The following is a 116021-nucleotide window of genomic DNA, read 5'->3' on the forward strand; positions in this document are numbered from 1 at the left end:
TGGCTTAAATGTTTTTTGGCAAGAATACTAAATAGGTAACTGATATTTGAGATTAATTTGTAAAAAGTAGTTCTTTGGGTATAGATGAATATAGAGTATGTTTTGACATAAGTAGATGTCCAGCTTTTAGGTTTGGGACTTCTGAAGTTTTAGTGCAGAGGGATGTTTGAGGGTCAGAAACAGGATCTTGGTAGTGAGAACACTGGGTATATTGATGCTATATAAGGCTGTTTCCTGTGGAAGTTAACTCTTAGCATTGCACCTTCGTTCATTTAACAAATATTTATTGATTGCCAACTCTGTGCCAGGGATTATGTGGTTGCTTGGTATACATCACTGATTCTGTCCTGAGGAGCTGACGTTCTACCAGAGAGATCTAGGCAAAAAACACTGTCAAGAGTAAGTAAATTCAATGTAGTATGTTAGAGGGTGGTGACTTCTGGGGAGAAAAAGTGGAGTAAGGAAATGGGGAGTCTGGGTGCGGGGGCGGGGGTGTAGGTTGCAGAATTAAATACACGATCAGGTTAGGGTTTATTGAGAAGGCGAGACTTAACAGACTAGGAGGGGTGGGAGTTAGCAAGTGGGTATCTGGGGAAGTGTTCTGAGTGAAGAAACAGCAAAGGCCCTGTGGCTAGCACATGCCTGTGATTGTATTAGAGAGATGTCAGTGAGACTGGAATGGAGGGAGAAAGGGAGAGTGCATCAAGAGGTTAGCGGAGAGATACTGAGCAGTCAGATAGCAAAGGCCTTTCAGGCCACTGTAGGGACTGGTCATGCTCTCAATGAAACACTGTTGCAGTGTTTGAGCAGAGGGGTGCTCTGCTCTGGCTTCTGTGTTGAGGATTTTGTATCACCCTGGTGCTATGTTGAGAAATTGAAGGACTGCATCCTAACAGTCAGAAGCCAGTAGGATACTTTTGCAGTAATCCAAATGAGAGATGATGGTGACTTAGGCTAGGGTGGTGGTCATGGAGTTTGGTTGGTTTCTGGATTGTTTTAAAGTTAGAGCTAATGGGATTTCTTATGGGGGAGGCAGAGGAGTCAGGGAAGACTCCCAGGTGTTTTTTCCCTAGAGCACCTGGATGATGCTGTGGGTGGAGCAGGTTTTAGAAAAGTAGATCAGGAATTGAGTTTTAGACATGTTGAGTTACAGATACCTAATTAGGAATGTGAATACATACCCAGCTGACTTGGGGAAAGGTCGAAAGGGAGGCGGAGATTTGGTATTGACATGTATGTGACAGTAAAGCCACAAGACTGGATGAGCTTCCCATGGAGTGAAGGTACATAGGAAGAGCACCCAGGCCTGATGCTCCAGCATCAGAGTGAGAGAAGAGAAACCCCAAGGGACCCATCCAAGAGAGAGTGTCCGTAACGTAGGAAGGATTAACGTCTATTTAACTCTTCGTTCTTTTCAAATCTGAATTCATGACAACCTTTAGCCCTGATTTCTTTCAACTCTTAAGTGATGTTCCTGGTGAGTCCTCCCAGGCCACAGTGGTTATGATGTCCGCCCTCTGTATGACCGTTTGTTGATCCCTTCTTTGAAGGCAACTCAGGCATACAGTTTATTTTTTTAATCCAGTGTTGTGGTCTTCACCTTTATGGCCCCTCAGCACTGTCCCTTGTGCTGACCCATTATGTGTCCAAATTGTATATGGATTGGGAGATGCAGAACGAGAGGTCACAGGAATGTGGACAGATGAGCAGGCATCATTCAGACAGGAAATGCAGTCTGGCAGAGGCACCGGATAGGTAGGGTTCACTCTGATGCACAGTGCTGGCTGACTTGCCGTGAGAAAACCAGATGGGCTGTACTTGGCAGTACTCTGATGGATTGTCATAAATATGTGGATGACTTTTAATAGGAAGGTCATTCTGAGAGGAACAGGGCAATTATAAATGCACTTGAGGAGGTGAGGAACGTCAAATGAAAAACCCAAAAGTTGAGGTACCCGGGTGGCTCAGTTGACTGGTTAAGCATCTGCCTTCGGCACAGGTCATGATCCCAGGGTCCTGGGATCGAGTCCCACATTGGGCTCCTTGCTCAGCAGGGAGCCTGCTCCTCCCTCGGCCCGCACCTCTCCCTGCTTGTGCTCTCTCTCTTGACAAAATCTTAAGAAAACAAAAGAAACCCAAAAGTTGAAAATCACCACTTTAAAAATTGCCTGGCATATTGTTTGCAGGTAATAATGGCTCAAAGGGGGAGGAAAGAACTCTACTTACTGGCTGCTGAAGTTAAATAAAGGATTTCCTGAAGAAGTAAGTAGGTATGAAAGCATTTGGTTCTACCCTCGGCCCCACCACAGTGTGTTTTCTAGTTAGAGGGGAAGGGGCATGATGGCTTGGCAGTGCAATCCCTGAAGTCTGAGGCCATTTGGCTACTGCCTTAGCTGGCCTGGTGTGGTCACAATGCTCTGAAACTGGGCCAAAGCTTCTCAGGTTCAGAAACCTAGTTCTATCTTTGTCCTTAGAGTCGCTGCATTTTCACAGAGTGAAATCATTAACCAGGCTTCTAAGAAAAATTGGTATTTGGATGGTATTTACAGTGAGAAGTCTACCTCTCAAGTGGAGCAGAGTGTTCATGTTGGGTGGTGACATGTCTTCTTTCTGCACAGGGAGGCGACAGAGTAAACTGGCTTTATAGCTGGAAGACTGTCTTTGAACCAGAGTGTGGAATTGGAATAAGAGAGATGAATTGGATGGTCTTACTAGCTGGTGTTATGGGCCGTGAGTAGTCTAGTATCAAAGGGGTTGGGATCTTGGCTTCCCTGTATGTTGCTCTGGGTCCTCTCGCTTCATACTGGTCCTTCTCCTTTTAACAGCACAGTCACTGTGGTTGGAATGCTGGTGTTTGGGGTCTCCTCAGACACCCACTTAGGGCAGCTGGATTAGGGTATTCTAATCATTTGAGGGGACAGCTTTCTCCTGACCATGGGTACTGTTACCATACGGTTACACCTAAGAAATAAACTTGCTATTTTCAGCCCAACTTTGACCTTGTTTATTATATTTAAGCTAGCAAAATCTGGCTCCTCCCCTTTTCTTTGATTGTGGTAAAATACACATAAAATGCACCATTTTGACCGATTTTTAAGCGTACGGTTCTGTGGCATTCATTACATTACATTGTTGTGCAACTGGCAAAGTCAATTGGTGAAATTCATCATAGGATCAGGTCCAGGAAATGAAAGAGGGCAAACACAAATACAGTTGGTGTGCTGTGGAGGGACCCAATTTAGGGCCAGAAGCTTCAGTTCTGGGCTCACACTGCAGCATGGCAATGATAAATCTACTTAATTTCTTCTTTTTTTGGTCTGTGCAGGAGAGTAACAACAGTGCTGTCTGTTACAAGAATGCCGTGAGAACCAAATGGAACAGTGTCTGGGACACTGAACACCAAACACCAAGGCACAGTACTTGGTGAGGAGCTTGTTTTCAGAACAATGGTCAGACATTTTTCCAACATGAGAAGGGAGGATGGGGTGTAAGTTCTCAGGCAAACTCCTTTTTGTCTCGGGCATTTTTAAGAAATCCACACAGCCTTACGGGTAAGCACAGACACTCCTCCCCCACTTCCACAGGTGAAAAGTGAAATGAATCAAATCATTTTCCTTTCCTTTAATATATTTTTAAAATCTATTGTTTTAAAACTAATGACATCCATTCAGTAAGATTTGGAAAATACCAAAAAGCATGAAGAAGGAAAATAAAGTTATATTAACAGATAACCATTTTATACTGTTTTGGTTATCTCCTTTTAATCTTTTTCTCTTTGCCTCAGTGCACACAGTTTTCTTCTGAAATTGGAATCCTAATATCTGTTCATTTTACCCTTTGTTACATAATATCATTACTTATCCTTTGAAATAATGCTGTCTGTGGTTCTTCATATTCCGTTATACTTGAACTAAATCTGTTTTAAGTGATGCTATAGTGAACATTTTTATTCACATTTTATATTTCTTTTTAAATGTATCCTCATGAGATTCTTAGGAGTAGTGTTACTTACTACATGAATATTCTCTTCAGACTTAAGAAATTTGCTAAATCATTTTCCAGAAAGGTTGTATTGATTTTTTTAGCCCCACACGCAATGCTCATGTTTCTGTTTCATTATGAACCTATGTTCACTTGCTTTGTTCATTGCTGCTTGTATTTCTGTAGAGTATTGTGAGTTCCGGTCCTTGTCTTTGCCTCAAAAGATTTGTCTTATTTACCCGTAAAGCCTTTTTATATATCAAAGATACTCAACCCTTGCCAAACATATGCCACAAATATTTTCCCCAGTTTGCTTTTTCATTTTTTGTGCAATACTATTTTCCTTTATAGTTTTCTTATTTTTAAGTTTAAAAAAACCTTTCCCCAGGAAGATATTCCTTGTATTTTGTTTTAGTCCTTTTATATCTTTATCTTTTTTTTTTTCTTCCACATTTACCTCTCTAGTCACTGGTTGTGGTTTATCAGTGCATATGGAAATAAAGTTGGTTGTAACCACCATTTTTCAAAGTAGAAAAAATAATTACTGTAAAACCTATCAGTATGTTGCATGTAGTTGAGAGTAATTGTTGAGGGGCATATATATGTTAGGTTGTAATGTAAAATGTGTTTCTGTGGGTAATCCATTTGGAATTCTTTTCTGGGTACCTGTGAGATGAGACTCTTAGTTTTCTCCCTGCACACATCAGTTTTCTGTACACTGTTTAATACTGTCACCTATGGACCGAATTTGTGTCCTCCCGAAATTCCTATGTCGAAACCCTGATCCCCGATGTGATGGTATTTGGAGATGGGGCTTTTGGGAGGTAATCAAGTCAGGAGAGTGGAGCCTTCGTGGTGGGATTAGTGCCTTTATAGAGAAGACCTGAGAGAGCTTGCTTCCTTTCTCTGCTCTCGCCATGTGAGGGTACACTGAGGACAGCCATCTGCAGGCCAGGAAACAGGTTCTCGGCAGGCACCAGGTCTCCCAGCACCTTCATCATGGACTTCTCAGCCTTCAGAACTGTGAGTACTGTTTGTCTGGTAGTTTGCTACAGCAGCCCGAACGCACTAACACTCTTTCTCTGTCCTGCAGACCCGTGCTCCCAGGGTCTGTCTGTCTCAGTGCGGTCCATTCTGTCCCACTCCTCTCTCTTCGGCCGGTACTACATTAGTTTGAACTCTTGTAGCTTTGTAATTAATTCCATTTTATTTTTTGTATCTTTATACCTATATTTTCCTAAATCTCTGTTTGCCTTTTCATTCTTCCATATTATTAAGGAAAGATTCTTTGGTTGTAAGAAACAAAAACTTAACCGGAGGCAGCTTAAGCAAAACAGGCGTATTTTAATTCCCAAGCATCTCCGCACACAGTTCAGCTGGGCCTCGGGAAGGGTTTGCAGGCGGCAGGAGGAAGAGGTCCCTTTTCTGCTGCTCTCTGCTGCCCCAAAGTCTCCCCGTCACTTGGCTGCTCCACAGTGCTCACGTTTATGAGGTTATAATCCAGCCAATGCTGCCTCTCGGGAGAGCTGCGTGTTCTCTGCCTCCCCACATCCACTCTCCGGCTTCCTCCATCTGCTCTGCGCGTGCTAGGAGGCTGAGTTTTCTGTACTGCCTCAGACCGGCTCCTGGGCTGGCCGTGGGTTGGGAGGCTGGGAGGCCAGGAGGGAGGTGATGATTTGCCTGGGGCTGCGGAGGCAGGGGCTTAGCTCTAGCTGGAGGCTGGTCCCAGTCCCTTCTTTGCTCCTCCCGTGGCTGCAGTGTTGGTTGGCTTTGCCTTCTTTGCCTTTGTCTTAGAATGCCTCACCCTCCCCGGCCAATTTCCCCTAACTCGGGCCACACCTTTGTAAGTAGCCCCTTGATGAAACTCATCTGACACCCTCAGAGTGTGTCCCCTGTTTTCCGCTGGGAGCCTGAGCCGGTCCAAACTGCCAATTCCTGGGAGAGACTGGCTTCGTTTTGTTCAGGTGTCCACCACGTCCAACCACCCGGCACCACAGTGGTGACTCCCAGGAGCCCACCCCGGTCAAGGGGGCAGTCTTCTGCCCAAAGCCAGGCTCGTTGTGAACTGAGCTGTTGGCTAGCTCACGAGAGTTTAAACATTTAAAAAATACATTTAACAAGTTTTAAAAAAGTTGTGGTAAAATATACATAGTATAAAATTTACCCCTTTAACCATTTAAGTACACAGTACAGTGGCGTTAAGTACATTCACACTGTGCAACCATCACCACCATCCGCCTCCAGAACTTTTCATCTTATCAAATTGACACTCTTTACTCGTTGAACACGAACTCCTCATCTCTCCTTCCCCATAGCCCCTGGCAACCACTGTTCTCCCTTCTGCGTTTGAATTTGATTACTCTAGGTACCTCATTAAAAAAGAAATCTTAATTAGAAAACACAAATACATTCTTGTAAGAAAGAGGAAAACATGTTTAAGGCTAAACTAAATTTGCCCACCACCTTGGATCCCCTTTCTCGCCACTTGCAATGGTTACGTGCAGAGGTGAGCATGGTTATTTTAGAGTCTGGGTTCCTCCAAGTCTTTTTTTTCTTTTTAACAATTTATTTTAGAGTGAGAAAGTGAGAGCCTGAGCTTGCACAAGTGGGGGGGGAGGGGCACACAAGTGGGGGGAGGGGCAGAGGGAGAGAATCTCAAACAGGCTCCCCAATGAGCACAGAGCCCCACACGGGGCTTGATCCCATGACCCTGTGATCATGACCTGAGCCGAAACCAAGAGTCCATCGTTTAACCCACTGAGCCACCCAGGCGCCCCCCACCTCAAGTCTTTTCCTATGCGTTTGGGTATATACAGATGTGCTCTTAGAAAATAAGTAGTTTCTTCTTTTCTCACATAAATGGTATCATACTGTATTCTGCAACTTGAACTCACTTTTATTACCCAGCATATCTTGGAGGACTTTCCAAGTTAGTAAGATAGGACTACCTCATTCCTTCAAACTGCCTCAGGACCAGCTGGTGGGGCTTGGGATGGACCAATAGGTTAAGGGAATTGATTTCATCATGAAATATTCTAACATTAAAATTTATTTTTTCCGTTTGATAGGAACATCATATGATGATTGTTATTTTTTAAAAGTTGGGAAGTGGTCACTCTTGTTTCTCCCTCCTCAGGCTGGGGTCATTGCATTGGAAGAAATGATCTAATTGCTCCTTAATTAAGGAGTATGTGTGGCTGAACATCCCAATTTGGGCAAAGTAAATAGAGTCTTGCACAAAATATTTACCAGGCCGTTACCTCAGGATTGAATGACTGTGTGTTTGTTTAGGACTCCAGTAGGCTAGGGGAGGACTGGGGTTCTGCATAGGTGAGAATCTTTAACAGGAAGGGTTTTTTTTGCCTTTCTTCTTCCACAGCTGGGTGCTTAGTGTTTTGCACACAGTTGATTACATTTGACACGCAGCATTGAAGGCCCCTGCGATTGCTACTTCCCGCACTTATAATTTAGGGGTGGGGATGAGTGGGGAGATAACAGTGGAACAACTAATTAGAAAACAAGTGGAATGAAGTAAATGTCATTTACTTTTACAAGAGAGGTACCGTGGAAGTCATGAGAAAGGGGAGACAAACTTCTCCCAACCAGGGATCAGAATGACTTTACTACACTGACCCAGGCCTGAGGGAGCATCTTTTAGGAAGCAGCAACAACGAAAGTGAGCAGCAAATAGATGCTTAATAGGTGCATTCTAGAAACTTCCAACATGAACACCTTAGAACTGAGATCCTTAATCAGTGAAGTGTGGGAGACTATCTACTTTTAAGAAACCAAAATGAGTTTTGATGAACAGAGAGCCTATGGCAAAATTTTCTCAGGTAGTCCCACATGGTCCTTTCTCCCTCACCCAACATTCAGGGTCCAGTTTAGAGTGCACATGTGTGTTGTTTATTGCCCTTGCTCGAGTTTGCTGAATCTAGTGGGTGCATCTTACAACCAGGGCATTGCATTTTCTCCCATCCTCACCAGGCCTAGTCCAGTTGCCCTGGTTACTTTCTTTTTTTTTTTTTTTAATTCTTATGTTAATCCCCATACATTACATCATTAGTGCCCTGGTTACTTTCTAGCTTAGAAGGACAACATCAATATAAAAACAACCACTAGGTGCCATCCTTGCTTTGTGCAAATTTCCCAACTCTCTTCTGGAGTCCAGGTCCTGAAACAGAGCCTAGGTGTCTCAAGCCCAGCAACACGCATTGCGAGAGGGACCCAGAAGTGAACCCCTATTTAGAGGAGGTTGAGTCTCCAGGTGGTTGGTCCATTCGGACAGTGGCCATGGAGTAGGCAGCTGGTCTGTCTACAATTCTTCTCAGACCTGCCTGCCCTCCCATCCCCCACTGGACCACAAGCACCTGCCTGACAAAATGCCCAGCTGACAGGAGAAGGAGCAGTCTGTAGGAATTGCTCAGCATAGGAAGTTTGAACGGATGTTTCCCTTTCTGCATTTCCCTCAAAAGTGAAGTAATAATGATAAAGCCACAATCAGAAAAATCACACATACCATACACCAATGGCATTAGTCTCTCCTGTAGAACCTTGTCCATGGAAGCCATGATTTTACACTATGGCAGTAATGGGAGGGGGGTAGAATTTTTTTCCACTTCTTCTCCCAACTTATAAAAATTTCAAATATACAGAAAAGCTAAAAGGATAGTGTAATTATCCATATGCACACCGGTTATGTTAAACCATTGTTAGTATTTTGTGTCATCTATATTTTGGGCATGTTTATTTTTGCTGATCTTTTAGAAAGTAAATTGGAGATGTCACAACACTTCTAAATACTTCATTGTGAAGTTCCTAAAAATTGTGACCTCCAACATAATCACAATACCAATATTATACCCAAAAAATCAAACAGTAATTCCCTAATGTTGTCTGATGTCTGGTTCATATTCAATTTGTTCCAGCTGCCCCACCAGTGTCTTTTATTTATTTATTTTTCTTTTATTTTTTTATAGCTCTTTTCTCAAGCCAGGATCTAGTCAAGTTTAGCTCATTGGATCTGGTTAAGTCTTCTTTGGTTACTCTTGCTCTAAAACAGTCTCTTCCCCTTTCCCTCTTTAGTCTTTTCTGTGACATCAACACATTGAAGAGACCAGGCCAGTTGTCTTGTAGAATGAGCCACATGCTGGATTTGATCGTTTCTCTGTTGTGGGTATAACTCATTCTTCTAACCCATGTGTTTTCTATAATCTGGATGTTACATCTCAGTACTATCCAATAGAATTTTCTGTGATGATGGAAATGTTCTCTGCGATGTCCAGTATGGTAGTCACTAGGCAGATGTGGTCATCAAACACTTAGAATGTAGCCAGCATGGCTGAGTAACTGAATTTTAAATTTTATTTAATTTTCATTCATTAATTTACATTAAAATAGCTACATGTGGCTAGTGGCTATGGTATGGAATAGCACAGATCTTAAGACTTAATCAGATTTGGGTTTAATAGTTTTGATAAGACATCAAAGATGACACCATATTTCATATTGTAACACATCAGGAGGTGAGAGAATGAATGTCACATTGTCTCACTCGTAGTTATGCTAGCTAAAAAAAGAAAAACCAAACTTTTATTGAGGTGTAATTTACAATCAATAAAAGCATACATTTTAAGTGTATAGGTCAATGGGTTTCAACAAATGTTTACAACTCTGTAACCATGGCACGATCCAGATACAGGAAATTTCCATCAACCCAAAAGTTTCCCTGGTGCATCTTCCTAGTTAATCCCAAATGTCTCTCTCCCCGTAAGTCTGAGGCCACCACTGATAGGCTCTCTGTCACTATGGAATAGATACCTTTCCAAGAGCTTCATGTAAATAAAATCATATAAATGTACTCTTTTGGTTCTGAGTTTCCAATGAAGGATACTCAACATAGTGTTTTTGAGATTCATTGATGTTGCATGAATCTATAGTTTGTTTCCTTTATTGCTGAGTGGTGTTCCATTGCATGGATATGCCACAATTTGTTTATCCCTTCTGTTAGTAGAGATTTGGGTTGTTTCTGGTTTAGCATTAAAAGCCAAACTTTCCCTTTGCCGCAACCCACAAATTTTGATAGGCTGTGTTTTCATTTTTATTCAGCACAAAACATTCTCTAATTTTTCTTTTCTCTTGTAAATTCTCCTTTGACTCATGGATTATTTAGAAGTGTAATTTTTAATTTCCATATATATGGGGATTTCCTGAGGATCTTTCTACTCTTACTTTCTAACTTGTTGTGGTAAGAGAACACTTATTGAGGCTTGTTTTGTGGCCCGTACATAATCTATCTATCTCAGTGAATGTTTCTTATGCATTCGAAAAGAATGGGTGTTTGCTATTGTTGGGTAGAGTGTTCTATAAATATCAGTTAGGCTGGGGCACCTTGGTGGTGCAGTTGGTTAAGCGCCCAACTCTTGGTTTCAGCTCAGGTCATGATCTCAAGGTCATGAGATTGAACCCTGCATCAAGCTCCCCACTCAGCACAGAGTCTGCTTGAGATTCTCTCTCTCCCTCTCCCTCTGCCCCTCCCACTAGTGCTCTCTCTCTCTCTCAAATAAATAAATCTTTAAAAAATATATCAATTAGGTCAAGTTGTTTGATGGTATTCAGGTTTTCTACTTTTTGTGCTACTTATCCTATCAATTATTGAAAGAAGTCTATTCAACTAAGTATTTAACTATAAATGTGAGTTTGTTCTCCCAGTTTTTGCTTCATGTATATTAAGCTTTGTTATTGGGTACATACACATTTAAGATTGCTGTATCTTCTGGGTGAATGGACCGCTTTGTCATTGTGAAATGTCTCTCTTTGTACCTGGTGACATTTCTTGTCCTAATGTCTACTGGGGTAATAATACCCCCACCCCCTCCCTTCTGTAACCCTCAGTTTGTTTCCCGGAGTCTAGAGTCTCTCATGGTTTGTCTCCCTCTCTGATTTCTTCCCATTTGGTTTTCCCTCCCTTCCCCTGTGGTCCTCCGTGCTATTCCTTATGTTTCACATGGGTGAAACCATATGATAATTGTCTTTCACTGCTTGACTTATTTCACTTAGCATAATCCCCTCCAGTTCCATCCATGTCGATGCAAATGGTGGGTATTCATCCCTTCTGATGGCTGAGTAATGGTCCATTTTATATATGGACCACATCTTCTTTATCCATTCGCCTGTTGAGGGGCATCTCTCCTCCTTTCTCAATGTGAATCTTTTAAAGTTAAAAAGAAAAAAGCAAAAAGGCCACGCTGCTTAAGAATTGTACACATTAAACCTCTGCAGCTCTTCTCGTGACACGGCCAACGCTGGCCCTCTCTGAGGTGGCCATTGGCTGGCCTGACGTGCCTTTTCCTATAAAGAAATCGAGTACGGCAAAAGCTTTGGAGTAGTGTGGAGGACCCAGGCCTCTGGCAAGCCCTTACCTTCCCCGAGTATGAGTGTCCTCATCCACAAAGGGAAGGGAAGCTCTGAAGGTGGCAGTGAAGATGCAGTAAAATAAAGTTTCTAATGTGTACCGTGGCCACGTGTTCAGTAAAAACCCTCAGAGAGCTGAAAAAACCAGCTTCAGATCGTAGTGCTGGCAGGGCATCAAGTACCAAATCCCTTCTTCCGACCCGGAGTACATTCGTTCCCCCACCTTCATCTATTTTCCAGTTAGGGCCTCTCTTTTTAATCAGTTCAATTGTTATTTTTGCCCATAACGCTGCCAATGCTCTATGCGGTCACCTTGACGTCTATACTCCGAGGTGCACTGTGCTCCCATACGTTCTCTCTGGCTCTGTCGCTCTCTGACTCTTTGTCCCCCACTCCCACCCTCTGGGAGTCTTCCCTTTTTCTCAGTGTGTCTATTTGGTGAAGACGAGGCCATTTTTGTCCTTTATACCTTTGCCCCCTCCTCTAACCGGCACACGTACCAAGGAAAGCGTGCACGCTGGATGTGTTTCCAGGGAGCCGTCCCGCTCCGTGACCTGCAGCGTCCTCGGAGAGTTATTGCTTCAGCAGTGGTCATAGGCAGCATTTCAGAGGCTCACCCTCCCCCTGGGGTGGATGGGGCCATCTCCCGGTGGTCATGTGAGCTCCGAGAAGACCAGCATGAGAGAAACGCAGGCTCCTTGCTCTTTGATCTCAGCAGAGGAATGTGCCATTCCTGCATGCAGCAAGAATGACAAGTGTCCATCTGGATTTTATGAAGCATCGGGATACTCTTTGTGCAGAGAGGCCTCAGGAGGATTCTAGCCGGGCTTGAGGAGGTTTGCAATGCACGGCATGCTACCTCCGGGGGTTGAGATTTGCCATGTACCCTTCAGTTCTGGTCTTAGCCCCATTGAAAGGTGAGTAGATTGGGTCTGATTGCCTGGCAGGATGTGGGACAGAGCAGTGGGTGCTACAGATGACTCAGAGGTGGAGGGTCTTGGGCAAGGGTGGGCACCTTTCCCAACTGCAGAATTTGGAGGCTGCAGCCTTTCTGTGGCCAGTGAGGCAGGACATGCTCACACTGGTGGGGCAGATGAGGATTCTAGAAGACTAGAGTCCCAAGGGGACTTGTATTATTAATGCTAGTGGGTTCTTTTTGTACCCATAACATTTTGGTATATAAAAACAAATGAACAGAAAACAAAAAACCCAAAAGTTTTGGAACCAGATAGACCTCTTTTGAATCCAGACTCTTGGGCTTCCTGGCAACCAGGTCTTTGACACATGGCTTTCCGCTTAGGTTCCTTATCTTTCTTGCAGAATTAGAGAGAAGCCATTATGTGAAAACCAATGTAACTGCTCTGACACATAGTAGGTGATTAGTGAATGCTAATTTCCTTCCTTTTTCTCTTCCCTAAATTTGGATTAGCTTTGACATAAGTAGGGAAAATATCTTTATTCCCATTTTAGAGATGAGAAAATGGGGTACGGAGACTGATGTACTGATCTGCATGAGGCCACAAAGACAAGCTGGGTCTGGATCACCGAAGTCCTGGACAGTACAGGAGAACTGCGAGGGAACTGGGTAAGCTGGTTTTTGATCCTGGCCCTACTGCTGCTCACTGGGTGATGCCTCTGTGCCTCAGTTTCCTTGTCTGTAAAGTGGAGGTGGTTAGAGTATTTACCCCCAAGGTTTATTGTGGGGATAAATGAGCTAGTGTCTATAAAGTGCTTGGACTGGCAACTAAAGGGTGGCTCTGATTATTAAATGCCTCATTACAGGGCCTACTCCTAGGGGCTTGTTTTTAGATATTTTCTTTCGGCATTCTGGGAGGGTGTCCTTTAGAATTCTGGGTGTCCTGCCTATTAAGGAGAGGTAAAAGGAGTCAGTACCCATCTATGTCACAGTGCTTCTCTGTGAGGGCCCGTGTGCACGTGTGGGCACCCTGTCAGGACCTGGGGTGCTGTCCCTGAGCAGTTGCACACTGACCTCCACTCCATCAGCGGACCTGAGCTTGCATCAGGCTGTCCACTGGATATGTCCCTGTGTGACTGTGGTTCAGGGAGAGCTTGCTCTTTATGTTCAACTGGCAACTGACAGACACCCTAAATTGATTCATATCCATGGTAACTGTCACCCAGGGGAACAGTGAGAAACAGGAGTCTTTTCTTTCCAACCTCATCAAACAGAGCCGGTGCCCAGAGACCAGCAGGCCTGACTTCCCCTCCGGCCGGAGCTGAGCTCTTCTCTTCAGAGAGGATGTGGGTGTCTCCTCCTCCTCTGTCCCTCCCAGGGTGCCCTGGCTGACTGCTCAAGGCCTGGACACTGCAGAACGGGGCCTGGGGCTTCTCGCCTTTGAAAACGCCCCCGAAGCCTGGCACCTCAGGTAATGGGTGGGAGGCTTGGGGAAGTGTTTGTCACTCGTGGTCTGGAGGGGGCCAAGATTACTCAAAAAAGCTTGCATTTGTGGTAGTTTAGAGTTTTTAGGGAAAAGATTGGTGGTGATGTTTGTGGGGGAGGTCCTCGATCGACTTTATGATGGTAGGAAGACACGTCCTCTCTCTCTTTTATATCTGCTCTGAGGTATTTTTTCTCTGAAGGGTTTTTCCTCCTCTTCTGCTTCTGGTGAGTTTTCTGGAGGGATGTATTGGTGTTCTGGTACCAGCTGGCAAGGGAGATACACACCTTGACTGATCTGAACAACTTTCTTGAGATCTTATTTGTCTTGATGGTCCCAAGAGGTAAAATATGATTTGTATTGAATTATAAATTTGTTATTCAGTTGGGCTCAAGTTCTGGGCTAGTTGCCCTGGAAACTTTGAGACAGATCAGAACATTGTTTTGTAACATGTGTTCTTCAAAACTCTGGTCCTAAGAAATATTTCATGAACAAATAGGTGTAAGTTCACATAGATATAGAAATTGCTTCATACGGGTCTATGGTCATATATACTTGGAAATCACTTCATACTCTAACCCTTATTGGAGCATTACAATACATAGAACATATGAAAGGTCCTGAGACATGGTCTAGTTAAGAAACTAGTTCAACATTATTTGAGTTCATGTTTCCCAAACTTCCTTTACTGGAATTTTTTTTCTTTTTTTGTATTCACCTTTGTTCCACAAAACACAACTGGGGGATGGCTGGGCTGGAATTCCTTATGCATTTCAAATTCATTCTACATTCCAGAATGTAGCTGGAACAAAACACAGAATTCATCCAAAATCCAGGGGGCTGCATCTCCCATTTCCCCTGCATTCGGAGTCACGGAGCTATAAATGTTCTTAGTGGGGTTGGGGAATGGGAGGCCGGATAGGAGAAGCTGGATCCCTATTAAGCATCCTGGAAGGATGCTGTCTCACTTCTCCTCACACATACCTAAGGATAGAGAGTTCACTGCTTCCTGGGAAGCCATTTGTTAGAGTATCAGGAAGAACAACCTCCTGCACATCTGGTTAAGTAGCACCCTGACCTCTGGAGCTGTGCAGCCGAGCCCAATTTATTGTAGCTTGTTATCCCCTCAGTGGCTCAATGGAGCCCTCACATTCCCCCCCTGAGTTCATTTTTTCTATGTCTTCACAGTTCCTTATATGATGTCATGGCCTCACTGTCATGTTCTCATTCCTGTGGATGGAGTGTGTTTTGCTGATATCCTTCCCACAGTGTATAAGGAGAAGCAGATCTGAAAGCAGACTGAACATTTCCCTTCAAAATCTGGAGCAGCGCCTGCCCCTAGAAGGGATCAAGCTCTCACCTGCTTGCCTTTCTCCTAGGGCAGCAACTTTTAGGTGTGGGTTCTTTGATTAGACTGTCCATGCCACACAGGTCCACACCAGAGATGTCATTTGTATTCACATGGGTTGAATTAGGTGTCACCCTAGGTGAGGAGGATTTGTCAAGACTTTCCATTTTAGTCATTCTGTTCTCAGCACAAGAGTCTTTGGATATAAAGTCTCAGCAAGCAAGTTGCCTTGTTATTTAGGAATCTGTCAGCTTCAAGTAATAGAAAACCCTCCTCAAAATGTCTTAACGAAAGAACTTTCACACACATTAGTTGGCATTTGGTAGTAAGGCTTGTGGTTTTCTTGACCCAGTGGCTTAAGGTGCCTCAAACATACCCTTTCACTTTGTCCCTTGATGGTGTCCAATTGTGTGAGCTGTGTGTGAGGATTTCCAAGGCTTTAGGACCCTCTGTTGAACCCTACGTGTTTGCCCTGCTCCAGGGAGAATAGCCATTTACCCATATTTTTCCTTGTTCTTTCCTAATTCCTGATGTCTCCAGTTTCTTTCTTTTGTTATTTCCATTCTTTTTGAAGAACTTCCCTTAGCCATTCTTTTAGGGTAGACTTGATGGTGACAAATTCTCTTAGTTTCTTTTGTCTGAGGATGTCTTGATTTCAGTGTCATTCCTGAAGGATACTTATGCTGGGTATAGAATTTTGGGCTGACAGCTTTTTTCTTTCAAGATTTTTTTTTTTCTTTGTTTTTAGTTTTTTGAACTTTGATAGTGATATGTCCTGGAGTGGGTTTCTTTAGGTTTATTCCATTTGGAATTTGCTCAATTCTTGAATCTGTAGATTAAAGTCTTTCACTATATTTGGAAAGCTTTCAGGCATTATTTCTTTGAATACTTTTTTAGCCCCACACTCTTTCTCCTCTCCACTCCAACAGTACAAGTGTTAGAGATTTGGTTATAGTCTCGCAAGTCCCTGAGGTTCTGTTCCTTTCTTTTCAGTCTGTTTTCTCTCTTCTATATGTATTGGGTAGTTTCTATTGTTCTCTCTTCAAGTTTACTGATTCTGTCCTCTGTCATAGTCATAGTCACATTGAGTTGTTTATTTCAGTTGTATTTTTCAGTTCTAAAATTTCCAGTTGGTTCTTCTTTATATCTTCTATTTCCTTGCTGAGACCTTCTACTTTTTCATGTGTTTCAAGCATGTTCATCAAGGCATTTTATGATAGCTTCTCTCAAATCCTTGTTAGATAATCCTAACATCTGTATCATTTTGGTGTTGCATCCCTGATTGGCTTTTCTCATTTAAGTTGATATTTTCCTTGTTCTTGGTATGATGAGTAATTTTCAGTTGTATCTTGGACATTTGGGTGTTAGGTGGTGAGACTCTAGATCCTACTTAGTCTCCTTCTTTTCGGCTGTCTAGGTGTAGCCCACAGATCTAGGTGGGGATGAATTTTTCCTACTGAGCCCCACGGCACCATCCTAGCAAAAGCAGAGCCCTGCCTCACACTGCCATGCCTTGCATCATTGGCAATGCAGGGGGGCGGGGGGCGTGGAATTCCATTCCCCGCTGGACCCTGCTGGGTGGAGCCTTAAAAAGAAAAACAAACATACAGAAATGTACACATATCATGTGATGAATTTTCACGAACTGGAAACATGGGGCCATTTTAAAAATTTTCTGATTTGTTTGTATGTTCTTATAAAAATGTATCAAATCATTTCCTCTATTAGCTCCAGAATTATTCATTCACTTACTGATTCCTTCTACCCTTCATCTCGCTTTCTTTATATTCATTCTTCCATTTCATTTATTTACTCACATACTAGTTTTTCTCCCTCCCTTCCCTCCTCCTTCCCATCCATCCACCCACCCATCCATCCATTATTGAAGGAACATGTATCCTCCTTCATGTTCCTTCCATGGCTGTGGGGCAGCGAACTTCTCTTCTCTAACACTTCTGTGGGGGTAAGGAAGGAGAGGCACACCCCATGTGGGGTAAGGGGCTGGCTTTTCTTGGAGAAGTCCCTGAGGGGCAGCTGGGCCAGAAGCAGCATAATCAGAAAGCTTCAGTCCATGCCCTGTCACTACCACTGATTTCCTTTGCGACCCTCTGGGCCTCAGTTTCCCTCATCTGTAATACGAAGGGTTTGGCTTGGTCTTCTCTTTGACCCTGTGACTCAGGTTGCCTATATGATTTTGGAGGTTTCCTGGAACTTCCCAGGGGATGAGCCAGCCCGCAGGGAGATACGGATTGAGTGGGGCCCATTCTGTGCCCTTGGCAGTGTCTGAGAACCTGCACCCAGCCTGCACTGCAGTCAGCCTCTCCCAGGCTCTCACGATCTGGGCTCTGAGGGGTGGGATGGGGTGAGAAGGAACATGAGTGATATTTTGGGAGGATGAGTCAGTCCAAGTGTCAGTCCAGAAACAGTACCAGCTTGCCTCCATTGTTCTACTTCCTTGTGTGGGTGTGTGTGTCATGTGCGAGGTGGGGAGACTTCCAGCTCTTCTCCTCTACCTGGGGGAGGACCCAGGATACACAGAATCCAGTGTGAAGGGACCTGGAGGTCATCCAGTGCCTGATCCCCTTGTTTCACAAATGACAGTTTGGAAGCCCAGGGAGGATGGGGACTTGCCAGAAGCCACACAGTAAAGTTGATGACAGTGTCAGGTCTGGGACCAACCCCCTTGTCTCCTTGTCTTAAACCCTTGGTTTGTTCATATGCTAATCATCAGTAGACTGGACTTGCTTTATCCTGAGAGGGGGGAACCCAAGGCCCAGCCTGGGCATTCGCCTCCCTGGGGCCTCCCCCAGGAGGGCCTTGCCACACCTGCTACATGTGAGCTAACCTCTCTTTGTGACTAAGACAGTGCTGGTTTTTAATGGGGCAATGCCGGCCAAGAGGTCACCCCAGACACCCCTTCTCATCTTCCATACAATGTGTGGTGCTCAGACTCTGGTCTGTGGCCTGAAGATAACATTTCCAATGTCCGCTCCTGGGAAAAGCAGTGAATGTTGCAGGGAACAGTCCCCTGTCCTCTATGTCATCAGGGTTTGTGGTACTCCCATCACATGAACTGAGTGTCTACTGTGCGCTCTGGCTGGTGCTAGGATCTAGGGAGCTCATGGCCTAGTGTGTGTATGCAGCTGGCTGGGGCAGGGGTGGCCCAGGTGGACGATCACAGCTCAGTGTGCTGAATGGAGTTTTGACGGGGACATGTGGGGCTAGGGAAGCCGAGGAGATCCTGTGGAGTCAAGAAGGACTCCCCAGAGGAGAGCGGGACTTGGCCAGGGGCAATATGTATATGTATAGGGGGAGGAAGAGGTTCGAGAAAGGCTTTTTCTCAGTTATGTATTTAGAGGTTTATTTGCATATTTTAACTAGACATCTGGATATTTTGCAATGGGAAGTGTGTTCAGGATATCCAGTCTTTTCCATTGCTAGAAATAGAGCAGTTTAATTCATTTTACAAATCAATAAGGGCCAAGAGGACCCTCAGGGACATTTTCATTGAGGGAATAGGGTCAAAATGTAATCATCATCCATTCACTGGATCACGTGTTTCAATTTTCAGGATACCAGTTTTTGAGATATTGAGCTGCTTGCTCAAGGGCTGTCCTCTGTGGATGTGATGGGGACTACTTACCTGGTGTGTACAAGAGTCCTTCTCCCAGCTTGTGATTCTGCACGGTCAGTCCATTTAATTCATCATTTCAAGTATTTACTCAGTGCCTTCTGGGGCAGGCTGAGCCTCGTGCCCTGTGTCAGGTGTATAGAAATAATCACTCATGGTCCTTGTGTTCAGGGATTCACAGAATGGTGGGGGACACAGACACGGAGTCATCAAGCTCACCTGAGAATTAGTGAGATGACAGGGAACTTAGGGACTGGCGGAGACAGCCTCATACTCAAATTGGGTGATTGGAGGCAAATTTCATGGGAGGGGTTTATCCAGGTGTGGGCAGGATGCGGAGAAATCATGGGGGAAGCGCTGAGGCCGGCTGGTCATGCTGGGCACCCCCACCATCCCTCCTAGGCTTGAAGGGGAGTAGTTATAGGACCTCGGAAACACAGAGGGCTGCCTGTCAGGAGCCGTGACCTTGACCTTTGTGTGACAAGCCATGACCTTCAGGTGAGGGGTGCAGCCAGCCCAGCAGGACTGCACAGGGGAATAGAATCCTGGCCTCTCTCCTCTGTCTTCCACTGGCCAAACCCAAGGGAGCCAGAAGGCAGGGGGCCTGTTAATGTAGCCTGGAGAGGTGGGCACAGAGCAGAGTGAAGGGGAGGGAGAGAGGCTGGGTTGTGGGGGGAGTGGGAAATAGCCTGCACTCAGACTCCTACTGGAAGGAGCAGGGAGCTTCTCCAGGAGAGGATGCTTGAGTTCTGTATCAGTTTCCTAGGCCTGCTGTAAAATGTACCACACACTGGGTGGCTTAGGACCACAGAAATTTATTGGCTTATAGTGCTGAAGCCCACAAGTCCAAAGTCAACCCTGTTGGCAGGGCCACGCTCCCTCTGAATGTGCTAGGGAAGGATGATCCAGGCCTTGCTCCCAGCTTTGGTAGCTTGGCTGTGGCAGCCTAACTCCAATCTTCCCACAGCATTCTCCATGTGTGTGCGTGTGCACTCACATGTTCAAATTTTCCCTGTTTAGATGAAACCAGAGAGGGAAACAAACCATAAGAGACTCTTTTTTTTTTTTTTTTAAAGATTTTATTTATTTATTTGAGACAGAATGAGAGAGAGAGAGAACTCATGAGAGGGGGGAGGGTCGAGAGAGAAGCAGGCTCCCTGCTGAGCAGGGAGCCCGATGCGGGACTCGATCCAGGGACTCCAGGATCATGACCTGAGCCAAAGGCAGTCGCTTAACCGACTGAGCCACCCAGGCGCCCCACCATAAGAGACTCTTAATCATAGGAAACAAACTGAGGGTTGCTGGACGGGAGAGGGGTAGGGGGATGGGCTAACTGGATGATGGGCATTGAGGAAGGTATGTGATGTAATGAGCACTGGGTGTTATATAAGAGTGATGAATCACTGAACCCTACCTCTGAAACTAATAATACACTATATGTTAATTAAATTTAAATTAAAAAAATTTCCCCTTTTGATAAGGGCACCAGTCATATTGGATTAGGGGCCCACCCGACTCCAGCAGGACCTCCTCTTAATGGAGCCAGTTACATCTGCAAGAACTTATTTCCAAATAAGGTCCCATTCTGGGTTATTGGGACCTGAAATTTCAACATATGAATTTTTAGGAAACACAATTCAGCCCCTAACAAACTGTGTCTTGAAAGATGTGTAGGGATTCACCAGGCACGCAAGCATGGGTGTGTGAATGTGTGTGTGTGCGTGCATGTGCACGTGTGTATATGTGCATGTGTATGTGTGTATGAGTGTGTACATGCACGTGTGTGTACATGTACGTGTGTGGGGGCGTTGCGTGCACATGTGTATATGCACGTGTATATGAGTGCGTGTGTGTATGCACGTGTGTCTGCATGCATGGGTCTATGCATGTGTATATGCACGTGTGTATGAGTGCGTGTGTGTATATGCAAGTGTGTATGTGTGGGTGCATGCATGTGTGGGCATGTGGGCTCATGCATGTGTGTGGTGCTATGCAGGGGGAGCTATTAGGCAGACACCCAGGGGCCTGAGAGCCACATGTTTGGGGTCTGTCAGGTGGCTTGGATGACGTTGAACCTGGTCTCTTCTCCCTCACTGCCTTCGCCTGTGCCCCGCAGGCTGCCATCCCCAGGAATTCCTCTGCCTGTGCCCTGGGCACCCTTCTGTCAGGGGCTGATCCAGGCTTTGCAGGGCTTGAAGCTTAAACAACGTGGGGGCTTCTTTAAGAAAGAAGACAAAATTCGATCTGAAAATATTTAGGATGACAAAAGAAATCACAACAAATTGGTGAGGCAGGAGATTCAAGTCCCCCCCTTCTGGGATCTCTTCAGATGAGTGACCAGAAAGCTTCCAGATGGCAGCCTGCCCCTAGGCTCCCCGCTCTCCTATCCGGGCAACTCTCCCGGCTCCTGGGGCCCCGGGCTGGAGTTCAGCAGCTTCAGCTTCCGGGGCTTCCACCCCTGCTGGCACCTGGCCAGCTCTTTAGCCTTCAGGCTTCAGGCTGATACCACACCTCATGGCCCCAAGCTCACTCTGGTCATGTGGTCCCCATCAGGGAGCATGTGACTCACCGAATGCCTGCCCTACCCCGCCCAGCAGAGCTCCGAGTGCTTTCCGAGGGTCAAACACCCGGGGAGGTTGGGAGAGCTGAGCTTCTCCCTGCTTGGCACGTGGGGGAACCGGGCCTCCAACAGCTTGTGTCTCGCCCGAGGTCGTGCAGTGGCTGGGATCAGATCCAGCCTGCCCCTAGAGCCCCGCCTCTCAAGGGCTGCACAAAATGTCCCTGCCTTATTGTAGGTAATGCAGGAATGCACAGGGAGTTTGGGGGGGTCTCTCTCCATTACTTGGCTCCTAAGGGCAAACGGTCGTCTTTCCTGTGTTTCTAGCCTCTGGCAGAGACTGGCGCAGGAGGCCCTCTGGAGATGCATTACACTCCACCGTCCAGCAGGGTCAGTGCATGAACAGGGGGGCACAGGGAGAGATGGGGTTGAAGGAGGACAGGCGGGGGGCCGGGCTGGAGGGACTTGTCGGATGTGGTGCCAAGTGTGGCCTTTACCCGAAGACACTGGGAGCCACGAGGGGTGTCCGGCTGGGGAGCGATCATCGGATCTGTATTTTCGAAGCTCTGACTCGGGCTGTGATGGAAGGATGGGGTTGGTGGGCGGTGCACGCATGCCCTCTCCCAGCAGAGCTCAGGGACACGAAGGCTGGCCTCATCCTGTCCCCGTGCTGTCTGGCGTTGCCACTGATGATTCACTCTCACTGATAAGCTATGAGACTTGGGCAAGGGCTCACCTTGCTGGGCCTCAGTTTCCCCATTTGTAACCTCAGGTTTCTTCGTGCTGACCTCGCAGGGGGAGGCCAGTGCAAAACGCATGGAAGCCTCTTCCTGCTCCTAGCTGCCCCTGGTCCTGGTTTGGAGGAAGTGCCTCCTTCCTGGGGCCTCTGTTAAAGGGAGCTCAGGAGCTCAGTTCACCTTGCCGGCTTGCCGCCTGAGGAGCGATGGAGGGTGGCAGCCTCCCTGTGGAGCCCAGTGGGCTTGTGGGGTTCTGGCCTTGGGGCCGGTGCCTGCCATGGAGGGGATCTTCTCAGTGCTTATGGGCTGGCCCTCCTGGTCCCCTCGTGGAGCGTGGTTGTTGCTCCTTCCGCAGGAGAGGCTCCACGGGCCTGCTCTCAGTGGTGTCTCAGAGAAGAGGACAGAACCCAGGAAGGTGCTAGAAAGGCCCAGAGAGGGTTCAGTCAGTAAGTCCTGGGCACGTGTGATTCAGTCAGCCAGGCCTCCTGGATGTGTGGCCAGCCTCCCACCAGCTTTCCCTGCTCTGTATTATGTATGCCTGCCTGTTTCCCTGTAACCAGCTTGGGGCATCGGCCTAGAAAATTTCGTAATGTCTTTGGGTGAATGGCTCTTTGCAAGGCTGTGTAAAATCAGTGAGGCCCCTGGCTCCCACTGCCCCCACCTTGTGCCCCTTGGATGGCGAGGGTTAGAAGGGGGTGGCGTGAGGATTGGGAGCAGTTATCACAATGTCACCCTGGTGTTTCTGCCAAGGGCCTGGGCTCAGCGAGGAAGCACATATGGGCTATTAGTGTTCACATTTTCCAAAAGCTGGGATGGTGAAATCGGGCTGGGGAGGAGGCCCCAGCCTTCTCGCTATGCATGTGTTTCTGCTGGGGATGTGTACTACCAGAGATGCGAGGCCTAATGACAGGCTGGATGTAATCACAAGCCCGTTACCTGCCCTATTTAATCCTTACGGCTACCCTATCAAGTCAGTGTTGTTATCCCCATTTTATAGACGAGGAAACAGAAGTTGGGAAAGGTTAAGGACTGGCCAGAGGTCACAGCTGGAAGAAGCTCGATCAGGATTCAAAGCCAGCTCTGCCTAGTGCCAAGGCCTGGGTGCTCACACTCCCTGCCCCTCTGCATCTAGAAACAGCTGGAGAGCTGAAGCAGAATTGGGCTCACAGGCCCCTGCAGCAAAGCCAGGGGTTCACGGCCAACGGCATCCCTGCCCCAAGCCCACCACATACTCCCTTGCTGTGGCCACCACGCAGTGGGGCCCAGCTGGCTCTCACCGGCAGCCCCACGGGACCGGTTGGCCACTTGGGAGTGCCCCGCGCCTGGCGGGGCCCCAGAGAAAGTGAGGCCAAGGGGAAATGTCTCCTGGCTCCCTCTGTCCCTCCTGCAGGAGCGATGGGCTCCTTCCGAGCAGTGGTTGCTATGCAGCCTTGTTTATGCAAGGAGAGCCTGGCAGAGGCCAGCAGCACACTCGCAGCAGGGCCAGGGGCCTGTTCAACAGCCTGGGGCTGGTCAGGTCTGGGGCCGCCTCGTCCTTGCCCATCCGGGCCCATGGGCCGCATGGTCCGCAGAGAGACGCCAGAGCCTGGATTCCTCCAGTGACGGGGGTTGGCCTCTGGACAGAGAGGTGAGGGGGATGTACAGGGGGGAAGGGAATGGGAGGAAGGCCAGCCTGCCTGGAGTCCTCGGAGGGGTATGGAGGAGCTGATCTGAAGCAAGGACAAAGGGCTCCGAGGGATGGAGGCTGTGGGACTGTGGGGCGGTCCCTTCCTCTCTCTGGAGCCTGCTGCTCTCTGAGCCTGCGAGCTGAGGAGGGGGGGCTGCCCTCTCCTCCTGGCCATGGCCTCCGGCAGAGCTCCCTGTTTGGGGCTAAGCTCCACTGCCTGGGGGTGCCAAGGGATGAGGAAGGCTCTGTGTTAGGGGTGCTGGGGCGCAGGCCTTGGACAGGCTGGAAGAAGCAGGATTCAAAGGCTGTTCTGCCTGCTGCAAGGCTTGGGTGCTCCCACCCACTGCACTCCTGCGTCTGGGTTTGAATTCAGGCTCCACCTCTTACTGGCTGTGTGGACTTAGTCTCTTTTCATTCTGAGCCTCCTTTTCCTTGCCTGTGAAGTGGGGGTTAAGTGACGTTTCCCTTGGGGCTGCTCGTGAAGGGTGGAGATGGTAAGGAGAGAGAGGAGTGTGTTGGTCCCTGAGCTCAACGAAAGTTACTTTTGGTGGTGCCATTATTATTATAGCGGAGATGATCATGTTCCTTTCCAGAGCAGATTTTGACCTCCTGAGACAAGGGTTTTGTGAACCACCTCTCCAGGACAAGGGCTCACATTGGTTGGGGACCTCGAAGGGCTCCTGTTTCCTCCAGAGTCCTGGAAGGGACTCTAGGGCCTGTGCTGGGTGGAGGCATCACTGCGGAGAGTCCTGGAGCACAGTGGTGCCCAGCCCCACCCAGGCGGGCCGTGCAGGGGTGTAGCCTGGCAGGTCCTTTCTAACCCCAGGCTGGCCAGCACAGCCCCTGCAGCCTTGGCCTAGCGGGCTTGAAGGAAAGGGAATGTTGTGGGAGCAAGTGATGGAGAGGTGTCAGGCTGAGCTCAGGAGGGACCTACTTCAAGGTCACCCATTGCCCCCAGCGCCACCCCAAAGGAACCTGACTCAGCTCACCGGCATGATTAGAAGTGTATTACTTGTTTTATACTCAACCTCTTGCCGACAGAAAGATGTATAAAACTTACCAACTGTTCAAAGTAGAATTTTAAAGTCAATGTGTAGCCCCCACTGCCCAGGGCAGGAAAGAGATGCCCTCTAGGGCAGCCCCCAGGTGCCTCCCTCACCGGACCCTTCCTGTCACAGCCGCCTCCCTGCCCCCCAGGGCTGACCACACTCCTCATTTCCCCTGGCTTTTCCATAAAGTCTTACCATCTTTGTGTGCATGTCTAAGCTGTTGAATTTTGTCTTTGAAATTCATACAAACAGAATGGCGGCCTTTGGAGTCTTCTGTGCCTAGCTTCTCTCAGTAAACATTGCACTGCCGAGTCACCCATGGTGCTGGGTGCAGTGGTGTTGAGCGGTTTTGTTCATTTTCATTGCTGTGGAATATTCCATGGCATGAATACCCATAACTTTTTCTCCAGTTTCCTGTTGGGCATGGGATTATTTCCGGATTTGGGCCATTGCCAACAAAGCTGCTGTGAACATTCTTGTACTTCTGTCTTGGTTCACAGCATGCAAGGTTTTCTCGAGGGTAGACGCCTAGGAGCGGTCTTGCTGGGCATAGGGCTTGCATGTCTTTAACTTTAGTAGATGAGCCAGACCACTTTCCCCTGTGGCCGTGCCCACGTTCCCCTCTCCAGCCCTGCGTCGGAGGCCCGGCTGCTCTGCGTCTCACCAACACTTGGTGTCGTCCAGAGTCCTCATTTTTGGCAATCTTTGCAGACTGGCAACAGCGACAGCGGTCTGACTAATTTGCATTTCCCTGATCAGCAGGGGGTCAGGGTCTGTCTTGCCTTTCTTTCTCCTGGCTTTCCTCCTTCTTGGGGAGGCCCCTTTTCCCCCTGGTCTCCCTGCTCAGCCACCTCATCATGCTGTTTTCCGACCTCCATTTTCCTCTCTGCCCTCCAGGCCTCTCTGTCCCTAGGCCCCATTCTCTTTCTTAGGGGACAGTCACTCATCTATGTTATTCCTTTTCCATCGATCTTGGAGCAGCAGTCCCGGGCTCCCATCTGGAGGTCTGAGATTTCCACTGGGTCTATGCTTCAGAACCTCTGGATTTTGGCCCTCCTTGCATCCCTTCCTGGGCCTTGGCTTTCCCTTCAATAAAATAAGGACAGAAGAAATGGCCCTCCACAGAAGCCCTTCTGTTTTCCAGGCAAAACCTGGAATACGTCCTGGAGAGGCACATGGAAGATTCTAGCTTTTGGTCAGGCAGAGTCAGCTTTCTCCTGGGGCCATTGGGAAAGGACAGAGCTGGTGGTCTGAAGCCTGCTGAGCTTCTTACAGGGAGACCTTTGTCAAGAGCCATTTCCTGGAACGGGACAGGCATGTAGATGCTAGGCACGGCCAGCACAAGTTTGCTGAGATGCTGATTGGAAGAGGTGTTTCTTTCTTCTCAGCCCCTCTGGTCCTCTCACACCTGTAAAGTGCTCACAGAGTACAGTTTGATGACCAGAGCTCCAGCTCCTGGGCAGGGGTCCCCAAGCAGGGAAACCATGCAGAAAGCCTTCCTGGGGCAGTAGACCGGGCCTCTCTGTGTGTCAGACTCCAGGACTAGGATCAAGCTCTTGGACAACTCAGCCCTTGATGGTGTAAATGTCAGGGTGGATGCAGCAGAAGACTTCCAAGGGCCATCCAGTGGCTGTGTGATTTCAGGCAGGATTGACACAATGGCACCTAGCCCCACCAGGAAACGTGGTCCCTGGGACCGCACTGTCATGGCTTTGACCAGGCCCTGTAGTCTGAGGCACTGCCATGCCCACTGCTGAGGTGCCCATTTGGGGGAGGCCTGGGTGGGAGGCGGGGAGGAGGGAGCTGAGGACCCTGCCAGCCGGTGGCCAGGGGTATGGCCCGCACGGTACGCTTTGGCTCTTGAAGGCCCTGGGTATGTCCTGTAGCCTCTCCAGGCCCCACATTAACCCCTCAGTTACCAGCCAGAAGACTAGCTAACCTTCAGGGTCTCTTTTTTTTAAATGTTTTATTTATTATTTATTCATGAGAGTCAGAGAGAGAGGCAGAGGCAGAGGGAGAAGCAGGCTCCCCGCCTAGCAGGGAGCCCGATGCGGGACTCGATCCCAGGACCCTAGGATCATGACCTGAGCCGAAGGCAGCCGCTTAACCATCTGAGCCACCCAGGCGCCCCCTTCAGGGTCTCTTACAGCTGAAAAGTCAGAGACAGAGGAAGCAGTTGAAGGCTCCTCTTGTCCCCACCATGTGAAGCTTTGTTGAATTACTAGCACATGTTCTGATTTATAATTTATATTTGCATCAAGATGATACACAAAAGCGGGGCAGGCTCAGAAGATTTTGAATTTTGGAAATTTATGGATATGTCACATACCCATTTCAGTAGGGCCACCACTGCTCATCTAGTGCCTTGGTGTGAGTTAGAAAAAGATACCTCTTTATCAAGGCACTTTACTTCCATTCATCAGAGAAGGGCAATAAATGTGAAAATCTGTAGTGTCTGCAATGTGAATGATGTCTCTTTAATTATGATGCCTCGTGCAGTGCCCAACCTGAACAATCACACAAGGCGGCTGTGCTGGTCACTTACTGTCATTGTTTTCCAAACAGAGCTTAAATAAAACTTTTTCTCAACCAGAGGCCTTCCCATGTCTTCTAGACCAATGATTCTCATATCAGAATTCCTGGGAGGTGGGGGGCTGTTTTGAATGTCACAGCCCTAGACATAGAGGCAGCTCTCTCCTTCCTCCCTCAACACACACACACTGAACTATTGCAAATGGAAGGCCACCTTCCTCAGCTGTGATGGGAATAAAAATGGTCGAGAAGTTTTGCTTTGGGCTCTTGACCATGAGATCCACCCTGTCCCGGAAAGTCATTAAGATGCAGGTGCTAACTGCCTCCTTAACAGACTCTGTTCTGGTAAGAAGGGCTCTCTTGGAGCATTTCCCAGCAAGGTGATACTTGAGCTGCTCTTCTAAGGGTCCTGCCCCAGCCTGTCCGCTGCCTCCTGCTCGCCCTGGAAAACTTCCGCAATGAAGGTCATCTGCCAGGTGGCACCTCATTCTGCCACCCAGCCTCAACCAGGCCTCTGGAGCTTCTTGCCCCAAAAGCTTTCAAAAAGGATATTTTCCCTCTTCTCACACATCTTAACACATACACTAAGATCATTATTAAAGAATAATATTAATAGCCCCCATTTGTTGAGTTCTTGCTTACGGGCCAGATGATTTGAGATGCTTTTCGTATTTTATTGAATATGCTCAGTAACCTTGTGAGAAAGGCATTATTATTTCCCTTTTGCAGTTAAACGGAAGCTCAGGTTTAGTAACGTGTTGCGTGTGAAGTCTCGCAGCCGGTAGGCGGTGGAATTTAATGCAGGGCGGCTGTCCACTGTGCAGTACTGTGTTCTTCTGCTTCTAGCAGCAGAGAACGTCAGCCCCGATGCCTCCACTGGCCAGCTCGGTGGCCTCCATCCAGCTACTTAACCTCCCTGAGCCCCAGTCTTCTTAGGCATAAAACGAGGACAATAACATCTGCCTTGTTGCTCTATTTCAAAAGCTAAATGGCATGATGTGTGGCAGCACCTAGCACCATGCCTGGTGCAAAGCAGCATGGAACTAAGAAATGTTAGTTCCCATCCCTTGTTTCTTCTCAACAAGACTGTCTATAATTTCGACATTTGGGGTTATAATTTTGATTTCTTCATTCATGCGTGCTGCAAGCATTCATGGAGCTCTTACTATGTGCCAGGTACTGTGTTTGGCACTTTGTATTTCTTTACAGTCCCATAGGCCTGCTAGCTGAAGCACATCCTGCTGTCTGGAGCACAGAAGGTTCCAGGAGCATTGACCCCACCTGATCCTATTGTGGCAGGGAGGTGGCATCTGCAGTCAGTGGGTGTAGCTCCAGAGCTGGTGAAGGGGCTCCGGAAGGGGGCACTTATGGTTGGGGGGGGGCATGTCATCTGTGAACTGTCTTCCTGCCGGCCCGCGTGCCAGTCACTGCTGGAGCCAGGAGCCTGAGTAGGGTGCCTTGGGTGCCTCTCCTGGGGGGCCTGGTGGGTGTGGGGATCAGTCTCCTGGTTTTGGTGGAGATGGCTCCTGGGACTACCAGCCTCAGGAGTCAGATAATGTCATTTCCTCTCTTCAAAAGCTCTTTAGAGTTCCCTTACCTCCCCACACCGGCTCTCCGCCTTCTCAGCATCGGGTCCTTCTGCCAAACCCCAACCTCACAGCCTGTTTGTTCCTCCATGCCTTTACTCAGACTGTTTTCTCAGCCTGTGAGGCCTTTCCTGTTTCCCTCGCCATCTAGACTCTGCTTCCTTCCAGGCCCAGCAAGGATGATGCTCTCCTGTGGCGGGTCTCCAGCTGCCTAGTCAGACAGCTCTGTGGGTCTCCCCTGTGCCTGTCTCCGCCCAGGACCCCCTGCGTTCTGCCTGGTGTCGCGGTGGGCGTTCACTTCACAGCACAGCATCCCAGGTGAGAACTGCAGGAGGGCCCGGCCTGGCCGTTTTGAGCCTCTGACTCTACGGACATGTCTGTCTCCTCCACATAAGGGGCACCCATGTCACCCGGTCTGTCTTATAGGGACGGAGGGCTGGCCCATCATAACTTTAAAGATGGCGTGTGGGCGGGCGCAGGGAGAGGAAGAGTCTGCACTTGATCTTACTATCTACCAGCAAAGGTGCTGAATTCTTTTCGCACTTCACTTAATCCCGACCAAACCCTTGGATAGGACATTTTTTTTTCAGATGAAGAGACCAAAGCTCAGAGGAATTAGAGTTAATATGACTGGGGCAAGTGGGAAGGGTGCCCATCTGAGGCCTCTCTTCAGAGAGACAATGTTTTGGTGGGGGACATTTTTGGGCTCAAAACCTAGGTTTGTTCACTCTGCCATCTTTGCCCCATTCCCCTTCTCTACCCATCTTGACATGGCACCACTGTTCCCACCCAGCACGTCTGAGGAGGCGCAAACTCTGACTTCTTGGAACCCATGTCCTCGGAGGCCTCCAAAAGGAGGAGTGGGTAGTGTCATGGCCCCATGAGGGACGCTACATGTGTGGCAGCCCCTGGGAGGGGGGGCAGGTGGGGCTGCATCTCGGGATCAGGGGCCCATCCCCTCCGGGACCTCTCTGCGGCCACAGGGGTGACTGGGATCTTGTCCCTGGGGCTGACATTCTTTACTGGGCCAGTTCTAGATTTATTTCCTTTCCACTTGAAACCTGAGTCCCTTCCGTCAACCTTTTTCATTCCCGTGGTGCCAGTCGCCATGGAGCCTCTGTAGTCAGCTTTAGTGGAAGGACTGGACAGCGGTCAGTTACCTTGGGCCACTCCACTCCTGAAGCTGGAAAACTGAGGCCAAGGGTGGAGGAGCCAGCTACCTTGGGCGGAGCCTCAGGGACTGAGGACAGAATCCTGGTCTCCAGAACCCACTGGCTATTAGCCCTTTAGGTCAGGGGTCGGCTGTTCCAATAGGGAACAGTCACTCCTCGGTGCCCAGAACAGAACAGTGCCAGGTGCAAATGGGGGCTCAGTGGATTGTGTCTTGGGGGTCAGGTGCTAAGTCTGGTTGATTCTAAACCCCAAAGTTCTATCCACATTGGGGCTGGAATTTCTGATCTTGTTTTTTAGAGTTTGTACATGGATTTTTAAGTTCCTACCAGGTCGTGGGCCTCCATGATTTCCCTGGGGAGGTGCCGCCCGTTGTTCTCACATAGGATGTAAGAAGTGGTTGTTTGTCCATTTGCAGCTGTGGCCACCTCCCCTTGGGCAAGTGCCTAGGAGGTCCTGCACACAGACCCTGAGGGCCTGCCTGAGGGGTCAAACGTGTTGACACAGTCAGGAGCAGGCCCAAGAGGGGGTCTGCCTGCTGGGTTGCCCTGGCAAGCTAAGAAAAAGAAACCAGACAGATCCCCGTGGCTTGCTCCCTAGAAGACTCTAATTCAGTAGGGGCCGGAGGTGGGGCCTTGGAATCTGTCATTTTTATCAGTTCCCAGGTGATTCTGATCAGCAGCCACAGTTGAGAACAAGGGCTGTAGCTAAGTATCACTTCTCTGCATATAATTCGCATAGAAAGCCGATGCTCTGGTTAGATATGGTAGCAGGAGTCTATGGGGCCTGCAGCTCTCACTATCTACAAAGCCTGGACTCTAGCTTGTTTGCTTTAATTCAGCTGTGGATGGTGTGTCCCTGCCTGGAACATTCCTGCTGGGCTTTGCTGGCAGCTGCCTTGCCAATCTCTTGAGTCTCTTTGCCAGCTCACTGGGGTGAGGGGCGGGGTGTTGAGACCTGGGGAGTCGTCTTCCACCACCTTGCTCGGGAGAAGTACTGTGTTTCACCGACATTCCCTTGTGGCCAAATACTTATCCTAGTAGTCAGCACATAGGGAGTTGTGAGGAAAATTCTCCTCGGACAGACAACCTGAGTGCTTGAGGACATAAGCAGAGAGACCGGGCAAAGGCTGGGCTGGAACCTCTGTTGGGGCTAGAGGTGTTGCTAGGAGCTGCTCTGCCTTCTGGGGCTGGGGTGGGGATGGTGGCAGGCTGGCTTCCAGACGGGAAGGCAGGTTTTCTCAGTTTCTGAGTTGGGATTTGCTGCTCAGCAAAAGGAAGTTGGCACTGCATTTTGCCCTGTCCCCAGATGATATCTCAAGGGAGCTACACCAGAGTAGAGATTGGGAGATGTGGCCTTTACCCCTGATTTTGTCACTGATTGGCTCTGGCCATCCACTTCCCATCTGTCGGGGTGAAAATGGGTCACTTTTGTCTCAACAAAGACTATAAAACCGTGTGAAGTTGTAGAGTCTGTGGTGAGACCCTTGTCACATGGAAAGAGAATGAAGTTAGGTCCCGAGCAAGAGCAGATGACTGACCCCAGAGGTTTAAGGGGGATCAAGAAGAGGCTTGACGTGATCAAGCAGTTGGCCACAGGACGATGAAATGACTCTCTGACAGGGTCAGAAGTGTATGGCTTGGTCGGCATGTGGGCCAAGAACTTCATGCAGATAGAGCCTGGCACATCCAAGAGAAAACTAGAGAGCTGGTTTCTGGGGAGAGACCCTGCCACATACCCGAGTGATAAGCAGAGTCACAAAGCTCGACATTCGTCAGGAGCTTCCGGGGCAGCGGGCAGAGGAAATGGGATTTTGAAGAAAATAGAAACTAAAGGAGAAAGAAGGTGTCAGACTCTGCCTTGATCAGTTCCACCTTCCCTGGAGACCCTAAGGTGTCCTTGTCAAAGCCACAGGTGAAGCCAGCTTAGTGGGCTTGGTGACACTCTTCATCTATAGCTCTGCTCACAGGGGTACAGCCTTGACACCTGCAAAACTTCGAGCGACTGGAGAGGCAGCGTGTCAGAAAAGAGGTGTCCTTTGATCCAGCAGCAGATTTCCTCACTCCAAGAATACTTGGGCTCCTGAAGGCTTACTGCAAAGTCATTTAAAACGTGTTTGTTAGTTGTACTGACATCGCTCTGCCGCTCCCTACCGTAGGACCCTGGATGTTACAGGCTGCCACCTTCTGAATCCCCAAGGACTGTGCTCACGGCCCGGAAGTAGCTGCTGCCTCTGGACAACCTCCCAGGCACCTTCTCCACCCAGGGCATGAGTACCCGTGATGCTATCCCCCCAGGTAAGGAGCTGCACTCAGCCTGGGAGATGGAGACAGGCAGGTGGCCATGCCTTTCTGCCCTGGCCCAGTTCCCTGCTTGCTGACGCTGGCCCTCCATGCTCAGCTTGCTCTCTGGCAGCTCCCGGGCCCAGGGAAAGGCTCAGAGTGTTCAAGAAAGTCGGCTGAGCTTTACCTCCATTCTCTGTGCCGGTGGGCCGGCTGAGGAGCTGGCCTGTTTTGTGGTCAGAGGACATGGGGCTTGGCCCTCAAGGACAGCTGGGTATCTCCGTCTCTTCAGTGGACAGACCAGGAGAAGGGGGAACAGTGTGGCCAGCTCAGGGTCAGGAGATGGGCTTCCAGGCCTGATGCTCTTCCTCTGGGAGACAGCTGTGTGAACCTCCGTTTCCTCTGGAGAGTGAGGGGATCCACAGGTCCTGCCACAGATGGAAGGGGTGCTGAATGGTGGAGAGCTGCTTTTCCCTGGTGGGGTTGGAGCCGAGGCCCTGGGATGACAGGGTAGCTCAGGACACAGGTCATTACCTAGGGGCAGAGCACCCTGGGGCTTTGATATATTAATGTGAGGACAACTGCATAATTTAATGCCACATCAGATCCTGCTGGACATTAGATTCTAATAGGGAAGTGGGAAGTACTGAAAGCTTAAGAAAAACCTAGAAATCTAGAAATAGAATGAAGGTGTGACCATATGAACCCCTAATCCTGTCCAACTCCTTTGTTTTACTGATCTGGGGACCGAGACTCAGAGAGGCTAACTTATTTCCCCAAGGTCACACAGCTGACAGAAACAGGAGGAGAATAGACTCCTGACTCCTGGTCTGGAGGCCTTCCACCCTGGGAGTGGGTATGCTGGGTTGCCCCTTGGTGGAGCCTTCTCCAGGTGGTGGGTTAGGACCCCATGGATAGTCCTGAGGTGGCCTCGGATGGGGAGCCATGGGGGTGTCGGACCAACGATTCAGCTTGCTAACATTCAAGTGCCTCCTGAGCATGGGTCCTGCAAAGACAAATAGGATAAGGTCCCTGTGCCAGGATGTGACAGGGCAGGTGGAGAGAGGCAAGGATTGGGGAGGGTAAGATGGGGTATGCCTGGGCTGCTGCAGGGGCACAGAGGAGAGGCAAGGCTTCTCAAAGTAGTGGGTGCTTAGCCGAGGCTCCCTCTCTCCCCTCCCAGGGAGTCCTGACTCTCAGCTCAGGGCCCCTCCCCCTGGGCTCCCCGCCCGCTGGGCTCCTGGGCCCCACACTGTCACTGCTGGTTACTCATGGTCTCTCCCAGCAGCCTTCAGGTCTCACCAGGGACTGGGGGACAGAGTCCCTGACAGGCAGCATTTGTTAAATATCCACAGTAGGGATCAATCAAATCAATTTGCTGAGCCGGGGAGGTTTAGGAGAAGATGAAGGGTCAGTGTGGGACATGCTGATGAGGGGCTGGAGGACTCCCAGGAGAGGGTTGTTGGGCAGGTAATTGGATGCTCCGCTCTGCCACCATGGGGAGAGGTCAGGGCCAAAGCCACAGGTCAAGGGGTTACCGCATGAGGGTGATAATTACAGGCATGGCAGTGAGGAGTAGCCCATGAGATGTGCAGAGGACAGAGGCAGGGTGGGGGTGTGTGTGGAGGAGGGGAGCCCATGAAGGCGGCTAAGAAGGTGTGGAGTAGCTGGGTGTGGGTGGAGGGGCTGGAGCAAAGCCGGATGGAGAAGGCATGCGAGTGTGAGGAGAAGTGGGGGAGCCAGGCCGAGAGGACTGGGAAGAGGGGGGTGGTGGGATTTGGTGGGGATCATGGTACCCTGGCCTGCTGGGTGTGGGGTGGCGGGCCCCCCATCTGTGGGCCAGGCTCTGGTTTGGGGGTGGGCTACAGAGACCCCAAGGGTGAGAGTGCTGGGACAGCCTGTTCCCCAGTCCTGGTCTCAGTGGACTTCCCGTGCCTCTGTCCCCAGCCAAGGTTCTGGCTCCCATGGCCGTGTACTGTGGGAGTGTCCCTCGGACCAGTGCTGGGCCCCGCGCACTCCCGGGCGGAAGAAGTGACTCCAGGCTCCAGACTTACAGAGAAGGTGAGGTTGGTGGGACTTGGCCTCTTTCAGGCTACTCCCCTTACAGGCCTGTGGCCAGCACCCAGGTCAGCTTTCGCTGGGCCTGGTGCTGCCCAGGATCTGTGGCCTCTTCTGTGGGTCTTGTGGCTTAGGTCAAGGCCCTCCAAAAAGGCTATGTGTGTGGCAGAGATTCTAAAAGCTGGTCTCTGTATTTGTTTTCCCTGGCCCTTCCATGGTCTAGGCTCCTTCAAGGCCCAGTTCAAACATCACCACTTTATGAAGGCTTTCCAGATCCTTCTCTTCCTCCTCTATGTGCACAAAGCATTCTGTTGTTGTCTCTCCACTGTCTGGACTGCTTGGCACATAGGAGATGCTCTCTGACTGTTTACTGAATGAGTGGTTGGACAAGCTGGTGTCTGCATGGAAGCATGATTGGTTCTGAGTTACCTGAACTCTTCAATCTGCATTTGGTGTTGTCAGGTGTATTGAATGGATTGCTTGGGATCCTGGAGACTGCTGGATGGTGGTCCCTGGACAGAAGACCTTCCCTAAGTATTTATGGCCTCATGTCTGTGCTGTCACTGGGCTGCATATCGACTCCCCTTTTCTTCCCTTGAGTAGCTCATGACACATCTTGTTAAGGTTAGGCTTCCCAGATACTGTTGAATGAATGAATTGACCCAAGGAGCGATGGTAACATCGAATGATCGGGATTCATGGGGCAAAGCCGGACTGTTCTAAGGAAGCAGCCCCGAAGAGTTCACTGGTGCCTGGTGCCACCATGGGTTCTGTGTGCCTAGCCACTCTTGCCTCTGTCTCCCTCAGCCTCCCTCCAGCCAACTCCAGGTGTCCTGCTGGAGAAGCCGCTGCAGCTCTTGAGTGGACATGGGGACCCCAGCGGCCTCAAGTTGGATGCCCCCCTGAAGGGCTGGCAGGCCAGGAATGGCCACCCCGGGAGCCTTGCGGCCCTGTCTCTGGGGTCCAAACCCCTGGCACCCTTCTCCTCTCTGGAGTCTGAGGCCAACAGTGTGGCCCGGGACACCACCCAGATCAAGGACAAGCTCAAGAAAAGGAGGCTCTCGGAGGGCTTGGCAGCATCCTCCCGAGGTGAGCGCGGGGCCCTGCCCACCTGCCTCCCACCCACCCTGAGGCCAGGGACTCAGGCTACCTGGCTGTGAGGATCAGTAGGTGTCCGGCTGGCAGCCGGGTTCTCTGCAAGCTGGTCAGGACGCATCCAATCCAGGGCACTGTCAACCGCCCTCCCTGGGAATGCACTTCCTGCCTGGGGTCTGTAGTGGCCTCCCAGCTAACCTCCCCATTCCCACCCCTGCCTCCTTCTCCTCCTTCTAGTCTTCTCTCCAGGGAGATCCTCCCAAATTGCCAATCTGATCATATTCTCCCTCCCGCTCCCACCAACGATGCTTAGAACCACCCTGTAGTTTTTGGATGTGCTTAGAGTAAGCTCCCGAACAGTCCCTGTGCATGAGGCTGACTGCCCTCACCCTGTGCCTGCACCACACTCTCCCCTGCTCTCTGCTCACTCTCTCCCCTGCTCTCTGCTCACTCTCTCCCCTGCTCTCTGCTCACTCTCTCCCCTGCTCTCTGCTGTCAGATACACTGACCCTCCAGTCCTGGAGCAGGTGGGCTCTCTCTGGCCTCAGACTCTGACAGGCTGCTCCCCCCACCTCCCTCCTTTCCTCACGGGGCTACCACTCATCCTTCCTGCTTGGCTCAGAAGCCTTCCTCAGAGAGGCCTCCTCCACTCCCCAGTCGGCATCCATCCCAGTGACACTCTCTAATAATGCCCTCCAGTTTTCTCTCTTACCTCTCTTCATAGAGCTGTGTACTTACGCATCTGTGTACTTACTTGTGTGATTATTTGTTTCACATGTGAATTTTGCACTTGGCGGTATTCTCGACGAGGGCAGGCGTGGAGTCCTCAGTGCGAGGCAGAGTTGCCTGGCAAGGGAGATTTTCCAGAAATGTTTGTTGAATAGATGAGCAAAGAATTGAACAGCGAGCACTTTATATTTCTCTCTCATCTGCACGGTGGGCAAACCAGAAAAACAGGCCAGGTTCCAATCTTAGCCCTGATACTGGCTGGCTCTGGGACTTTGGGCAAGTCAGTCACCCCTTCAATCTCAGTTTCCCCTCAGTGTAATGGGGATACTAATACTTCCGTGTGCCTGAGAGTTTGATGAAAACATCGTACACAGAATTCTCAGCACCCGGCATTGTGGGTAGAACTTAATAAATTTTCATTTCCTTTTCTCTCTCCTCTTCTCCTAGACCAATCACTGGGTCCTTTTTTAGCTCAGTGAATGTTTGAGTAACACAAGGAATAAGAAGCCTCGAAGTCTTAGGAAGGAAGGGGACATCCTCTTCACTGAGCAAGATGCTCCCCCTGCTGAGGTCTCCCTGGGGCTGACGGTGCCCAGGATGATGCAGGGGAGCCCCTGTAAGGAGTCCCCCTGTGGCTGGACAGTATGGACACAGCAGGTGGGGGTTGGAGTGCTGGAGAAGCTTGCTTAGAATTTCCAAGTGGTGCAACTTCTGGAGTTGCCAGACCAGTGACTCCCTCCCTGAGAGGTCTGAACTCTTTTTCTAGACATGTCATCTCTTTGTACAAGGTTCTAGTACAGGAGAAAAAGAACAGGGAGTTGTTCTACACAAGGTACAAATGGGACGTGATCTTAACTTATCAGGTCCCTCAGCAAGTGTGGTGGGATGGGGATCTCTGGTCCCCTGAGCAGGGCTGGGCCTGCCCTCTGCATCCTGGATGGAGGCTGTGTTGGCCTCTCTGTACCACCTCCCAAATGGAGCCCAAGGTGGGTACCGTCTCCACCTGGCTTGTGACCCCTTCTTGCCTCCTTCCCCTCAGCACACCGACAGGATTCACGACAGGGCAAAGCAGAGCCAGGCTGGGCAGAGGAGCAGAGAAGCTGTTTTGATGCGACCACTTTCACGTAGCTGGAACAAAATGGCCTTTGAGAGTTAAATGCTAAGTTTTTTTCACAACCGCCAGTAGTTGCAAAGAGAATCCTGAGCTCTTTACTGTGGGGATGGCAGGGGGCATGTTGCTGTTCCCAGTGGGGTGGGGCGGGGGGCAGGGAGGATGCCCGTTGGGCACAGAATTTACTCAGAAGAGCTGAAAGTGGGAGTGGTCTGCTTTCAGACGAGGTCAGGGTGTCCCCTGTGTCGAAACAGCAGTACCCCCACATCATTAGCTGAAGAGGAAGGGGGAACAGAAGTAATTTATGGGCACCTGCCACGTGCCCGGGACTTTCTCGGCATTTTACATAAGTCACTGAATCTTTGGATAACCCCATGATGTACCTACGTTCAGTTTACAGATGAGCGAATGGGGATTCAGAGACTTGCCCAAGGTCCCACAGCTTCTAGCCAGGACTGGAGCCCGCTGTCCTGACTCCTAGTCTAGTACTGGTGTGTTTCCCTTCCTGCCCAGCCTGCCTCCGAATTTTAAATGGGTGACTTTGGCCCTTTTTACCAAAGTTTATAGGAATGGGCATGGTCCGCTTGCTCAGCCTAGTGGTGGGGGTGGGCCGGGGTGGATCTCCTGCTCTCACAGTCTCAGCCTCCCCTGGAACCGATGGCCCTGTGGCCAGTATCTGAATTGCCCCCCTCCCCATGCTCCAGGGACTAACTTATTCCTCACCCCCACCTCCTGCACAGTCTCCCTGGATCCTGTGGGAGGCCCCAGAGGAGCTCCTCTGAGGAGCACCATCCCCCGGGCCACTTCTCAGAGGCTGCTGAGGGCGCCCAGGCCAATGCCTCCCATCCAGAGCATCCCTACTACCCCTGAGGCTGGCGGAGCCAAGGAGAAGGGCCTAGACCCACCTGGGAGCAGTCAGGGTCCCCAGGAATTGAGACCCGGAGCCCAGGAGGTAAGGTGGCTTGACTGCTCTGAGTTTTGCCTCTCCTTCCGTCTTTGTTTCCACTCTTTTTTTTTTTTTTAAGATTTTATTTATTTATTTGAGAGAGAGAGTACATGAGCTGGGGGAGAGGCAGAGGGAGAGAGAGAAGCAGACTCCCCACTGAGCAAGGAGCCCGATGCGGTACTGGATCCCAGGACCCTGGGATCATGACCTGAGCTGAAGGCAGACCCTTAACCAACCGAGCCACCCAGGTGTCCCTCTTTTTTTCCATTCTTTACCACCACCACCGCCCCCGCCCCGTTCCTGAGCCCTGAGCTTCTCCGGAGGTGTGTGAAGGGCCGCCCTCAAGGATAGGGTTGGCACTGGGAGGGGCATCTTCTCCGCAGCATCCAAAACCTTTGCAGCTGGCCTGGGATCCAGCTGGCCGCCCCAGAGGTGCTGAGCACAGGCTGTGTGACCACCAGCCCTACACTTGGGGATCCCTAGGCCTTCTCTGGTCTAAACGTTCCAGAGTTCCTCATGCTTCTGACCGTCCCCATTACAGGCAAGGGCGTGCGGCAGAGGGGAAAGGTGGCTGGGCTGAAACTCAGGAGATTTGGGCTCTGGTTTCCACTCTGCCCCTCACTGGTTGTGTGACCTTGGGCCAGTCACCCTCCTCTCTGGGCCTAGTTTGCACATCTATAAAAAGAAGGTATTAGACCAGATGTTTTTGAAGATCCCTTTCAGCTCTGATGTTGTAGGAGTTTCTGAAATGAGAATAGCAAAACAAATAACAATAACAGAAAGAGAGTAGGGATGAGGGGGGACCCAGCGGCAGGTCTTCTGTCTTGGAGTGGTAAGGAAACAATGAGCTTTCTGGGGGGGTCCCAGGGTGGTGTAGCTGGGAAGAAAAACCAGAGGACACTTCCCAGCACTGCCTACCACCCCAGGTGGCTCCTGATAAAAGGGACCACCCTGTGTGAGGGGCCTGGGAGGTGAGCCTCCAGAACCTTCCCTTAACCTCCGCTCCCAGATGCAGATCTCCAGACAATACCTGCACTGCAATGACGAGAAGATGCACAAGTCACTGGGGGGGCGTTGTGATCCCGCCCATCCCGAAGGCTGCGGTGTCTGCTGGGGCCTCCTCCTGTACACCTGGCTCCCTTCCCAGCCGCTTGCCTCCAGGCCAGGGTGTCCTCATGGGCCTGAGGGTCCCCCGCACACGGTAAGCAGCCCTCTCTCCATCTAGCCCTCCAAGATCCGAGACCTGCTGAGCCTCCAGTGCCAGGGTGGAGCTCTGGGGGCCTGGACACGTGAAGGGCCTGGCTCACCCATGAGCCACAGACCTGGGGACCGTACAGTGCTGATCCTTGAGCCCAGCGGGATGGGCGTCTGGGCTTAGTAGACAGTGTCTCAGCCTCCATAGTCCACCAGCTTGCTGATGTCTGTGGTTGTCGCAGTGATGAATAAAATAGGAGCTCTATTCACGGGAGCTCTTTGTTATTATGTATTTTAATTAATGGATACTAAAAATAGAAGCATTATCTGGTATTTGTATGGAAGTGGGAGGGAGTGGTCCACAAAAGTTTTGGACATAAAAAGGGGTCTTTATACACAAAAATGTTTGGGAATCAGGGGGGTAGAGGGTTGCTGTGTTGTAATGAATCTGGATTTATGGCTCGCAAGTGGGACAGACGGACCTCTTCAGATGTCCCAGAACATCCCCTAGGTCAGTCCAAACTGATGTCGGAGCAGGTGTGTGTGTGTGTGTGAGAGAGAGAGAGACAGAGACAGACAGACAGAGGGAGAATGAGAGAGGCCTCACTTCTCGCATCCCTTTGGGGCCTGCTGTACTGACTTCTGCCATTTCTCTCATGTTCCTCACCTCTCCATCTCCCATGCTGCCTCCCCTCCCGTCTGTACACACGTCCACCTCCTCCCCAGCCCCGGCGGAGTGTGGGCCTGCTCCTGGATCTGAGTGCCCGCTCCGTCGACCTCTGCTTCCTTCTTACGCCGGGCCCCTCCTCCCCTCAGCGGCGGTCCTGGTGGCTGGAGGGACTCTCTGGCCCCAGACCAGTAGCCTTCACTCCGCCCTCATTGCTCTCGACTTCACATCATGGGAGGTATTGATGTCCACGTCTTTCTCCTTCCTTGCCTTCCTGACTTGAAACCTACTTCTTGACCTCCTGTGGCAGGACCTTCTAGGCAGTGTCCCCTGTGCCCTCCTTTGTCCATCTCTTAGATGTGGCCGTTCCTGCAATTTGGTCCCGGCCCTCTGTGCCCAGCTCCTTGTTCTCCCCTGGGGGAGTCCTGTCTGCACTGGCAGCTTCCAGGGATGGGTGGCTTCCTCATTCCCTCATCCCCTGCTCTGCCCCAGGTCTCCCTAGAGTCGGGCTCCGCGTTTCCATCCTCCTGGTGGGCATCCCTGGTGTCCTCATGGCCGATGCCGATCCGGCGTCAGAGGGAGAGAGGGAGGCTGTGCCACCATCAGGGCCACGCTGATGGGCCACCTCACGTTCCCCCAAACCACCTCCCTCCCATGACCTCCCGACTCCCACCGGGGTGCGGGCATTCTCTTCCATCTTCCAATTTTGGCATCATCTTTGGCTCTTGCTCCCGTGGCCCCCTGTCCTAGCAGATTGCCACATCCCATCAGGTCTTCCGTAAACAAGAGAAAATACGAAGGCTGCCACCCTCTCTTGCCCCTGCCTCTCTTCTCCGTTTCCACTCACAGGCTCCCTCTTGAGCGCCCCGACAGCTCCCAGCCCAGCACCTTGCCGCCTGGGCTCTGCATTCTAATCTTCCCTTCTTGTGTACCACCCTGTGTACCTTTCCTCCACGTGATTCACATTTTTTGACATCCTGTGTCAGCAGCTTAAAGAGAGTCTCCTCGGTCTGACATTCAGGACCTGTCCCAGCCCACCACTCCCAGGCCTCCTGTGCTGCCCTCAGGAGCCGGCCCACCTCCAGAGCCTCCCCGCCCCATCCCTGCAGCCCCAACACCAGCCTTCACCTGGGGGCCCCCGTTCAGCTCCTACTGTTCTTCAAGCCCCAGTCGCACACCAGTCCTTGCGCTCAGGTCTTCCCTGCCCTCCCTGGGGAGGCGATCAGGGGAAGAGCCCACGCAGCATCTAGCCCACAGACCCCCTGACCACACTTTTATTTAAACCGCCTATCTATTCTTCAGTGGGGAGCTCTGCCGGGCAGAGGCCATAACTTGAAATCTCTGCCCATCCTTCTGGGGAACCCCCCGGGAAATGATCTCAATCAGGCTGGGAGGCCTTCTTGGAGGAGGTGAGGCCGGAGCTGAGTTTCGAAGCCTGAGGGAGAATTTGGGAGATGAGGAGGGAGAGACATGAGGCATTCCTGGAGCCGCAAGGGGTGTGCACAGCAGCTCTGGTGTTGGTGTGAGACAGGCGGGTGAGGTTAGCAGGACTGCACGGCGCCGTGTGCTAAACCGAGGGCCGTGAGCTTTACTCTGAAGCAGCAAGGTGCCACTGAAAGCCGTTAGGTGTGGAAGTGCCATCAGATCTGCGTTAGAAAGGCCGCTTTGGTGACCAGAGAGGGCTGAGCACGCTGAGGCGGAGACTCCTGCAGGATCGGCGGGGAGAAGCCGTGGGCCCCTGAGCGGGGCAGCGGCGGTGGTCTGCGGCGTCTGTGTCTGGACCCAGCCTGGCCTGGTCTGGTCTCCGGTCGGCCTGCCCTTGACTTTGCGGATAGAGCTGCATCTCCTGCAGCTTTGAGCTCCTAGCCAAGAGCCTCTTTACAGAGCTGGCCCCACCCCCTTCGTGGGTCCCCCCGTCTCGCCCATTGCCCCATCCCAGAGCCCCCCAGGCTCCTCACTGAAGTGGCTCCTACTTGCCGTCTCTCATGGTGCTTTTTTCTCCCCGATTCTTTCAAGATTGGTTCGGGAGAGTGGGCCTCGGGAGAAGACCCCTAAATCTCTGGGTATGTACTCCCCACATGCACCGCCACTTGCTGTTAATTCAACTCCCTGCCTCCTGGGCTGGGTAGGGGATCAGAAGTAGGGTTGGAGTAGGCATGAGCACCCTCGGACCCGAGCCCCTCATTTTACGGACAGGGGAACTGAGGCCTCGGGCCGTGCCACCTCGGAGGGTCGTACCAGCACATGGAGCTTCCCAGTAGCCCAGCTGCGAGGGAGGCCTGTGTGACCCGTGACCGGCTGCACTGGGACTGCAGGCCGGGGTCTTGTCCCTGGTCCCAGAGCCTGGAAGGCAGCCCGCAACATGTGCGTGCGGGTCTGCGGGGCTCCAGAGACCTTGCTTCTGACACCTTGGGCGGCTGCCCCTGCACTGTTTTAAGCAAGTAGAGGTGAATATTCCACACCAGGCCGAGTGAGAAATTGAACCACATCCCATGAACCCCTCAGCAGGTCCCGGAAGGCTTAGTGTCAGGGGAATAGGGCCATCCGGGTTGTTAGGGAGGCGGGTGGCCTGCAGGAGGCCGGGGCACAGAGAGGCTTCAGAAGAGGGAGCTGGAAGCTCTCCAGCCTGATGACCTAAGTCTGTGGGGAGGAGGGAGGCTGAGCCCCAGGCAGGTTGGGTGAGGGATCTGGATGGAGCACCCCGAGCCTGGGGAGGAGGTTTGGAAGTAGCTGCTGTGCTGACTGGCAGGAGGGGGCAGACTGCTAGTCCAGCTTTCTGGCAGGTCACTCTGGACAGCTTAGCAAGTGGGTCGGTTGGCAAGCGGGGGGCTGTTGCCCAGGAAGCCCCAGGCTCAGGACTCGAGCTGAGCCCAAGAGGCAGGCCTGGCATAGAAACCTCGTTGGGGGCTGCTTCTCCTGGTGCAGTGGGGTGACCTCGGATGGTCGGCTGTGACCCACGCTGGCACCCACGGTGTCCCTTAACAGCTACCCCTGAGTGTGCCGGCATGAGGGTTTGGGCCAGGAGACCCCAGTTTGCGACTATTCCCCTGTTTGCATCCCCAGCTTGCTGCTTGAGAACCAGGTCCCCGGGGGCTTGGGGGCCAGGCTGCTCAGACAAGACTTTCTAGGATGTCTCTTGGAGATGGAGGTGAGGAAGGAGATACAAAATAGTAAAGTCCTTAAAGGGCCCTCTGACCCTCCAGCCGTTAGCTGGGGATAACATTACCCAATACGTGTAATGTGCCTACCACATAGAAGGAGCCCACATGGTATTGTCTGAAGCTGAGGGCTTCCCCAAATCTTGTGGCATTCCTGCAGTCCTTGCCCTCATTAGCTGGCACCTGAACATCTGTGTCCTCTGCCCTGCCCCCTTACTTTTGGGCAAATGAAGCCTTTGCCCTTTCTCTATCTTGGCCCTCGATCCTTCTCCTGGGATCCAAGCAGAGGGATCCTTGGCAGAAGGCATGGGCTGGGCAGAGGTCCAGGGTAACCTGGGAGCCCTCCTGGAGGCCCCAGATTCAAGGCACCCCTTCCAGCCTCAGGCAGCCCCAGATGGTGGCCCCCATTCCAGTGGACCCCTTACTTGCAGGTTTACCCAAGGGCAGTGTGCTCCAAACATTGATGACAGGAGAACCCAGTTAACATCTCTTTCATTGAAAGAAAACTGATCTACCCCTGTCCTGCCTCCATAATAAGGCATGTTACTTTTGAAATCTATTGACTAGGAAAATCTAGAATGACCAAGAAATACTGTTGATTTGCTATCATTTGGAAGTGAATTTGTATTGTATCAATCACAAGAGCATGTGAAGGTTGCTGGGTCTCAGCTTCCTTGTCCGTACAACGAGGGGATGGGACTAGCATTGGTTAGTTCTCTCGTCCCTTCACGCTGTGTGATGATGGGACTCAGTTTATTTTCTCTCTTCCTGAGGTGCACGCCTCCTGGGGAGAGATAGACTGACATGCTCAGGAACTATCTTAAACTTCCTAGATAAAAGACCCACCCCGTTTCCTGCCCTGCCTCCTCCCTTCCCTGTCTTATGATAAGGTGTGCAGTAATTATTGAATGAATGGATGGATGGATGGATGGATGGATGGATGGATGCACAGATGAGAGCAGGAGAGTGTTGGTCCTTGGGCAGCCTGCTCTATGCCCGCCGGCGCTGTTCGGTAGAGTTTCGCCACCAAGGAAGCATTGGGCAGAACAGTGGAGAATGGCAGGCTTAGGCAGTAAAATGCTACACCAGCCACAGGGTCATAGAGCCCCAGGGGCAGCCCAGAAGAGTGAGTGCTGCTTCAGAGTGCTGGGTGTCCTCAGCTCCATTCTTGTTCTTGATCCATCAGAGCCAAGACCTTCGGCCCTGCCTGTCAGAGATAGGTCTGCCACCCCTAAGAAGCCTGCCCTGCTTTCATCTCAGTCTGCTCCTACACTGACAGCTTTCTCCTTCAGCCAGACCAAAGGATCCCGCCCCTCGCTCAAAGAAGAGGACCAGAAGGAGAGCAGTACCAAGGTATCTGGAAAGCGAAGGGAGGAGAAAGTGGGGGTCAGAGTGGACTGCTGGCTGAACACAAGCATGTTTTCTGAAATACGTAAATGTGGGGCCAGCTTGAGGAAGGCAAGAAAGAGCCCTGAGTCAGCTTCCCTGGTGCTTAAGGCTGGAACCTGTTGATGGTTTGGGGGTGAGGACCAAAGAAAGGAAGAGAAACAAGAGAGAGGAAGAGAAGGATGCGAGTTGGGGGTTAGGTGAAGGGAAGAGTACAGCAGGGAGCTGAGGGGCGGGATGAGGGAGGAAGGGAGGGCAGAAGGAGGTCACACGGGGTTCGGAAGGAAGCAGGATGTGGAGAGTACAGAGGGGCTTAGGTGAACCAAACCCAGTAATTTGAACCAACACCCAAGATAGCAACTGAGAGGCAGCTGACTCGAGCAGATCAGCCAAAGACTGTGCTTGACAGGCTGACAAATACCTTGCGCTTCTCAGGTGACCTTGGTCCAGATGATTCTCTTCCCTGGTCTGGATGAATTTACTAAAACTTGAAGAGTCACTATTAGGGAGCTCTGTGCTCAGTCTTTGAAGCAGAGATATGAGAGTACAAGAAACATGCCTGGAAGGTCCGCTGCACACATGTGCTATGTTAGAGTCCAGTGATGACGATGATGAGGTCGGGCATCGCAGCCCTTCCGCTCCAGCCAGGGTGCCAGAGCACGACAACCGAAGGAAGAGTAATTCAGGGCTGTGAGGTGACCCCACTGCCCACCCCACCTTGGCCACTCACCCCATGGTCAGACCGTGGACCTTGTGATAACTTCACCCCCACTGGCATCTCGCTTTCAAGCATCCCCTTCGCTCATCACCATGTCCTGTTCTTATAGCTTCGTCCAGCCACACCCCAGCCCCAGCATTTCTTCCTGTTCTTGCATCAGCAATATCCTCCCCAGAATCAGACCATTCCTATCAGCATCCTAGCTCTCTGTTATTTCTTTTGTCTTAAGAAAACAAAACTACTGTCTTGTCTCCACCCGTTCTGTCCTGAGTCTGCTACAGTCTGGTTTGGGTCCCACTGCCCCCGAGGAAATGGCCCACGTCAAGGCCACTGATGACCTCCACCTTCCCACATGCAGCACAGCTCAGGTCTCTTCTAACTCGACCCATCAGCAGCTTTGGTGGCTCATTCTTCTTGCAGTCCCCACCTGGGAGAGAAGGAGGCGAGGGCGTGGCTTCCTTCTTGGTTCTCTGCCTCCATCAGATTTTGTTCCTTCCCAGTCCTTCTTGGCTGGCTCCTCCTCATCATCCTGCCCTTTACACGCAGGAGGCCCCAGAGCCCGGATCTCTGGCCTCTGGTCTATTTCTATTGACCCCGTGTGACCTGTTCTGGTCCATGACATTAACTGCCATCTATATGCTGAGGACCCCCAAATCTCCCTCTCTGGCCCAGACCTTCCCCTGACCTCCAGGAGCAGTTAAATTATATAGCTAAGTATGTATTAACTGATATTCTGCATTTCCATTTAGGTATCTAATTATATTTCAAACTTACCTCATCCAAAACTCAACTGTTGAATCTTTACCCCCCAAAATCTCTTTCCCCAGTCAATGGCAGGAGAAGGCAACTCCAACCTTCCAGATCCTCTGACCAAAAATCTTGGGTCCACCTTTGCCTCCTCTCTTTCTCTGTTGCCCCACATCTCGTATATCAGCAAAAGCGGGGGGCTCTACTTTGGGGACCTGTCCAGAATTAGGCCATTCTGTCATCTTCATTCTCACTATGCTAGTGTAAGCCCTACCACACGGAAACTCTTGGTTCTATTTTGCAACTTTTCGTGAGTCTTAAATTCTTCCCAAATATAAAGTTATAAAAAACAACAACACTTAGAGGAACCCCTCATCCCCCAGTGGAAGTCCGATAATGTCACTCCTGTGCTCAGAACCTCGGTGGTTTGCTGTGTCCTTTAGAGGACACGTCTGACCCCTCACCATGGGCCACGGGGCCCGGTGCACTATGGCCCTGCCCCCCCCCTGCCACCTCTGACCCTGTGTCCCACCATCCTCTACCTTGGGGTGCTCTAGCCAGTGTCCTTACTGCCCCCCAACCGTGCCCAGCACACTCCAGGCTCAGGGCCTTTGCATCTGCTTTCCTCTGCTTAGCACCCTTCTCCCCTAGAAATTTGTATGGCCTCTGCTCTCTTAGTTCATTCATGTCTCTGCTTAAATTTCCCCTCCTCTGGGAGTTCCTCTGGGCCTTCCTACCTAAAATGGAAGCCCTGTCACCCTCTGTCCCTCACTCTCCTTCTGGTACATACTGCCTGATGTTAGAGATTGGTCTGTTTGGCAGCCCTCCAGGAGCAAGGTCTTGGTCGTTTTGTTCACTCCCAGAAGAGTGATGGCAGGTAGGAGCCACTCACATTCCTGATTGAATAAATGCAGGTACAGAAAGCACCGTTGGGTCCTCATGGTAACAGAGTTTGCCTTGACCTTCTGCCAGATCCAGGTCACCATCTCCAAGTCTGCCCAGGAAAAGATGCGGCTGAGGCAGATGAAGGAGATGGAGTTGCTCCAGAGGGCAAAGGAGCTGGAGAGGGAGAGGGAGCTTGCTTCCCAGAGCCTGGCCTCCCGGAGAGCCCTGATGAAGGAAGGTACTGGGTGCCTGGGGCCCGATTCCCTCAGGCTGGGGAGACTTCTTGGCCAACCACTGGGCAAGAGAAGGTTTACCCACAGCCCCCCATGCTCCCCATCTGGACGCTGGACAGGGAGCTACTGATGGGCCCATGTCCAAAGGAGGACACTGGGGCTGAGGACAGGCAGGACCAGCGCCATCCTAGGACTTTCTCTGCCTCCACAGGCCTCCTTCCCCTCCGGGGTAGTGGGACCATGTCTGTGCCCACGGGGCTGAGCAGCCCACACAAAAACATCGGTGGCATCCTGAGGAAGCGGGCCAACCGGGCCTCACTGCCCAGCATCCCTGTCAGCAAGCAGGAGCCCAGCTTTGCCCGCCATGCTTCAGGTAGGGCCCAGACCGACTGCCTGGGGGACTCATGTCCCTCTCGCTGTGTTGCCTCGGGATGCTTTGGGGTACAGCAAAGGTGACCTGGGCTGTTCTGCTTCTTCCCATTACCTGTGTTAGAATAGAGGGCAGTCTGAGGTGTGATCGCCTTGCCAGAGAATGAGGGATAGTGTGGGAGTCAAAAGCATCTATGGGGGTGACTGGGTGATAGACACTGGGGAGGGTATGTGCTCTGGTAAGCGCTGTGAATTGTGCAAGACTGTTGAATCTCAGATCTGTACCTCTGAAACAAATAATGCAATATATGTTAAGAAAAAAAAAAAGAAGAAGAAGAAGGTAGCGGGAGGGGAAGAATGAAGCGGGGGAAATCGGAGGGGTAGACGAACCATGAGAGACGATGGACTCTGAAAAACAAACAGGGTTCTGGAGGGGAGGGGGGTGGGAGGATGGGTTAGCCTGGTGGTGGGTATTGAGGAGGGCACATTCTGCATGGAGCACTGGGTGTTATGCACAAACAATGAATCATGGAACACTTCATCTAAAACTAATGATGTAATGTATGGGGATTAACATAAGAATAAAAAAAAAAAAGAAGAAGAAAAAAAAAAGCATCTATGGGCCAGACTGGGGATCCAGGGAATTGCAACTAGAATTACTGATAGAAAGGCAGGTGTGCCCAGCCTGCAGGACATGTCCTAGAGGACTCACCAGTGCACCGGGACCACAGATGCTGGGGAGAAACATCCGCGGAAGTAGCTGGAAACATCGGGAAGGGGAAGAGAGGGATCCGTGAAGACCTTGGGTTCCTACAGTTTGCCTCATAAAATGTCAGGGTTGGCTAGGGCTGATTACAGCCTGGGATCCCAGGATCCAAAGGTTCTTTGGGATGCTCAGGAAGGTGCCAAGGCCCAAGGAGGCTCTGACCCCATTCCACCAGAGCAACATCTATTTTGCCTCACTTTTTTATATATTGGGCATCCACCTGACATTTCAATTTTGAAAGAGTTTGCTACTAAGGAACATTTGAAAACAACCAGCCTGGCTCAGAGTTTCTTTAAGTGTGGGCTGTAGTGGGACCATGGTGATAGAATAGAACACCATTTTTGGTGCCAGAAATAATATTGACTCATCCTTCTTTTCCATTCTCTTTCTATCCCTTTGATTCCGTCAAGTAGAAAGTCTTAATTCAGTGCTGGTCTTGAGCACCCCTCTCAGGCTTGGAAATCTCCTTTTTAAACAAAGAGATCTTCCTTCCAGCTTGAGTCATCAGAAGCTGCCTACAATTTGATAGCTGGAGTTTTTAACGTCCTTTTACTTTTATTGCAAATATCCTATCCTATGGCAAATAATATTTGTTTACATATTATGGTAGTGACATAAATTTCCCTTTAAGATAAACTTTGAAAAGTGGGTTGGCTTGAAGAAAAATGCCGTATAAATAAAATTACAGGTAATTAAGAGACATGGCAAGAAGTCATGAAAGTGGTGATTGAATGGTTGATACTTGGGAGATATTGATCTATATAATCCATCCCACTCATTTTATAGTCAACAGAACTGAGACCTAGAGACCCAAAGTCACCTGAGTTTACTTAAGGTGATGGTGGTCTGTGGGGACTAAGATTTTGGCTAATGACTCTTATCCAACAGCAAAGGTGAGAAGAGAATCTGGGAATGAGGTCTTTTGGTCTTGGCTTTAAGTAAAGGATTGCCCTGCCAACTCAGATTTGCCTAGGACCTCCTGGGTATGCCATCTTGACAATCATGCTGGTGGAGATGAGCCTCTAAAGAGAAGTAGCCAGGAAGCAAGGTGTGGCAGTGTGAGCTCTGGGTTCAGAGGAGACCCTCTTGTCATGGCTCCGCTGATGGAGACGCTGAGGGACTGTGGTGGGGACCTCTGCCCTTCCGTGCCTCTGAGGCCCCAGTGATGTGTTTCAGGGATTGGAGCAGGTAGATGGCTAAACTGCCTTCTTGTTCTGCTAGGATTTTGATTCTAGCATCCGTCCCTAAGGAAGGGGATCCTAGAAAACATGACCTGAGTTTTAAACAACATCCCTGCTTATTGGCAGTCCCTGCCACATCTTGACCACATGGGCCCCCGTTAGCTGCATTGTCTCCTTTGAGCTTTCACTGTCCCCTGTTTTGTCCTTTGGGCCACTTCCCTGCCTTGCCCCTGGGCAACTTCACAAAGGGTGGAGAGTGGGGGGAAGAGGAGAAGCTGATAACACAGCCTCCTGGGTGGGGATGAGGTTAGAACACCACCAGTGTGAGTAGGGGCTCCCTCCTTGCAGACTTACGAGCCTCACCCAACCACAGATAGGGCAGGGTTGGGGGTGAGTCACCGGCATGGTGGGCTTTGTCACATGACATCAAGCAGAGTATCACAGGCTGGCTTGTTTAGAACCATCAGGATGGCAGGGCTGGGGTGGAAAAGGCCAACAAAAGCTAGACAACACTTTTGGAGGTGTCTGCGTCTCCCGGGGCGGCGGGGAGGACTCACAAATCCTGCCCTCCCAGCCCCGGCCAGTTCCTCCTCTGAGCACACCTCATGTTAGGCCAGGTCTGGGTCTTCCTGCTGAAATGTGCCATGTTCCTTTCCTTTTCTGTGAGGGCAGCCAATTCATTACCCGCGGTGCTTACCTTGGGGTCTCCCGAATGGGAAGAAGAGGAGGAAGAATTTGATCCTAGAACCTTTAAGGAGTTGAGGCCTTTCTCGAACCCTGAGCTGGGGCTGATGGATGCCCTCCAGTGCCTGGAGAGCAGCGACTGGTGAGGGGACCCCTTCTCCTGACCCCAGCTGCCCGCCTCCCCTGCGGCAGGAGGGGGTGGTGGTGGGGGTGGGTGGGGGGTGCCCCGGTGCCCCTGATCTGCACGGGGAGCAGGGCTCCTCCCTCCCCACCTGCCTGTGACAGACCTAGAACTCACTTCTCAGGCAGATGAAGGAGAAGGGCCTGCTGAGTGTCCAGCGCCTGGCGGTCTGTCATTCAGATGTCCTTGCTGGGAGGCTACACGACGTGTCCTTGGCTGTGACGGGGGAGGTGAGGCCACCTAGACAGCCTGTGTCCTGTGCACTGTCCCCACCCTGCAGAGCAGGCAGTCCCCCTTCCCTGGTGCCGCTGCTCAGTGTGGGTCACATGGCAGCCACGGAGAGGCCATGGCTCCCTGGAACGTGGCATCCCCTGCTTATTTCTTAGCCCTCAGCCACAGAGGTGGGAGGTAGCCGCCCATGTTTCAGATTGGAAAACTGGGGCCTGGGTTTTCTTTGTTTCTAATCTCTGGGCACTGAAACAACCAGAGTCCTGTATGCCTGTTTGTCCTAGCCCTGTGCTGTCCTCTGTACTCAGATGTCCAACGAGGGGCTGGAGTGTTCTGGGCTAGATCTCCAGCTTCAGGGAAGTTGTAACATTTCCCAAGGATTTTCTCCCCTGGGGCTGGGGCTGGGGTGGGGGCCTAGGCCGGGCCCAGAGAGGCAAAGGGATGCATCTTATCACATGTGGAGGCCAGGTCCCTTCTTGGGAATAGACTATTCCAGTGGTGGGGTGATGTTGGAGGGGCCAGGCTTGTGAAGACTAAATTGAACATTCTTTGTAAAAGTACTTAGAAGACTAAGTGTTGCACAAATTTCAGATGTTCAAATTTTAAATTTCAGGTGGAATTAGTAACTATGATGATAACAATAATAGCATTTTTTTAAAATGGGGCTGTTTTGTCCAGAGCTATTGTGTGGTTTTCGTTTCCAGCCTGGCAAGGCCTAGGCCTGCAGGAAGGGTGGTGGTGGCAGGAGAGGGTGGGGCTGTGCCCCATACTTCGTATGTTCTGGAACCCTTGGCAGGGTCCAGCAGTCCTGGAGGCTCCCCGTCCCATCTCTCTCCTAGGTCACCAACCTCCGCTCCAAAGTGTCCCGCCTGGCCATCAGCACCCTGGGAGCCCTCTTCCGGGCCTTGAAGAAGAACATGGACCAGGAGGCTGAGGAGATTACCCGCAGCCTGCTCCAGAAGATGGGGAACACCAGCGAGTTCATTCAGAGAGCCGCCCACCGCTCCCTGGGGGCCATGGTGGAGAATGTGACCCCCGCCCGCTCCCTGGTGGCCCTCACCTCGGCGGGCATCTAGTACGTGGTGGCTCGTTGTCGGAGGGGTGGGTTGGGAAGGTAAGGCTAGGGGAGAGGTCTGGGGATGGGAGAGGAGCAGCCAAATGCAGCAGGTGCCCCACACATGTAGCAGGGGGAGGAGGAAGACCCGTGCTTCCTGGTGCGCTTCTCTCCCACCTTTCTTGGGTCAGGTTGGGGATAACGAGGCGAGCTCGGGGCAGCCCCGAGCCTCAGCTGCAAGGGGACAGCAACTGTGTTCTGTTCAAGGCTGGGGAGTTCAGAGTGTCCGTGGTAACATCCGGAGACTGGGCTAAGAGCCAGCCTGCGGCCTGTGTGCCTCTCCCAGGGGATGGGCGTTCTTTCTGATGAAATCAAGGCTGTGAGCAGAGCAAGGCACACAGTCTCATTCTAGCTCACACCTCTTGGCCTTTTCCTGGGGAGGAGGAAGGTGCTTGCCTCCCAAGGGAGCCCTTCTGCAGCCAGATTTGCTTTCACCTTATTCAAAAACCCAAACTAAAGCAAAACCAAAACCATTTCCCAAACCCTCTCTCCCACAGGGCCAAACGACTCTCAGCCCCAGAGCCCACTTGTAACACAGATGCAGGGGCTTCTGGGAAGCCCCCAGGGTGTGTGGTAGCCGCGGGCAGGCCTTTGCTAGCCACACCACAGCTGGGTAGGAAGGGTGAGGGGCTCCGGAGTCACGTTGCCTGGGTTCACATCCTGGATTGTTACTTCACTTCTCTGTGCTCAGTTTCCTCATCTGTAAAATGGGAATAATAATGGTGCATACCTCTTCAAAGTGTGAGGAGTAAATGAATGGATTCATGAAAGAGCGCTCAGAACCATGCCTGCCTTTACTGTAACATTCACTGAGAGCTCACTGTGGCTGCCACTAACTTGGGAGATGTTATTTGTCCTTTTTTCTGGATTCCTCCCTTTTCTCAGCTTCCTCATCTGCAAAATGATGCTAATAGTGGCTTATGGAGTCGAACAGATAATAGATGAGGGGTGTTTAGCAGGGTGCCTGGCTCTGAGGCTGTGCTAAGTACAAGCTGAGGCAATTGATCATTGTTGCAAGAAGCAGGGTCAGGTGTCTAATGAACTGTGGGCACACAGGCCCTGTTTGAAAAAGTGAAAAAGAAACAAGTGACATTCTGATGGGTTTCCCCTGTTAGGTTTACCAAATTGCCCATGGATCCCCTGTCCCTCCCTCCTGTCTCAGCTCACTTGGACAAACGTGCAGTTAGCTCCCACTAAGTGTGGGCATGTGCCAGGCACCAGCGGGGCACAGGATTCCACTGGGGGGAAGGAAGCTGGGTGCCAGCTCCTCGGGAGCTCCTCGCCTGGCTGGGGAGCCACAGGGGACCAGGACAGCGCTAGCCCCAGGGAACATTCTGCCAAGGGGGGTGGGGAGGGCAGAGAAGGAGACAGGGATTGGGCAGGGTCTTTCTAGGTGGAGAAAAGGTGGGGAAGGCAAACACGGGCTCAGGAAAGCGCAGAGGTGGTGAGCACCCATGTGTGTGTGTGTGTGTGTGCGGAGCACCGCGTGGCGGCTATAGGCGCTCCTTCTTCCTTCTCCCGTCGTTACCATTGTCATCCTGGGTTCTATGATCATGACGTGACTCCTCTTTTCTTGAAGATTCCCTGTAGCCCATATGAGAGATTGCGGAGCCCATCATGGCATGAAACATGGAGGCACAACTGTAGGTCCACATGCGGCAGTCTGGGGACCCCACACCCCATTCCTTGTCTGCACCCTTGACTGGGATTGTATTTTTTTTCAGCCACCGAAACCCCTCAGTCCGGAAATGCACTGCCGAGCACCTCTCAGCCGTCCTGGAGCAGATAGGCGCCGAGAAACTTCTCTCGGGCACCAGGGACAGCACGGAGATGCTGGTGCACAACCTGGTGAGATTGGCCCAGGACTCCAACCAGGACACCAGGTGATGCAGGGCCAGGGGCTGGGGGCTGCCTAGCCGGCCAGCCCAGGGCAGATAAGGCAACTAGCCAGCCCTAAGGGCCCTGGCCCGCATAGCTCAGCTTTCCTGGGGCCATGGGAGGGATGGTCAGACAGACACACCAGCTGTGTCCTTGCCTTGTGGCCTCCGTCCATCTCTCTCTGCCGGCATAGCCAGGCCTGGAGGAATGGCCAGCACTGCCCGCCTCTAGTTCTCCCTCTCTCGCCACTGCTCTCCCCCTGTTCCTGACCCACTCCAGCTCCACCCTCTGAAAGGCCATTCATTCTTTTCAAGGATAGTGAGCAGATCACTCTTCGTTATTATGGACAGGGCAGTGAATAAGAAGAATTAGGCCTCTGCTATCCTGGAGCTCACCCCTAGTTGGTTATTTGTTTGTTTATTTGTTATAATCAACAAATAAATTATTATGGTCACTTCAGATAGAGATAAGGGGTATAGAGAGAAAAGCACCATGGTAGAGAATGGGGTGGTGGCTCCTTTGATGGAGAGTCGGGGGAGATCTTTTGGGAGAGTGACATTGGAGTTGAGAACTGATGGTCCAGCAGGAGCCAACTCATTGGGGGTCCGGGGTGTGAGTGTGCCAGCAACGGAAATTACAAAGGCCCCCCGGGATGGGAGTATGCTCAGTACTCTGGGAAGAGGAAGGCTGGGCTGCATGGCACCTCGGGGCGTGGGGCAGGGCGGACGGGCGATGAGGCGGATGAGGGCCCCTCGGGCAGCGGTCAGGAGGCAGGATTCCGGCTGGGGTGTGACCGGAAGCCACCGGAGGAGCTTTAGTAGGAGTGTGAGGAGATATTCGACGGTGTAAAGCAGGAGAGTGATAGAACCTGATTAGCGGTCTTGGAAAGCTACGGTTAGGGTCCAGTTAGTCACATTCCTCAGTCCCCGGGACATTGTGGCCAGATCTGGAGACCACACCACATCTGGTACGCCTCCACAGGGCATGTCCCCCTGCCTTCTGTGCTTTCCTACAGACGAGGGCGCGCCCTCCCCACTGCAGCGGTGCTCCAGGGAACAGCCTCACATGTGCTCCCTGGTGGAGCCCAGGGAGAATGTCTGGGAGTATTCCCTGGGGGCAGGACGGTGGTCAGGGGCATGTGTCCATCTAAGCCACCCGAGCATCGTGGGGAGCTCTTGAACACGCTGCGCCCCTCCGCTTCCCTCCTGCGGGGACAGTGCCTACATCCTCACGACCTTGCAGTATCTGGAGTTCTAATTTTTATTGATCTAATGGGGAAAAGTGCCAGCTCATTATTATTTCTGAGTGCTTTTCACCCCCGGTTACTAGAGTTTGTGTGTCTTTAAATGCTCGCTGTCTTCTTGATTTTTTTTTTTTTAAATCTTTCTGGCTGCTCATTAGAGGAATGATAGTAGGGGAGGGGGCCGGGATGGAGGAGGGACACCAGACATATGGCTACTCCCCAGTCCCTGCCAGAGGTGCTGGAGGCTAGCAGAGGGGAGGGGAGAGCTGGATTGGGGTGTCTTTTGAAGGCAGAGCCAACAGGATGTGGGTGGTGAGGCTTTCAAAGAGAAATCAAAGATGATGCTTGGGTTTTTAAGCTGAACAATTGGGTAAATGATAGTGTCATTTACTGAAATGAGGAACGTTGGTGGGGAACTAGGAGGTTCTGCTTGATTTGTTTTTAGTTGTTGGGAGGGGGATAGACATCCAGATCTAATGTCTCTCCAGCTGGAATGTCGCCCTCCATTCTGACCTCTCTCACATTGCCGGCATTGACGACTCTCCACTTTCCTTCTTGGCACCTATGCTTCTGGTGTCCATGGCCCTACACTCCCTAGTTCCCCTCTTCCTCTATGGCCGCCTCTCCACCTGCCTGCCCTCCGGATGTAGATGGCCGCAGGAGTGTCTTCATTCTTGTCCTCTTACGACTTTCCCTGAGTACTGTTACCATTTCCATGGCTCCTGCCACAGCAACTCTGATGCTTCGTAGGGTCTCCCTCCAGGCTACCCCTTCTCTGAGCATCAGTGCTTTACCTCTAAAGCCTCCGGAGGACCCATCACCACTGCCAGATGTCCCACTGTCATCTTCGGTGCAGAGTTTCCCTGAATGAACCCATCGCCTTCTCCCCAAGCCTGTTTCTCTGGCTGTGTTCCTTCTACTCTAAAAAGTCACTATTATTTACTGAGTCATCTAAGATGCAGAATAGGCACCTTCATACTTCATTGATTCTAAGACACACGATTTCCCCCACCTTTTAATATCTTACACTCAGAGGCGTCTCACAGTTGCTGCTGGCCAGGCAGCAATTTTGATTTGGGTTTTACTCCCTGCACATTCTCAAACTTGGGCATTATCGCTCATAGTGTAAACCTTTGAATTACGGTGTGCATTGTAGGAATTAAACTAGGAGCCTTGCTCGTTGCCTTTTATATTTATTTTAAGAAGTCACCATGGATGCTCTGTGGGGACTTGTTGAGTTTAATTGCTCCCTAAAATGTCTCAGAAATATTACACTATTATTCGGCACTGAAATGAAAAGTTATAGTGTATGAGAAGAAGCATGGAACTAGAGCGATGGGACATAAATTAGATATGAATGCAAACAGTCATAGAAGGAACAACCCGAATTCCACATTTCCTTACCAGGCAACCACCAAGTAGTTTACCCAGCCTAAGGAAGGAAGGGCACTGCCCGCGAGTAATGTTACCTCTGTTTCTGAGATAATACACGAAGGTGTTGCCTTCCCACATGGGGCAGTGTCATTGAAGGTAGTGGAAATTGCCAGTGCTTTCTATTTTTGTTTTTCCTTGGTGGAAAATAAATCAATGGTGCATTTTATAATCAATGGAGTCTTGGGTTGAGGGAAATAATGACTGCAGATGCTCCCTGCTCCACCTCTGATCAGCTCCCAAGCCCTGCAGTCTCCACTTTCTTAACAGGTCCCGAGGTTGACCGCCCCTTCCTCCTCCCACTCTATAGCCTTATTTCAGGACTTCATCGTCTCTTGCCTGGACTACCATGGTGGCCTCTTAACAGGTCTCCTGGCCCCCCGCCTTGCCACCAGAGATGCGTCCTCTACACTGCTGCCAGAGACTTTTCCACTAAAGTGCAAATCTGGTCATTCCACAGCTTCCCATTGTCTGCACTTTAAAGCCCAGCTCCTTCACATTTCCAGAAATTGGGCCATACCCGCTCCAGGCCCTACCTGCTGTTTACCAACCACACACCTGTTAACGTGTCAAATTCTATTACAGACCCTGGAATGACCCCCACCTCCACCCCCTTTCCCCTGATCCCATCCCACTTATGAACTCCTACTCCTCTTTTGAGTCCCAGTCTAAGCGTCACCTCTTCTCTGAAGCCCTCTTTGAATTCCTCCCCCACCCACTGCTGTTCGCTTGGTAGAGCTGACCACTTCCTTCCAGACTGCCCCCCTCCCCCGCACCCTTCCTCAGACTTCTAGATGCCTCATACTAGAAGAAGTTAAGTACATTTTGGTATAGTCATCCAATGGAATATTATGAATCCACTAAAAAGGATGACATGGGAAGATGATTAATGATGAAGTGAAAAAAGCCAGAGGCAAGTTGTATATACATTCTGGTATCAACAAAAATGTATATGCGTCAAAAAGGCTACAAGAAAATATGACAAAATTTAATAGTGGCTTTCTCTTGGTAATGGGGCTACGGATGATGTTTATTCCTTTATGAATCTAGTTTTTAACTGTCTTAATTAGCAATTACTGTCTTAATTAGAAAAAGTATCAAAAACTCTTTTACTACAATTACAAAACTTCTGTAAATCTGTAAAGCAGATTTATGATGCATTTCTATGGCTGTTTCTTCATCCCTCTCTTTCTCCTGCGGCAGGTTTTATGGCCGCAAGATGGTGAATATCTTGATGTCGAATACGAAGTTTGATGCATTTCTGAAGCAGAGCCTCCCGTCTCATGACCTACGGAAGGTCATGGCGGCTATCAAGCAGAGGGTGAGTTGGTGGCCTGAGCAGGTGGGGGTGGGGGGGTGCGGGGGAGGTCAGAGCTGAGCCGGGCAGGGGGGTGAGGTGTGCATTCCAGAGATTCCATTTCACCCACAACCCCTGCCAGGTGGGATAAGTGTGATTTCCTTCCCCTGTGCTCGGACCTGGCTCTGCCCCTCTCTGCCAGCGTGCCTTGAGCCACCCTGGGCACTTCCACACTGTCTCCTGTTAAATGGGGATCTTGACCCCTGCCCCGACTACCAGTGGCCTGGAATGCTCAGTTGTGCCCTCAGAAGCTCTGCCAGGTGGAAAGGGTTATTCCTGTCACTGTGGTCTAGGCTGGAGTGGTTGGCAGTTCCCCAGAGAGCCACTCCTTCAGCTCATGTTCTGTGTGCCTTTTTCAAGGGGATAGAAGAAAGCGACGGACTTCCATCTGCCAAGGGCCACAAGGTGTCGAGGAGTCTGGTGCTGGGTGAGAACGGGCTGCCCAGCGAGGATGGGTATGGCTGCTCTTGTCTCTCTGGGGCTCCACGTCCAAGGCTGCCGACGGAGATGGCCCACTGGCCCTGGGCGGGGGTGGCTCTGGGAGGCTGTGTGGATCTGGGCTACGGTGGAGACCTAGTTGGGTCTGCAGCACTCATGGGTGAATTTAGAACTGGTGTCCCTCCACCCAAATCTCAGGGAGACCAAATCCTGGGATCGGAAGCACTGGCCAGGAGAGGTTGGTTTCTGCAGTCCCGCGGGGTGGGTACAATGTCACTAGTCCGCGTGGGGCGTGTTGCTGGCCGGGCTGTCTGCCCGAGCTCAGCGCTTCTCCACCCGCTTCGAGCCGCTCACCCTGTCGCCATCAGGGCGGCCTGGGGTGAGTTTAGAGGCAGAGCTGGGGCGAAGGCAGATGCGAGGGAATGGGTGGGGAGACTGGAGGGTGGGTGCTGGGAGGAGCAGAAACCAAGCAGAAACTCTATGGTCACCGATGCGCCTGAAACTCAAAATTCTTCTCTGGTGCTCGGGGAGGACCCCATCTGAACTCCTTAGCAGGCGCCCAGGGAAGCCCCCGTCACCTGCTTGAGATTAGCTTCCTGCTCTCCCCCACACGTGGTCTCTCAGCCAGCCCAGAGCAGCTCGTCCTCCCGCCCGACACCCTCTGCCGTGCCCTGTCTCCTGCTGTGCCTTTGCTTATGCTGTACACCTGCACACCTCCTAGAACTTGCCTGTCTCTTCTGCAGGGTCCCTCAAGACCCACATTACTGTCACCTCCCCCCCGAGGCTCTCTCTGACACTCTGCTCTCTGTTCTTCGGTCTTCTGTCAGCCCCTTGGCTTACCTGCCTCCACTGGTCTGAGAGCTCCTTCAGGCAGAGAACGTGCCTCTCATCTCACTGTCCTTGGTGCCCACGACAGCTCTAGGCACTCAGTGGGCAAACCGCGCGGACTGTAGGAACGAATGACAGCATGGATGATGTTGGGCTCTGTCAGAGGGGACTTGCGTGTAGGGCATGAGCTCAAAGAGCCAGGTTCTGAGCTGGGCGTGGGGGGTAGGAGTCCTGTATGGAACTGCTCTCATGCTGGCCGGACTGGGCCAGAGGCTACGATAGACATGTGCTCTCAGCGGAAGAGAACAGGGCTTAACAGTTCCCTCGTCACTGGAGAAGTAGGAGCAGGGCCGAGGCAACCGGGGATCAGGATAAAGGCACCTGGCGAGATCGTCCCTCACTCTTAGCTTAAATGTGCAGTCATCCTTCAGTGGACTCCTGCCTCTCACTCCCATACCGCAACTCCCCCCCTTCACGTGTTTTCTGAAAAGAGAAAAAAAGGCAGGAAGAGAGAGACCTGTCCCCTGACAAAAGGATGGGGCTCTAGGCCACCTGATTGCTGTCCCCGGAGGAACCAGGATTTCCAGAGTTCCAGGGCCAGTGTCCTCAAGCCGCAGGTGGAGCCGCTGGGGGTGGACTAAGCTGCAGGTAGCACTCTTGTCTCAGTCTCACCCGTCTGCGGGCGGGGCATGGGACAAGAGGTGCAGCCGTCCTCTGGGGCTGCCCAGGTCAGAAGTTCCTTCCACACAGGCTCAGCTCCAACGGCCCTCGGCTGGCGGGGCTTCGCTCCTCCGTGCGCGGCGGCCTCGGGGTGGCGGAGCATCTTCGGGAGCTGACGCGGCTGCTGGAGGCCAAAGACTACCAGTCCCGGATGGAAGGCGTGGGGCGGCTCCTGGAGCACTGCAAGGCCAAGCCAGAGCTTATCACCGCCAACCTGGTCCAGGTGAGCGCTGCCCCAGCCCTGCCCCCCCACCCGTCTCTCTCCTGTGGGTGTGACTTCAATTTGGAAACCTCAGGACAGAGTTGGGAGAGGGTGCCAGATGCCTCAGGGTAAAGGGAGCCAGAAAAGCACCTGCTACCCGGTTGCCTTGGTAACACTGTGAGACTGCCCGGAAGTAGCCGAGGGGGACAAAGGCCCCGCCTCCTGCCAGGCGCCTTGGGACCACCCAGAGATGTCCTGGGCATCTCTCATCCTTTTAGCGGATTTATGACGAGGAGGGTAGAGGTAGAGGGTCCCACAGCTGAGGGCTGCTCCTGGTCTAGCCAGGCACATGATGTGTTGGGGGCAGAGTATGTGGTTGGCCAAGCGACTGGGCCAGGATGGTTAGATGGGTGGGTTAGGAGCCAGCACAGGCCCTTCACAGACTGGAAACCAGGGCAGATGCTTGCTTCTTCCAGGATCCAGGCTGCCAATGGTCAAGCCGTGTGGCACAGTAGTTAAGACACAGGCTCGGAGTCAGCAGACCTGGGTATCCATCCAAGTTCCTTACTAGCTGTGTGATCTGGGCAAATCACTTCAACTCTTTCTGCCTCAGTTTTGGCTTTGTTTTGAATGGTAAACTAAGGATGGGAACGCGTGCCTCATGGATTAAGATCATTCCATGAGAGGGCAGGGTACCCCTAATGAGATGCTCCAGATGCTTTGATGCAATGAGTGCTCAACGGGTGGTTGCTCTTCCCCTCTTGCCCTCCTCCCCTTCTGAGGAGGTAAGCGCCTCACCACTGAGAATGTTCTGGCATAGGTTGGATGACCCTGTCGGGGAGGCAGGAGGAATCCCTGCCAAGGGTGGTTGGTTGGGTTGTGGGCTTCCTGACCAGCCTGGGTTCCCATGGGCTCTTGGTTTCTGTTCCCTCAATAGGTCTTTGATGCTTTCACCCCAAGGCTTCAGGATTCCAACAAGAAAGTGAACCAGTGGGCACTGGAGTCCCTTGCCAAGATGATCCCCCTCCTCAAAGAAAGCTTACACCCCATGCTGCTCTCCATCATCATTGCTGTTGCAGACAACCTCAACTCCAAGAACTCGGGGATTTACACCGCCGCGGTGACTGCACTGGATGCCATGATTGAGAATCTGGGTGAGCCTCCTGCCTCAGCCCTGCTTGGCTCTGGTAGGGAGCCGACTTGATCCCTGAGCCCGCCCCAGGGTGGGCTCACCCTTCCTGCTGGGAAGCAGCAGAGTGCTGATGGGCACTGGGGGGCTCTCAGGCCAGATGTTTCCCCAAAGGCTGCGTAGGACAGGGATGGGCAGCCCAGGACCTGGTTGGCAGGCTTTCCCATGTCACATCCACCCGAGTGTCCTAAATGGGAGGCGTGGAGGATAGATGTGTAGATGATCTAGTCTTGCCTCTTCAGAGTACATGTGACAGAATGACTCATCCAGGGTCACACAGTACCGCAGTGATTGAGCCAACAGGGCACTGAAGGAAAAATAGGTCCGGATTACCAGGAAGAAGCTGGAAGCGTCGCCAGCAATGTTTTTAGATGTAGCGATGATCGCCGTGGGGGTGGCTTGTATGGGGATGGTGGTGAGAGAGCAGAGCAAGCCTGCTGGAGAGGACAAAGTGGACGGGCAGGTGGGCCACCTTGATTGTCTGGTGTAGGAGTGGGGCTGGGATCCCATTGGCTTTTGAGCGTGGAACAGATGAGAGTTGCCTTTGAGGAAGACTGTTTGGGGCCAGGGCTCAGGGTGGGAGGAATCTGGGTGAGGAGTAGGGGGTGAGGGTTGGGGGTGGAACGAAAAGGGAAAAAGGAGTGAGCTATGGGAGACACATCAGGAACAGCAAGAGCTTCTCAGTTCCTGTGTGCTTTGCACTAACACATCTTAGTTCTCCAACATTCCTAGGTGGGATTTTGGGTGCATCCACTTCTGCTCTTCATTCCTTTCTTAGATACTTAGAAGGTGATATTTGGCATGTCTAGGACACAGACTGAAGTGCAGGTGCGTGTGGGACATAGCACATGAGTAGTCATGTCCAGACCAGAGGAACGCTGAGTTTTCACAAACCACTCTTGCCATGATGTAAGGAAGCTCGTGACCTGAGAACCACCTGTGTTGGTCTTGTTGCTGTATGTCCCGATGAGCACAGAGCCACGTCCTGCCTTTAAGACCCACAGAGCATCCCTGTGGTGAGGCTGCAAACACCGCCAGGCACCCCTCCCCTCCCAGTGCCCACACCCTGCGGGAGCCCAGCTCCCTGGGGCTGGACGGCAGCTGTGTCCTTGGCTGAAGCTTCCAGAAGCAGTTTCAGTTACAAATCAAAGGCCTGGTCAGGCCCTTCTCTGCCTTTCGAGTTCATAAATACTGTCAATTTCCTCTCTTCATCTCAAAGGGAATTTATGATTTGCTGAGTTTGTTGCTGTAGAACAAACAATATAAATCCAGCTTTAAATTACGACTTGTTCTCAGTGCTGCTCTGGGTAAGTGAGATTGCTGTTGCCAATAACCAAGGCTCTTGGTAAATCACTGCGGGCCCTGGATTTATTGGGAAAACCTGCACCAAGCAAAATAGGCTTTAGCTATTTGAAGAGGCTAAGCACCCTTGTCAGGGGAGAGGCGCTTTTAACCCTTCTCTCTGAGTGTTAGAGTTTCCACTTTCTGCCACTGGGCCATCCTCCTAGAGCACGCGGGAGCTCTGGAGCTTTGGGCTGCAGAATCTGGTGTCTCGCATTATCCCAGGACTCAGGCCTTCTCTACCTGGGGCCCTCCTGTACCCACCTGGGCTGGCCATCCTGGAAAGGGGGCTTGGGGCTGGCCTGCTTTTGTGATCTGACCACACCTTGAGTCAGGTTGCAGCTTCCAGGAAGATGCCTAGAGTTGTCCTTTCCTCCTGGGACAGGGTCTCCTTGGAAATGGCTGACGATGCCCCCTCTGGCCCATCAGCCAGAGGATCTGATGTGGGGAGAATGGAGGCAGGCGTGAGGGGTCTCTAATCCTTAGGTCAGTGTTAGGCTGGAATGGAATGTTGTTGGCCTCGAAGAGTTGGATGGAGCCCAGCAAACCCCTGGCAAAAAGCTCCTGTGGGGCCCAGAGGGTGAAGCCCAGGGTCTTGGCTCTGGATCATTTTGAGCAGGTGCAGCAGTGGGCTCTTGAGGCCACGTGGCTGTGCTGTGAGCCATACCCATTCTGCCCAATGAGCGACCTTGGTTTTGGAAGTGGGTTTTTTTGTTTTTTTGTTTTTTTAAAGATTTTCTTTATTTATTTGAGAGAGAGCATGAGTGTGTATGCTCATGGGGGGGGGGGGATGTCAGAGGGAGAGGGAGAAGCAGACTCCCCACTGAGCACCAGGGAGCTCTGAGGACCCTGGGATCATGACCTAAGCCGAAGGCAGACACTTAGCCGACTGAGCCACCCAGGTGCCCCTGAAAGTGTTTTTAATGATGAAGTGACTAGCTGATTTCTATATCTATGAAGGGCAGAAGTGGAGGGGTGTAGATCGCCAGTAAGAATTCATCACTGCCAGGGAGTACCGAGGGTAGAATCAAGCTCTCTCTGGGAATGGTTCTCATCTGCCTAGAATGGTCTGAGTCTGACCTGCGGAAGGAAAAATGGATGCAAGTCACTAAATTTCCCACTGTCCCAGGGGATTGGTTGGTAGAAGCAGAGACTGGAGCAGGAGTGGCAGAAGGGAAGGGGTGTAAATCTTCCTTCCCATTTCATCCTGGTGGCTCCAGTCCACCCTCAGCATCCCGAGGCCCCTCTTGGAAGTGGCTTGGAGCCCTTTGAGCAGAGGGAGCTTTCTCCCAAGCCTAGTGTCATCCCCCTCAAGGGATCCAGCCTGCAGGCTGGAGAGGAACCATGAAATGCTGTGAAATACTTAAATGTGGAGAGTCACAAAGGAATGGCTCAGCATATTATGATTTGTTCCCCACTCAATGGGGGCCATGGGGACCAAGAACACAGCCGGGGGAGTCCATCTTCTGGCACAAAGTCCAGATGGCACAGCCAAATTGGGAGGTTGGCTTTCTTAGGCAACCTCTTAGGGTCCCTCTTGAAATTCAGTGATAAGTTGACTCATCAGCCACCCAATCTCTTCCAGTTCCTTGGTCTTCCTGAGGGTGTATGGGGTGGGTGGTATGGTGGTCGACAGAGCAGGTAGGGATTTATGCCCATGTCCCCTTTTTTGGAGGTGGTGAGGAAGGAGGCACGTGGGCACCTTGCTCCCTGACCTCTGCCCTTCGTCACTGCCTGCCTGGGGACCTCTCCAGAAAGGAGCCTGGAGAAGCATCCTTTCTACTTAGCACCAGGACCTTCTGATTTCAGGGGAGTTATTCTGGGGATCAAGGCAGGTCCTGAGCAGACTGGCTGGTTCTGTCTTTGGGCCCTGTTACCAGGTTAGCTATAGAAGAAACTTCACTAATTAAAACATCAGGCTGCTGACAGCCCACTCCCTCCTGGGCAGACTGAGCGTCAAAAGGAGTTCTCTTAATTTAGCGCAGCCCCCAGCCAGTGCTGGAGAGAGCAGATAAGCTCCGAAATGGGCAGCTTCAGATCTACTTTTGCTATTTTGCTCTGTTGACTCTAAATTCATTACCTTATACAAATCATATGACCAACATGGTATTGTTCAGGGAATTTAGAAATTCATCCATGGTGCCCCTCTAGTGTACCAGCTGCTTAAAAATCTCTCTTCTCTTTCTTGTCTACATGTGTACACATTTCCCTGGTTAAAGATTGTAATGTAAATACAATTTAGACTTTGCTTCTTTCGTTTAACTAACCAGTTTTTCATGGTACCATGCAGCCTTCCTACTTAGCTTAAAAATATAAAGTTTACTTTCCACCACGTAGAAGTCATACTTGTTCATTATTGAGAAAATGGAAAATACAAAGCATTGGGAAGGAAAAATTTGAAAGCCCCTCATTTTCAGTCTCAACTTCTGGAAGAGACCATTATTAACATTTGGCACTTTTCATTTCAGATATTTTTTTCTGTGCCTATTTGTGTCGAGTCATGATGATATTACGCATTTAAATTTGCCTCCTGCTTTTAAAAAAAAGCAGAGCGCAAGCATTTACATATGATTACACACTTGAGTCACTTTTAACAGCTCTGTCCCATGCCTAGACCATAGCTTGCACTTTTCTGTTTAAATGGATCGTTCCCACTTTTCCTGCGATGAGTGGACCTAGTTTTGGAGGCTGTGACATATGATTCACAGAGTCCTGTGCTTATTGTCGGGGGTCCACTTGGACCCCAGTTTCTTTGCTGTCACTATCCATGCTACCATAATTTTTATGCTTTTAAAACAGTTCTTCTCTGGCTTTCCAGGAGCCTGAGGATGACGTGGCCTGGTGGCTGTAGGGCTTGGCTGCATGGGGCAGGTGCGAGGCCCCATAGACCTCTGCCCCCTAGCAGAGAGGGAAGGCAAGGCCCAGGGAGGACAGGTGTGTGGCCTGCCAGCCATGGCTGTTTGCTCGCCCTGTGTGGGCAGCACCGAGGCCCAGACCAGAGGAACGCTGAGTTTTCACAAACCACTCTTGCCACGATGGTTTCCTTGTAACATAGCAGAGGGGCCCATGAAAAACTCGGGCTAACGGAGCATGGATCTTTAAGGTTTCAGAAGTTAGATTCCAGCCTCTTAATGGTCTTTCCACTAGTCAGGTTGCTGGGCTTTTGGAGCATTTTTGGGCAATGATAGTAAACAGTAGCAATGATAACTGACACTTACATAGTAATTACACACTCAGGGCACTATCCTAAAAGCATCATAACATGAGAGCAGCTCTAAGAGGAAGACATGAGTATTATCGGCTTTTTATAGATGCGGAAGCTGAGGTGTAGGAGGTTCTGTCCAATGTCAACACAGAGAAATGTGGAAGAGCCAAGGTTTCAGCCCAGGTGACCTGGACTCAGAGCCCACACCCCTCACCGTGTACCTTCCCGCTGCTCAGTCAGCCTGGGTGTGACCTGGAAGGCGAGCCATCGCTACGAGAGCGGACAGCGGGAGAGGGGCCAGCTACTTGGGGCTCGGAGCTCTGGGGTTTATGAACCAGCCCGGGAATGCTTAATGTCTCTGCTTTAACACTCCCTGTAGTCCTGGAGCATTTATTGAGCACCTGTCGTGTGCCAGGGACATGGGAGCATGACCTGGCACAGATGTCTGCTGGATGTGCATTTCCAAGTATCCCCCAAGTTCTTCACCTCTCTCTGGCTCTGGGAGGCCACGTCAGCCACCAGGAGCAGGGAGATCCAGCTGTGTCCAGAAAATGTCCTGGACTGAGTGTTGCTGGGGAGAGCAAGGAGGCAGAAGTCCTTGTCTTTGGAGGTGAGCTCATGGCTAATGATGGGGGTGGGACAAATAGAAGCATCTGGAAACAATAATGCAGGTGACATTGATATAAAGACCTAGTCTTACACAATTACAGATCTACCAAGACACCCTGAGACCACTTCTTGCTAACTGCAATGTTCTAGAGGCGGGCCTCTCTTTTATTTCCCAGAACAAATTATTTTAAAGACTCTTGCCTAACTTATGGATGGCGCTTTTACAGGTGGCAGGGATGTATGTGATGTACATGTGTACATTTTCTCCTCTGTATCCCTTACAGCTCCCAGGAGGGGAGCAAGGGAAGCAGGGATGAGCTCTCAGCTAGAATAGTTGCCTGGTGGGAAAAGCGAAGTTTTGATTGCATAGCCAGGGGGATGCTGAGGTATTTGAGGGATCCAGAGAAGGTGGAACTTGCCTGGAAAGACTTCCTTAGGTGGTTCTCTAATCTCTGTCCCTGCTGAGAGACATCTGGTCTTGAGCGGGTCAGCCCCTGGGACCCCAGGACACACTTTCTGGGGGCACCTGTGGTAACACCCATGACAGACCTCCATGACAGGTGCAGGCAGGCCCCGTGACCACATCCCCCGAAAAGTGGTTTTGTTATTTGCGTTCCGTCCCATGGAGTTTTGCGGGGACGGCTGGGGCAGCACTGGGGGCTGGGTGTGTATCGTCTACGTGAGCACGCCTTTCTCAGGTAAAGGGCTACTTTGCTCACCTTGTGTGTCTCTGTGAGGAACGCAGGACTTCAAGTGTAATAGTTTGAGAAACCAGGAGACGTCAGCCAGAATGGGGAAGAATGAGCCGTTTCTAGATTCAGCACCTATGGGATCCTGCTTGGGTTGGCTTTAGAAACACAACCGAAGAATGCCAGAGGGCTTCTTTATCCCCAAACATTCCCCACCCTAGTTGCCTGTGATTTCACCATCCGTGGTTCATTCTAATAAACACTCCATCAGCATCCAAATGGGGGAGCTCCCAGGCCTCGGGCCCCACCACCAGCCTGGCTGGACAGCAGGGAGAGCTGTCTCCTGAGGCCGGGTGTGGCTGAGAGCCCAGTGGGTGTCAGGGTGCTGGGACAATCGGAAAAAAAAGATTAAAAATCCCTCTTTCCCCTAACCCTCCTGAAGAGTGGGTTGGGGCATGTGGAGGACAAACTCTCTGGTCTTCACAAGTATGCCGTCTGGGAGGTTATATATAAACTATTGAGAGCTAATACACGCCCCCTGCGAATTCCCTCCCCCGACCCAAACAGAGCCAGCCAGAAGCTTCTGCTGCTGGTAGGGTGACCAGCCCTCCTGGTTTGCCCAGGACCGTGAGCAAACCCTCTTTTGCCCCCAAACTCAGCAATTTTGAAGAAGGACAGACAATAGGAACCAGACCTATGGGAGTAAGTGAAACCTGTTTGGGAGCCAGTGTAACTGTATCAGGCCACTCACTCTTCCCCAAACACCCCGTTGTGACTCAGAGAATTTAATTCAGCTCCCCGACGGGCCTCCTTTCCTGTGTGGGTGTTGCAGGTACTTGGCACTGAACAGCGAGTGCCATTGCTTGGGCCACGACATCCTGGCTGCTGACACCCTCCTTCTCTTCCAGACAACCTCTGCCTCCTACAAGCGTTTGCTGGGCGGGTGCGTTTCCTGAGGGGCCGCGCGGTGCTTGAGGTCACGGAACGTCTGTCCGGTGAGCATCCTCGGAGCCCCTCGCTCCAGCCTTCCAGTCAGCTTCCTGGCATGAACCACCCACTATCTTCGAACCCCCAAATAATCCAATAATCCTCACAGGGCTTTTAGAAAATTTTTGATAATCTGCTTTTTAAAAATAATTCCCACATTACCAAAAGATAATCTTTGGTTTTGACCAAAATGAGGCAGGTTGGTACATACACAAAGTAGTTTTTAAGAAATGATGATGCATTTCTTCTTTGCAAACAGGACTTCCCCTAGCCCATAGGGTACCTTTGTGTGAATCAGAAAAAACCCCAGCTCTTCTGGGTAGACCCTCGCTCACGGGCGTGGGGCTCGGTCAGCAGCAGCCCTGTGGTGAGCATGAGAACTGTCCCTTCTTGAGCATGCACAGCCTGCAAAGCAGAGCACAGCCTGGATGCCAACCCTACTCAACCCCTTCGCTGGGCATCCGGGCCCATGTTACGCAGAGTTTGGCCTGAGTCTGCTCTGCTTTGTTCAGGCTTTGGCTGAGGAGAGCTTGCTCTAAGCCGATGTCTGCTCTGAGTCTGCAGTTTCGAGTGATTTCATTCCAGGGCTGAAACCTCCTGTGGCCCTTGAGCTGGCAGCATGGAAAGGACACAGGCTTTGTGGCAGACAGACCCATTTGCCACACACCAATTCTGGTCTTGGGCAGGTTACTTGGTTTTCTCATCTTTTGTGCTTGCCAGAAGCCTCCTCTCCCTTCTTAGGAACGTCCCATGCAGGAAGGAGGCAGAAGGACTCTGTTCTCTAGACCTCTGAGCACCCTTCCCCCTAACATGCAGACAGCGTGCAGGTGCTACCCCCATGCGTAAATCCTCACATGGGTTGTCCTCAGGCTAGTGTCTGGCTCCCTGGAGTGGCCCACGAGGCCTGTCGCTGCCTGGCCTTCCAGGCTCTGCCCCTTCCCCCGCCTCAGTTGTATGCACTGGATCATTTAATCCTCATAACATCATAAGGAGGGCGTGGGTTCCATGATTATCCCCTTTAAAAAAAAAAAAAAAGATTTTATATATTTATTTGCGAGAGAGAGAAAGAGTGAGAGCATGAGCCGGGGGAGGGGCAGAGGGAGAAGCAGACTCCCCGCTGGGCAGGGAGCCCGTTGCGGGGCTCGATCCCAGGACCCTGAGATCATGACCTGAGCCGAAGGCAGATGCTTAGCTGACAGAGCCACCCAGGCGCCCCAGTGATTATCCCTTTTATAGAAATAAGGAAACTGGAGCTTAGAAAGGTTAGGTGCCCAAGGTCCTTTGCCGAGAAATCCAGGATTTGTCCCTGGGAGCCTGGCCACAGAGCCTCGCTGAGCGGCCCATGCCTCTGTCCCCTGGGCACCAGCATGCCAGCCACCCTGCAGAGACAGATCTCTCATTCCCTGTGCCTGCCCACATGCAGCTGGTGGCCTGTGGAGCCCCTTTCTGCCCTTCTTCCTCCACCTGGGTGGTGCCCGCCCGGTTCTGGTGCCGGCCTCTGGGTCTCCTTTCTCTCTAGCCCTCCTGCCTGAGTTTCCCGAGCCTCCCAAGAGCAGGTCCCACCCTGTGCCAGCCCCGGTCTGCATTGGGGTGCTCAGCACATGTTGCCTGACTGAGGGTGTCATTCTGTGCCTACACCACCCTATCTCTTGCCCTTGGCCTTGCCTCTGTGCCCTGGTTCAGTCCTCCCAGTGTCCCTGGAGTGGACCCTCACCTCCCATCCAGGTGCCAGGCCTTCTCCAAACTTCGGGGCAAGCAAAGTAGGGTTGGGGGCCACAGTGTCACGCTCTTGGTGCCCAGGGGCCATGTAATGGAGACCACCTGGCCACCATACAAGGAACCCTTTTCTGTTGCTCAAAATCTGTGTTCTCTGGTTGAAACCCTTACCTGTCCTTGTACAGGTGATATATGGGCCCCAGAGGTGGATGGGTACCTCACTTTAGATTATCCATTTAAATGTAAATATTTTCTACCTGTTTCCAAGAGACCTCAAAGCCAAGAGTTTCTACATAGCTGTCCTGGTAGGTCGGTGTCAGCCAGGAGCAGAGAAGAACATTTCAGTTGACACAAGGTGTGGACTAATAATAGCACAGCTTAACAGGAGTAAATCTTTTGCTAATTACTTCAGCTGCCTTGTAAGCTCCAATTTAATGGGGTTTTCTTCCTCATGATGACTCCCAGAAGGGCCACCGCCTGCCTTTGCTAACTTGAGAGGCCCACCGCCGTCAGCCAGGTGACCTCTGCCTCCCGGACCCGGGGAATGTGGGCCTCACTGTAGAAGTGAGCTTCCCGGGCCCGCGTGTGATCGCCCGACTGCTGGGAGGGAGAGTTCAGGTGGGAGTGCAGCGTGCCGGGGATGGGGGCCGGTGAGGTGGGGCGGGTGAGGGGCAGGTGAACCCCTCACCCTTTGGTGGGCACAGGGGAGCCCTGCCTGGGCCTGGTACTTGGGATAGTTCTCACATTGGTTTGCAGGTGGATCCCATGGAGCCTTAGGAAGCCTTTGAGTTATAATTGTTCAGCATAGGTGGCTAATCGGGATCACTGGTTTTCTTTTGTCCCCTCTGGCCACCCCCCACCCCCTGACCTCTCTCTTGCTCCTCCTAGCTTCCCACCTTGGGGCTGCCCTGGTGGCTTTCCTGGTACCTATGCCCTCCTCTGAGCCTGTCTCCAGCTTCAGCGTTTCTAGCAGGTCCCGCCTCTGTCCCACTTTATGAAGCTGCTCACCAGCCAACATGGCTGGGCTGACTCACTAGGTGCAGTCCTGCCTTCCCCGGGAACGAGGGCCACCTTTACTTCTGAGGCTTCGGTGACACTGGGGAGCCCCCGGGGAGGCCCCACAGGGTGGGGTGCAGGAACCTTGAGGGTGTGGCTTGAAAGCCAGCATACACGCTCCATGGGAAATGACACTGCTCCAGTGGCAGGCTTTGCTGAGGGGGGTCCAGCTCATCTCTGACCCCCTATTGTCCCAGGCTCTGGCCCTGGAGTCCGAGGGGCCCTGTGGGAAACATCCTGGGGGGTTGGATGATGTTACGCTGGTGAAGGAAGGACAAATTGGAGATTAAAAATAAAACTCCACACCAGCCCCTGACATGTGGAACCCCTAGAGACTTGGGGTCATCGAGGGGTGCACAGCGTGAGCTTTGGAGTCGAGGCAGGCTCTTGCCCTCGTTAGCTGTGTGGTCTGGGGCAAGCTCCTTGACCCCTGAGTGCTGGCTTCCCCTTCTGCGAGATGGACCGGTGTCCTGCTTCTTGAAGCACTATGAGGACAATGGAGTCACGCTGCAGAACTCTGAGCCCCAGACTCTGGACTCGGGCAGTGTTAGTTTCCCAGGTGTGTCTGAGCCCAGGGAACGTTCCAGTTTCTTTGCTCCATCAATAAGTGAAGGTCCTTTGCTCTCACCAGCACTTTTCCTTTGGCAGGAGGACAGGCAGACTGCACTGATTGTATAGAAAAAGCATTGTTAACATGGATGCCCTCAGGGTAATGTGGCCTCGGCTGAAGGCTGGAGGGGCCCCTGTGAAGTGACTTAGGGTGCTCTTGAGGTGGCTTTGACCCCGGCATTTACTCTGGAATGGAAGGTTTGCTGGCAGGGGTAGCCTGCTTGTGTGTTTTTTGGGGACTAACGAAAGTAGAGGGCCTTGGAGAACCAGATGTGGGGGGCTCATCACTGAATCAAGGGTCTGTGCAGAGCTTGATGGTTGACAAAGCACATTGACGCCTCCTGGATTACTGCTGGTCTTGTTGTGGGGTTTGGCATCCAGACACTGGGGAGGCCACACTGGTCTTATCTCCTGCTGGCTGCTTTATTTTTCAGAATGCTTCATTTGAGAGAGTGTTGACTTTTCTCCCTGGTATGGTTTTTCTCTGTTGTATGAACTCAGAGAGGTGGGAATGTGGATTAAAGTAATACTAGATTGCAGTCCAGGTGTATCTGCGTCTTTCCTCTCCCCGGGGCTGCAGGGACCAATTATGACCATTATAGGCTCTGAGTACTTTTGCCTTTGCATATTCATTCCTCCATTAAAAAAAAAGTTAAAAATTGTATTTTATAACTGGCTGGTATAAACATGAATATAAATGAGGTTGGATATCTTCATATTTTTTTCTTTTGATTTTAAAAGAAATCAAGCCATTTTCATGGGCCCCTAAATGTGTCCTGAGCCTTAGCTGGTGCATCTAATGGACTAGTTGGCCCTCCTGGGCGGCCTGCCCTTTGCGGGGGATAGAGTTGTTGTCCCAAGAGAGGGCAGCAAGAGAGGGAGAGAGTGCCTGCCTAAAGTCAGTCTCCCCGTTTTCTGTCCAACAGCGCTGGTGGCCTCTGTGTACCCCCAGAAGCCCCAGGCTGTGGAGCGCCATGTCCTTCCAGTCCTCTGGTGTTTCCTGGGCAACATGACTGGGAACAGTGTCCTGCCCGGGCACGGCGGGAACGTCCGCACAGTGGCGCATCAGCTGTCCAGAAGCCTCCAGGAGCACATGGGCTCCCGGCTGCAGGACCTGGCTGCTGGCCAGCCACGGCAGGTCCTCAGAATGCTCCAGGACCTCCTAGACGCAGCGTCCCCGTGAGGCAGCCCCAACCAACGTCACCGACAGAGGGATGGCATCGGACAGCAAGACAACGGGCAGCTCACGCCCCTTTCAACCGGCTGAGAGAAAGACCTGAAGCGGGCAGTCGTTATTTCTTACTTTATTTTATTTTTATGATGGAGTCATCTCCAGGTCTACTTTCTCTTAGAGTTCCAGATGTACATAGTATATTTTGAAGTAGAAATAAAAGAAGTACTTATTTTTCTAAGGTCTTGTACTTTTTTAACCTGAGAATTTTTTAATAACTAGGGTTGTCACAAAGGACACAAGACAACACAAAACCAGCCGCAGATGGCACGGGGGTGAAGAGTCAGGGAGGAAGAGTGTAGCACAGACCCACATGGTGTAGACCGTGTCTGGGCACGGCCCCCCATCTGTGAGAGGCTGGGCAGCCCTCCGCAACCCAGAGACCCTGAGTTGGCCATTCAAACCCAGTTCAGTTGTTATAAGGCTGATTCGAGGTGAGTAGAACAACCCTCTCTGGGGTTATCCTGCTTCTGCCTTAACAAAATCTTCCGAGGGAGAGTTTGACATTTGCATTCCTGAAAGCCTTCCCTGGAAGCTGACATGCTGGCTAGTTCTACAGAGGACTAGATGATGCTTCACACTTGAAATACCATCCATGAAAGCACATGGTGGACATGCAGGGGTCATGTGGGAACTCTGAAATTGCACAGCTGCCCCCCCCCCCCACACTTAGGCTGGGTCGCGAAGCTGGAGGGGTGCGCTGGATGCAGCATGTGCCAGAACACGAGCAAGCTGAGAGAAGGTGTTGCCCACAGATGCAGCAGCAGGAGAAATGGGGTCCTGCGGGAAGAGAGGGAGGTCTGGGGCTGCGGCTCTGGACACAGTAGGAGTGGCTTTGCCTTGTCTGGGGCCAGTTAAGTTGACAACGGTGTGACCAGGAAGAATTAGAGCTCGGATCATGACCTCAAACACACGGGGAAGGTGAAGGCTGAGGGGCAGCGGCCTGGTCCCAGCCAAGGAACAGAGCCAGACCCATAGCAACGCTCTGGGGCAGATCCACATGGCTCAGGCCCTCAGACCCCAGCACCCTGCCAGCAAATTTTCTGGCAGACCCCACCAGTGGACCCCCTCCACTGTCGCCCACCCCTAGGTATAATATCAGTTCCACATCACTGTTGTGAGCCTCTCCTGAGGAGGATGGCCCAGAGCAGGCTGGGGAGCCCCAAATCAACTCATATATTTCCAAGTTCATGGGTACCCCTGGCTGAGAAAGCCACTTTTTCATCTTGCCTATGTCTCCCGGTGCAGCCAGTCAGGCCCCCACCCTCCCAAGGCCCTGGGGTGGGGTTTTGTAAACACAGCCAATCCTGTCCCCTTCCAAAGGAGAAAAAAAAAAAAAAAGATAAATAATTTTCATGAAGGCAATTTGTTTCCCAGGGTCTATATTTCCTTTCTGTCTCATCTGCTGGTTTTTACTACTTTGGGGCACTGGCAATAAAGTGAGAGAGCTGTCTCCTGGAGTGCTGTCTGTTCCAGCCTGCGGTGGGGGGGTGGGTTCACCTGGAAGCCCACTTTGGGGTTCATGGCAACAAGGAACAAAGACTTTTTTTTGGAAAAGATTTCTTTTTTTTCTTAATGCCGGGGACAGTTTTATATGTGTGTGCAGGGGAGGGACGGGGAGTGGCAAGGTGTGTAGAGGTGATTATAGAAAATTATTCTCTTGGAAATTTTGTTTTGAATTTCCATCTAAGCTAGTTGCAGAAGAATGGCTAAAATTATAGCTGGCCTTTGGCTGGATCTGAAAAACAATTTTCTATTTGTCAATGTTGGAGAAAACTGAGCATTTCTTCCATGGAAGGTTGTGGTGTCCTTTGGAATAACCTCACTCCTGCTGGCAGTCAGTGTTAGAACCAAGGCTGGGCAGGAGCTGGGGAGCCCCACTTGCTGGCCAAGTATCTTTGACATACCCCAGCCTCCTTTTTTTCATTTGTCAAAGGTGTTGAAAAAAAGACTTGCTTTTCATCTCATGCGATTAAAAAAAAAAACTAATAAAACACTGTAGATAATCATATTTTGAAAATGTAGAGTGTTACACACAAAGAAAAGGTATAATTATTATAAACTCCAGCCTCAGCCCAATAAGACCTGCTGTTCAGGAGGCACTGAAGTCATTCCTGGCATCTGACTGACAGATCACCCACGACTCAGCATGGGAATAAGTGGGAGATTCTGAAGCTTAATTTTTTTTTCCCCCCGTTTGGAATAGTTGACATTTGTAGTCATGATGGCAAGCAAAATGTTTTAAAGTCTTTTCACTTTGAAAGATATGGAATCCTATGGAGAAGGAAGTCAATTCTAGCTGAGTTTGACAGCTATTCTTAATTTTCTCCAAGAATCAAAGCACAGATCTGGAAGGAGGGGGATACCCTACTTTCTTTTCTTAATCAGAATGTTGAAGTGCAGAGATGGCAGAGATGAACGTTACAAACAAAAGTGGGAGAGGGATCATCAGTTCAGTTCTTCCAGAGGGCTCAAAAAAGATGGTTTGGAAGAAGCGAGTTTGCCTGTGTCTTGTAGATGGCAGGGTATGGAGGTTGGCATTGCCATTGCAGCTTTTCAGATGAAGGAACAGGCCCCTAGAAGCCGGGTCACAGGGCGGGGGTGATGGAGGTGTGGGGCTTAGGCTTCTGGGTCCCAACCATCGGCAGTGGGATAGACTCCAGCTCCCCAGGGTGACCGACACATTCACCACGCCCTCCTTCTTTCTCTTCCTTCTCCTTGTTTCTCCATTCATCTTCTTCCTCGGACTCAGGCCCACCAGGCTTGTCCCAGGGCATTACCTGATTCCTGCTGGGGCTGCCATTCCAGCCAAAACAGGTTGTTGACTCGTGTGCGAGACGTCAAGGGTGTCTGGAATTACAGCATTCAGGACCCGGGCTATGACATGGGTTGAATTCTGTAGTCACAGGGCCCACAGGCTATCAGTCAAGTTACTTTCTGAAGCCCATGAGAGTAATCAAGTCAGCAGTGTCCAGGGTCCTCCATAAGAGTGAATTAGACTGTGGAGTGAATTAACCGCTTGCTCCTCTGTGTGTGCAACTCATCTTTAATTACATTTCATAAAAATGTCGGGATGGATTGATGAAAGTTTATTTAAACTTCAGGTAGGCACAGGGAGTAAACCACAGTGCAGTATAACATGTTCTGTTAATATAGGCCCAGAACACATTTACTTTATGGCAGTTCAACAGAATCTCTGACGTGAGGCTACTTAAAAATATATTACCTTTGCAAAGCTTTCCTTGGGAAGATGCAGTGGGTGTGGGCAGCCTGTAAGCAGTCAACCAAATGATCAATTGACAAACATGTTGACACTTAAAATTTACTGCATCAACTCCCCTGATACATGCAAAACACTGGTTTATTTCAGAAAAAAGAATGTATTTCTCAAAACCCCTTTCATTTATGTTGCAGTGTTGATGAGACAAGTCTTATCAAACAAAAGCTTTTCACAGTGAAAGAAACGTCTCTTCGTCTGCCCTGCATTTTCTATCAACATGGATTATTTCAGGTTCTGAACTGGGTACATGATGTAAGGGAAGAACTAGATGCTGCTCAGAGTGAACAGCCGCACAGATCCAGGCTGTGGACAGAAGTTATATTTCGTCTTGAAGATTGTATTTATCCTTGCAAAAAGCTATCACTGTTCCACCAGAATATTACATCTGCTTTCTTCCTCCATGAATCCTTTTGATGGAACTGGAAAATTGTGTTTTTTCCTTGGGGCACAGCTATATGCTATGTCACTAATGTGTTAGATAAAGAGCTGGAGCACCTCCCTCTCCTCAGCTCTGGGGGTCTCCGTGGGTGTTGACAATGGCTGGACACCCCTGGAAAAGAGTTGGCCCAAACAGGAATATGGGTAGAATATGCACCTCTGAAATTGATCTCCTTTTCTGGGGTGAGCTCTCTTGTGCCTTTATACCCAACATTCCTTCTTGGTTTCTAACTTTGGGAAGGAAAAGTGCAGACTCCTGAGTCCTTAGTGGGTTGCATCTATTGGTGTCGTTATTTTAAAAAGACAAGACAAAACTGAAGCCCTGCTCTCCCTTCTCCTTGGAGCCCAGGAAGTGGATTGGGCCCAGCAAGGACAAGTTCTTGGGTGGAGGGAAGGTGGGTGGGTGAGAGTGACCCATCTGAGAAGTTGTGGGATTGGGCTTGTCCCTCATGACCACCAGCAGTGTGCTTTCCGAGGCAGAACCAGAGATGTGGGTTCCAGTAAAGGCCTGGTCTCAAGGAGGGGTGAAACCGAGTGGAAGCCACACAAGTTGCCTGTTGTAGTACATTTAATTTCTTTTGTCCAATGTCCAACTCACCCATGATTTGGGCTAAGTCTGGTGGTTGGGATGGTAGCCAGGAAACCACATCTGTGAACCTCTGCTCCAGTGCTGGCTGGGCCCTGCTTCACCTGTGACCTTTATTGCCTCCCAGCCCCTTGGCTTTGGCGACCCCTCCGCTTTACCCCAGGGGAAGCTGACTTGGGGCTCTTGAAGCAGTGGGGTCCTTGGCCAACATGATAGTCTCTATCAGCTCATTGTCCTGGCTGCTTGGGCCTAGAGGTCTCTTACTGCATCACGTACGGGGCTCTGTGGCAGGAGCCCAGCACTCTCCAGGCACAAGTAGGTGCTCGGTAAATGCAGAGGGATGAGGAGGAGCCCTGACCTGCCCCAGGGCTGATGCAGGGACCCTGGAAGCCCTGTGTTCATCCACTGCTGTCTGCAGCGTGGGGACGGTGGGTGCCCACTGCTGCTTAGAGGCCTAGCTCGGGGGAGGGGGTGACTTCTGCTCTCAAGAGAGCCTCCTGCCAGGCACCCTCAGGGAGGCTCGTTCCAGACTCTTCCAGGGCATTCTCTCTGATGCTGGCCCTTCTGGGAGGTAATAGGCTGCCTGGCTCCCAGCCACCCACACCGAGCTTTCGTTGCTGCAACTGGGTGCACTTGGCCCCCACCTACAGACTCACACTAGCCCCAAACCTCTAAGAGGGGGCCCTTTAACGGGGAGCTTGGCCTCACTTCTGCCTCCTACAGATCTGGCTCCCACTTCCTATCCTGGTTCCCAGAACTAGACCTTTTATTATAAGTCTCTGTGGTTACACCCCCATGTTGTCTCACCATTTCATGAATGGTGGCCCTGTCCAGCCTCCCATTGTTTCTCTGTTTCTGCTGTGTTTCTTCCAACCTCTGGAAGTCTGCCCCTAAACCCTAGCCCAGGGCCCCTACACCCTAGCCCGGGTCTCAGCTTCAGACCTCAGGAAGTCTGCCCCTAAACCCTGTCTGCTTTCCGACAGCCTTCCCTGAAGCTGCTCAGCCATGAGCCGCCTCTCCTGGCCTGCTTGCTTCCCCTCGGCTCGGTGCCCAGCCTGCCCACACCCTCGTCACCCTTCGGCACACACCCTCGTCACCCTTCGGCAGCTGGCCTGCCCAGGTAGGCAGACTGGCCAGTTCTGTAGCGAGCAAGTTTCCTAAACCTGGCTGTTCTCACGCACTTACCTCAGCCCTGCCCTGCCCCGGGAGCTGGACTTCCTCCCACTTCCTGGGGCCCAGGCGGTTCTCCCAGGTCCACCCACTCACCCCTGCGTGGGGCTCGGCCCAGAACCCACCCTGCTGTGCCCGAGCTCTGCTCTGACAGCGCAACCCCACAGCAACCGTGTGGGTGTGGACAGACATTTCCCAACCGAGGGGTGCCGTGTGGCCCCTCCTGGTAGTTTAACCAACTATTCCTTGGGTGCCTTTGAAGAGATCAGCCTGGTCACCCCTATTTTAATAACTGGACAAGTCAAGGTGAATTCATTTACAGGTAGCTGTAATCCCCAGGACCCAGCATAACACGTCCTTGAGCCATGGTCTATTTCAACAAGAAAGGACTTGAAGTCATAATTTTCCCAAACTTAAAAAAAAAATCAGCTTTGCAGCAGATCTGGAGAATGACCCCCTTAGCTGTACCCCGTGGGTGAGAATTCTTGCCTTTTGACAACCCACTGAGCCGGCACTGAATCACCCAATTATTGCAAATTCATTTCTAAATAGAAAGCACTCCGCAGCCACCCATGGAAACATTCCAAGATCTGCAGCTAATATCTAGCGCATTGGCATGCACGGTAGTTCTTCACTTCCATTTTAACCTCGGCAGAAGTTGTGCGGATGACTTGGGAATAAAGTTGGCCGAGAAGCCCCTGGGGGAGACTGGCATGCGCACGAGTGTTTGTGTGCCTGGGTGTACATGCGTGTGTGCACATCCTCCTGAGCTCCAGCCCCCGCGGGGCGTGGAGAATAGGCTGCTTGTTTGCAAGGCTTGGTTGCACCCACCCAGTTTGAGAGGCATGTGGATGCGTGGGGCAGAGCATCCGAGACACGCCTGCCTCTGAGACACAATCCGAGGCCGCTCAGCCGCAGGAGTGGGCTGGAAGCTTGGTGTTGAGGGCTTTGGGTCTGTGCTTGGGAGGGAGGAGAGGAAGGAGGGTTTGTGTCTTAATTCCACCTCAGTCTTCCCATCTCTGGACCAGTCAGCTTCTAAACAAATCTCTCAATGGTGACTTGAATGCAGTGACACTATTTAACCTTCAAAAAAACCACAAGGCTTTCCAACCATTTGTAGACTAGGTTTGCTTTAGGCAGGTGGAGCGCGACTGGAACGAGAAACAAGGGATTCTGGGGCCAGCCACACCTGTTGGAATTTTTGCTCTGTTCTCTTCCTAGCTGTGTGACCTCAGGCAAGACTCTTTCGGGCTTGGGGGAAGGGGCACTTTGGTTTTCTTATCTGCAAAACCCGGAGAATGCTATCTGCTTCATTCTTCATTGTGCAGATTAATTGAGTCCAGGAAACTAACCCAGGTAAAACCCCCCAGCTCATCAAGCATTCGACAAATGCATTTTCCCCTAAATTAAGGCCAGTACTCGAAGGATTAAAGAGTGTCACTGTGGGGTCCAAAGTTATAGTTAGCCTTTGTACCCCAAGGCAAACCAGACTCTGGGGCTGAAAATGGCAAAGGTTTAGAATTTAGCAGACTCTCGGGGCAGTGCACCTTCCGGATCTTTCTAGGAGTAGGAGTTTGGTTGACCCACCCTCTATGGGACAGTCTGGTGCTTGGCTGTCACCCATCGCCTTCTGGGGTGACTGGCATCCGTGTGACCCTGTTGGTTGGCCTGTCAGGCTACTTCCTTCTGTTGAGGCTTGTCCTGGGCGCGGCTGGTTCTGGCCTCCCGTTGCAGCCCATGGCCCAACACGCAGAGTTCTGGGGGAGAGGCAGCCCTGCCACCGCCCCTCAGTTCTGGGGCACAGGGGCTGTTCCATGGCTCTGTGTCCTTCTTGGGGCTCTCCTCACTGCTGCTGCAGAGAAAAAGGACAGATGCAGATCAAACACTCCTCAGTTGTTCCTTCTGGCCCCCCGTCCCCGCTCCCCTCCGCCCCCATCCATCCTGCCTCTCTCAGTCCCCACGGTCTGTCTCACCCACAGGCCCGTGGACCTCCGTGCCAGGCCTCCACCCTTCCTCACCAGGATTGCCGGGCTGGTGCCGTGCTCGTGCTTGCCTGCTCTGGTCAGGCACTGTGGGAGCCGAGCCCCCGGTGTTTGTGCCGACAGGTTGAGTCCTGTTCTCCTCCTCATGCCCAGGATCCCGCTGCTCTGAACAAAGCAGCTCCCTCAGGAACTCTGGGAGCTGGGCCTTTATTTTATTTTTGTTTTTAAAGCACTTCTTGTTTAATAAAGGGCTAGGCTTAGCTAGCCTAAAAAAAACCCCCAAAAAACAAAACCCCACCACACCCTGCTTTGCTCAGCAGCCACCCTTTTCCTGAACAGAGTAAAATGCCAAGTGCTTGGCCCAAGCCTGGCATTTGGCTAGAACAGAGCCTCCCAGCTGCTGAGTGACATAGCGAGAGGGCCTTTGAGGGGAGAGGGACACCCAGTGTGCATTGGGGGTGCAGAATGGAGGAGGATCACAAGCGTGGAGGAAGCTCAGGCCAGAAAGGGGACCAGCTCCGGAAGCCACACGGGCTGTGTGCTGGCGGGCTGGCCTCATCCTTACTGCCTGGACATGGGAATCCGGCTGTCTGGGTTCGAGTCCTGCGCTAACTAGCTGTGTGTCCTGTAGCACATTCATTAATCTCTCTGATTCCCAGTTCCCTTCTTTGTAGAACGGAGATGATGATAGCACGCATCTCACAGGGCGCTCGAAGGTATCAATACTGGGTGAGGCGTGCAAAGTAAACTCTTCGCATACGAACCAGCGCATGATAAGCGCTCAGTAAACGACCAGCTGTCACGCTGGTCCTGCTTCGTAGCATGAACAGGAAGTCACGCCTGGAAAGGAAACTAGGGACCACCCTGTCACATGACAGGTAGGCATCTGAGGGTCAAGCCTCGCCATCAGTCACCTCAGGTCCAGGACTGGACCCAGCTCCCATGTGCAGAGACCCAGAAGGTCCTCCTCTCTGCTTCTGACAGCAGGTTCTTAACCATGCCCTGAGCTTTATTCCGCAGCGTGCTCGGCTCAGTGGTTAGGCTTCCGTGAGATGTTGAACCGGTAGAGGGCAAGTTTGAGTCTGGATCCCACTCAGATGAAGGTGGCCGGAATGTGGGGTGAGGTGGGGAACTAAGTGAGGAACTAAGATGGGCATACACGTGATTTTTAGGCTGTGAGAATCGTACTGTGTTCCTTTGAGCCAGCCTCACCCACGCTGGCCTCGGGCCTCGGGCCTCGGGCCCAGTTCCCAGGCCCTGCGTGATCAAGTGTGATTTTGTGCGCAGGACCAGCTCCCACCTTCCTTGCTTCTTCTCCCTGTGCCCCTTTTAGAGCAGGGAAAGGCATGTGCAGGATGCACCTCCCCTGGGACCCTTTGCTGCTCCCCGACTGGAGTAGCTAGCAGGAAAGGGAGGGGCATGCCTGGCATGCGGTGTCAGTGGAGGTGAAAACGATTTTGTCCTAGAACCGTTTCTTCCCCGACCCCAACCAGGTTCCACACCTGTGTGAGGCTCAGGCTAGGAGGGAGATTTTCCTGGCTGCCACGATGTGGCCGTGGTTCCGCCTGATCCCAGAATGGCTGGGGAGGCAGGCTGGCCAGGCGCTGCCCCGCTGGTCGGTTGGGACCCTGATCTGGGAAATAGGGTTGGGGGATTGGGCGGCAGAGAGCCCCTGCCTGGGTGGGCCAGTCTAAGCAAAGACTAAAAGCACTGTATTTAGGGGAGAAAGTCTGGACCCTTCTTGAATGTTCACAGTGCCCCAGCGTGCTAAGACCTAGAGACGGCACCTCCGCCAGGGGATTCAAAACATAAATAACAGTTGAAGCTGTAATTGAGATTGTTGTAACTGAGCTTCCTAGGTGAGCCTCCAAGGACCGTTCCCAATCCCCTGGGCCCCAAGATCGGGAGGATATAAACATCATCATTTTTTCTATAAAAGGGGCTTGTGCCTGGCATGGGATGACGAGAAGTAGGTCAATGCCAGGTTAGGCCAGGTCATCCTGTCTCTGCCGCTACATACCATGCGGTGGGTTGCATCCCTGCAAGTCCCTGCTTGGGGAAACAGCCCGTTCTGAGTCTTTCCGGCTCTCTGGCACTGGCTTGTTGGCTAGTTGCATGATCTCAGGCAAATCCTGCCTACTTCCTTGGTCTGGTTTCCCGTATGCAGGAGGGCAGGAAACAGGGTGGGGAAACAGTGCTTTTCTAGCTGGCATGCTTCTGCTCTCAGATGTCAGCTTTACAGGGGTGGAGGGGTGGAGGGAATGGGGGATGAGCATTTTCCCATCACATCCAGCACATGCTCACAGTTTCAGTTCCGAGTGGCTCGGAGGTGTGGTCTTACCAGGAGGCAGGGGAAGGAGTGTGAGCCATTATTGCGACCTTCCACGCAACCTTGGGAAGTCTCCCGTTTATGAATCCTCCTTTCTTTCAAGCTACAAGCACTTCTCCCCACCCCCCCCAGCCCATCTCCCTAAGTATTGAGATTCAGGACATAAAACAACCTTTTAGGCTGCCCTATTCCATGGAGAAGCCTGAGAGAAGGGCATTATTTTCCTCTTGAACAATTTTATGTTACTTTATTATTGCTCCTGCTGTTTTAAAATGTTAGTGTTTTTAATTAATGCCATTTTATTGTCCCTGTTCTCCCAAGCTCTTCTCCTGAAGGGCACAGTTTTAGAAATGTAATAAGAGAATAAGTGGCTAGTGTGAGGGGTAATGCATTAACATTTATCGAGGTTCTTAGATGAAAAGCACTGTGCTGTAGGAAACTCATTTTAGATTTAAGAAAAGAGCAGCATTACATTAAGATTCTTGCAAAAATAATCAATACTTCATTTCTTTCAAGTGGCTGGGGAAGTTTATATAACTATAATAATGCACAACTTTCCCTAGATAATTTTATTTAAAATCGACTGCCGAGTACTTTGTAAAAAATTACCATTTATGCCTCCACAGATTGTGAAGTCTGTAACATGTATCACTCTGGCTGAAATAAACTGCTGATTGACTCAACAGTGGGCATTTCGAAGACAGCAAGGACTGTGCTGGTTGAGCTTTGTCCCATCTGGTATCAAGACACATTGATAAGAGCTCATCTCCAACAGGGTCTCAGATAGACAGTTTTCTGCCCATGCTGCATCCTGGAGAAGATGCATTTCCCCATGTGTTCTACGCACTTGGGCATATGTGTCTTTCTTTCCATGTTCAGGCAATGGCTCTACCATGCCTCCTGACCTGTTGCCATCTCATGCCCAGGCCTGCCTACATGGCTGGGCCAATGACCTGTAAGTCAGCTGCCCTCTCGAGAAAGGCGCACTTGGAACTCGGTCTGCCAAGGGTATTGATGGCCATCCTTCCACCTGATTCTGGTACTCGGTGCCCATGAAGGGTCTTGTTCTTGCTCTACACACCTCCAATCGGGTAGATGGAGGTGAGGCTAGAATGGAAGAGAAGTGGAGGCAGGTCTTTGGGGGTGTGGGAAAGCTAAATATTTATAGTCCATACCTCTAGGACCAGTTGTCTCAAGGTATGTCCCCTGGGTGTCCCCGAGACACTTTTGAGGGGGATCTATGAAGTCAAAACTATTTTCAAAATACTGTCAAGATGTTATTTGCCTTTTCCACTCATTCTTTCATGAATGTAGAGTGGACTTTCCCAGTCTACGTCTTGTGTGATGTCCCACCAGATGCATTACCGAAGCAGGTCTGAGAAGGCCACCATCTTTCCTGGAAGCCAGACATGAAAGGAATTTGCAAAAATATAAGACAATGCCACTCTTTCCACTAAATGTTTTTGTTGTGGAAAATATACCTACTTTTAATGGTAATGTATAATGGGGTCATTGAGAAAAACTAATAAGTATTTTAAATATTTCTCAATTTTAATGTATCATACAGTAAAAAGTGATAGATAGAACCCGCCTGCACAAAGGTTCTTTTGGGTTCTCCATAATTCTGAAGAGTTTTAAAGGGGTCCTGGGGCCAGAAAGTTTGAGAACCTCGGTAAACCAGAGAGAACAGAAATCTGGCTGCTGGTTCCAGACCATGAGACAGTGGCTCAGCCTGGGGTGGAGGGGGTGGGTAGTCACGTCATCTCTTTTTCCTCAGGTGTAAAATAAAGGGGAGGGTGTGCTTGGATTAATGTGATTGTTTTAAACTCTATTTTTTAACACAGCAGAGCTTCTTTCAATTAAAATCTTTCTCGGGAACCTGAAATGAGTGACAGATGAAAGCACAGCTGCTCAAGGATGGGTCCGATGGCGGGAGGCTGGATATCCCTCAGCCCCCTTTTCCTCTGCCTCTTCCCTTGGACCCCAAGGGCCTCTGGGCTCTATTGGATTAGCGCAGGGCGGTGGCCCGAGGACCCTCCTTACCTGCTCCTGCTGAGTGCGGATTCCCAAGCGTCGCAGGTGGCACCGGGGACAGGCAGCCCGAGGCGGATACTCGGCCGGTGGTCAGAAGCCGTCCTTCTGATGAAAGGCTGAGGCTTGAGGGCACACAGAGCCGGGCCCCGCTGGGAGCCCGCCCTCAGCCGTGGCCCCGAGCTCCTCCAGCCTCCTGCGGGGGTCCCCCGAGGGCTGCCGGCTTCAGGGGGCAGCGAGGCTGGGGTGCGTGGGTGGGCTGCCGAAGGGCGCGGGGCAGCTTCAAACAGAGAGGAGGTGGCCGGGCAGAATATGGAACACGTGTTCCCACATGCTTTAGCTGTGGCTGCCCGACTGTCCTCAGGGTCTCTTGTTTGCTGGGGCCCCTGAGCAGGGGACACTGGGGGGGACGAGGAGGGGCCAGAGGAAGGGGAACTCGCTTCTGTGTGCCGGGTAGGGGGGCTGGAGGCCTTGTGCTGTGCGGGTGGGCTCGCAGGGGGAGTGCTGGGCGGCTTGTGCCAGGGTGGGGGGGAGGCTCCTTCCTTCGTCTCTGGGGTGCTGAGCACCGTGGGGCTTACCGGAGGGCTGATGGGTGGGCTGGGGGAGCTGTGCACGCAGGGGACGCTTGGCTGGGCAGATCTGTGAGAGGGGAGCTGCCTCCTGTCCGCTCGGGCTGTCCAGTGTCCCCTTGCGGCAGAGGCCTTCCTCACCGGCGAGGGGCTTCTCTCCTGGCTCTGCCTGGGGGCCTCGGGAGAACGTGGCCGTCGTGTTGGCCTGGCCAGGCTGGGTTCCAAGGTGCTGTTCGGCCCAGATGTGTGGCTGGAGGGGTGCCAGGGGATGGCCTTCTGGGGATGCTTGGACAGGCTGGTGGCCCTGTCTGCGGGTGCCTGACTCTGAGCCCCTCTGCCCTCCACCTCTGGGTTTCCGCTGGTTGCTGGTGGGTGGCTCAGGTCCAAGGTGAGCTTTCTGGTACTGCAGCCACTCTTGCTGCCCCCTGGCCCTGTGCTGTGGGGCCTGGTGGGGGCAGTCGTGCTCTTGCTGGGTAGCAGGTCAGTGGGGCTCATGGAGGCTCTTAGCTTTGGGGAAGCCCACGTTCTCAGGGCAGGGTCAGGCCCTCCCGGCCCTGGTGCATGGGTCCCGTTGGAGGAGGTTCCTGCTGGCTTGCTGCTCTCTGGGGGCTCCAGAGAGGTGAACGATTTGTCCATCAGGATTTCCAGAGGCGGTGGAGGCAGATGCTCTGGGTCCTCTTCTGTTTCATAGTTGAAATTGCGGTCCTCCCTCTTGGACGCTCCTGCTGTCAGCAGAGCGGGGAAAAGAGGAGATAAGGGCCTCCAGGCTGGGCCCAGCTTGAGAGATTCTCCACTCGCTGCTGGAGAAATTCGGGGCTTTGGATACAAAGGGGCAAGCCCCCTGTAAATGGGAAATCTGGGGGGCATGAGGGGGACCCCCCACTTCCTGAGGCAGGGGCTTGGCCCGGCGTCCTTGGAATCTCCCAGGGTCCTCAGACTCTCAGTGGGACTAAAAGTTTCAATGAGCTTCTTGACTGATGTTCTGGTGGGACAGCCCCTGACATTCCAGTCCTCGGCCCCCCGAGCCTCACTGGTCTTCTCACCCGATGGGATGACGACTGGCAGCCCCTCAGGCTCCCCCTGCCGGGGCTGTTCGCCCTCAGGGCGGGGACTGCATTTCTGCACGATGCTCTTGTCCTGACTCGGTAAAATGACGAAGTTCTTGGTGAGGGATGCCTTCAGCTTGCTGCTGGTGATGCTCGGCGCGCTCCCGCAGGTGTCGGACCTCCGAGCCACGGCGCGGGGCTGCGCAATCTGCTCCGGGCTCTGCCCCTGCTGTCGTGCACCCAGGGCGTAAAATGCCTCCAGCCTCCGGCTCAGGTCTCTCTGCACCCTCTGCAGCTCCTGGAGGGTGGAGTCCTCCACTTGGCTCTTCAGACACCCCTCTGACTGGGACCTCCTCTGCCTCAGAGGGGCCCTGCTGCTGCCGCTGGCTGTGCTGGGTCTCGGGGGGACCGCTGTCCTCCTCTCGTCCTCGTCGGCCCAGTCCTGGGGCCCAGAAGGCACAGGGACAAACTTGATCCTTTCGCTGATTGCTTCCTTCATCTTCAGAATCATTTCCTGGGCTTGGGGCTTCCTTAGCTTCCTGGGGTGTGGCTGAAATGGGCCTTCCGGGCCACCAGGTGAAGAGCGCGGCCTTGGAGGGAAAGAGTTTTCCTGCTGTGGACCCAGACTCATGCCACTCACCTGGTCCCCCTCCTCCTCTGGGCTACTGTCCTCCCCTTCAGTGACGGAAGGAGTGTCCACCAAGCGGGAGCCTTTAGGAAAATGTGCTTCTGTGGAGATCCCAATCCCAAGGAAATCACACCGAGTGCTTTTGCCCATCCCCAAAGGCCTGGCGGTCGTAGTTTCTGGGCCTGTGCTCGAGGGGCAAGGGCCCCCTGCTCCACTCTGTGCCGCGGGCCGAACCTTTGCCGACGGAGGCCTCCAGAGGGGGCAGTCCTGGGGTGTGTCTGAACCCATCTGGAAAGGACTTTGCTGCCAGGCCTGTCCTGACAGCCTGGCTTCCACCGTGGATGAAAGCACCAGCTTCCGTTCTGCGGGCTCCGACACCGAGTCCCAGCTGGCTTGCCTGCCCAGCTTGTCCACCGGCTGCACAGAGTCGTTGTCCCCACCAATGCCACTGTCCTCGGAGCACAAGGGCGCACCCTGCATCCCAGGGTCCCCGTGGCCGCTCGCCAAGTTCTCCAGTTGCCCCAGAGCCCGCAGGAGGCATTCATCCACACCCCTCTTTGTGCTCAGCTTCTTTCCCAAGTGGCTCGCGGTGTCATGGTGGTAACTGCTGGAGCCCTCCAGGAAGCGGCCAGTGATCGAGGCCACCGTGCCACTGAGCACCAGCAGCTTGCTGACTGTGTACTGCAGAAGCTGTTGCAGGAGATCTGGCTGGTCCTGAGGCTCTCCTTTCCTCAACGGCCAAGCCAGATCGTCCCGAACTTCCTGGAGGAGCATTTCTCCCTCCTTGGAGATCTCCCCCAAGAGCCGGTTGACCTCATCAAAGCATAGCAGCAGGAAGCTGACCATGGGCTGCAGCAGCTCTTGGGTCTGGGTGGCCTGATGGGTGATGGACAGGATTGCTTCATATTTGGAGATGCAGGTGTGGAGGTAGGTGTAGGCGTGCTGGTGGGCCTTCACCAGGGGCTCAGGGAAATCCACTTTGCCTTCAGGCTCATGAGCAGGAAGGATGGTCTGGCAGCAATGGCCCTGTTGGCCACACGTGTGGCATCTCAGCTTCCTTTGCTGGGTATTCCTTTCTTCACTCTCTTCCCCAGAAGAGACTGTCCCCTGTGACCCGTGGGAGCTCTGTGTCTTGGATGGAAGGTCCTGAGCCATGTGGCTTTGTGATTTGTCCAGCTGGGATGCGGAGATTCTGGTTTCTGGGGGCAGTCCTTCCATATCTTTCCCTTTGCCTACAGTGGGATCTCTTGTGAGCTGATAGAGACCTTCAGCTGGGCTTTGGGTCCACCTGGCCCTCGGCTGCTCCTCTGTTAGCCTCTGTCCCTGGGTCGGGTCTCCCCCAGAGTCATAGCAGGTGGAGCTTGGAAGTAGCAAAGGGATAGAGCATCTTCCACCGCTCCCTTGACGTCCCGGCAAAATTGCTTTGGGCTTTTTAAAAAACTGGATGCCACTCTTAGCAACGCTATTAACAACGTCATTGTGGGAAGGTGTACACCCCATGATGCCAGCTTGTAGTTATCTCCCACCCATAGTCTTCACAATTTTCAGAGAATCATCCTTGAAATAGGAACCAAAGGCAGCCTTACCAGTCGGTCCAGGCAATTTCCAGGCCAGAAGGCTCTGAAGTCCATGGCGCCGGGTCCTCGGAACCAGCTTTCTTTACTTCCTTGGCCCCACCATGTAGAGGCAGTGGTGCTTGTCTTGTTGCTCTATGTCTCGAACCCTCCGCTGTGAGGGAGCAATGGGGCAATTCTAAAGGACCTCAGTCTCGTGCACTACGCGCCTGCGTTCTGCTCGAGTCCTGACAGATGTGGATGGCAAGTGGAACTTTAAGCCTATTAGGTTAATCATGCCCTAGCCAGTCAGCACTCACAGTGTGTTCTAATATAGAACTTCTCAGCATTTACTATCTTGGGAAACGGATTATTTTTGCACGTGCTTATGCTTTTAATTCTGTTCAGACGCCTGCCGTATGAAACCTAGAGAAATGAGCCATAATTGCAAAAAGCTCTGGAAGAGACACATTTGTGGGAGAGAAGGGAGGGCTCGCAGGCTACAGATCCTGGCAGAGAAGCGACCTTCACAGTTTAATAAGGGCAACCCAGCCAAGTGTGCTCCAACCTGCTATTATCAAGGAGACCCCAAAACACACAGTAAACAGTAATTGAAGCAATACGTTGTTGTTTGTGTGGCTTATACAAACTCTACGGCTCTAGTGCTAGAGAACTTCTCTAAATAAGACAGGGAATAAAGAAGGCAAGGTGGCTTTCCTTTACACTAGAAAAGTGAGTTGACAGCAGGGAGGACGTCTTCCCTGGTTTGGAGGGGAAAGCAGAGTAAACTCACTGCCATATAAAGCTCAAGGCTGGTCCCTGCGGAGCAGAGGGGCTCAGGGAGGCAATGCTCTTAAAGAAAGAGGCTTTTAATTAAATCTTTCTCATAGGAAAATAAGCCAACCTTAGGCAGTGGGGAGCCGTTTGGTCATTGGGAGTAGAACATTGGGGAAAAATGTATTTTCCTTTTCAAGCACAGCTTCTACACAATCTGAGCGTGGAGCTCTTGTCCATAGTGAAGGGTAGAGGCTGCCCATTTTAAAACTCCTTTTAAACTTGTAAAAAGTGCCACAAGTCTAGAGCAAGGAGTAGAGAGACTTGGGTTCAAATCCTGCTCCTTCTCCTTTTAGTTGGGGGAGCTTCCAAAGTCATCTACCTGCCTTGAGGTAAGCCCATCTTTGGAATGGGGATAATGGTACCTACTTCATGGAGCCGTTGTGGGAATTAAGTTGATTCATGCTTGGTAAGTGCTTGGTGTAGTGCCTGGCCAGTGATAAATTAAAAAAGAAAGAGAGAAAGGAAGAAAGGAAAGAAAGAAAGAAAAAGAAAAGGAAGAAAAGGAATTCCTTATTCCTTTCCCCCTGCCATCTAAGCCACTTATAATAATAATACAAGTCATAAGAAAATTCATGAATTAGCCCAGGACCAAGCCCCAATCCTTTCCTGAATTATCTGGAAATAATGCAGCCCTGGATCTGGGTTTTGGCCCTTTTGTGCGTGCAGAATGACCTTTGCTCAGCACACTGTTGCCTCAGGATTTCCTCACCGTGTCATTCCTCTGCTCTTAAACACACAATCCCTGTCATCTGCACCAGGAAGAGGGGCTTTTACTGAACCATTTCTCATTTTTGCTGGTTGCTAATTTCTAATTTTCCTAATAGAAAAAAAAGATCGTATTGAGCATCTCCTGAAGGTGCTGAGATTGGACTTGATATTCGGGCTTTACAGTTTTCATTTTCTCTTCCAGAGCCCTGTACAACTGAGGAAAATAATCCTGTGGGTGTCCGGATGGTTTCAGAACCAGAAAGGACGGAGGGACACCTCCTGCGCCGTGAGCAAGCTGGAGACAGGCTACTGGGGCTGTGTGCAGAGCCTGAGCCTATCACAGCCCTATGCCCCAGAGTGCATAATTAATAAAGTTATCCGATCTGTTTATTTGAGGCCGAACACGGCCTCATGGCAAACACGAAGCTGACTCAGTGCCTTGGGGCGAGCTGTGTTAGGCATCAAGAAGTTGTTTCATTTGTCATGGTGCTAGGCTGGCTCAGTAAACAAGTGTGCCATGTGGGAAGATGCTTCTTTCTTCCATTTAACAGAGCGGAAAGCTCATCTGAAGGGTTCTTTATGTAAATTCTTCTCCTCTCGGGATTTGGGGCCCTGGTCAAATCATCTTTATGAAAAACTTTGATTTAAGTGGCTAAAATTATGTACAAACCAATGATCAAAATAAAAGTATTTGCCTGGAGGATCAGCTGTCAGGTAGCTCTGTGCCTTGTAGAATGGTTTTCTTGACTACTCCAAATAATTTAAGAAGCTCTTTATTCATTGCCACTCATTTTTCATCAAGATTAACTTTTGTTTTTCTTTCTTTTCAAACTGAGTTTGCCTCAAATGAAAAAAAGAATTACTTTGAGTGGAAATGTAAGATGACCCAACTACTTTAGAAACTTGTTGACACTTAAGCAAGCACCCATCTTATGACCCATCAATTCCACTACTAAGAATTTACCCAAGAGTATTGAATACATAGGTCCTCAAAGGGACTAGTACAAGAAAATTCCTACTAGCTTTATTCATAATACCCTCAAATTGGAAATAATCCAAATGTCTGACAACAGGGAAATAAATAAATTTGGCATAATTGTACAATGGAATACTTCCCACAAATAAAAGGAAGAACCTACCGAAACATGTAACAATATAAATTTTAAAATTATTATGCTGAGTGAAAGAAGCCAGGCATAAAGGAGAACATATGGAATAATTCCATTTATATAAATTTCAGTAACATGCACAACAATCTATAGTTATAGAACTCAGAAAAGTGGCTACTGCTGGGAAGAATTATTAACTGGATATGGGCATGAGGGAATTTCTTAGAGTGATGGAAATGTTCTATATCTTGACCTGGGTAGTGGTTACATATATATGTACAAATTCCTTGAGTTGTACACTTAAGTTGTGTACTTTATGTATGTTAACACACACACACACACGACTAAAATGCAGTACTGTATGCTCTACTTTGTACCTAAAAGAGTCCCAGCTATAATGCTCTTGATCTTGGAAAAGGGTCCCTGTATTAGTTGCCTATTGTTGCATAACAAATTACCTCAAAATTTAGCAGCTTAATACAGCAAACATTGTCTCATTATGAAACACTATGTTTCTGTGGGTTGGGAATCTGGGAGCAACTCACAGGGTGGTTCTGGCTAAGGGTCTTTTATGAGGTTGCAGTCAAGACATTAACCAGGGTTGCAGTCATCTGAGGGCTTGACTGGGGCTGGTTGACTTGCTGCCAAGGTAATAGATCATTCACATGTCTATTGACAGAAAGTCTCAATTCTTTGCTTGATGTCTTTAGGAGTCATCAGTTCCTCATCGTGTGGACCTCTCCACAGTCCTGCTTAAATGTCCTCACAACATGGCAGCTGGCTTTCCCTAGAGCGAGCTGTCCAAGAGAGAGCAAGAAGGAGGTCACTCTATTCTCATCTCAGAAGGCATATGCTTTCACTTTCTCCACATTTTATTCTTTGGAAGACAGTCTCTAAGTACATTTCAGGCTCAACAGAGAAATTAGGCTTCACATTCAAAAGGTCACCAAAAATTTAAAAATCTGGACATATCATTCATATGTCAAACTGTGACATCCGAAAGATAACTATATACAGTAAATATTAACTTACTAAAGGCTCATCTTTGCCCTTTAGCATGTTAAATAAATTCTACCCCATTTTTAAAATCATGTGGCTTTAAACTAATTGATCAGTCAAAGAAGGTTCTATTGTGGCATCAATTTTGAGCCACTACTGTAGGTCATTTAAACAATCTGATAAGATGTCTTATTTCTCAAGTTCTGTCAGTGTCACTAGTAAGCATTCCTGAACCTTAAAAGCTAAGAAACATTTCCTACTACCCAAGGCCTTGGGTGTATCTGGTCCTTCAGATCTGAAGGGATGATCTTTGCACACAATTCCCTGATCCAGATGTGGGATAAACAGACAACACGTAACTGTTGTAGTGAGCTATCAGGAAAAAGGAGCTAATGTTTGTGTTCCAGGTGTGGTGTTAGGAACTTTACGTATATCATTTCACTAGCTCACCTCTCCTGCTTTGCTGAGGAGAATCATTACCCATCATTAAAAAATTAACCTGTTGTTATTGTTATATATGTCAGTGCAACCCACCCAGAGTTGCTTATGTGATAAGCAATTTTTTTTAAGATTTATTTATTTACTTAGAGGGGCAGGGGCAGAGGGAGAGAAAGTCCAACATGGGGCTCAATCTCACAACTCTGAGATCATGACCTAGCTGAAACCAAGAGTCAGACGCTTAATGGACTGTGCCACCCAGGTGCCCCCCATGTGATAAGCAATTCTATCAGAAATCACCATGTGACCTTCAAGTGTCTGTCCTAAGTGGCTTCTCTTTTAGTGATCACATTAGAAACCCTATTTTACCCCATCTTCATATGTATGGCTTATTGTCTTAGTCAGTAGCCACACAGACATTTTATGGTATCTCTGGAGGTGGATTGCTTAACTCTGAGATGTCTCTGAGGATCCACCAAAATAAATTTCATCTATACTATGTAGCCTATATTTGAAATCTAAGTATCCTAAATGTACCTTCCAAATTTGGCAAAAATTCATCCAATTTTTTTTTTACATGATAAGATAAGCTGTTTTATTGCAAAGACTTAATTCTTTTTTTTTAATTTATTTTTTTTATTCTTATGTTAATCCCCATACATTACATCATTAGTTTTAGATGAAGTGTTCCATGATTCATTGTTTGTGCATAACACCCAGTGCTCCATGCAGACTGTGCCCTCCTCAATACCCACCACCAGGCTAACCCATCCTCCCACCCCCCTCCCCTCTAGAACCCTGTTTGTTTTTCAGAGTCCATCGTCTCTCATGGTTCGTCTACCCCTCCGATTTCCCCTGCTTCATTCTTCCCCTCCCGCTACCTTCTTCTTCTTCTTTTTTTTTTCTTAACATATATTGCATTATTTGTTTCAGAGGTACAGATCTGAGATTCAACAGTCTTGCACAATTCACAGCGCTTACCAGAGCACATACCCTCCCCAGTGTCTATCACCCAGTCACCCCATCCCTCCCACCCCACCCCCCACTCCAGCAACCCTCAGTTTGTTTCCTGCAATTAAGAATTCCTCATATCAGTGAGATCATATGATACATGTGCAAAGACTTAATTCTTATCTATAACAAACAATGCCCAAATCTCAGTGACAGCACATGGAGAGTTATTGCTGCCCACAGAATGCTAACGTAGAAGTTCTTAGTTGAGTTGCTGTCTTAAATAGCTCTCCTTCAAGTGGAAATCCGGGCCCTTCCACGGGGAAACATCAGCAGTTTCTTTCTTTCTTTTTTTAAAAGAATTTATTTATTTATTTGAGAGAGAAAGAGAGAGAGAGAGCATGAGCAGAGGGGAGCGGCAGATGGAGGGGGAGAGGCAGACTCCCTGCTGAGCAGGGAGCCCTACACAGGACTCCATCCCAGGACCCTGGGATCATGACCTGAGCCACAGGTGGATACTTAACCAACTGAGCCACCCAGGTGCCCCATGTCAACAGTTTCAATACATGACCTCCAAGGCAGAAGGGGAAGAGTGTGGGGAAGACATGCCATATACTCAACTATCTTTGCTCAGAGTTGACACCCATCATTGCTGCTCACATTTTAATGTCTAGGACTTATTCCATGGCCTCACTTAGATGCAGATGGGCTGGGAAATGTCATCAGTCCCTGGCAGGACAACCACTTTTCAGCAACATCTCTATACCATGGAAGGGGAGCCCTAAATTTTGGTGGCCAAGTAGTCTCCTCTGCCACACCCATATTTCCAGATGAGGACGGAGTCTGAACAGTTTCAGATAATTTGCTCAGGTCATATAACTAGCATATAGCTGATGTGGGATTTGGAGCCTGGACTCTCGGATTCCAAAGCTGGTGTTATTCCTATGACATTTTTTGGATAAGATATCTGCATTTCAAGCTTCACTTAGGATTGATGGTTCATCTCCTGTTGGACTTTTCAGTCACGAACTCGGATTCCGGCCCCACCAGGAGGAAGCTTGCAGGAGTCCATGAGAAGTAACTTCATATTTGCTCTGCAACCCAAAGAAGACCTCCAGGTTGCCCTTTTAAACCTTCTCTGTCTCTGACTAATGATGACTTGGCTGGATGGTCATTGATTTTTATTTTGTCCCTGGATGGGGACTTTCAGATAACCTCTAGCTCTAAATTCTAGATCCCAAAGGTAGTCCCATGCTCTGGTACCTCTGACTTCTCAGCCCAGATTCCAGGTCTCTGGCCCTCAACTGGTTCACCTCCTAGGATGCTAGCTAGCCAGAGTGGTGGTTGGGGCCAGGGAATTAAATATGTAAAATAGCTTCATATTAACTACTGAATAAAGTCACTCACAGAGGAAGACGAAGATTGGACTTTATTCCCAGAGGTATTTTAAAGTAAGAGATGATGGGCGCCTGGGTGGCTCAGATGGTTAAGCGTCTGCCTTCGGCTCAGGTCATGATCCCAGGGTCCTGGGATCGAGTCCCGCATCGGGCTCCCTGCTCCTTGGGAGCCTGCTTCTCCCTCTGCCTCTCTCTCTCTGTCTCTCATGAATAAATAAATAAAATCTTTAAAAAAAATAAAAATAAAAATAAAGTAAGAGATGTTGATTTCAGCAAAAATGTTTGCATTTCATAAACATGCTTGCATTTCACAAGCATTGTAATTTTATTTTTGCTTATTACCTTCCACTCTTTTCTTCTACTTGTATATATATTCTGCATGGCTGTTAATCATATTGTACATGCCATTATATTATCCTTGTTCACTAAAAACACATTATAAACATTTTCCATGATACAGTTTCAAAATACTTAAGGGAAAACCCCTGTTGTATCTAATCCAGTCAACAATCTTTCACTTTAACAAAAAGATAAATAGCAGAGTCCGTAGGTATAAATCAAAGTACAATTTATGAATTTGTTAACTCTTCTTCCCCCATGCAGACGTTTCTCAGGGAGAAGACCTTCACAGAAATGCATATAGACATAACCGCGCATACCTCTTCTGTGGCGTAGGTGGATTGGAGAAGAGAGAGGGTGACCAGATGTACCGGATGTGTCTGAGAAGCCCATGCCTAGCAAAGATGAACATCTTGATAGTAGTGAGGTGGGGACTTAAACCTCACGTCTGGCTGACTCTCAGGCTCCTGTTCTTTCTGTATTTAGGTTATCTCTATTTTAAATAATATTGAAATATCCTTGTAGTTAAATCTTTGACCACATTTGTGATTATTTCCTAAGAATAGTTTCTGGATCTGAATTGCTTAGCCAAAGAATATAATATTAAAATAATTTAATTGACTTAATTTTTCTAGAATAGTTTTAAGCTTACAGAAAAATTGAGCAGAGAGTTCCCATATACTCCCTCTCAACACAGTTTCCCCCATAATAACATCTTACATTAGTGTGGTGTATTTATTACAATTATTAAACCAATTCATAATTATTAGCTAAAGCCCATACTTTATTCAGAATTCCTTAGTTTTTACCCAATGTCTTCCTTCTGTTTCAGAATCCCATCCAGAACACATTACATTTAGTCCTCATGTCTTCTTAGGCTCCTCTTGACTATGACAGTCTCAAACTTGCCTTGTTTTTGATGACTTTGACAGTTTTGGGAAGTACCAGTCAAATTGTTGGCTGTCTCTCAATGGGGATTTGTCTGATGTTTTTCTCATGATTAGATAGGAGTTATGGGTTTTTGAGAGGAAGATTATAGAGGTAATGTGCCATTTTTATTACATCATATCAAGAGTACATACTATCAACATGATTTACAACTGCTGATGTTGACCTTGATCACCAGGCTGATGTGGTGTGTGTGAGACTGCTCAGCTGTGAAGTTATTTCCGCATCCTCTTTCTCTATTATACTCTTTGGAAGTATGACAGGAAGCCACACTTAGGGAGTGGGGAGTTATGCTCCCCCTGAATATAAATATTTCTAAGGCTTTTGGTACAAGCTGTGGAATTACTCTCCAGGAAGAAAGATTATACCAGTCTACACTCCCAGCAGAAATGTGCATATGTATCTACTTTATTGCAAACTTGCCGGCATTGGATATTGTCCTTAAAAAAAATCTGTGGATTTTAAAGAGGGAAAATGGCATCTCATTTCTATTTGCATTCATGAATTTATTGGAGAGTTTGTGTATTTTAAAAACTATATGCTCTGTTGGCCGCTTGCATATGTTCTTTCAGGGATTACTTGCACATCCTTTGCTCATTTTTAGATATTGGGGTATTTAACTTTGTTTTGTTAATCTTTAGTATATTGGTATTTCATTTGGTCATATATGTTGCCATGTTGCCAGTATTTTTTTTTTTTTAAAGGTTTTTTGTTTATTCATTTGAGACACAGAGATACAGAGAGAGAGAGAGAACATGAGCAGGGGGAGAAGCAGAGGGAGGGGGAGAAGCAGGCTCCCCGCCGAGCAGGGAGCCCGATGCGGGACTTGATTCCAGGACCCTGGGGTCATGACCTGAGCCGAAGGCAGATGCCCAACCATCTGAGCCACCCAGGCGCCCCGCCAGTATTTTTTTTTTAAGTTTTCCTTTTTCTTTTTAATTTTATTTATGATATTTTTTGGAGCATGGACGTTTTCATTTCACATGATCAACTCTTCGGTCTTTTTCTTTATAATTTTTAACTTTGTTGTCATGTTTAGAAAGGTTAAATTTATACTTTGTAAGATACCTGAACAAATTTACATTTGGGAAGTTATTAGTATTATTATTTTAAGAAGTTATTATTTTTAAATGTTGGGTTCCCATGAAATGGGTGGGGGGGGGGACAAGGCCTAGCTAGATTGAACTTTGGAACAGTTAAAACATTTCAAGGACACATTTGAAATGGACATATGTCAAGATGGATAACTGTAAATCATGGCCTCTTGAGAATTTCTGGGACTGGTTTTAATGTATTAAAGAATTCTTAAAATGGTAGTGAACTGGCTGACGAGATACTAAGTTCTTTGGGGCCACAAAATGGCAAACTAATGGGGTGACTTGAAAAAGTGTTAAGTGAGCACTTAGGTGAGAGATGAGCTTTAAAGAATACGATGATAAGAAATGTGATTCTTAAGAGGCAAATTCCATCACCATCCTTCAGTAATTTGCATATCCAAAAAGGTAGTCAGAAATGGGGATTTGGGGTCTTGGGAGTGGTGGGGTGGTAGGGGTGGCCAGAAACATGTATTTCCACAAGTAGCTATTTCCAAAGCCCCCAAATTTTTAGAATAGTCTCGTTTAGAATTTTCTTCTGAGCCAACATCAGTCATGAAATAAAATTAGTATAATTAAGGTTAGTTGTGCCTCACAAGGTAAAACAGAACATGGGAACAAAGCAGACCATGCTGTGGCAAACTGAGATGTGGAATGTCAATTGATGTGCTTTTGTCTCTCCTTATACTCATCAGATCTTTTCAGTGCATCTCAGACCTCTTTCCTCAGGGCAATGTGGGGTGGGGGGGAGCCCTTCAGTGAAGCACCAGAGAGCAAGTCAATGAATCACTGACATCGAAGTTCAAAGGCTCCGCTCAGGGATAGGACAGAAAAGATCTGCAAAGGGATTGGAGGAGACAAAAAATGCCCCCCCCCCCCTTTCCAATAGTTAAAGAATACCTCCTGAGCTAGGAATGGGAAAGAGTTGGGAGAGAAGCCACAGGGTTATGTGTGAGTGTGGGGCTTCTGTGCCCGCTTCTGATCGCAAGGCCTCATCTGGAGGGTCCTGAGAGAACAGGTTCTCGTGCCCCCTTCCTGGGCCATAGCCTGATGCTGGGAGATAGCAAGCCAGCAAGCCTTGAGGAGAAGTGCCTCGTATCACCCTGAAGTGGCAGAATAGGAAGGTTGGTGTGGCATGTCTAGGTACGAAAGAATGGGAGATTTGCCCACCCCAGTCTCCCACGGGTCAGACTGGCATAAGAGGAAACCTACAATGTCCTGAAGGCTTCCATGTGGAACAAATCTATCAGAGAAAGAGAGAAAGCCAGGGGGTCAGCCAGCCCAGGATGAGGCTGGGAACCGGGTGAGGATGGACCTGCCCTCTCAATGGAGAGAACTAACAGGAACCCCCTTATGTCCCATAGACCAGGCAGGTCACCTCCCAAGGGAACACATTTATCTGCTGGACAGGACAGATTAAGACCACGTAGGGGGGGCTCCTCGGATAAGCCCTTGAGAGTTGAGATTAGTTCCAGGGAAGAGAAGCAGAGGGAGAAAGAGAGAGAGAGAGTTTTAAACCTAATTGTGACTGAATTATAAACTTGAATTGTCTAAGAAATGACTGAATTTGAATGAGTTTATCTGAGAGTGACTAGGTTGAATTTTCTCTGCTTTGAGGCAGAATGGAGGCTCAAGGCAGAAATTACCCTCAATTATAGAAGAATAGAGAAAATGACCTTTTTGCACGCTCGAGTCAGTGACTGTGAAATCTGTGCTGGCTCCGATAATTACAGGCAGCCAGGTGTCAGCAAAATCTCAAGAATAGACCACGGAATCTATAGGCTGCTTGTCCAAGTTATTACCTCATCTGTTGCCATAGCTCAAAAGGTCAACATGATGTCTTCTCATTAGAAATCCTGACAAAATCCATTCAAAGTCCTGTTCAAATTGTTCTCTTTATAGCAGAGAACTGAGCTAACACTTGGTGGAAAAAAGAACAGTTTTTGGAGTTCTGAGGAGGCCCAAGTCCAGGTTGGAGCCAGCTGACGCAGGTGGTGCTGGGATTTTCTGTCTGCCCCTTCCAGATGCACTCTCCGCGCCCCTGCGCCCTTGCCAGCACCCTGGGAGGCGGGTCCCTGGCGCTCCAGCCCTAGAGAGGTGCCGCCCAGGACTTGGAGGAGGGACAAGTGAGCCTGGGTATTGATTCCCCAGTCTCCCCTTCGGGAGAGTCTCCTCAGCGCCCAGGCTTCTTCCGGGCCGGACCCTGTTAGCCATGCTTCTTCCTTCACCACTGCTTCCAGCAACCTCAGAGGTAGGTTCAAGGTCATAACTCTGCTCTCCGGCCCTTTAAATCTGGTATCCATAGCATCACAAGCAATGTCATTATTATGTATCTGCTGCCAGTAGAAAAGCGGGCTGTTGCACTCAGGGGAGGCCTCCACCACAGGGAGTCAAGTCAAAGCCACCACCACCCTGGCTTTCTGTAATTGAAATCTGCATATGGGCCTGAGGGGGCCCATTAGGAAAAGGCCTATTTTCATAGACTCCCAACCAACACTCTAAACAATTGGTGCTCTTGCTGAGGAAGACCCATGAGAAATTGACTTTTTTTTTTTTTTTTCCTTGGGTGACATTGAGAGGACAGTGTCATGATTGGGTAAGTTTCATTATAAAATGAATCTCATGCCCACCCAGGCCTCTGATGAAACCTCATTTGTGCTCAGGCCAGGTGAGCAGCCTGAACAAAGCATGCTATTGTTTTAGATAAATTAGCATGGGTTTCAGTAGTTGGACATATGCCGCGAGGCCATTTAGACACATTTTACAGACGTGTATCCTTTCCTACGTGATAACACCAAAAAGTCAAAAAGGCATTTCAGTGCTGAGAACCTGAATGAAGTATTAAAAATGCTTCACAATCCACTCCTTTTTTTTTTTTTAAATTTTTTACAATCGATGAGCCAATATTGATACGTTACCGTTAACTGGAGTTCGTAATTTACATGACAGTTCACTCTTTGTGGCGTATATTCTATGGCTTTTGACAAATGCAAAACATCATGTACCCACCATTACTGCACCATACACAATGGTTTCACTGCCCTTAAAAATCCCTTGTGCTCTACCTGTTCTTCCTTTTCTTCCTCCCTCCCCAGCCCCTGGCAACCACTGATTTTTTACGGTCTCTCTTCTTTTGCCTTTTCTAGAATGTCATACAGTTAGAATCACATAGTATGTAGCCTTTTCAGACTGCCTTCTTTCATTTACCAATATGTGTTTCGGTATCCTCCAAATCTTTTCATTGCTTGATAACTCATTTCTTTTTATCACTTTCAATATTCCATTGTATAGATGTACCACAATTTGTTTATCCATTCCCTTACTGAAGGATGTGTTGGTTATTTGCAATTTGGGGTTAATTATGAAGAACTCTGCTATAAACATTCATGTGCAGGCTTTTGGAGACAAATTTTCAAATCACTTAGGTAAATATCTAGGAGTGAGACGGCTGCATCATAAGATAAGACTCTACAGTACTTAGAGCTTTATAAGACACTACCAAACTGTCTTTCAAAGTGGCTGTACCATTTTTCATTCCCACCAGCAATGAATGAGAGCTCCTTTTGCTCCACATTCTTGCCCAAATTTGGTGTTGTCAGTGTTTAGGATTTTAGCCATTCTAATAGATGTGTAGTAGTAGCTCATTGTTTTAATTTGCAGTTCCCTGATAGCATATGATGTTGAGCATCTTTTTACATGGTTTACCTGCCATCTTCTTTGGTCCGTATGAGTGACTAGTATCCAAAATAGCGTATAATTGGGTTTTAAAAGGTGTCCTTCTTTAGTGAAAGGGAGAAATTAGAGACCTAGCTCTCCATAGATGAGGTGAGATGTAGGAAGGGTCTGGAAGGGTAGTAGGATTTGGATAGGTGGAGGTAGATTGCAGGCAAAGTCTAAGCAGAAGGAATGGCCCATACAAGGACGCAGAGGTGGGTATGTTGAAGGGGCAGCTTTATCACATTGGGCAGAGGTGGGGTATGACCTTGAAGAATGTCAGTGTGAGTCATCAGAACTCGGTAAAGTGTTTCAGGTTGAGTTTCTAAGCAGATCCTTTGGGTCTGGTTCTTTTAGGACCATTGGTTTTTGGTTTCACATATACCTCAAGGCAGATATTCTGAACCCTTTGCTTCTTTGAATCAGAATTACAGGTTCACACCAGGAAGTGTTTCTAAAGAGAAACACTGCCCTTCTGGGGAAAAACAACCAAATGGGGCTGTTGATTTTTCATTTGCCCCAAGAGTAGAATTTCGCATACGCACATCAGGAAAAAAGCAACCTACTTGGGAGGTCAGAAATAGTGATGCAGGTGCCAAGGGAGTTTCCCCGAGTTCCCCAGGCCCCTGGCTGGCTGGCTGCATTGAACTCATTCTCTTTGAAGAACTCAGTCATTACTGGGAGGCAGAAGAACCCTGTGGGGTCTCTCAGGAGGGAGGAAAGCAATGAGGGGAATGTATGAATTCCAAAGCTTTAATCTCTTCTTACAACTAAGGGAAGGGCAAAGAGGGCATTAAATGCCCTAATTTTTTTTTTTCTTGGTCTGAGTTAACTTACCTCATGAGGCCTCTCTAGAGTTACATGTAATTGCTTATTCAGTTTACCAGTAATGAGACTGTAGGGATTCAAGGAAGTTTTCATAGTGAGAGGACACATTCATATTCAGGACTCCAGTCATGCCTTCTTCACAGACCTTATCTTCCTTCACAACACCTCTTGGCATCCAATTCTTTTTCCACCCCCATCCTGAGTTCAGGCCACCCACCTGACTGTAAGGACAGCCACATACCAGATCTCTTTGCCGATAGAGTCCCTCTCATAGTGCCTTGGGGTCAAAATCTCAGATCCATTCTTTTCCTTCACAAAGGCTCATTCATTCTTTGTCTGAAGCATCCCTTCCTTTTGATCCCCACCTTATCCCAGGACCCTAGCACTTTACCTCCAACTCTCCCAGGTATTCTGCATCAAATCCAGGCTCTTTGGCCTGGATCATAAGGTGTTTCCTCTAAAAACTTACAAGACTATCCCATGAGTTGCTCCTGTCTTGGGTCCACTGCCACTCACGTTCATCCCTCTGCCTGGCATTTTTCTCTTCTCTCTTGCCATTTTAAGCAAATAAAATATCCAGACATGTCCAGCTAAATTTGAATTTCAGAAAGACAGTAATTTAAGAACATAATTTGGTACATACTTATACTAAAAAATTACTTGTTATCTGAAATTCGAATTTAATCAGGCAGTCTATATTTTATGTGTCAACCCTACCACTCCGGAAACTTTTCTTATGATCCAATTCTTCCAGATCTGATTTTTTTTAGTTGCTAAAATACCTAATTGAGACTTTCATTGTATGTTATCTTATAATTATTGATTACATATGCAGTATTAACATTTACGGAGCAACTATTCAGCATCAGTCACTGTGCTTAGTTCTTTTTATACAATAGCTTATTGAATTCTTACAAGAAATACGTGATAAAGTAGTTCCTACTATCGATGTAGGAAAGACATTAGGGTTCGAAGCCGATGGCCAAGAAAGAATTCTTGAGATGTCTTTGGTGCAAAAAGGTTAATTTTTATTTAAAATTTAAAATTTTAATTTTTTTTAAAAATTAATTTTTTAAACTAAAATTTAAAATTTAATTTTAATTATTTTTATTTATTTATTTGAGAGAGTGAGAGTGAGAGAGATCACAGAGGAAGAAGGAGAAGCAGACTCACCGCTGAACAGGGAGCCCGATGCAGAGCTCGATCCCAGGAAAAAGTTGGTTTTATTAAAGCACTGGGACAGGGCCTGTGGGCAGAAGGAGCTGTACCCCGGGGTCATGAGTAGTGGCCCGTTATAGACTTTCAACTTGGGAGGGGGTTAGGGATAGCATAAGTCTGTAAGGAATTTGGAAGCAAGGTTTCCAGGACCTTGAGGGGACTAGCTATTGTTGGGAAAAGGTCATTTATTACTGTCTAATAAAACCTTAATCATGAGACCCTTCAGGTGTATATTGGTGGGTCATATGCTTGGGGGATGATTGCCAACACGTATCTTGGTGGAGGGGGACGGTTAGAGATAAAGGAAATTTCCAAAAGAATTTTGTATGTTAAAGTTGGTTTACAGGATCCTGTGGGAGTGGGGGGGGATGGGAGGGAGGTGAACATCAGGCTAGGATTGCCTTTTGCCCGTAGCAAAATGTCAACATCCAGTCAGTTGAGTCCCTAGCGGAATGTCACTCTGCCTGTTTCAAGGACTTGTCCATATGCTGTAGGTAGTAAGGAAATTTAATAATTTTTCTTCTGCCTTTGTTTCCCACATCACTATGATACCAATTTTATAAATGAGGAAGCTGAGTCTTTGAGAGGTTATTTTATTTGTTCAAGGTCCCAAAGCTAATTAAATTTGAACTTTGATCTGTCTGTAGGGTGGTCAGCTTGTTCTGGTATCTCTGGCAATGTCCTGGTTTTTAAAACTGAAAGTGCCACATCGCAGAAATCATTTCAGTTCCAGGTAAACCCATATGTCTGACTTCAAAGTCTGGGATTCTATCCTGCTTCCCCTTTTTTTTTTTTTTTAATTTTATTTTTTTCCCTCTCAGGTTAGAAAGTCCCCAAAGACAGGGTGATATCTAATGGTATTTACTGATACTAAGAATTATTTAGTAAGTGCTTGACAAATGAAGACCAGAAGCTCCCCTCCAAGGCGCACCTCTTTTCTTGAGCCTCTTTAGATTGTAGGAGCTGAGCAATGTGTGGACCACGCTTGAGGGTGGCTAATCCTAGACGCAGCTGAGACCTGAGCATGGCCAGTGGCCTTTGCAATTGAGTCACGAAAGGGACCCTGATGTCACTGGCCATTGCTTACAAAGATGCCTGGCTATTGTTACTAGCAACAATGCCTCTAAATTAGTGAAAATGCAGCTCCTTGGTAGGTGTGTGGTGCCTCACTTGACAAGTTGAACTTTGAGAGACTCCCTGCTTTGAAGTCTGAGTTAGGGCTTGGGTGAGGCTGGAGAAACAGAAATCATGGTGCCAAGAAAAGTGGAGTGCAATAGGGTGGGAAGCAAGTCCGTTGCACCTTGCTGGATGGACAGCACCCAAGGAAGCAAAGTGGCTGGTGTTTTTTCCTTGGGCTTGTGCTTTTGTGCAATGCACACATATCCGAGAGATTATTATGTTATTACGTTATTATATAATAACTGAGTGGTGAAAATGGTGATATGTAGGTGTCATTGTTATGCTTCAAAGTGGTTAATAGGGGGCCATGGGAAAGGCAGAAACAATAGATTTCCATCCCCCACGGACATCTGTATAACTTGTCTCAGCTTCATTTTGAATGCAGGTCATTACTGTGCATGTTACACTAAGTTAAATTAAGCTGTCTGTGGAAGAATCATTTGTGAAAATAATTTGCTATTTAAAAGAACTAGTTAAATTGAATTGATAAAGGCTAACACTCTTAAGGCAACTTTATTTTTAGTTGCTAAATTTCACTTCAAAATGCCTGAATTTTTAAGTATGCTTTTGTTCTAGGTTTTTTATGAAGAGAGCATAACAGATATGGGGCATAGAGATTAGGTAGGAGTTTCTATTTTGAACATTGCTGACAGATTCTATGGTGGTTTTTCTTCATCCCCGCAAGAGTCTCTTAGCCTCCTTGTGTGACATTCGAGGCCATTCTTGATCTAGCCTCAAACTCCCTTTCCAGCTCATCTTCTACCAGTCTATACCACAGGCTCTGTGCTAGCTAGACTCTTTACATCCTTCAAACATATGGTCAGCTTTTCTGCTTCCAATCCTCTCTCTTGCAAAGCATCGTGGTTAAGAGTTTAATCTCTTGAACTAGACTGCCTGGGTTCAAATCCTGATTCTGCTATTTACTGTGTGATTTTTTTTTTTAAGATTCATTTATTTATTTGAGGGGGAGGGGCAGAGGGGGAGGAGAGAGAAACTTAAGCAGACTCCATGCTCAGCACAGAGCCCCATGTGGGGCTCAATCTCAAAACCCTGAGATCAGGTCCGTGAGATCATGACCTGAATGGAAACCAAGAGTAGGACGCTTAACCCACCGCGCCACCCAGGTGCCCCCGCTGTGTGATCTTGAGGAAGTTGCCTAACTACTCTATGCCTTTATTTCTCCAACTGGAAGATGAAACTAAATGATATTTCTCCTTCAGGAGTAAAATAATTCATGAAAGTGCTTAGAACAATGCATAGCACATACTAAACCCTCAGTAAATGCTAGTTCCTCATTTATGTAACTCATTATCCTCCCCACTTAAATCTAAGTATATCTCTTCCTTGAAGGCCTTCCTGATCACCCCATCCTGCAATGTGCTCTCCCTCTTGGGAAATCCCTAGGACTAACACTGTTTCTTCGGCAGGTTGTTGGTATTCTTTTCTCATGCTCATGTTTCATGACCACATGCTATAGTTGTCATCCAGGTATTTACTGAGCACCCACTTGGAGTCAGGTATTTTTTTAAAAAGATTTTATTTTATTTAATTAATTAATTAATTTATTTAATTTGACAGAGAGAGACACACAGTGAGAGAGGGAACACAAGCAGGGGGAGTGGGAGAGGGAGAAGCAGACCTCCTGTGGAGCAGGGAGCCTGATGCAGGGCTCGATCCCAGGACCCTGAAATCATGACCTGAGCCGAAGGCAGATGCTTAACGACTGAGCCACCCAGGTGCCCCTTATTTATTTATTTTAGAGAGAGAGCGCGCACGTGCGTGAGAGAGTGTGCGAGTCGGGGGAGGGGCAGAGAGAGAGGGAGGGGAAGAGCGTCTCAAGCAGACGACCCTGAGACTATGACCTGAGCTGAAATCAAGAGTGGGATGCTTAACCGACTGAGCCACCCAGGTGCCCCAGAGTCAGGTATTCTTGATCTCATTTTACAACAGAGCAAACTAAAGCTCAGTGAAGTTAAGTGATTTGCTAGGTTTACAGAGCTAGGGAAAGATGGTTCTGGGGTTCCAGCTCAGGTCGCACATAATTGTAGCCCCAACACTCTTCTTCTTATCCTAAAAAACTCGGGGTGAATCTTATACTGCGTTAGAGTCCATACTTCCCTTCAGCTGGGAGGCATTCAGTTTATTTCTGGTGATTTGATGGACCAGTATGCAATTTGGTTGCTTTTCTAAGCGTCATTCAATGCTTATGCTTGTGATTATTTTGATGGTGATAAAGAGATTGCATGGGACTTTTTGATGGGTCTTAAAAAGATAACCTGTAACTTATTCTTTTTGGGTTGAACCCCATGTGAATCTAAAAACGCAATTCACATTTATTTTTGCCTTAACTATTCCCTGCTGTTGCAAATATGGTTAGATGAGAAATGTCAGAACCCATCGCATTATCAATGCAGGTTTTGTCACAACGGAGACTTTCTCATGACTCAGTACCAGCTAATTGGTCTGTCAATGGCTTTCTTTGTTAGGTGAGTCATTTGATACATTGTTGACAAGATGCAAACTGCTCTCTACCCACGGGGGGGGGGGGGGGGGGGGGGGGGGAAGCTCCAGTGGGTCTGGAATTCTTTCAACCCCCTAATCAAGATGCTATTAAGCAGCTGATGGCTTGCAGTGAACAGGGATGAAACTGTATTGGTTTTGCAAGCAGCTGCTGGAAAGACAACTTGATAGAGCTTTAGTGAGGTATGAATGCTTCCCATTTTAGAGTGTGTGCATGCATGTGATACAAGGCAACTTCTGTGATTTCTAAACTCCTTGCACATAATAGTTATATCTTTACTGAGACTGAAATCTTAAAGAACTGGGCCCTTCTATCAACAACTATTTATTGAATTCGTATTATGTGCCAAGTACTGTCCTAGGTACAGAGGATACAGCACGGACAGAAATAGACTAAAATCCCTGCCCTCTGGAGCTTTCTCTTTGAAGATTTTATTATGGAAAAAATTTCAAATTTATGCAAAAAAGAAAGAATAATATGCCCATCATTCAGTTTTAATAATGATCCATATTTTGTCATTCTTGTTTCATCTATCCCTCCCATCATATATACATTTTTTTAATTGAATAAATTTGACATGTAACATTGTGTTGGTTTAAGGTGTATAGTGTGTTATTTTGATACATTTATATATTGTAATATGATTACCAATGTAGTGATATTTATTACATTGCCTCATTACAGTACATTATTGTCTAGATTCATTACATCTCTAAGACTTATTTATTATTCATTATAAGTTTGTGTCTTTAAACACCATCACTCTTAACCTCCCTAACTCCATCCCCTGGTAATCTCTAATTTTTACAGTTTTAATTTTTTTAGCTTCTACATAAAAGTGATATCATACGGTACTTGTCTTTCTCTGTTTGACTGACTTTGTGTAATTGCTCAAAGTCCATCCATGTTGTTGCAAATGGGAGGATATCCTTCCTCATGGCTGTATAATATTCCATTGTATATATGTATCACATCTTTTTTTATCCATTCATCCATTGATGGGCATTTGGGTTGTCTCCATATCATGGCTATTGTGAATAATGCTACAATAAACATGGAAGTGCAGATATCTTGATGAACTCCTGTTTTCATTATGTTTGGGTATAAACTCAGAAGTGGAATTGCTGGATTGTACAGTAAACCTATTTTAAATTTTTTGAGGAAACTCCATATTGTTTTCCATAGCAGTTGGACTAATTTACATTCCCATCACACACTTATTTTTAATGGACCACTTTAAAGCAAATCCTGGACATTAAACATTTTATTATAAATACTTCAGAATGAATCTCTAACAGATAAGGACTTTTAAATAAAAACATAATCACAATGTTATTCTCATACCTAAAGAAATTAACAAAAAGGGACACCTGGGTGACTCAGTCGGTTAAACATCTGCCTTCAGCTCAGGTCATGATCCCAGGGTCCTGGGATTGAGCCCCGCGTCAGGCTCCCTGCCCACCAGAGAGCCAGCTTCTCCTTCTCCCTCTGTTGCTCCCCAGGCTTGTGCTCTCTCTCTGTCTGTCTGTCTCTATCAAATAAATAAATAAATAAATAAATAAATAAATAAATAAATAAATAAAGTCTTAAAAAATTAAAAAAGGAAATTAACAAAAATTCCTTTTTTAAAAAGGATTATTTACTTATTTATTTGACAGAGAGAGACACAGAGAAAGAGGGAACACAAGTGGGGGGTGGGGTGGGAGAGGGAGAAGCAGGATTCCTGCAGAGCAGGGAGCCTGATGCGGGGCTTGATCCCAGGACCCTGGGATCATGACCTGCGCTGAAGGCAGACACTCAACGACTGAGCCACCCAGGCATCTCAACAAAAATTTCTTGGTGTAATTTAATGTCCAATTCAGGTTAAATTTCCCTCAACTCTCAATAATTTTTTTACATTTCTTTGCATCCAGATTCAAATGCTCTGCCAATTATAGGTTGTGGATAGAGCTCTTATGTCTCTTTTGATCTATACCAGTTTCCTTTAGTTACTTTCTGATTGTAGGAATTAGGTTATCTGCCCTCTAGAAGTTCCCACATTTTGGATTTGGCTTATTGCATCCTCACGATGGTGTTTATGGTATTCCTTTATGCTTCACATTTTCTATACATGATATATCTAGAGGCTTGGTTAAGGTATGTTTCAAAGGGGGGTGGGGACATTGGAATGAACATCCTAGTGGAAACTGTCTTGATGCCATTACTGTGTGCCAGAGATGTTTCTGGAAGTATCTGGGTGGCCAAAACTTTGAGCAGCCAGTGTGAAAAATTTAGTTCTTGGACTGTCAGTTTTAATCCTGATGCTGTGAAACATTCCCTTTGTTCCTTCTTCCTTTATGTTGGCCCGTAAAGAAGACTTTTAAAAATGGTTGTGTCAACAATGAATCATGGAACACTTCATCTAAAACTAATGATGTAATGTATGGGGATTAACATAAGAATAAAAAAAAATTAAAACTCAAAAAAAAAAAAAAATGGTTGTGTCATATGGTGTTTGGGAGTGGCACCTACCGGAGGACCTGGGAAGCAGTTCCCCACACAGGAACGAGTTGGGTTTGAAAACTTCATTTGTTAGTGTCTTTTTGGGACTTAGACTAACAAAAGAGATGATAAACTTTTAGAATAGCATGACTTTAAATTAGGCCAGTTGGGTTAGAATATTTGAGGGAGTCTCTAGCGTATATTTTGTGAATGATATTCAAGAGATTCCAGCAGGCAACCAGGAATGAGGATCATGGATTCAGATAATGAGGCTTGTGGGGGTCTTCAGTTTGTGGTCCACTTCAGTTGACAGGTCCCCACCTGAAGCCTTGAGAAAGAAAAGGAGATGGGTTAGAGGAAAGCAACTTGGGGTGACAGCACTAGGAAGTTTCTGGGTCTCTGGTGACTATTGATTTGTAAGGACTTCAGTGGTATTGATAAATTTCTTCATCAAAAAATGATGTCATGGGTAGGGGCATCTGGGTGGCTCAGTCAGTTAAGCGTCTGCCTTCGGCTCAGGTCATGATCCCAGGGTCCTGTGGGGAGCCTGCCTTCCCTCTCCCTCCGCAGCTCCCCCTGCTTGTGCTCTCTCATGCTCTCTCAAATAAATAATAAACAAATATCTTTAAAAATTGATGTCATGAGCTTTTTTAAAAAATGGGGAATGGGACTTTGGTTTGGGAAATCCAGAACTATGAAGGAAAGGAAGGATGATTCCAGTTAGCAAACAGAAGAATCCAGCTGTCATTTACCAACATGGGAAGGTCGCGGGGAAGGGTTCTATTCTGAACATGCTATATTTGAGATGCTTACAATACACTACAGATTAGATGTGGAGTAGGCAGTTGGATGTATATCTGAAGTTCAGGGCTAGAGATAGAAACTTCAGAATCATCAAAATAGAGATGGCATTTAAAGCCACAGATTGGATGAGATCATCTAGTAAATGAGAGAATGGCTTCCTGGAAGCCACATGAAGAAGGTTACAAACAGGGGAGCCTGGGTGGCTCAGCTGGTTAAGTGTCTCACTCTTGGTTTCAGCTCAGGTCATGATCTCAGGGTTCTGAGACTGAGCCCTGCATTGTGTCGGGCTCATTGCTCAGTGGAAAGTCTGCTTCTCCCTCTCCCTCTGCCCCTCCCCCTGCTTGAGCTTTCTCTCTCTCTCTAAAATAAATGAATCTTGGGGGAAAAAAAGGGTTACAGTTTCTCAGAGGCATGTCTAGGAGGGTGACTGCTGAGTCATAAAGCATGCTGATTCTTTTTTCACTAAATACCACCAGATTGCTCTATGGAATGTATTTACCAGTTTAAATTGCCATCAACAGTGCATGAGGATTCCATTTCCCCATATCTTTGCCAATATTTTGGACCATTTGACTAATTTTTGCCAAGCGGATGGATGAAGCAATGGTGTGTTGGAACTAGCTCATGAGAGCAGATTGAACACATTTCTTCTGAACTCCTTGTTCAGTGACCTCATGCTGGTAGCATGAAATCAGCAGGGGTGAGAGTATTTGCACCATGGAAGTTGGCAAACCTGAAAAAGTAGGACCACACCGCCCCCCCCCCCCCCAGTCCTGAGAGCTGTTTTTTTAATACGCCAACATACCGGTGACTATACGTGTACGTAGTACCTTACTGTTTGCATTTCTGTTCTTTCACTAATGGGTTTGAGCATCTCTCCTATGCTTGCCATTCTGGCTCTTCCTTCAGTGAACTGCCTATTTCTATCCTTTTCTCATTTTTATATTGGATTTCCTAACTTCTTTTTGTTGACTTGCAGAAGTTCCTTACATATTTTAGATATTAATCCCTAGCTGCTTTTGAACATATCATATATCTTCTCCCAATTTGTCAGCTGCTGTTAACTTTTTCTTTCTTTTTTTTTTTAAAGATTTTATTTATTTATTTGTCAGAAAGAGGGAGAGGGAGAGAGTACAAGCAGGGGGAGTGGCAGGTAGAGGGGGACCAGGGAGCCCAACGTGGGACTTGATCCCAGGACCCTTGGATCATGACCCAAGCCGAAGGCAGACACTTAACCAACTGAGCCAGCCAGGCGTCCTGCTGTCAACTTTTTCTATGGTATTCTCCATTGGAGAAAAGCCTTAATTGTGATGTAGTCAAATCTCCCAGCCTTTTGTTTTAAGGTTTGTGTTTTTGCAGTCTTGTTTTATGAAGTAAATCCCTACCCCACATTCATAAAGATATTCTCCTACATTTTCTTTTCTACCTTTCAAATTGTAGGTCCTTAATTCACCTGGAGTTCACCTTTGTATATGGTAGACATATAACTAAGCCAGTTTCCCCAACAACATCTTCTAAATAATGTATATTTTTCTCATTGATTTGTGGTATCACCTTTATATATATTGAGGCCTCATCAGTCTGCTTCTGAGTCTTCTATTCTGTTTTACTGTTCTATCTGTTCCCATACTAGGACCACACTATTTTTTATCACTGTGGTAATAACAATATTTGGCAAGGCAGTTTTCATCTCTTTGTTCTTGCTTTTCAAAACTGACTTAACCATTAAACATTTTATTTTTCCTTATATATTTTATAAATTTATTGAAGTTCCTTAAAATTTGAGTTCCTGCTGGAATTTTGGTTGGTATAACATTGAATTTAGAAATTAAATGGATTTTTACAATGTCCAGACGTCCTATCTGTGGCATATCTTCACTTATTCAATCTTCCTTTATGTCCTTAAATAGAATTTTAACATTTTCTCCATAAAGCTCTTGCAAGTTGTTAGGTTAATTCCTGGATATTATGCTTTAGAGTTTTATTGCTATTGTGAATCTTATTGTCCATTATATTTCCTGGTTGCTTACTGCCGATGTAGAAGAAACTACTTTTAGCATTTGATCTTGTACTTGGCAAACTTATTGGACTTACTTATTACTTCTAATTGTTGATTTTGTTAGCTTTTCTACGCTGATGATCATATCATCTGCAAATATAAAGATTTTAGGGGCTCTATCCAGGGCTCTGATATTTTGCATTTAACCACTTCTCATAGTTGGTGCTAGTGTCAATCTGACATCCCAGTTCTGAGAGCTGAATGTCTCTTGTGGTCCTAATGCTCTGTACAACCAGATTCCGGAAACTGAGCCCTTGTGTTCTTCCCCTGTGAACGATATGATACCCTGCCCAATATCTCAGTCCCCATGAGAGCAGTGACTTGGTCTTCTTCTGCCTATGTCTTTAATCCTTTTCTCATGGTTTGGGTCCTGTTAGCTGCTGAGAGACCTTTTCCATGCTGACTTTATTTTTTTAAGTTAAATGAAACTTAATTTACATTCAGTTAATTAACATATAGTGTACTATTACTTTCAGAGGTAGAGTTCAGTGATTCATCAGTTGTATATAACACCCAGTGTTCATTACATCATGTGCCCTCCTTAATGCCCATCCCCCTACCCCGCTCCCCTCCAGCAACCCTCAGTTTGTTTCCTATGGCTAAGAGTCTCTTTTGGGGGGCACCTGCGAGGCTCAGTCAGTTAAGTGTCTGCCTTCGGCTCAGATCATGATCCCAGGGTTCCGGGATTGAGCTCCGCATGGGGCTCCCTGCTCAGCGGGGAGTCTGCTTCTCTTCCTCCCTCTCCCTCTGCCCCTCTCCCTGCTCATGCTCTCTCTCTCTCTCAAATAAATAAAAATTTAAAAAAATAGAGTCTCTTTTGGTTTGTCTCCCTCTTGGATTTCATCTTCTTTTATTTTTCCCTCCCTTCCTCTATGCTCCTCTGTTTTGTTTCTTAAATTCCACATATGAGTGATATCATGTAATTCTTTCTTTGATTGACTTATTTCACTTAGCATAATACCCTCTAGTTTCATCCATGTCGTTGCAAATGGCAAGATTTCATTTTTTTTTAAGATTTTATTTATTTATTTGAGAGAGAGAATGAGAGAAAGAGAGCACATGAGAGGGGGGAGAGTCAGAGGGAGAAGCAGACTCCCTGCTGAGCAGGGAGCCCGATGCGGGACTCGATCCTGGGACTCCAGGATCATGACCTGAGCTGAAGGCAGTCGCCCAACCAACTGAGCCACCCAGGCGCCCAAGATTTCATTTTTTTGATGGCTAATATTCCATTGTGTGCACCTGCTAAGATGCAATTATGTATATATATATATATATATATATATATGTATATGTATATACACACACACACACAATGGTATATATACATATACCACATCTTTATCCATTCATCTGCTGATGGACATCTGGGCTCTTTCCATAGTTTGGCTATTGTGGACATTCCTGCTATAAACATTGGGGTGCAGGTGCCCTTTCAGATCACTACATTTGTATCTTTGGGGTAAATCTCTAGTAGTTGATGCTAATTTTCTGACTGTCTGTCTGAATTTCTGAATGATCAATGCTGTTTGACACAGCATTTCTGAGTCCTGAATGCACAAAAGGACACCCTGTGTAGGTAATACAAAATAGTGGATCAACACAGGACTTTATATCAGATAGACTTAGGTTTGAATCTTTTTCTGCCCCAAGGTATACTGAGCAAGTCCCACAACTTCCTGGAGTCTGTTTCTTCATTTGTAAAGGGAAGGCAAGTGAAATCCCATTGGTAAGGGCCATATAGTAGTCAGTCAGTAATGCCCCTTCTCCACCCTGGTGCTGATCACCACCTTGCTGTGCCTTAGACATAACTGCATCTTAGCAGGTGCAGCTGGACCATATCCCCATGTACCTTCTCATCCCAGTAGATGGTTCAAGTTCCAAGTTCTGGTCCCATATCACTGCCCAGTCCAACTCTTGTTAAACAGGCAATACCTGGTCATACTTGTATGACCCATGGGGTGTTCTAGGAAGTATTACCCCATAAACTAACTACCTTGATGATGGTTTATGGTGTAAACTCAATTTTTTGGACAAAGGCAACCAAGTGAGTAGGAGAGTCTCTCCCTAATGGCTTGGTATCCTGGGAAATTGCCTCTCAACCATTTTGTATTTGGGTGTAGCAGAAAAAGTCAGTAACCTGGCTGGTTTGAACAGAAAGTTTCATTACAGTTAAAAACAACTCAGCTAGCCACACCCTGTCACCTACTAATAGTGGTATCTCAGAGGGATAATTTAAATCAGCAATAAAAGTGAATTGTATACCTCTGGAAACTTCTGTTACACACAAATCTTTCTGAGTTTTTGTGGCTTACTGACCATAGGACTCATTTACAGTTGCTGAAAGCCAACCGAGGGCAGATTGCCTTTCTTCTTTTAACCAGTTAAAGAGGTGGGCGGGGTCAGACAAAAACAGGGTAAGATGAGATCAGGGTGAGGGAGGTGGATCAGGGATCAGGATCAGGGAGGTGGTGAGATCCTCCAAAGGGAGGAAGCCTCTGTGTCACATTATCATCCCCAAGGGTGCATGAAGATGCTGAACTTGCAGGGACAAAGAAACTGACAGCTGACCGGGGACTGTGGGATGGTCATGGTGTTTAAATATTATATAAGTTCTATGGATTTCAGTTGACAGTATGTTCCACCCGATTTAACAATGTAATGTGACTGCTGCAAACAACTCTTTTGATATCTTGAGCTAAGCTAATAGAAGCATAGGACCTAGAAAGAGGTGAGAGTTTCTATCCTCTCTGCATGCAACAGGACACTACCGTTCGTTCGTGAGCTCTAGACAAGCTGGGGTGCATCGTAAAGAGTCCTTTAACATGCTGGTGAGTGGGATCTTGACCATGTCTTATAAGGAGCGGCCTAAGGGATAGGGAATGCTTGTCCTGGATTCCTTGAATTGGAGTGAGACATGATCTGGAAATCCCCAGGGTAGAAACCCAGTAAGGAGGAGATGCAGGGAGCTGGATTTGGCTCAAGGTAGGAAGGCCTTGTCAACAAGGTTGACCTATGATAAAATGGCTGTTTTCAAAGGAAGTGAGTTCCTGGTTACTTTTTTTTTTTTTTACATTTTTTTATTATGTTATGTTAATCACCGTACATTACGTCATTAGTTTTTGATGTAGTGTTCCATGAGTTCCTGGTTACTGAAGGCATTCAACTATGGCCATTTGGTGAAAGGATGTCATAAGGGAGACTCGAGCAACTGGAAGGGGGCCTTTTCTAATCCCTGGAATGGATGATTCTAACAGGAAAAGATGCTCTGGTATGCCCCAGCACTTACCTCTGCTCGTGCAGAGACACAGACAATCGTTCATTCACCATCTGCTATTCCTGGGCACTACGCGTGGTGAACACAGAAGCACATTGCAGTAATCTGTATAGCAAAACCAGAACAAAAAGGCCTCAGAGAGAGTTGTTATGGTGTAACACTAGTGGTTCAGTGTTATAAACCTCAGTCATGGGGAAACAATGGACTCATTAAGTGCCTTCATTAAGGGGACTCATTAAGTGTCAAGTAACACCTTTCCTTCACTGGATGATGGAGAACCAGGATGTCAGTGTTTCTGTCTGTTAGTTGTCACAATTTCACCACCTTCTGGCTCTTGGGGGATGGGGACTGGGACCAAGAGAGAAGAAGGTAAGAAATGAGCAAAGCAGTAGGGGAAATAAAGTTCTGGGATGACTACTGTTTACACTGTCTACACGGACACCTTTGCGTGTAATTATTCAACCTGGGCATACTATTGACTAGGCTTTTTACGGTAAGACCTGCAAACAGGTAATTGGCTGATGGACCTACTCTGGACCATGCACAGGGTTAGACACAGGGGAGCCCCCAAACAGGTAAGATGCCCTCGCTGCCCTTGTGAAGTCAGGGGGGCGCTCCTAGCCCCAGGGGCTAGCTAAGGGCTTTAATGGAGGAACACAGCGCGCGCAGGGCTGCTTCCCCCGCTCACTGCCCTGGGACCCGCGGGGTTCCTCCGAGAGCCGCCCTCGAGCTGCGGTGGAAAGGTCACAGCAGCACCACCTCCACGCAAGCTTACCCCCAGACAGTGCTAACCTGGAGGCCCAACCTTGCATCGGCTGGGGAGCCGCCGGGGCGCAGGCAGGAGGCGCGCGAGCACAGGGGCGCGCTCCCCGCCCCCTCCCCCGGGTCCCGGCGCGTGCGCGGGGCTGGGGCCGAGGCCTGCGCACGGCCCGGACGCCTGCACTGCGCGCGCGCCGACCCCGCGTGGGGCCCGGCTCGGCG

The 116021-nt window shown here is 49.4% G+C and overlaps 2 protein-coding genes across 2 annotated transcripts; one reads left to right on the top strand and one right to left on the bottom strand.

Moving 5' to 3' along the window:
• Positions 1-32338: 32338 nt before the first annotated feature.
• Positions 32339-72701, top strand: TOGARAM2 (TOG array regulator of axonemal microtubules 2). Its single transcript, XM_021697544.2, is given in 21 exon segments — positions 32339-32366; positions 34299-34412; positions 35217-35498; positions 38085-38296; positions 39300-39356; positions 39358-39491; positions 42168-42214; positions 44496-44662; positions 47133-47283; positions 47490-47651; positions 50267-50420; positions 50584-50689; positions 51527-51762; positions 53526-53684; positions 57557-57674; positions 58071-58165; positions 59727-59919; positions 60836-61052; positions 67840-67926; positions 72226-72488; positions 72490-72701. Coding segments are annotated over 21 exon segments (3072 nt in total). The 3' UTR covers positions 72580-72701.
• A 6974-nt stretch (positions 72702-79675) lies between these two features.
• PCARE (photoreceptor cilium actin regulator) lies at positions 79676-88089 on the bottom strand. The gene is made up of 2 exons (XM_021697543.1): positions 84359-88089; positions 79676-79856 (listed from the first exon to the last, which is right to left on the bottom strand). Exons 1-2 carry the CDS (start codon positions 88087-88089, stop codon positions 79676-79678), a joined length of 3912 nt encoding a protein of 1303 aa, XP_021553218.1.
• Positions 88090-116021: the final 27932 nt, after the last annotated feature.

This window comes from Neomonachus schauinslandi, chromosome 10 (assembly GCF_002201575.2).
Source record: "Neomonachus schauinslandi chromosome 10, ASM220157v2, whole genome shotgun sequence".
NCBI classification, from domain to species: domain Eukaryota; kingdom Metazoa; phylum Chordata; class Mammalia; order Carnivora; family Phocidae; genus Neomonachus; species Neomonachus schauinslandi.

What these genes read in the sequence shown, in the direction of transcription:
- PCARE (XM_021697543.1), bottom strand. Translation starts at nt 88,089, where the DNA reads ATGGGGTGTACACCTTCCCACAATGACGTTGTTAATAGCGTTGCTAAG. An exon ending in TCCGCACTCAGCAGGAGCAG is followed by an intron (nt 79,857 to 84,358) that starts GTAAGGAGGGTC and finishes TTTTCTCTGCAG; the next exon opens with CAGCAGTGAGGAGAGCCCCA.